At 44.8% G+C, this 144,179-nt stretch overlaps 1 protein-coding gene across 1 annotated transcript; it reads left to right on the forward strand.

Annotated features, from left to right (window-relative positions):
* Positions 1-45,639: 45,639 nt before the first annotated feature.
* On the forward strand, positions 45,640-106,693 carry SLC6A1 (solute carrier family 6 member 1). The gene is made up of 15 exons (XM_053953866.1): positions 45,640-45,729; positions 86,028-86,432; positions 87,714-87,845; positions 89,183-89,283; positions 90,672-90,781; positions 90,894-91,026; positions 92,319-92,453; positions 92,571-92,674; positions 93,013-93,137; positions 95,147-95,259; positions 97,541-97,672; positions 98,684-98,786; positions 100,727-100,827; positions 102,254-102,421; positions 104,289-106,693. The coding sequence occupies exons 2-15, from the start codon at positions 86,198-86,200 to the stop codon at positions 104,391-104,393; spliced, it is 1,797 nt and encodes a 598-aa protein (XP_053809841.1). The 5' UTR covers positions 45,640-45,729; positions 86,028-86,197; the 3' UTR covers positions 104,394-106,693.
* The last annotated feature ends 37,486 nt before the right edge of the window (positions 106,694-144,179 follow it).

Here is a 144,179-nt window from a genome sequence, read left to right on the forward strand (position 1 = left end):
AAAACCCCAAATTCCAGAACTCCAAGCCCCAAGAAATTCAAAGCCCCTATACCATGGTGGGAACCAAGGCCAAAAACAACTCTTCAAAGTACATTTTCATAAACAAAGTACAATTAATACCAAGAAAGAAAGCTCCAGATAAGTTTCTTAACACAGGGGGAAATTAAATCATCACTTGTCCTCCTAACTGGTGCTTTTTATCAATTGTGCTAATTTCCTAAAACCTATAAAAATGTACTCATCCCTGTGAGGATGGGCTTTTGTGGACATCATTCCATGCCTGTCCCTGAAGGCTTTCAGATAAAGATCCACTCTTAAATTACCTCTTTACCAAAATTATCTTGAGTTTCCTTTCCAGCTTGGGAAAAAGGCACCACAATGAGCCAAGAGCAGCTGAACTCACCTGCTGCAGGTGAGGGCCTTTGGCAGGCACTGGGACAAGGCCAGATCGAGGAGAAAGGGACACAGGGTTCAGAGACAGCTACAGGAAATGCCAGGAAATAGAAAACCAAGTCATTTGACCCCAAATTTCTGTGTAAAATGCCAGGAAATAAAAACCCAAGACATTTAACCCACAATTTTCTGCAGAAAATGCCAGGAAATAGAAACTCAGGTCATTTCATGCCAGTTTGCTACAGGAAATGCCAGGAAATAGAAACTCAGGTCATTTCATGCCAGTTTTCTACAGGAAATGCCAGGAAATAGAAAACCAAGTCATTTAACCCCAAATTTCTGTGTAAAATGCCAGGAAATAGAAACCCAAGACATTTAACCCACAATTTTCTGCAGAAAATGCCAGGAAATAGAATCTCAGGTCATTTCACCCCCAATTTCTGCAGAAAATGCCAAGAAATAAAACCCAAGTCATTTAACCCCAAATTTCTGCAGAAAATGCCAGGAAATAGAAACCCAAGTTAAGCCCATTTAAGCCCAAATTTCTGTGTAAAATGCCAGGAAATAGAAACCCAGGTCATTAAACCCCAATTTTCTCAGAAAATGCCAATAAATAGAAACCCAGATCATTTAGCACCCAATTCTCTGCAGCTCTACAAAACCTGCCTGAGAGAATAAGATGTTTCCTGGTGGTGGTTAAGGTTTTTTTATTTCACAATAACCACAGATAAGGAAAATCAACTTTCTCAGTGTGCCTGCTCCTGTGTTTGATCTCCACAGTGATTCCACAAGGCTGTGGACACTCATCTGGGGGTAAAATATCCTCTTGAAAGCCATATAATCTGATTTAAATAGGTATCTTGTGTGTGTCCTTCTGTGCAGAGCAGGTATTTCACTGCTTATTTCCTGTCAGTCCTTCCAAACAGGTCTGCATCTCTCTGTAGTGGCTGCCAAGATGAAATGAAGAGAATTAAGGAATGATGGAGCTGGCAGTAGATTGAGAAGGATATAAATGTCTTGGAGCACAGAAATAATCCACCAAGTCCAAGTTAAGAATCTGGCTCAGAGTGCAATAAGGCTTGACCAGGAAAATGTCATTTTTGATACTTTCAAAGCGATTTTGTGGATGTGGAACCTTGCAAATTACTTCTTGTGGGAGTGTATTGGACAATAAAGTGAATACAAGGGAGAGAAGTTGAGCTCGAGGGAGATTTGGTTACTAAATGTGATTTTGGTCCATTAATTTCTGGAAAAGAATTAAAAATGAATGCAATTCCTTTTTCCTCCTTTTCCTGAAGCTGTTTTTCCTGGCACTCAGGCTGTGATCCAGGGGATAACCACTGACCACTCCACGTGCACAGCACTTTGTCCTGGGAGGATTCACCCACTCAGCTTCAGGGAAAAAAAAAATCCATTTTCCTCACTATTTCTAAACTAATCAGACCAAACTGAGACCCCTCAATCTGGACTGGTTGCCCCCTTACCTGGTGGTTTTTGTTCTTTCTTGTCATTATTTTTCTTCCTTATCTTTTGTTTTTTCTCCTTCTTCTGACTGTGGCAGCATCATTAAATCTGCTCCTTGCCTTGCTCTTGATTTTTCCCCCAAATATTTGCCCTGTTCATGCCAAGCTATGGATATTCTACTTTAACTACGAGTTGGAACATTATAAACCCACTAAATTCATAGTTTTGCCTTCAACAAGAAAAAGCATTAAATGAAATTGTACTCACACTTGACAGAGTTTAATTTTTTTTTAAGTCTATCAGTGTTCCTCAGACAAGCCAAGTGTCACATTGAGGCACCACTTGCATATTTATGAAATGATTTCTATTCAGAGGCATTGTGTGATGTTTTCTGGACAGTTTTCCACACTAATAAGTGTTTAACACAAGAGACTACACAGGTAACCTGAGAAACCAAAGTCTACCACAATTTTTTTTGCAAAATACTTCTTGTAAGTCCAAAATAAATAAATGAATGAGGGCTGAATGATTGCATTTCTTTGTTTTATTGAGCATGTTGCTTGCACAGCACTGAAATACACTCTTTACAAGAAAATAATTAGGGCTGTCCTGATTCCTCAGAGGCACTTTTATTTCTTTCTGCTCCTTGCCTGTAGATCAAAGAGATATTGGACAGTTATTTTCAAGTAATAGCAGGGTTCAGTTCTAAGTTTGATTTATACCAGCGTTTCTCATGCATTGAAAATGTGCACTTGGTGCTCCTCGGGCTAAATTAAATCTTGATTTTCAATTTATATATTTGTCAATCAATAAATATGTTCGATGGGAGCAGATAGACTCCCTCTCCTTTGTCTGTAGTAAATAGACTTTCCATCATTTTTGGGTGTTAAATACAAATAGAGAGCTCAGCTGGCAGGGGAGTCTTTGCTCTCCTCCATGGAATTTTAAGGAATGAAGGGATGCTACTGGAACCCACCAGATGCAGTGTTTGTGTTTCATGGTTACAGTACCTGGGGGATTTTCTGGGAATTTGATGGAGGCAGTGCTGCCAGACTGGACTGGAGGAACTTTGCCCTTATTCATTTCCCACTGTGGTGTCTCAGTCAAACCCACAATCTGAGCCCTAAAAATCAAAGTTCTCCCATGTCTGAAGTGTGTCCAGCCTTCCTCTGAGCCTGGCACAGAGCCATAGATCCCTGACCAGTAGAAAAAAATGTTTTATAGAGACTTTTTAAGCATTTCTAGCTATAAATCTAGGCAGGAATGCGGGGGCACAGGCATGCAAAACTTGTGTGAGGAATGAGCTCCTGAGCAAAGCCTGCACCTGGAGTAAATGGCTCTACGGGTCTAGAATTAATATTTGTGAAGCCCAGAGGAGCACAATTAGTTAAGTGCCTGTTTTAAGTCCTGAGGAGCTGCTGCTGCAGGAACCTGTTCCTGTTTTACTTTCAGCAGTGCTCCCACAGTGACCATGGGCAGCTTCCAGCACTCTGTGCAGTGAAATCCACTCAGCCACGTGTGAGTCCAGCCCTGGACAGCAACTCCCTCCTTTGGACTGCACTGTAAGAACTCTGTCAAATTATTTACAACTCCAGCTAAAACACTGGGCTAAACGTGACCTCTGCAATTGCATGATGTCTGTTTTCCAAAAAAACTCTTCAAATTAACTCGGGGCAAACACAGAGCAAAATCAGGGCTGCTTTGCACCAATTCCCTCTTGAATGGCTCTTCATCCTCAGCTTTAGGCACAACATAACCACAGACCTAAAGCTGCAAAGTAATGCACGATTTTCCTTATTGTTAAGTGATTTGAGGCTTGCAATAATAGTTTCACAAATAATAGGGCTTAATTACATCCATTTTCCCTTAAAAATAGAGGGGAAGAGGGGTAGAAAGGTGAAACATTCCCTATGGAAGATCAGGAAAATATCTTAGGAAGGTTCAGCAGGAGCATTGCAGTGCTCTGTTCATTTCACCCTAAGGAATTTTCAGAGCACAATCCACTTCAAAAAAACAAGAACACCAAGAAAACCAAAGTATTTAAAACATAAAACCCCCCAGATTTTTTGTGACCTGCCTAAAGGCATCCCCACTCTGCATTCCTGTGTGTTATGGCTGCATCCTCTGGCATGAGCTCTGCTCTCATGTGGGATCAGGGGAGTTTTCTGCTTTGCACAACGTTTGAAGAGGCACTTTAGAAGCAGAATGAACATTTTCCAGGCCTGAAGCTGAGCAGCAGCTTATTCCACTCTGGCTGGTGGACAGAGTTGTTTTCTCTGTTTGATGGAGCAGCTCTTGCTGCTCGGTGCTGATTAATTCCTACCACGGCTCATGGTGAAACATAAAATTACAGGAATGCTAAAACACCCCTGTTGCTCTCCACAGAGGCACTTCCTGTTGTTCCCAAAGCCTTTCTTGCAGGGAATTGTTTTGCTTAAGGAGTTATCTCCCTCTGGAGGGTCCTTAGAGCAGTGATCAGTAAAATATGTTCACCTTGAATAGCCAGGATGGCTTCAGAGGCTTTTGATGGTGCTGAGTAACTGCCACAAGGCTGGAAAGTGGCAAATGGGACAAAAAAAGGGATGAGAACTCCCAATTCATAACCCTCCAGTAGCAGTTGTGTGAAGCTGAGCAAGCTGGGCAGCATTTCTTATGGATCCACAAATGGGCCGTGAGGATCCACAGAATTCAGAGAATTCACAGAATTTCATCCAAAGCTGATGTTTGATCAGTGTGTGTTCAGAAAGCCTTCAGTTCCAGGTGCCTAAAATCAAGATACCTAAAATCTGTACAGATTGACATCTGGATGAAATAGCCATAGGGTCGGAGGGATCTTTGGGGTGACACCTGAGGATATTTGGGGTGTGCAGGGGTGTGTGTCTGTGTCTGTCTGACACAGGCTGCTGCTCACAAAGGGGCTCTTGATAAATTCCAGAGGTCAGACTGAGCCCCGTGCAGATTTTGCCAAGCCCACACATATTTCTGCATGTATACACACCATTAAATTCAGCTTCCTTCAGCAGCAATGATTCCATTTGCAATTTTATTGATTCTGCATGGAAATGAGCTACCTGCTTTGCACACAGCACTCCCGGGCCTATTTTTTCCTGACGATTGACAGAAAGTGGGGGCCTCCTTTCTGAAGCAGGTTAGTGTTAGAGGAGGGGAATGCCAAAAGTAAAACCTCTGGAAAGCCTTTCCTTGGTCGCCTTCCAAGCCCCAGCAGCTGCAGAGGGTGATGAGCTCTGTGTGGTGTCATTGCACTTCCACCCAGCTTCATTCTGTGCTTGTTTTCTCTCATTTGTCCTTGCTGAGGCTCCAGCTGCCCCATGTGGACACAACCCCACAGGCGTTTTCCCTGGAGCATGGAGAGGATCCAGCCCTCAGGAAAGGTGTCCCCAGTGTCCCCTGGCTCCCCGGGGGTGTCCCCTCTCCCCAGAGGTCACTGAGCTTTGCTCTGCAGCTCATCCCCGTGTCCCTGCAGCCAGGGCACAGCTCTGGAGTCAGCAAGGCAGGGCTGTGCCTCTTGGGCTGGGAGGGTGAGAAATGTTACTCACTTTCAAAAATTTAAAAGGTTTATTAAAACCTTATCAAAAACACAACGGAAGACTGAATATGGAAAATATTACAGTGCCAGGAGCAGGGGATTTTCCCCACCATGTGCTCACCCACACAATGGAGCTTTCACCTGTCAGGAAAATCAATCCCCAAACATCAGAGGTTTATATCCAAAAAGGAGACAGAGGAGTCCTTTTACTTTATTCAAATAAAGGGAGAGGCCATGGGGCATTCCCCTGGGGTCTCTCCAATGTTTGGAGGATGCAGCCTCCTTTTTATCCCAATTTCCCAGCCACATTTCCCTTCTCTCTTTCCCCATTGCCTGGGGTACTTGAGAGGTTCAGACTTCCCAGAATGCCTGATACCAGAGATTTCCCTCTAATGTATAACCGTCCCTTCAATTGTTAATTCTCATGGAATTTAGGGGTTTCCCCCATTGTTCCTTTCATCTTTCAGTATCCAATTTCATTGATCAGCAAACCTAAAGTTTATTTGTAAAAGCAAATATCTTTTTCCATTCATCAACCAGTGGAATCATTGTTTCTTTTATCCCTCAGTGCTAGCTTTATCTACCAGCAGACCCACAGCTTGTTTGTAAAGACAAATCCACCATTCCTCTCACACCTTTTACCCCTTCAGCCCCTCCCAAAGTTCTGTCCATCGATTCCTCCTTTGCTGTCCAGTGCTGGAGATCACTTCCTGACACCTTGAGTGGAGATCAGCTGTTGCCATAGTAATGAGTGACCCTCCCAAATATCCCAAATATCCCAAACCCAGGCCATCCCCTGATAACAACTCAAGGGGTGTAAAACACAGCTATAAATCTATAAAGCTTCCCCTAACATATATCCATGATATTTGCCTTTTAATTGTGACAGTCAACCATGGCATCACTCGTCCATCACAGGAGGGAGGCACTGGTGGTGCTGCAGGCACAGGGCTCAAGGGACAGGAGTCCCTTGTCACTTGTGCCATGTGAGAAAAGCTGATGCCATCACCTCCAAGCAGAGCTCAGAGCAGCTCCCTTCTCCTCACAAGTCCTGCCTCATTTTCCATCCTGGGTTTCTACCTCCACATCCATTCCTTCCGTCAGGCCAAACCCTATCGGGGTTCTTGTAGAGCTCTGATATTTCATGGACTATCAGGGCAGATTTAGAGCAGATATTAGGGAGAAATACTTTACATGAGGACAGGGAGGCCCTGGCACAGGGTGCCCACAGAAGCTGTGGCTGCCCCTGGATCCCTGGAAGTGTCCAAGGCCAGGCTGGACAGGGCTTGGAGCACCCTGGGACAGGGGAAGGTGTCTCTGGATGGAACTGAATGGGCTTTAACGTCCCTTTCAACCCAAACAATTCTATAATTTTATTATAATCACCCTTAAAAATAAGCTTTAAAAAGCTTCAGGGAGTTGTTTTTTTTTTTTTTTTTGTCTGGGCTGGTTTTGGGCTGGGAAGGTCACTTAACTCATGAACAGCTCTCTACCTCTGAAAAGGAAAGCAAGGCAGAGCCTGCCCACGTTGTTTTGAGCACTTTAAATCTTTGAGAATACCAGTGCTGCACAGTCAGACTGAAGCAGATAAAGGAGCAGCAGTCCCAGGGTGCCATCAGGCCCCACATGTGAGGAGCAGCTTGTTCCCATCACCAAAGTCCCCTCACAGGAGATCTAAAGGATCAAACTTTCCCCTGCTTTTTGTAGCCAGAGTTCCTCATTTCAGCTTTCAGCATGGCACTGTGGGGACTGCCAAAGTGACAGTGCCCATGGAGTTACCCAGTTTTCTCAGGGATTGATGGAACTTGTGCAGTTTGATGTCCAAGCAGCACAGCAGTTGCAAGAACTGAGCTTGTCAGTCAAGTCCTGTGGTTTTTTCCAGTTTTTTAACTCTGACTCTCTCAAATTCAGTTCTTTCCACGTTTGATGGAGTGCTAGCTGCTTTAAAAAGCAGTGTGATATGCTGGTGTATTCTGCTGCCCCACTCTGTCTTTTAGAGCCACACTTGCACTTTGTTCACTCCACCCTTTGTCTTTGTGCCTGTGAAATCCTGGCAGTGCAGAGCAGAGAGCAGGACTCCATTCTTCCCAGCCAGCCTGGATCAGAAAATATGGTTATTTAATGATGCTCTCATTGCTGAGCAAAAATTTTTACTTCAATTTTTGCTGCACCTCAGAGCACTCCACATTCTTACAGCTCTTCTGTCGAGTGAGCTGCTCAGCTCAGCCCCCGCTGCACTGACACTGGAATTCACCCACTGCTCCATTAACATCTCATTCATCTGCACCCCAACAATGGCTCTCTCCTCACTGCTGGAAGGACAAACCTCTGGAAAGGACTCGGGTTTGCACAGCTCCACTTGTGCAGTCCTCCTAGGTAAGAACAGTCAGAACACACCAGGACATCCCAGCCCAGCAGGGTGGCAGCACAAAACCAGGCAGGGACATTCAGGGACGGTCAGAGACTCACTCAGAGCCTGACATTAATAATTACTGGGGGAAAAAAAAGCCACTGCTAGGTTTCTAAGGCATCCTACTACATCTAAATGAACGCCTTTCCTTCCACATTTCTACTTCTCCTGTCTTTGCTTTCACCTAGGAGATGTTTGCTGGATTTCCTCTCAATGCCCTGGTGTTTCAGGCTATTAACCAAGAGCTTGCCCTGGCATTTCCAACTGCTCCCATCCTCCCAGGACAGCTGTGCACACGAGGTCAGGGCAAAGTGTCCCTGCAGAAGCAGAGCAGGACCAGTCTGTGGAACCAGAGCCCTGTGGGGACAAAGGAGCTCTGCAGTGCTGCCTTGCTGGGGAAAGACAGGACAGAAAACCTCCTGAGTGGCTGATGCCAGCCAGGCATTCTGGTTTGGAGGACATGGGTGGTATGATGGGATCCTCAGAACACAGAATTCATCTCCACCCATTAAGGTGTGGGTAGAAATCCACTCCCAGGAAGCATTTCCTTTGCTAACTCCACTGCTTCCACTGGAACAGTGAGTAGGATTTGCATCCCAAGCTCTCTCTCCTGCTCCTGAGCTGTTCTGGCTCTGCTTCCAGCTCTCCCCATCTTGCATTTGTCATGTTTCAGCTTTCCTAATTCTTCCCTGTGTTGCTGAGGCTCTCCCATCTGCATGGGAATGGAGATGTCTCAGGGACCACCCAGGACAGGAAACCCCCAAAAAAGCCAGGTGCTACTGAGGAGACAATTTCTTTGCCACGGGACAGGAAGGAGAAGTTGCCTTTCCTCTCTGAAATCACCACAAATAAACGTTACCAACCCCCCAAATAAATGAATAAATGGACAAATTGACCCTACTTTGGTCAGAGTGTGTGGGATTACTGTGATACAACACCTCCAAAAAGGACACATTTGCTGCCTTGGAGCGTAGGTCAGTATTTGTTTTCCCCTTCAGCTTGACATTTTTTACCACTCATTCCGTCTCTGTCACTTGCTCCTTCCCCTCAGTCTCTTCAAACTGCTGGAAGGACCAGAGAAGGAAAAAAGCTACCAAAAATGGAATTACCCAATCCATGCCACACGATTTTCAAATGCCTCAACCCGACTCGTGCAGTAGCAATAGTTTATAATTATGGGGTTATTTCAGCCAGACATTTTAGTGTTCATGAAGCCCTGCAACCTCTTACAGCCCTCAGAGGATGTTGCTCACAAGGAGTTCCATGGGAGGGGGAACTGGAGCTGTGGGGAAGGAAGCCAAGCTGAACATTCGAGATGATAATGCCAATATCTTGGGGTTCAATATTTGGAATTCCACATCTTGGATTCCTTTCCAGAGCATGAAGTGGATTGAGGAGAAAAGCCTTGCCTTTCCCACCTCCCTGTCCCATAAGAGAATCGGGAAAAGACAAAAAGAAAAAATATGAAGCTAAATCAGATACCATACTTGTGCCTCATTACTTCATTGTTTGTGGCATTAAAGAACACAAACATCAGGGCAAAATGCAGCGAGAAGCAAAGGCACAGGACACTGACTTAAAGCCCCACCTCAGCAGCAGAGAGCAGAGGAATATTTCCCCAGCACTTCACTTTGACTTGATTTGACAACCTCGTTTCATCCTAATGTCACAGGGAATCACAGTCTCATTTTCCCGTGGCACAGTGTTGGAGGCAAAGAGCCCTGTGTGTGTTCTGCATGTTTTACTTCAGAACAGAGCAGAGTTAACATTTTCAGGGGCTGCCTGCAGCACCAAAACTGCCTGTTAAGTCCCCTCCCAATTAAAACAAAAATGGAGAGGTTTTACTATCCCTGTGTTCTTTTGCCTTTTCACTTGGCTGAGCATTACTGGATGCTGTCTCTCTGTCAGTCACATTTCATCTTATCCCTTTGCCTCCAGCCCTTTTGGTCTGGAATTGATTTTCTCACCACTCCAAGCAGAAACTGTGAGATCTGAGCATTTCTCAGAGCTTTGTGCAGTGGTGGCAGTGGGCTGCATCCCCCATGCAGCTGCTGAATGTCTTTATTCCCCTCTGGAAGGCAGGGGAACTCGCAGGCACTCAGTAATTGTAGCGGATGCTCGGGATTTTGCATTCTCAAATCCATTTTTGATGCTTCTGGCAAGTGTTTTGCATGAATGTCTATGGCTAAATCCATGTAAATGTGGGCAGGCCTGTGTGCATCTGCATGTATAGATGCACATGTTTTCTGACTGGAAAATTCTGCCTGATAAATAAATTTGTCTCTCAGCCATGGGGAAAAAAAATATTAAAAGCTCTCGATGTTTTAAACAAAACTCACCAAAACTGCATTCCAGTCATATTCGGTCAGCTTATTTTCTAAATAACTGAAATAGCCTCTGATTTAATGTGTGTTGGGACTGGGATGACTGATTTCTTCACCAGCCTTGGTGTGAGTGGCTCCAAGGCCCTGCACTGCAGCTGTGTCTGCTCAGGTAAATGGTGCCTGAGATATTTGGGATGCTCCACATCCTCCTGGAGACCATTCCCTTCCCCAGGAACCAGGGATTGGCTTGTTGTGGCTCCCTTTGAGAGAAAAGCTGTGGGATTTTGGGTGGTAATTAATCCAAAATCCTGCTCTTTGTAGCTCTGTGTTTCCATGGGTTTGCTCAGGACCTCAATTTGCTCATTGGAACCTTCTCTAAAAGTCTGACTCCTTGTGAGAAAGATGAGATGAGATGTTAATTCTACTTTCCCTCCCTTCACTGTGCAAGGGTCACATTAACCTGGGTGGGATTTCTGGGCTCTGCCATACCCAACACTTTTCCAGCATTTGATTTCTCAGAACAAACAAATATTTGAAGTACCTGAGTATTTGAATTGTTTGTTTCCACTGGAGGAAAAAAAAAAAAGTTAAATTGGAAAAAAAACCCACAAAAACCAGATGGAGTTAATAAAAGAGAGATGAAGGAGAAAGTAAAGGAAAAGAGCACCTGGAAGAGGCCTATACCAAATTTGAAACTGCTTAGAGAGGCTTATAGAGCAATTCCCAAAGTTTTCTCTAAAGAGAGCTGGTTGAGCGAGCAGATTTATTTCCTGGTGTTTGATGAGCTGGTGTGGATCAGCAACCCACATGCCCCCACCGATGGCTGGGCTGCAGTTTGAAGCCCCAGGGGCTCCCCATGCCCAGAGCCTCCCCTGGCAGCAAAGGAGGAGCTTTAAGGAACGGTGATTAACCCATCAGGCCAGCAAAGCAGAAAGCTGGATCTCCCTGAATGGCTCATTAACCATCAGCATATTAAGCTGCTAGCACTAGTTAAAGTCACATGGAAGGGGACTGGCACTGGCTGGCACGCTCACCCCGTGCTCCTCCTCGGTGCCCGTGGAGAGGCCCCTCGGCAGGGTGGGGAACCCGAGTTCCTTCCATCTCTGCAAAGTGGTCAGGCCTTGGAGGGCCCCTAGAGCAGGGGGCAGGCAAGGTTAAGAGAATAAAGTGGGTATTTATCAAAGCCCTCAGCAGGCACAGCTTGGGCAGGCACAGCCTCCAGAGGCTGCACCCGAGCTGGGCCATGGGCACGAGTTTTTCACACAATTCTCAGTCTGGGCCATTTACACATCAGGGGTTAATGCTCCAGTTCCAGCTGCAGGTGATGAAGTCATTTACCCCCAGTTTGCTCCCCCAGCTCACTTCTGTTTATACTTTTTGGGGCCTGAGGCAGTGAGGTGCCCTTGAGATTCAGGCCCAGAGAATATTGTAAATGCAGGTGAACCCGGTGGGAAGAAATGCTGGTGTCTGACTCCAGCTCAGAAGGCTGAATGATTTCTTTATTATAACTATGCTATAATACATTAATATACTATATAAAGGAGATACTAAAACTACAAACCTACTTGTTCTAACTCCCAAATCTAACTCCTCACAACTCGTGACCCTCTCTGAGAGCCCAGCCACAGGTGGGTTGGGTTGGCCACCAGGCTCAAACAGTCCTCACCAGAATCCAACCAAGCAATCACCCCAGGTAAACAATTCTCCAGACACATTCCACATGGGAAAACAAGGAGCAGCAATCCCTTTCTTTCCTCTGTGCTCCTCTATGAAAAATCCTGAGAGAGAGAAGAATGTGCCTGCCACAAGAAAGGAATTGTTGTGTCTGAATAAAACCTGAAGGCAGTAATTAATACTCTATATGGAGTTTTCAGATATGCACTAATGCAATACAGGATGTGAAAAATATAAAAGCCAAAATCCTAAGGCACCAGTGGAGCCATCAGATGTGCTGGGGAGGGTGGAAATGAAAATCACAAATGGAATCACAAAGGAAATCCCCTGAGATCAACCCCCCGTGCCACGCAGGCACACCCAGCCCTGGCTGTGTCTAACTCAGGGCTGGGATCAGAAGCCTGTGAGACGCTCCTGTGGGGCATTCCTGTGGCCAGAGCAGCAGGCAGAGCTGTTCAGCTGCACTGCCCACTGATTATTGCCTGCTCTCCATGTCTGTGCTGGCAGATCCAGAGCGTTGCTCAGGGCACAGCGCGGCCCTGCTGCAATTATTTCTTTACCAATCGCCTTCGCAGCTGAGTTGGAACAAGAGTTGACAAGTGGGAGATACTTTGGGTGCATAATTGAACTGAAATGCAGTGGAAAATAAATTCTCTCAGAACGCCTCTTGGAGAAGCTTCTCGAGGTGTTTGGGGCTGGTTCTGCACAGGCCTGGCTCTTTGTGACAATGGATTTTCTGTGGTTACGTTTGGAATCCTGGACCTTTGTCTTCTGGGCCTTTGGATAAATATTATTTCTGTGTCATGAGGGAAATGTGAACACATTCTTTTTGCCTTTTTCTACTTCTCTTCTTCTTCATTTTATCTTCTTGAATTTCATGGGGAAAACCCAATTACAAACACTGTTCCTTTCTTCAGCTGTACTGGTTCAGTGTGTACAGAATGAGGTGCAAGAGTCCCACCAGTGCTAACAGAAAATTCACACCTTAAAGTCCTTCCTTTCCCACTGAGCTGCAATTTGTGCTCTTCTTTTGGTTCCTCCTGCCCATAACATCTTTGCTGTGCTGTTTAGCATTCCAAACCCCAGCTACCTGAAGCTGAGCAGTTTGCTTGCCGCAGTTAAATCAAATTTACAGCTACACATGCTTGTAGTTAGCTGAACTGCAGGCAGAATTCTGCTATCTTTTTTTTTTTTTTTGACATATTATGCTGCTTATGTTAGCAAAATCCCTGCTGTCACAGCACCACTCATTTTTTCTAATACTGATTATTGCCCCCCCCCTTTTTTATCTCCTGCTCTCTGTTCTGAATAAAGCAGCCCTTGCCCACCAGTAGAGTGCATTTAAATGGGAAGGATATGGGGTTTTTTTTTCACATTTTCAGCTAAAATAAACACAAACAGTGAGGTTCTTAGCTGGCTGAGAAGGGTTGGGGTTAGTTCTGTGCCATGTCCTGGTTAGCAGGGCTGTGCTCACTGCCTTTCCCTGGTGACTGGTGAGCACTAGCTCACTTGTGAGCAGCATTTCCCTAAATCCATCCCTGCTTCTGTAATTTAGCAGTGTTGGAAGTGGCTGGAAGCTGCTCCTCTCTCACTGATCCAACACCTGCTGCCTCACACAGCCTGGCTGGGTTTCTTCTCTCCCAGCAATTTCCAGGCACTGGGCATTCCCAGGAATATCATCCTCAAGATAAACCTGTGGGGGTTCTCAGTGCTTTTTTAACTAGAGTTCTTTGGCCTTTGAGCAAGAGAAGATGCAGGTTGAACCTCCAGGCTGTGAGGGGAAGGAATTGCAGGTTCCCCCTGGTTAATAATGGCTGCTGAAAGATGAATTTCCCCCTGTCAGTCATCAAAATGCACTGAGCGAGACTCAAAGGCGAAAGGGATAAACAAAACCAACATCTGGATCTAATTACTCCGTGAAAGCAAGAAGAGTTAAAAACCCAAGCTGCACAGGAACATCAATTTTGCTGCTTTTCTGTCCTTGTTTGCCCTGCTCAGAGGCAGTTCCGAGGCACTGGGGGATGGATGCTGCCTGTCTCCAGTGAATGGAAAATGCAAAATTCGGTCCCCCTGGACTCCTGTGAGCCGTGGGGGACTCCTGCAGCCCCCACAGAACGGCAAAGAGGGTTTGGAGGCGTTTTTGGCAGCTTGTGCTCCAGCAGTGCTTTGTTCTCTGCCAGCTCCAGGTGCACCTCTGGAAAAGGAAAGTGGGGAATTCACAGGGATTCGTTTTCCCCTCTCACTCCCCATCTGTTGTCTTTCTTTCAGTCCAGAGGAAAGTGCAAGACACTGCTCTGCATCCCACAGCTCCCAGATCCCAGATGTATTCCCTGGGGAATCCAATTTTCCAATAAAATTCAATCCAGCACACCCTGAGGGCTGATGGGACCCCCCTGGGCAGAATTGGGATGTGGGAGGAATAAAAGCTGCAGATCACCTGTACCCTGTGGCAAGACATGTTCAGGTCTGAGGAGAAGGGGGAGTGATCACTGTGCAAGGATTCGGGAAGGAAATGTCATCAAGCCACATTCACAGGCAAAATAAAAAAAAAAAAAAAAAAAAAAAAAAAGAGAGAGAAAAGACTACTGAGCACTGCTGATGGCAGATGCTGGTTGAGCAGGATGCAAATTGCAATCAACCCCTTACAAAAATAACTGGAACAGACTTTGTCTTCTATTTGGAGAATTATCTTTTTGCATTTGCTGCCATCCTTTTTTTTTTTTTTCCCTCCTTGCTAGGAGATTTTTTTTCCAAATTTCTTTTCTTTTCAGGATGATCCATGCTTCCACAGGTCAATTAATAGACAAATGTAGGCAGAAGTGCAAGTGTGGTGATTTGTCCACTCTTTATATTCACTGCTACAGAGTGAAAGAGTAAAAGAACCAAACCCCTTTTCCTTCAGCACCTGATCTGACCCAATAAATGAATTTAGAAGCACTGAACAAGAATAACCAAATCCCCAACAGGTGGATATGTTATGTGTAGTGCTTCCAACAGAAAGGCAGAATTTCAACCTAAGGTCTCATTAATTTAAAAGGAGAAAAAAAGGAATTTGTTACATGTTTAAAACTCGTATTTTTATGCATAGAAATGTCTGTAGTTTGCAGACTTGCTAAATGCATCTTGTTTCTCTGTCCCAAAGTATTAATTCAGAGGATGAGCAGCCTGTCAGACTCCTGATTTGAACTCCTGAGCTACTGACAGGCAAGACTTGTTCCATCAGATCTGCTTGGGAGTGCCCTGCTCAGTCTAAATTTGCTTGTAAATTTGGCATCGAACTGGGCAAAGTAGATTTTTTTTTTTTCTTCCAGGGGCCAGAGGACCTGAATTCTGTCAATGTCATAACATTGCATTTGGACTTTTTTCTTTTCAAAATGTTTCAGTTAGAAGCTTTAGTTAGATTTGTGAAAGGTGCTCAAAAAAACCCCAAAACCACCCCCAAAAAAATGACCTGCCCAGAACTAAAAAAAAAGAACCAGTTTGACCTAATCCAGACTTTGCTGAATGGGGCAGGGAATAAATCAGAAATTCCTTGCAGACTCTGTGAGCAGACAGGACCTCTTCACACCCACAATGCTTCATGCAGCACCTTTATAGAGCACCATTTTGGGAGATTTTAAATCCTTTTTACTAAAATATTGGTGATGTCAATGGATGGCAACCAATAGCAAATTATGCTGAGTGAAAGCAACTGTCTAGAGAGGAGGGCAGAGCAAAGGGAAACTGAAAATCAAATTTCCTCCCCAGCTCCTGTCACAGTGAGGCTTCCTGCCAGCCCCTGAACTCTCCATAAGAGGCTTGGGAATGTACAAAAAATGTACATTTTTGGGGTTCTATTTCTCCATCCCCTCTTTAATTACCTTGCTTAGATGGTAAGCTTCTTACTGAGTTTTTTATATTTATCCACATTAAAAGCACAGATTGCACTCACTTTAAATAGGAGCCACGTGCCACGAAACTTCTTGGGCTTTCTAGGAAAACTTCCTCCAACTTCTAAATTAGCATAAAAATGTATAACAAAAGTAAGAGCTTTGTATTTTCCCCTAAATGGAATGTGGAGTTTGCTTGGGGTTTGACAGTGGGTTGTGAATGCAGGAGGAAAGTCAGGCTGAACCCCCTGGTATTTGATATTTATACAAACAAATACCTGCTCCTGGTGCCTCCTGCAGCATCCCAGGCTGCCAGCACATCTGACAGGGAGTGCAGGGGTCACCCTCGTGTCTGTGCAGACAAGGCAGGACAAAATCCAAGTGTCTGGGCTGCCCATTTGTGCCAAGTGCAAAGAAGGGAGAGCGCCTCGCAAGATTAAACCCCGCAAACTTTATTTACGGGAGTAATTCTGACTGGTCCGGAGCCTCATTTCATGCCTTGCTGCTTTAATCACAAAATGAGCCTTTCTCTGGGCAACAAAGCAGCTCCAGAGAGAGAATTTAAACAGAAATCCAGTCTCACAGAGGTCCGGAGAGCCCTCCGAGGGAGGGGGGTTGCAGCATCCCTTTCCTCCGCAGCCATTTTGGGACCATCCTTGGTGCTCGCTCTTCCAGCAGGGAATGGTTTCTCTCCTGGCCCTTGGTTTCGCTGTGCTTGTGCACAGTTTGTTTCCAAATGGAGCTCACAACGCGGAATTAAAACCCAGTGTGTTCGGAATGTAGGGCAGAATGGTAATTTCGAGGCGAGAAAAGGTCTGGAAAGCCTGTAAGGGAATATCAGAGAGGAGAAGTGGTTTCCATGACAACAAATCCACCAAAAATCTTTGCATTCATATTGATTCTAGTGATGGATGAGTCAATTTGGGGGCAGGGAAGGGGAGGGGAGGAAAAAAAAAAAAAAAAAGGAGAAAATTATTTAACCCTGATGAAGAATGCAAAATAAATGATAGAAGTTTTTATTCCTGAAGTCCTTAAGCCAGACCACAGCTAGATGAGCCAGAATGCAAAGCCTGGCTTATTTCCCTGCAGTCTGGCCCACTATGGAGGGGGTTTTGTTAATTGTGCCCCCCAGCCATGCTAGAAAGAGGAGAATGGGTTGCAGGGAATGAATGAAATTCTAGGGGATTTTTCTTCTCGGGGGGTGGCAGAACCCAGCACACAGAGGAGGGAGCAGGGCAGGGATGGGCTGGAGCAGCCTCAGGACACCCCTGTGCTCTGCTCTGCTGCTCCCAGAAGATTTTCCCCTTCCCCCTGTGCCTGCTTTGCTCAGCTGATGGCAGGCAGTGTGTGCCTCAGTCCCTGCACCCAGCTCAGCACCCGTGGGTCTGTCCTGCCCCCCGGGCAGCCCTGGGGGCTCCACACCCCCAGCTGCTCTACAGCTTTGTCCCCCTGAGTCCTGATGTCGTTTCAAATGAGCCCCTTGGAGATTTTTACACATTTCGCTGCTTTTTAAAATCTTGTCTTTTAGAAAGTGTGCTGCTCGGAGCTCAGGTGTGTCTGTGAGGAGAATGAAGCCAAGGGAAGGGGATCAATAAGGGCTCAGCCTTTCAGAGAGGAACTTACCCAGGAGAAGTGTTTGGTGCTGGGTGCCCTGCCGTGGATGCCACGTGCACTCAGACAACCCCTGCTCCTCGCAGTGCCTGACACACTCACTCCCACCAACAACATCCAAACCCATCCTGGTTATGATAATTCACTCCCCATTCTGCCCTTGCCTCAAACTCACTTGGAGAAATGGCTGGGTTATCTTGGAAATGTAAAAAATTTAAATTTTTTTTTTTTTTATTTAAAATGACATTTTAAAATTTAAATTTAATTTTATTTTAATTTATTTTAATTTTTATTTCATTTTTTAAATTTAATTTTAATTTTTAATGTAATTTTGTTTTTTTTTTTAATGCAATGTTTAAATGTTATCTTTTAAATGCAGCTGGACTGAAACCTTCCTGCAGTCAGGGGAGCTCAGAGGAAAACAGCCTGGCTCATCCTTGCCACCCCATGCAGGAAAGGCAGGAAGAGCTTCATTCTGCTGGAGCTGGAAGCAAAAGCAGAAAACAAAATAGTGGTGCAATTGCTCCAGGAGCCAGCAGAATTCCAGTGCAGATCATGCAGCAGCTCATTTTTGGGATCTCTGGCATGTCCTAGAGCAGAAATCAGCGCCCAGCTCTGAGCTGACCCTGCTCTCCAAGCACAGGCTTTGCTATCAGAGCCCTGAAGGCTCTGCTGAGCCAGGCCCATTTTCCTGCTCAAATCATAACTTCAGTGTCTCAAGGTTTTCAATTTCCAGGGTGAATTAATTGTTCTCAAACAAATAATGAGCTGAGACGCTGATATGGCTGATTTTAAAATTATTGCTTTTACATGCTGGGGAAAAAGAAAAATAAGAGGACATGGAAGATCTTTAATGTGGTATTTGTGGGGTTTTTCTTTACCATAATGGGGAATCACTGAATATTCTGGGTTGGAAGGTCCAGCTCTTAAGTGACTGGTCCATACAAGGATCAAATAGGCTGGATGAATCCTGGTTGTAGTCTGATGAAAACGTGTGGAACATTGTTAACAGGCAGCTCTGTGAGTCCTTACCCTCTCACCCTCACTGTGTAAGGTCTGCTCATGTTTTGTGTCTGGTTCTCACTATTTGCACATCTGTAACTTGGAGGTGTGACTGAAAAATCAAGTTCATTTGCCCACAATGAAACTCATACAGTAACGTAGACAACAGGCGTGACAATGGTGAAAAACATGATTTGGCTTCCACACAAGAATAAGTCCTAGACTGAGACCTGGAAAACCTTGGAAAAAAGCCAAAAGGATGGCACCAAAAGGAATTTAGGTGCACGTTAAAATCATTTAAATCCTGGTTAGATAAATCATTTAAATCCTGGTTAGATGTCTCACAAATCCGTTATCCACATTTGGATTTTGGTGCTCCCTGGGATGCCATGATTTGCTGTTCCCTCCACTATAAGGAATTTAGGAGCATATTAAAATAATTTAAATCCTGCTTAGATTTCCCACAAATCCACATTTGGATTTCGGTGCTCCCTGGGATTCCATGATCAATAAAATCCCAGCAATAAAATCCCAGTGGGTGGGGAGGTCAGCAAAAAGGCATGCCCAGAATGCAAGCAAGGGGCAACCAAGGAAAATAACAGCAAGGAGATTGAAAAGCTATCAAAAAGAATATCTTTGGGCCACAGTCCTTACTTAGACTTACACAGCTTTAAAAAGAGGATTTGTACTTTTTTCTCTGTGCCTGCCCCTGGGCAGCAGCACCCTGATAACTGTGAACTCAGTGCCCAGCCTGTCCTGCTCCTGTGTGCCCCACCCCAGTGCAGGCACAGCTTGTAGGGCCAGGAAAAGCCCTGTGGATGGAAACACTCCCTGTCTGTGGAAGGGTTAACTCTGCTCCTTCATTTCCATATTTTGGGGGTCACACTGGCCGGCAGGCTCTGCACTTGCACAGCAAAGGAAGCTTCAAAGCTACGAAGGAATGAACATCAAATCTCTGATCTTAAATTCACATCAGATTTATTCCTGTGGCGGGATCAATTTGGGATTTCACTGTAAATGTGCTTTTTTTAACTTCTGGGTCCTTCTGAGACCCACTGAGAGGCCTGAATGTGGTGCTGTGTCAGCAGCTGGCATTGCCTCTGCTCCTCACAGCACAGCAACAGGAACCATTATTCACATTTAAGGGTAGAATACCTTTCAAGAGACTGTTTGGAAGGTTCTCCCAGATCTTAAGATACAGAAGAAGAATTTCACTCCACTAAAAGAGCTTCACACCATGTCCTGTGATGGTAATGGAAAAGAAACTAAGGATATAGATGAGGGAACTGAACACACCAGTGATCACTGAGTGTCAATGTCCTGTTTTCACCATTTAGTTCATTTTTAGGAGGAAAATCTTCCCCTTTGAACAGGGGGGGTGAGCTGGGCTGGCAAAGCAGGTCTTAGGGACCAGAGAAGAACTCAAGCCCTAGGGCAGGGCTGTGTCTAAATAAATTTAGACACTACATTTGTGTCTAAATAAATTTGTGAATAGTTTTTTTTCACTGTCTCCACGCCAAGAGCCACGTTCACCTTTAAGCAACAATTCCTCAGAAACGTTCTGATTAAAGGCAGCACAGAGCTCCTCTGCTCTAACTTGGCACCGTTTCCTTGAAATCAGTGAATTTAACCAGATCTAAACCACAGTGGTTAGCAGTGCTTTGATATTCACAAATGATGCTCTTGGAATGGATATAAAAATCCCAGCTAGCCCTCAGGGGAGCAAACAAGGGCTCTGAAAGCTCAGGAAGGAATTATCCAGTGCTGGAGTGCTTCAGCCCAGTGTGGAACTGGTTCTGAGCCTGCCCTCAGAGGAGCTCCAGGGAAGAACGACAGCTTTGTCCCAAAGATAATTGTTCAGCAGGTTGTTTTCCAGCCAGCTGACTCCAGAGAGTGATCCCTGCTCGTGGTGTATTCTGTTTATTTATTCATCTTCAAATGAAACACAGGAGGGCTAAAGATAGGCAATGTGGGAAAGATCTGACCCTGGGGAATTCTGTCCTCACAAAGACGATACAGCTGTGTCCCTCAGCAGGGCTGTGTGGGAAAGGGGAGGTAAAACAAGGCAAAAATATAAACAGGATAATTTTAGACACCCTTAAACTAGTGAAAAACAGCCAGCAGAAGCAGGAGGAGCTGATACTCTTTGCTAGTCCTGGAATTAATTAGAGATGAGTATAAATTGTCTCTTTTTGGGACAATCCCAAAGCTCTCAGAGGTGTGTTCTGAGCTTTCCTTGCCAACTCTCTCCAGGGAAAACAATCCCATAGGTAACTGCAGCAGGAACACCAAGGAGAGCCTGGAAGTCACAAAATCTTTCATGAAAACATGTAAAATACCTTAAAAAAGGTGCAGTTGTGCCAAAAACCTGCATTAAGAGTACAGTTGTTACATTTCTAGATATAATGCTGACTGACCACGTGATACTTAGGTAAAATCTTAGATATTAAATTACTAAACTCCATTTCAAAAGCTATAAGACTTAGCCTGGAAGAACTTCATGTGTTTATAATTGAATGCAGACACAAAGTTCCTAGCGGACCTATCTGAGGGGATTGTTCAGTAATTTTTACTGTTCTGCACGAAATATGACAGTATAAAAAGCAACCAACCTCTTCCACAGTAAATCCCAAATATAAACACAACGCCAAGCCCAACCTAATGAAAGTAAATCAGGTATTAAATAATTTTTTTTTCAAGCTAAGTGCCAGTGGATTTGGGAGTTTTGCTAGTGGGTAATGCTAAATGGATTTTAGTCCACTGGGCTTATTTTTGGTAATTTCAGTGCAGCAACATCTGGCTGAGCCAGGCTTAGCTGGGATGTGCTCTGTGCACATGAGAGTCCTGCCACACGTTACACACAGTGCTGGGAGTTTTCCCCCAACAGTCAGTCCTGAAGCCAGCATAAATCTTAGGGAATGCCACCACTGGTGTGAAAAAACAGGAGGAAGAAGCCTGAGCATGCAGCATTACCAAAAAGGAATGGGCTGCATGGAATAAATACCATTTTTGATATATAAAATAGCATTTTAAAGTGGGAAGTCTATAGAAACAGAGCCCTGAATATTGGTAGTGATAATGAGAGGTTGTCAGAGGACACTATTGTGAAAAAATGTGTCTAGAAATACTTGGCATTTCCTGTAAAAAGGGTGTGTGTGTGGTTATTTATTTTTTTATATTATATAATATAATTATATATTGTATATATAATTATATAATTTTATAATATAATTCTATATTATATTTTTTATATTACCACTGGCACATTTCAGAACCTCTCAGCAGGTGATGTGTGACCATCCATGATTTCCAGCAGGCACTTTGGAGCAAAAGTGCAAGGCCAATAGAGATGATGATTGGATAATGGATTTGTGAGAAACCTAACCAGGATTTAAATGATTTTAATGTGCTCCTAAATTCCTTACAGTGAAGAGAACAGCAAATCATGGCATCCCAGGGAGCACCAAAATGTGAATGTGGATTTGTGAGAAATCTAAGCAGGATTTAAATTATTTTAATGTGCACCTAAATTCTTTACAGTGAAGGGAAGAGCAAATCATGGAATCCCAGGGAATGCTGAAATCTGGGTGTGGATAATGGATTTGTGAGAAATCTAACCTGGATTTAAATGATTTTAATGTGTGCCTAAGTTCCTTACAGTGAAGGAGAAAGGAACAGCAGATCATGGAATCCCAGGGAGCACCAAAATCCAAATGTGGATTTGTGAGAAATCTAAGCAGGATTTAAATTATTTTAATATGCTCCTAAATTCCTTACAGTGGAGGGAACAGCAAATCATGGCATCCCAGGGAGCACCAAAATCCAAATGTGGATAACGTATTTGTGAGAAATCGAACCAGGATTTAAATGATTATAATGTGCTCCTAAATTCCTTTTGGTGAAGGGAACAGCAAATCATGGCATCCCAGGGAACACCAAAATTTGAATGTGGATAATGGATTTGTGAGAAATCCAACCTGGATTTAAATTATTTTAATGTGCACCTAAATTCCTTTTGGTGAAGGAAAGATCACGGAATCCCAGGGAGCATGTGGACAATGGATCTGTGAGAAATTGAACCAGGATTTAAATGATTTATCTAACCAGGATTTAAATGATTTTAATGTGCTCCTAAATCCCTTTTGGTGAAGGGAACAGCAAATCATGGCATCCCAGGGAGCACCAAAATCCAAATGTGGATAACGGATTTGTGAGAAATCGAACCAGGATTTAAATGATTATACTGTGCTCCTAAATTCCTTTTGGTGAAGGGAACAGCAAATCATGGAATCCCAGGGAGCACCAAAATCCAAATGTGGATTTGTGAGAAATCCAACTAGGATTTAAATGATTTATCTAACCAGGATTTAAATGGTTTTAATGTGCTCCTAAATGTCTTATGGTGAAGGAGGCATCGAATCACAGAATCCCAGGGAGCCCTGAAATCCAAACGTGGCAACAGAATCAGGGCTGCTTTTAGGAAGAGTGCTGTTTTCCAGCTTTCTGGAATAAAGAAGATATAAAATAATAAGAAGAATAAATAAAAATGGCAATGTGCCCAAGCCCCAGGCTGTGAGCCCTGCGGGAGGGGCTGTAATTGGTGCCTTCTGTGCCCCCCAGGCCGAGCAGCCAAGGAGAGCTCGGGGACCCAAAGTGACACCACGGGCTTGGGGACACAAATCCACAGCCAGACCCCCCAGTTTGACTGGAAAGGCATTCCAGATGGGAATTTAAATGCTACATTTCCTCTTGTGTTGTGGAGCAGGTTACTTCATCCCTCATTTGTTTGCCATCTGTCATTACTTCAGGAAAAATGTGTGTGTAACTCATCACCCCACAAACCCAGACAGGATTCCACCTCCAGTCACTAGGAGATGAAATTTCAGAATAATTACAAATTATAATGATGCAATTAGGGGAAAATTTGGGGGTTGCAGTTGTTGTTTCAGTTAGTAAAATAGGGGTTAACAGTCCAGCCCTGATTTTGTTTTGTTTTATTTGGGTTTTTCTGTTTCTGCACACACAACTGAGTGGGTACATCTGTCTGGTAAATCTGTGATGGGAGAAGCTCATAACCAACAGGCACAAAAATGGGCTGAGAATATAAAATATCCCTCTGTTGGTAAAAAGGGTTCTCAACTGCATTTGGGGTTCCATTTCCCTATAATTTGGGAGTGAAATTCTGTAGGCAAAACCCCAGCATACGGGGATAAAGGACAGCTCTTTATCTGCCAAAGAATAATGGGCTGCTCTTTGCTCACCTGAATTTCAGTAGGGAAGGAAAATATGGTGATTTTCTGATGAGAAAAAGAATGGCAAAACCCCAAAACCCAAAAGCCCCAAAAAATGGCATTATGTTTCATTGCACAAAAGAAACGCAACGGAACATAATGCAGTTTGTGGGCTTAGCTAGTCCTCTACCAACAAAAATGAAACACAGAAAACCTCAGAAGTTATTACCTATTTTGAAAATTTAGTTAAATAACACAAACATTCTTTGAATCTCCTTGTTTTTTTATGGAGCAGCAATGGGGAGTGTAGCGTGTCAGACACTGAGGCCAGAACATCTTTCCACATCTTTCATTCCACCAATCTAATGTGGGAATCCTGCTGGATTGAATGATGCTCTGGTCAGAAAATTCTATTAAATTTATAGGACTAGAGGGACTGTGAGGACAATCTCCTGATGACAATCCTCACTTTTATATTTCATTGAGTTGATTCTCACTGTTTCTTGGTCTGCTGGGTTTTAAAAAAAAAAATTCTCAACTAGTGCATGGTCAAACTGTTGGAGTCACCAGGTAACCCCTGTGCTGCCTGACACACAGGAAAATGTTTTGGGGTTTTTTTTAACCACTCGAGTGTGTTCAAAAAGAGAGAATCTCAGAGTTACCAGGAGTAATAGTTGAGAGCAGTGCCTGTGCTGGGCACTGGGGAGGTACCACCCCAAATCCTGGGTCAGTTTGGGGCCCTCTGGACTTGAAGGACCTAGAGGGGCTGGAGGGGGTCCAGGGAAGGGAACGGAGCTGGGAAGGGGCTGCAGCCCCAGGAGGGGCTGAGGGAGCTGGGAAGGGGCTCAGCCTGGAGAAAAGGAGGCTCAGGGGGGACCCTGTGGCTCTGCACAGCTCCTGACAGGAGGGGACAGCTGGGGGGTCAGGCTCTGCTCCCACAGAACAAGGGATGGAATGAGAAAAAACAGCCTCAAGTGGCCCCAGGAGAGACTTAAATTGGACATTTGGAAAAAATTCTTCACTGAAAAGGTTGTCATGCACTGGCAGAGGCTGCCCAGGGCAGTATTTGAGTCACCATCCCTGGAGGGGTTTAAAAGACGTGCAGATGTGGCACGTGGGGACAAGGCTTGGTGGACTTGACAGGGCTGGGTTAATATTTGGACACGACAATCTTAAAGAGTCTTTTCCACCCTAAATGATTCTGTGACTCTAATTGGGAGAGCACAGTGCAAGTGACAAAACAGAATTCAGGACTATTCACAAATTGCAGCTGTAGGGGGAGAAAAAAAAAAAAGAGGAGAAAAGGAAAGAAGCAGTGAGATTTCATCAGCTGCACTTGTGGGGAACATTTGTAGTGGTTTATGGTTTGAAGGGCTCTGTATCTTCAGTGCTCCTGGCTGGGTACAAGGGCTGTATGTTCAGAGCTCATTTTCTCTTTGCTCCTGGCTGCCCTGCCTTGCTCTGCCTGCCTCTGGGACAGTTCCACTGCCCAGCCTCTGAATTTCTGCCCTGTAATTAGGGGGGGTAATTTGTTCATGTTATTTAACTCCATTTTCAAGATAGGTAGCAACTTCTGAGGTTTTCTGTGTTTCATTTTTGTTGGTAGGGGACTAGCTAAACCCAGAAGTTACATTATGTTTCATTGCATTTCTTTTATATTGGGTTTTGGGCTTTTGCCATTCTTTTTCTCATCAGAAAAGTCACCAAATTTTCCCTCCTGGGCTGGAAAGCCCATGTGGATTCCCCAGTCCCACAAGCAACTCCTGCTGTTCACACTGAGGGCAGTTAGGTGCTGGGGTTATCACTAAAATCTGATTTTTTGCTCTCTGCAAGGGATGGACACGCCAGGCACCAATCTGTGCCAGTGCCAAGGCAGCAGAACCTTGGTGCTTCCAGGGGGATTGATGGGCAAGAGCTCAGTCCCAAATCCTTGTCTGCCTCACACCATTTCAGCAGAGACACAGCACAACCCCACAAATCAAAATTTCACATCTTCTCGCTTGACAAAGCTGCTTTGCTCTCAGTTTAAAGACATCACAAGGAAGAATTAATATTACATTTGCTGGAGCACTCCTGTAAGGAAATGCTAATTCTGCCATTCCTGTCAAACCAGAACTCTAATGTCACCTGGTGTCCTTGGGAAATGAGAAGCTGATTTAAGGATCAGAAGGTGAGCCCCAACAGGGGTGTAGACTTTGCCATGTCTCTTGCACTCCTCGGTGCCTCAGTTTCCCAATCTGGGCAGTGCAGGGTGACAAAATTTATCTGGATCAAGCTTAAGGAATGGGACACAGTCAATCCAAAAGAGGCAAAATAGAAATCCCTTCTTTGAGGCTTTCTCAGCCATATACATTACAGGAATTTCTAAATGAAGTTCTTGAATAGACAGATAAAAGTTGATAACAGTCAATCCATCTGCAAACGGCAGGATACAGGAGGGGAGCAGAGAACCAGGTGGAACATGAAGTGTCTGTGGTTTTCTGGGAGCCAGCCACTGCCCAGAGGGATGCAGAGCCAGGGTGTTGTGTTATTGTGCAAATAAAAAGGCAAAGAGGGGGGTCTGCCTTGTAATGGAAACTGTGCTCAGGGGCCAGGCACTGCTGGGACTCCAGATGTCAGCAGTTCGCTCAGCATACCACAAACCAACATGAAATGGGAAAAATGCAGCTGGAACAAAAGGTTAGGCTGCCTCTCTCCATGCTTCAGCTCCGAGGATGGGAAGAACAACAAAGTCCCCTGGCAGCTGGGGCTGCTCCGAGCCTGCTCTCCCCATGGCCGGGCCCTCGGCTCACTACACAAGCAGCACCCTGCCACGAAGCAAATAGGGTTTTTCTCATCCCAGCAGTGCACAAACAGCCCCCTGCCAGGGCAAAAGCATCCCCTGATTTCCCTGCAGCCTCCTCCATTCCCAGCCCAGCACCCCCCTGTCCCAGCCCCAGGAAGAGAGCTGAGGGAAGCATTGCTGAGCTCAACAAACAGCCCTGAGAGCTCTGCTTCTCTTAAACCTGCTCCACCTTTCCTCCATCTTCGTGTTCTCCACCCAAGGGTCAGACTGGCTTTTTATGGCAATGTTACTGATGGCTCCAAAGGTGACCAAAGGTGGCACCTGCTAGAGAAAACCCTGGGGGAAAAGAGCCTGCAGGGCCTGAGAGCACACCTGGAGTGCTGTGCCCAGCTCTGAGCCCTCAGTTTGGGAAGGACATTGACACACTCGAGCACCTCCAGAGGAGAAAACGAGGCTGGTGAGGGGCTGGGAACACAAACACTGTAAGGAATGACTGAGGGAGCTGGGGGTGTTCAGCCTGGAGAAAAGGAGACTCAGAGGTGACCTTATCACTCTACAACTCCCTGAAAGGTGGCTGTGATCAGGTGGGGTTGGGCTCTTTCTCCAGGAATTGACAGAACCAGAGGACACAGCACCAAGGGAAATTTAGGTTGGATGTTAGGAAAAGGTTTTTTACAAAAAGGGTGATAAAGTTCTGGAATGTTCTGCCCGGGGAGGTGGTGCAGTCACCATCCCTGGGTGTATTTAACAAAGCCTGGATGTGGCACTGGGTGCCAGGGTTGAGTTGAGGTGTTGGGCCTGGGTTGGACTCAGTGATCTTGAAGGTCTCTTCCAACCTGGTCATTCTGTGAATCCTGTGAATTCTGAGTGTCCACTTTTCCTCCATCTTCATGTTCTCCACCCAAGGGCCAGACTGGCTCTTATGGGCAATGTTATGGATGAGTTCTGACCAAAATCGGTACCTGGTAGAGAAAACCTTGGGAGAAAACATCCTACAGGGCCTGAGTGTTCACAATGCTGTCCTGGTGCTCAGCTGGGGCTGCTCCAATTCTCCTGGATCATCCCTTCCAGGAGAATGAGGCTTATCCCATCTCCCTGCGGTTGGACTCAGCTCTTCTCACAAAGACTGCTCCCTAAAGCCTGGACCATCAGCCTGGACCTAATTACTGGTAAAGATGCAGAAAAATCAATATTAGGGATTGTCCCAATGAGAAATCAGGTACTGAGGTGAAAAGAGCAGGACTTGGACTCTCTGCTCTGAAGGACAGTGAGATTTTAACATTTCAGCTCTGCTTCTAAATGGAACAAAAATCTTCCCATTTTAAAAATCCTATCCTGAATCTGGCTCTTTAAAAAACCTCTTCTCTTCTAACTCCAACAAAAAATAATTAAAATTCAAAGGAGCACATTGAAAACTGTGAAATAAAAAATCGAGGCAGGTAAGGAAGGAGGAAATGGCAATAATTTTTATTGTACCAGCTGCTATTATTGGTAAACAACAGGGTTTGGGGCATGCAGCTCCTGCTTCAGGCCTGAAACAGAAACAGTATTTGACTCCTTTCCAGATGGATCATCTGGCCTAATAAAAGATATTAGGTCTCCCAGCATGCCTTACTTTATCCATGTGGTTTGGCCTCTTCTGCTACAATAAATAATAAGAATAGGATATTTCTGTGAGAAAATGACATTTCAACAGTGTTAGAACCCCTTTCATCTAAACACCACTCAAGAAAAGATACCTGGTTTTGTCAAACTCTCTTTTTCAGCAGGCACTGACTTTCATATTCTGAATAACAATTAAATTTAGGAGAAATTATCAGTGTTCCAAAATAATACATAAGTGTGGGTAAAGCCTGGTGATAACAACTTTTATTTGGCAGCAACCAAAAAACTGGTTGGAAAAGGGTCAGAAGGAAGAATAAAAACAGATCCAGCAGAGGCATCACATAAAGCCTAAGGTCCTGTAACAGGCCGGGCTGATAAAAATGGTGTTATAAGAGTCAGCTGGCAATTTTTGCATCTCCAGCTGATTCTGGAGTCCCATGTCTTTGAGCACAACCCAGTCACCAGCTGTGATCAGAGAATGCTCAGAGAATTTGTGACTGAACATTAGAAAAGCCCCAAACTTAGGGCACTTCCCAGTTTCTGTTGGGTTGCTCTCCATACTTGAAAAGATCTATGTTTATTTTTCTTGGGTTTCCTGGGATCCCAGCCAGGACAGGGATCTCTGATCTGGTTGCTCTTCCTGGCCCTTTTTTATGCCCAATCTCAGACATCAAAGCCTTGCACACTCTTCCCACCAGAGATCCAGGCAAGTGTCCTGTTAAATTTGAACACTGCCTATAGGGACCCAAATTCCAAAAAGTCATCAGGGACAAAATCAACTGTCCTTCTGTCACTTCCTCCTGCTCATCCCATACAGCATCACATAATTTTAATATTACCCTCAGGTGGGCAGCAAGTTATTCATTATCTGTGACAGTCTGAGGAAGTTGAAGATTATTGGGTTTATCCATCTAAAAGAAGGCACAGGACAACACTGACAAGAGGCTACATTTGGAAAAGGAAACGAGTCTGGAGAGAGTTGTTGGATTTGGGAAAGCATTTCCATTCCACCACTAAAAGCAGAGTTTTCCTCATGTGAAGGAAGGCAGAAAATTAAAATCATCTCCATGTTCCAAGGCATTTCAGAGTAGAACTGTATTTTGTGTGTTTCTGTATTTTCTGTGGCTCCCGTGGCTGCAGTGTTGGGATGGAGGGATGGGGGAAGGACAGGCAGGGGACACGAGGAGGGAGTGTCCCCTCTGTGTCGCAGAGCTCACCTGGGCATGGATGAGGAAGCACCGAGGGTCAGGAGTGAGGGAGGCCAGGGCAGGTGACATTCACTGGGGTTTGCTCCAGGCCATCTGCCCGGGGAGACTCTACAGGAGCAGCCTCGCCCTAAACCCTGATCCTGGAGGGGGATTTCAGCCCAGTGTGTCTGGAGGGACACACAGCAGGGCAGGAACAACCCAGAAGGTTCCTGAAATCACTGATGGGAGCTCCCTTTTATGCCTTTTTGGAGCTAACTAAAACCAGAGGCCAGACAGAATTAAGAGAATAAAAAGCAGTTCTATTTATGGAAGGGCCTTCAGGTACACTTAGGGCAGACAAAGCCCCCAGGGCCTGCACCCAAAATGGACCACGGGTTTTTATACTTTTATAAGTTTGGTCCATTTGCATATTGGGTTTAATCTTCCAATTCCAGCCCCAGGCAATGAAGTCATTTCCCCCAGGTTTGCTCCCCCAAGTCCCTTTTGTTCCCATCCCTGGGGCCTGAGGCAGTGAGGTGTCCTTGAGTGCCAGGCCTGGAGAGGAATTGTTGTGTCTGCCCCAAATGGGAAAGCTGCAGCTGCCCCTGTGTGTGGAGTTTGGAGTTACACACCAAAGAACTGCAGGAGTGCAAAGAGATGGAAAACCCAAAGGTTAAAATCTCCTTCTCCAAAGGAGGAGAGGGGCTGGGCTGGGCTGGACCTTGTTCAGCAGTGGGGGGAAAGTGCAGCTCGAGGCTGGCTGCCATGCAAAGGGGTTCCCAAAAACAACATTAAAGTAGCTTTTCCTTCCCTCTCTCTGTGAACATCCCTCACCCTGTGCCTCATACACTGAGCAACCCCACCTGCTCTTCCTTGCAGAATTCAGTGGTTTCAGCTCCCACATTTGTTCCTGATTGTTTGCCAGTGAGCTTGGAGATGGCTTTGCCACTAAAATTGCCTCAGTGGCTTTGTAGCAGCTGTCTGTTCAATGGTACCATGGGATTCCTGTTCAATGTTTAACCATAGGGTTCCTAATAGGATTTCTAATATCTCATTACTTAGGGCTTAGAACTGCACTTCCAGCCCCAGTAATGTACAGGCAAGCAATCCTCTTATCCCAAAGCTTATATTACAGGGCTCCAAACTGCACCTATTTCCTCAGGAACAACAGGAAGAGAAACTATTCACGCAAATTTTCTTTCTTTCAAATATCAGGACCAATGAGGATGAACATCCATTTGGAGCAGGTGGGGTTTTGACTTGTTCTGTGTTATCCCACCTGCAGCTGTTCATTCTGAATCTCACAAGTCTCAAATAGATTCACCCTTAGAGCCCTCAGTGCCTGTCAGGAGCCTCAACACCTTTCTGCATGTACAGAAGCCACATTCTGATCCCTTGAGACTGCAGAGAAACAAATCATTTAACAAAATCATTTAACAAAATCATTAGCTTCAAAAGAGCTTAAGGAATGTGTCCTTTTGAAAGCAAAATATGCCCAAAGCTGCCTTGCTTGAAGTAAAACCCAAATATTCCCCTTTTACAAAGGGATCCAGCCCACATTATCGAGGAGCAGGTTACTAGTTAGATGAAAAATGGTAGTTTGCAATGAATTTGCAATGACAGATCATTAAATGCTTGAATGCACACTCAAAGAGAAGGATGAAGCCCTGCTAACTTCCTTATCTGTGAGATCCAGTGAAAAGCTTCCAAGACACAAAGCTACATAATCTGCTTTAAATGATTCCATTAATTTGAATAGCAGATCCCTATCTAGCCTCTTAAGATAGCTCTGAAAAATTCCAATTTTGATTTCGGCATTTCGAATTTGTTGCAGTGGAAAATGATTTCACATTTCTCCCCAAACCTAAACCAGGGTGTCTTCACCAGTTCTGCAGGAAGCCAGCATTAAAAATTATATTTCTTGAGCCTGATTTTTGTTATCTAATTTCACTGCTCTGCGTTTTCCCAGGAGATGCTGACTGGGGAATGACCAAGAAGCATCACTCCCAAAACTCAGAGCAATCAGAACATCATTCTCCAGAAAATCCGAGTGCTTCCATGCTCCTGGGCACTTCTCCTGAGCTCCAGGAATGCTGTCAGGGTGCCAGGGCAGCTTCCAGAGCATCTGTGCAGATGTGAGGCACGAAGCACCACGAGCACCACGTGGCCTTTCCATCATCAGAACATCTCCATTGGAAAGCTGATGATTGCTGCTGTCTCCAGGGCCTGGCAGGACCCCAGAATTGCTCTTTATTGTTAGGTCTTGTGATTCTGCCTCTCCTTCTCCACATGGATTTTCTTACTACAGTGATGCTGAATTTAAATATTCCCGTGGTTTTTGCTCACAGCCCTCAGATTAGCATTTCTTGGGTTTTCTCCTGGTACTGTTCTTGCAGCGTGCTCTTCCAGCCATATAAAACATCCCTTACCTTATTTATATCATGCCTCCAAGTGCTGAGATATCTGGAGAGGAATTCACAAACTCCTGACATCCATTAAAAAAATAATAATAATAATAAATCCCTCTCAACCTTGACAACATTTTTTTTTTTTTAACCTACCACATTCTCACATTTGTTTTTCCATCACACATGCACGTGTGAGTGCATTTGTGTGTGTGCAGCTGCTGAGGTCACCAAAGGGGAAACTGAAATGTTTTTAACAGCTGAATATCTCCAGTTCTAAATTCCTTGACTAAAGGAAACCAGTCCATAGGATGGCAAAAGAGGTGAAGCAGAGCACCAGCATTGCAGGTGACGCTGGTTTAGTGGTGTTGTTTCTCTGCACACACAGAGCTCTTGGATGGACCCAACCTCAGGACAATTTTCCTTAAGGGAAGAGCATTCAGCAGCTTTTGCTGCTAAAACTGGGTAATTTCTTTGATCAAATAAAAGCTGAATTAATGAAACTTGGAGTTGCATCTGAAATGACTCCTTAATCCGGGATGAGCTCAGGATACTTCCTACAAAATAATTATGGATGGAAATGAATTTTAAAAGTGCTTTGATTTTTGCTGTCCTGGATCCTGTTGGACACTGGAAGTAGTGTAGCACACAAAACAGTCTAGACCACAAGCAGGAATGTTGACTGGCTACCGAGGACTGCTGGTACTTGCCAAGCTTTCCAGGGCAGCTGCACCTCTCACCTTCCTCACATTTACCTCCAGAGCTCACAGTTAATGATATAAAACCCACATGGAATCAAAGAGCTCCTCTCTGGCACCTCTCACTAATAGGATGATGATTTGCTGCTACTTCTTGTTTAAGAAGCTGCCACCACCCCTGTCCTGGCTGGGATTTTCCACAGAAGATGCTGGCAGGTGGGGAAGTGTTTCCTTCTCCACAAACCCTGTGTGTTCTCCTAATGACAGCATGGTAGGGCCAAGCCCAGGAGTAAAATCAAGGCAGCTGCTGGTTACCTTTGCTAAAAGCAGCAAGCTCAGCCCAGGACTGGGAATTTGGTGTCTGAGCTTTTCCAGCAGAGCTCCAGGGCAGCAGCACTGCAGCCACTCACACTCGGAGTGACATTCCCTGGCTGATGCTGCCACCTCTGAGGCCAGAGGACACTGAAGTGAGCTGGGAAAAATCCTTGTCCAGAGCAGCACTGCCACAGAATCCTCCTGATCCTGCTTCCCACAAAAAGCAGATTCCCAGTTAGCCTCAGGAAAAGGGGAAGCTGGTTAATTTGTTTCATTTTAGGGGAGGGTGAATAATATTTATTGTGTGATGGGATGAGATTTCTTGACAGCTGGTGTTAGACATCATCCATCACACACTGAAGAGCATTTTTAGGAGGTGGGAATAAACTGCTGCAGACATTAACCAAGAGGAGCAGGTGCTTGGCAACATTTAACCTTTTCAGAAAGCTCATGCATTTGCCAGCCCATTTTTTATGGCTGATGAAGGCAGGGACAAGCAGGGGAATGAAGAAAAGTCAGCAGAGAATTAAAGTACCATCAAAAGAAGGTTTGAAAGGAGCCAAAATCCTTCTGAGCTCCAAACATCACCGGACAGCAGGAGCTATAGTTGATATATATTAGATAAATATAATTTGTGTTCACTTTGAACCTTTTTTATGAAGCAAGAGGCATTTGCAGAAACAGCTGTGCTGCCTCCATTGCCTTCCCTCATCATCCCAAGGAAATCATAAATCTTTTGAAGTTACAGCTTTGGGTTTCCAAGACTGTTGTGTGTTCCTGCCCACTCTAAGGGTACAAATAATTACAGTGTAAGATAGATCATGTTTATCTCTCTGAGGGACAGGATCAATCCCAAACTCTTTGACTTTCAAACCCAGAATCACATTGTTCATTTTTATCTCAGTTATCAGTCTTCAAACAAACCAGTCTCATGAGGATTTTATGCCAGCTCATAAAAAGTTGAAAACAGTTTGGAATCTCAAACATATTTTTGTGTTTGAGTTCTGTGTCCTTTTTCTTTACATGAATAGCTAATTAATGTTATCAGCTTTGGTTTTTTTCAACTTATCTCTTACCTACAGGACTTTTATTTTAAATGTTCTTATCAGAGCAAGGCAGAAATTATCTTTACACTGGCAATCTCTGTAGTGTGGTGAAAACATTTCTATTTTCCTGTCAAAAACAAATTTTAATAAGGTGTGCTCTGATTTCCTCAAATAATTCCTAACAACCGCTTTGCATCTGAACTTTTGGGAGGTCCTTATTCAAAAAGACACAAAACAAAGACTGCAAACCTTTTTGGCTCTTTCTAAAATGACATGGGATCCCTTTTCAAAATAACTTGGTCATTCTGGGTGCTCAATTTGAGAGAGTCACCAGGTTTCCAGAGCACTGCTGCTCAGCATTTCCCAGAGAGAAATCCTTTTCCCATTTATTGAGGACAGGCACCTGAAATCACAGATTTCAGCAATCTTGGCTTTTCTATCTCACTAATAAATGCAGTTTGCATTACAGCTACTGCTCCACTGATTCTTCTCTGGCAAGAATTGGAATAAAAGCCCATTAGGGATTGGAATTGGTTTATAGAATGGAGTAAGGAAAGAGTTTTATGGGGAACTCCATCAAGTGTGATTTAAGCAAGCGGAGAAGCTGCTGAGTAAATGGAGCATCCCCAGCCTGTCCCATGGCATGGAATTGCCAGGAGCTGGAGAAATCAGCTACCAGGGCATTCCCTGGATTGCTTGGGACCAGTCAGAGGGGCGGTGGATGGCTGAGACTGCTGGAAATGAGACTCTGGAAACTTCCTGGGATTTCCACCCCCACGGCTCTGAAATCCCTGCTGTGTAACCCAAACCATCCACACCATCCATGCTGGATTCCCACAGGGCCAGCAACAACCTGCAAGGTGGAGCCCACGAACTTTTGGGGTTGTAGGAACCCGGTTTGGTGATTTTTGAATGACTTTAAAATTGTTAATAACAGCAGAGGAGGGGGCACAGCTGTGAGTAGAAGCTGCTCTGTGTGAAGGGAGAAAGATGAAACAAGCCTGGGAAGAGCTGGCTGCTTTTATGGTGTTTGTGGTGAAATTTGTAGCATTTTTTCATGGCTTCTCTGGTCCTTAGGACATTTCTTTCCCCACATGCTCAGCTGCTGGGATATCCCCATCAAATCTAGATTTTAAGTGTTTGAACTCCAGCTCTGGCTGTGGTGGATTGTAGGAATCAGAAAAACAGAAACTCCCACAGGCACGGAAGGGTTTGATCTGCAGCCTTGGAAGAAGCTTGGACTGATGTAAAAATACAACACACAGACATTCAGCAGAAAAATCATAAACTTGTGTTTCTGTAGTTGTAAGCAAGAATATGCCTTAAGTAAGTGAGAAACTGCACTGATAAGATGGTGAAGGGTTTATAAGGTGGGGTGTGGTTGTATGGAGTGAGCTGAGAGTTTAGAAGTTAGAACAGAAGCATTTGTGTGCCAGTGAGACAGAAGCCATTGGACAAAAGTACCTGCAGTGCAGCAGCAGTAAGTGAAGGTGATGGGTTAGAAAAGCAAAATAAATTCTGTGGCAACTCTCTGTTGGGTTAGAAAGTTCTGTATTGCCCTGTAACAAAGAACTTGTGACTGTTCTTGAGCTCTGGCCGAATGTTTGATCCTCTAAAATCTCACAGCCTCTGAGACTGATGTTTATCTGAGCTATAAATCGTTCTTAGCTTGAAAATAGTCCCACCCCTTCATTCCTGGCAGTGACAATGACAGTGGGTGAGGCTAAGGGAGTTGTATTGACAACGAAGGGCAGAGAAAATACTCAAAAACTTGTGGGTGAGTTTGGAAGTGTTTTAAGACTGCTAAACCAGGTTTACAGGGTTTACAACCTTGTGCAGGGCTTACACCTTGCTGTGCACAGCCAGTTTGTGGCTGTCACGTTGTTCATGCTCCATGAAGTCTTGCACGGGCACAGACACAAACATTTCTGTCTGCAAATTCCAGTCGGGAGTGCTGCTGCCCTGGAACATCTCCTGGTGTCACTCTGGGAGAATTCCTCACCCATCTGTGCCACACTTGCTCTTTGTACACCTCTATCTTCCCATGTTAGGATGGGGCAGTGATGAGATGGTGCTGGGGAATAGAAATTTCCTTTTCCAAACTGCTGCTGCTGCTTTTCCATCTCTGCCACGGGGCTGGAGTGTGTGGAGAGCAGGAAATTACAGGGTAAGGATTGGAGAGACTTTTAAAAATTGATTTTTTTTTTTTTTTTACCATCCATAGAAAAGCAGTGCTGGCTGTCATTGTGCTTTTAACATTAACTCCTGCTGGGATATGTATTCCTGAGTGTGTGCACATGTGGCACTTGTTTGGAGGCTTTCCAACACATGAAATTGTTTTTTAATAACTTTATACAGACTGCAAAATGTGTGACACTGTGCTAATGGGACCATACAATCACCGTCATCAGAAGAACACAATTCAACAGAGAAATACAGAATACTTGTTTATTCTCCCAGGAAAATCAATTCTCTTGTAGCTGCTTAATTGCTTTTCCCCTCTCCCTCCTGCTCTTCCAGCTAAAATTGACTTTAGAACCTCTTTTGCAAGGGAGCTCCCCTTTATCAGACACCCATGGCCAGTAGAAAAGAGATCATTAGAATGGTCATAAATTGTCTACAAATGCCCCATTGTTTGGGTTAGAGTTAGGTCCCAAAATAAACTGAAAACCCATTGTGGAGGACTTCAATGTCTTTGCAAGGATAAGGCTTGGAGAACTTCAGAGGAGGACAAAAACCACTGTGCCACATTTTTGCAAAAGGAGAGCATCTCACCCTCTCCCCAGGAAATTAATCAGAGTGCAATCAAAATATATTTCCAGCTGCTGGAGTTCACTTCCTGCCTTGTAGATGTTGCTCACATAAACCTTGAACTCGAAGTTGTGTTGGCTGAGCAGCCACTCTCAGAAGCTCCATGAAGTGGCAGTGCCTGCTTTTATCCCTGCTTTGTGTGCTCCTGCTTGCTGGGACTTCCTCACAGAGAAATCAAACCTGTGGGAGGGGAAAAAACACAGCACAAATCCCCCTTGTAGCTGATATTTACTCCAGATCAAGCAGTGACTTCCTGGGTGTCAGTGGGAATGGTGCCTTAGGATTTCAGCTTGTGTGTTTTCCATCTCTTTGCACTCCTGCAGTTCTTTGGTGTGTAACTCCAAACTCCACACTCAGGGGCAGCTGCAGCTTTCCTATTTGGGGCAGACACAACAATTCCTCTCCAGGCCTGGCACTCAAGGACACCTCACTGCCTCAGGCCCCAGGGATGGGAACAAAAGGGACTTGGGGGAGCAAACCTGGGGGAAATGACTTCATTGCCTGGGGCTGGAATTGGAACATTAACTCCAATATGGAAATGGACCAAACTTGTAAAAGTATAAAACCCCTGACCCGTGGTCCATTTTGGGTGTAGGCCCTGGGGGCTTTCACCTGCCCTAAATGTACCTGAAGGCCCTTCCATAAAAATAACTGCTTTTTATTCTCTTAATTCTGTCTGGCCTCTGTTTTGAGTAACCCCAAAAAGGCACCAGGATCCACACTTGGAGGACACTCAGTCCTCACCTGGAATTGTGGCTTTGCTGTGGCATTCCCACCCTGCAGACTGGGATAGGGGCAGCAAAGTGAGAAAAAGGTTGAGATGAAGATGGTTCCAGAGTGAAACAGCAGCTGAGTGCACAGAAAAGCAGGGCAAGGAGTTCATTCCCTGTACCCCAGATGTTTGGCCATTCCCAGGAAAGCCGAACTCCATCTTGCACAATTTTATTGGGAAGAGAAATATCACAGCTCTGAACATTTCCCACTCCATCTCCTCCTTTTCTCTGGCTTTTATTGCTGATCATGGTGCCCTAGGGCATGGAATATCCCTCTGGCTATCTGGGATCAGCTGTCCTGGCTTTGCACCCTCCCAGTTTCTCCTGCACCCCCAGTTTCCTTCCTGCTGGGCTCACAAGCAGAGCAGGCCTTGATGTGCAAATACAAAAGTGCTGTTCACTGGTGATTTGAACATCCCTACGTTGCCAAAATTTGGCCACAAGTCCAGAAATGAGCCTCACAACAGGAACTGTGAAGAAAATTAACTCTGTCTCAGCCCAAAGCAGGACATGGGGAGCAATCACAGCTGCAGGGAAAACCCGGGGCAGGCAGAATGGGGTGGATTAAGGCCAGAACATCCAGGCTTAATGCTCTTCCTCCTGTGAAAGGAAGAATCCACTTTTTTTCCCCAGCACCAGGATCTATTTGGCTTTCTCTGAAGCACAGCACCTCCCAGGACACTGCTGCCAGCATTTCAGCAGCCACAGGCTCCCAGGGAACTGGTCCCCATTGCTTTCTGGTGTTTATTGCCTTGTGGGGAAAAGCCAAATCAATTCAGACACAAAGCCCACGGCACTGAGGGGATTTTAAGGGGCTTGCTGCCAAACTTGAGAGCACAGCACCATTGGAACAGGGGGCTGCAGGCAATCCAGGGCCTGCAGGTGACTTTAAAAGTTGTTTGCACATCCTACTGGAGGAAAAACCACTCTAGAGAAGGAGTAACAAAAAGAAACGTCAAAATATTGGGAATACTGCACTATTGAGCTAGAACTAATGAATTTTTCCTGACTATCCTGAACAGACATTGCAAACACAGTGCTGAGTGCAGTCACAGAGCCAGCAGAAAACACAAAATGCTGGCAGGCTCCTAAAATGGCAATAAGTCTATTAAATGGCTCTGAATGCAAAATCATTGTCAATATTCTAATATTTGTGTTTTCAATCTGACCTTAAGGCTGACACATGGGTGAGGGTATCCAGTTACCAGAAGATGATGGCACAACTTCCACTGGGGAAAGGTTTGTCCTGGTAATTCCAACGTAAAGCCTGAATTAAATCTCTGATGGTTTTTAATCTCTTTCCAAATGGATATGTTGGTGTGTGTGGCTGATAACTGAGGGTATTTTTAGCATTTTTAGCATTCCTCTGGGTGTCTAGCATTGCTTTGAGTGTTACTCAGTTCTGCACATCAACAACTTCACACAGCACAGCTCATGTGGGTGTGGGGGGAAAAGAGATTGGCACAGATTTGAGGACTCCCTTTTCCAAGGGCTGTTAAAGATTTTTGATGTGAGTGATTATTCTAAGTTGGGAGCTCGTTAGGAGATAAGGGGGGGTGACATTACCTCAATTCTTTGTAGAGAAGGATCCAAGTTTTGTTTGGCTGAATAACACAGACTTCACTGAGTCCATTTATGGTCCTGGGTTCAGTTATCTGGCACTTTCCAGAGACCTCCTCTGACTTGGTGGCAGAAATGTTCCTTCTCATTTCTCTTATTGACACAGCTCCCCCAAACAGTGCCACAGTCCCTTAGATTTAATCCCTAGAAATCCCCTTGTCTCAGAAAATCAGTCCCTATGCTCCGATAAGTACTTGGGGATACTGCTTTCCTTCCAGAAGACTGGTTTGAAAGAGAAACTCTTAAAGTTTATAGTCCTTTGCATCACCTGCCTTACTGTGTCTTTAAAGAAAATAAAAATGCACTGATGCTTTGAGAGAAGAACTCGATTTTTTTTTTTTTTTTTTTTGTGGTGGTATCCAACCCCTCGAGGTGTGAAATCTGGAGGCAGATTTGTCAGTCATGCTTTGAACAAACACCACCTTCATCTCCAAGGTGCACCACAAACTTGGATGCAGAGAAGTGTTACAGGAGTGAGGGGAGCTTTTCTTTCAAGTTCCTTGACAGAGGGAATGAAATGTTGCTTCTTGCATCCTTAAACCTGTTCAAGAGCAGGTGGAGGATGGATCTGGTGCTTCTGCATCATCCTTCCAGGGCTTTCATGCTTTATTTCCCCTCTGGATGAGCAAGAAAGCAAAACTCATTCACACCAAGAAATATTTATATTTATAGTGTTTATATTTCCCATATATTCTTATTTATATTTATATATTTATATTTATTTTTATACAAAGTTTCAGTTTCTTCTCAGCAAATCACACTGCCTGAACACAGCTTGCTATCAGCTGCACAACCAGGAGGAAATGCTGATGGGATTCAATTAAGTGGTACAAAAGGACTCTCTCAATTGACTCGGTGCATTCCTGAGCCCATTTCCCACAGATGAGATCAAATAATACCTCAGAGGACAATAATCAATGAATTGAGTGCAAAGCCCTTTGGGTTCCTCCAGTTTTCAGTGTCTGAAACTGTTGTTTCTGAAAGATTTGGGGGAAAATAATAAAGAAGGGTCTGCACAAGCCCAAATCCTGGCACAAGCACCCTGCAATCAGGAAATTGTATATTTCAAATGATGTTTAAAAAAAATGTTTTGTCTCTGAGGTCTCACTGATGTCTTTGTGCTGTTCACTGATAACCTAAGAAGGAATGTAAAGGTTAAAAAACAATCAATCCTATGTGGAACTGTCCTCTTCTTCCCATGACTTTGAGGAGAGAGTTCTCCCCGTGCTGTGTCCATGAAGATTTTCTATTTTCCTGCTATGAACAAATTTTATTGATTTTTTAAAGATTTTCTCCCCAGAATTTGTGTGGCACTGGGGCCGTGGGACATGTGGCTGTGGCCACCTCTGTGTGACATCTTCCTAGACAGCAAGGTCCTCTGGCTTCCAAGAAGTGCCCAACATACTGTTCTAGCAGGAGGGGAAAAAAAAAAAAACAAACACAGCTTGTCCCAAATTAATCCGACATGGTTTGCAGGATGAAAATAATATTAACTGCATTTGGAAAATAATCTCCTCACTACATCAATAAACTGCAGAACCAGCCTGAATGAAGGGGCTGCTTTGAAGCAGAGTGTGATGGAGGAGGAAATTTTGAAAACTTTTTTTGGACAACAGGAAAGGCTGGCCCTGGCAGCAGCTTTCCCAGCCATTGTCCCTGCTGGAGCTGGCTTTTGCCACTTCCTCAGCCACACAAGGCCTCTTTAGTCCCTTTTCTCCCTTGGCTCAACGCTGTGATGAGAGGTTCAAGTCTTTTGTCCCTGCTATACTTAGTCCCTCTCCTTGTGTGCAAGTTTTATATCCCTTCCAGATGTTAGCAAAGTCCAATAACTGCTCTGTGGAGCCAAGACAGATGTAAGCTATTTTTTAAAACACAATCCAAGCCAACTTTCTTTCTTTGAGATGTAAAAATACAACAAAGCCTTATGAATGCCTTTTAATGCTATAGAAATGCAGAAATAAGTACTGTAATAACCATTAGATTATTTCTCATCATCTGTCAAGGCCAAATCACAGCTCTAACAGAGTCACCGTGGCTGGACTCCAGTGCAGTCATCACCAAGGACCTGCTCCAAAAACCATTGTCAAAGTCAACAAGAAACTTTCTCCCACTGAGTTTGGGGTAATTTGGATCAGGCTCCAAACTGCCCAAGCTTGCAGAGGCTGCCTTTGGTCCTCCCAAAGCCAAAATAAGCACAGAGGGTGCTGCTGGTGGAGATGTTAGCTACAGAGATCTCCACAGCACTGCCTGGGGCAGTTTGGGCAACCAGTTCTAGAAACAACTCAGCTCTTTCCTGAATTTTCAGTTATTTCTTTCTTGTCTTTCAGTTATCTCCTCTGGCTGTGTCCCTTTCTGCATCCCCACCTCAACAGCTCCAGTTCTTGCTGTATCCCAGCCCTAACAGATCAGGTGATGGCAATAGACCTTCACACAAGGGATAAGAAGCACCAATTCAAATGTAACAGCTGAAATTCTGAAATACTGAAATAATAATACTGAAATACTGAAATACTGAAATACTTCCACATCAAACCCAAGTGTCCCAAAGCAGCAGAAAGATTTCATTGCTGCCTGACCCCATGAGCAGGGAGCTGTGGATAGTGACACACATTCCTGCTGGCTTTAATCAACAGATAATTGGGAGCAAATTACAATCATAATAGCATATTTAATCCCAAAGGCTCCTAGAGCTCTTGATAAAAAGTTGGCCAAATGCTGTGCTTAATTACAAGTTCAAATGGGGGTGGGTGTTCTTTAACCTCTGCAGTGCAGCCCTTTCCATGAGAGAGCTCTGCACCTGGAGGAAGACTGGAACTGAAGGAAGATTGGGAAGATTGGCCTTGTTCTCCTGACCACACCTCTCTGTGCATGGAGAAGGACATGGAATGAAGACTCTCTGGAAAACTCAGTGGGAATATTTGGCAATTATTTCTCAGCTGGAAGCTGTGTGAGTGGAACACTACAGCCAGCATGTACAGGGCCTTGCATGAAAATGCTGACCAGGACTCTGGGACTCACTGGATCCCCTTCCAACCTTCCCTACCAGCAGCTCTCTGCTCAGCCACAGGGTGACCTGCAGAGTGACATCCCTACCCAAGTCCTGGCTGGCCATGACCTCACTGAACTCAAACCTGAGGACTTGCAACCCACAATGACCACCAGCCTTGACAATTTAGCAATTATCAGCAGCAAAGGCTAATTGTTACTGCTTGAATCTGGTCCCTTATTCAGGGCATGATCTTTATCTGCTCTGAGTAAATTCCTCTCTGATCTCCAGACAACAAAAGCAGCAAAAAGCAAAACCAAGAAACAACCCACACTGGCCACAAGGCTGCATTTTCCTTTTGGCAGAAAAAGCAGCTACCTTTTGGGATGAAAGATGACACTCTGGAATTGTTTAAGCAGTTGACAAATGGAATGATCAAAGCACCAGTCTGTTTATGTGTCACCTAGAACAGCATCACACGCACAGCACTGGAGCTGGGGGGTTCAGCAGCATGAAAACTGCTGCAAACACAGACAGCCACAGTCCTTACACCTGCCAAAGCCAGGCTGAGGTGCTTTGTGCTTGTCACTGCTTCAGGTCTTCCTTCAGGCCTGCAAGGAGCAGCTTCCAGTTTACACTCATTTTTCAACTGAAATATATGCAGGGTTTCAGCCCTCAAACCCCCACTATTCCCTTAGATTGCAAAGACAGTGCCTGGCTGACTTTTCCTGCCAAGACTCTCCAGGTGACAATTCTGCTCCTGTGAGCAGCCCTGTCCCACGTGGAATCTGAGGTATTTTCACTGAACTGACAGTGGGATGCTCCAGACTTCTCTCTCTCTCATTAGCACCTGCAGCCAGGCCCATGCCATCCCAAAATGTCCCTGAGGGGAGCCAGCACCCAGGCACACCCCACAGGAGCCTGGCCTGCCTCCATCCAACAGATTCCCTGAGATTTGTGCTTCTGAGTCACCAGCTTGCCCACACAGCAGGAGAAGCCTGGCACATTTATAAATAATCTGGGGGAAACTCGGGGAAAACCAGAGTTTTCCTCCCTCACAGGAGCTGCTTGCAACAGGAGCTCCTTTTAGATTTTTTTTTTTAAGGAACTCTGCAGCACACAAAGGAATTCCAGTCAGGATATTCAGGGGACAGACAGGATTCCACCTGTAGATACCAAGAGCAGCACAAGCCTGTGCTGAAATCCATGCCTTGATCTCGTGGCTGTTTGTTTGAAGGCAGCTTGGACACTTCTCTGGGCCTTCTAAGCCCCCAGATCTCTGAGTGAGGATGGAAGAGCTGCAGATCTTTCTCAAGTCAATGAAGTGCAGCGTGACATCCAACTTCAAACTGATCTTTCCACTGGACCATGTCACAGCTCTCCTGGCAGGTAAGCCCTAGAGAGAGATTATGGCACTGCCTCTAAAACATAGCACACACTTCTCCTTTCCAAATTCCCCCTGGCACAACCTGGGGCTGTGTCCTCTTGTCTTGTCCCCTGTTACTTGGGACAAAAGACTGACTTCCTTCTCCCTTTATTCAGGAAGTTGTAGAGAGAGGTAAGATCTCCCCTGACCATCCTTTTCTCCAGGCTAAACCACCCCAGCTCCCTCAGCTCCTTCTCCTGAGACTTGTTCTCTAATATCAGAACGACAGGATTATTTTAGATTTTCAAATCTCTCCTGGGTCAGACCAAACTGAATTCAGGTGGGCTTGAAATCTCCTGAAATGCAGGCTGAAATGCAGGTCACAGCCTTGGCCGGGAGAATTTGGGACCTACTGTGTTAGGGTTTGGGGGTTTTGGTCTGCACCTTGGCGGCTGTTAGTGTCATTTATTCCCTTAATTTCCTCACTGAATTGATTCTCTTAATGTCAATTTATTCTTCCAAACTAGAGCTTTCCAGTATAAATACATCTAGGCTCAAGCATCAAAAATGTGAGAAGTGGCTGCCAGTGCCAGGTCAGGTAGTCTTGACCTTTTCCAGTTTTGTTTTTTTGACTTTTTCCAGTGGTTTTGACCTTCTCCAGTAGTTTTGACCTATCCACAGCAAATTGTCACAGAGGCAGAAGAGAGCCAGCCCCACTGCAGTGTCACCAGAGCTCACGGCACGTCCAAGCCCAGAGAAAGGCATTTCTCCTGTTCCAGATCCAGCCTCAAGGGAAAATGAGGAGTCAAATTGTGCTGCTCTGAGAGCAGCTCTCAACAACTGAATATATCCTGTATTTTTAAAAAGCTGAGTCAATCAGCACCATGCTTAACCAAAATGCAAGGACAATGGCACTGTGATGAAGACAAGGACTAATCAAGTGCTAATCAGTAGCAAAATCTATAACCCTGAAGTAATGATAGGAGTTACTCATTGCTGCTGCAGAAATCAGCTCAAATATCATTAGCTATTACCTTTCCAAGCCACATGGGCAAAGAAAATTCCTGATTATTATGGTGGATTACAGGGCAATCCAATTATTGTTCTCAGCATAAATACTCTTAGTAATTAATGGGCAACAGAGTTAAACTCTGCTGACATGTTTTCTCCATTAAAACTTGCAAGCAGGTCATTGAAGATTTTGAGTAATCTGGCAACCTCTGCACAATTAGCCGGCTTTGGAAATGGTAATTAGCCTGTTTTATGGGATGCAGCCTCCTGATCTTTATGTCCTAATAAACATCAGTGTTTATGTTCCTTTTGCTGTGTGAATATCACGTGTTATACACTGCTTCGCATATCATCTTTAAATTCACACTGAGCAATGTGGGCATTGAGAAAGTAAGCATCTGCGATGGGTTCATGATCCATTGCTGGGGAAAATAAAAGTAAAAAACCCCTTCAGGCCTGTTTGGGATGGAAAGGAGGAAGCCAGACCCTCTTGACTCAACATGTGTTTGACAGTGCAGTTCATGTGCCTGGTTTTGTTACCAATTTGGTGCATTTTAACATAAAAACTGTGTTTTACCTCAATTTCCAAGCTGTGTTCTCATGCAGTGAGGCACAGGACAAGACAAGACCGAATCCATCACTGTGATGGTTGCTTGAATCCTGCTGCAAGAGAAGCCATCGTGCAACACTCTCCAGCAGGTGTTCCCTGGGGTCTGTCTTCTGGGCTGTGTGACATTCCTGCTCAGTTCCACGTTTCCTCTCCCTGCTCTTCACCTTCCCCGGGTGCCTGGGTTGGGGTTGTCCTTGGGGTGGCTCAGGTGACCCCGCCTGCCCCTGTCTGATCTTACTTAGGAGCACCAAACTGAGCAGGACTCCAGAAACGAGACCATTCCGGCCACGTTTTTGAGGAGGCTTGGGAACACATCTGTGTCTCCACAGGTTCAAAACACAGTTCTAGGCATTCCTGTTCGAAATAAATTCCACACTCGTGACCCAGACCCGGTCAGAGAGCTCTCAGCTCCCCAGACTTGCCATTCTCAACTTCTCTGGTCAACTTTGGCTCACCAGGGCCAGGGGGGGAACCAGCTGAGGGCACCAGATCCCTGCATTGGGTCTGCCCAGAGGAGGATGAGGGAACAGGGGTGAGCTGGTCACAGGTGTCACCTGGCCCTGCGACACGGGGCTCAGCCTGCCACCAGCCCTGAGGGGACCCGCCGGCCCTGAAAGGATCCATTAGCGCTGAGGGGGATCTGCTGGCCCCAAGGGCATCCATCAGCCCCAAGGAGCATCTGCCGCTCCCGAGGGGACCCGCTAGCCCGGAGGGGTGTCTGCCAGCCCCGAGGGGACCCGCCGGTGGCGAGGGGCGGTCCGGGGGCGGGCGGGGGCGGTGCGGGCCCGGCCCCCAGCCCGAGCGGGCGCTGCCTGTGCGGGGAGGGCGCGGCGGAGCGGCGGGCGCCGAGCTTTAAATGAACATTAATATCGCTCGGGGAGGGCAGCGCCGGTGGCTCGGGACGGGCGGCGGCGGCGGCAGCGGCACCTCCAGCTCCTCTTCCTCCTCCTCCTCCTCCTCCTGCTCCTCCTCGGCCGCGGGGGCAGGTAGGTGTGCGCCTGTGACCGCGGGGTCCAGCCCGACCCCGAGCCCCGCGGGGGAAACGCGCGGTGCCCGCTCCCCGCGCGTCCGGGATGCCGCGGGATGCAGGGATGCAGAGATGCCGCGGGATGCAGAGATGCCGCGGGATGCAGGGATGCCGCGGGATGCAGGGATGGCGCGGGATGCTGCCGGGGCGCAGAGGGGGACGCGGCAGCCCCCGGGGGATGGAGGCTGAGCCGGCGGCGGAGGGCGGCGGAGCCCCGCGGGGAGCGGAGCGGAGCGCGGAGCGGCCGGAGCGGCGGCGGCGATGGCCGGGAGCGGCCGCCTGTTGCCGGCTGTGGGAGCTCGGGGAGGCGCCGAGCCGGCGCTCGGGGGCTCGGGCAGCCGTGCCGGGCTCTGCGGAGCCTCCGCCGGTCCCTGCGCGCTCCGTGCGGGCGGCAGAGCCGGCGGTGCGGGGTCCCGGCTCCGCGGGCGCTCCCGGCAGCGCGGGGCTCTCGGCGCCGTGGAAAGCTGGACCGGCCTCGCTCCGATAATAAAAGTTCTTTGCAGAAGGCGGAGTGGTTTATTTTCTTTCGTTTGCTCGTCAAACGCGTCCCGATGCTCCGCTCGCCCGTGGCGGAGCGCGGCTGCGGAAACACGAAGTGTCAGCCCAGTGCTCCGTTTCTGGCTTGTTGGTAATGGATTTAAAGCTTTAGTTATAATTTCAGTGCATCTCAGAGCTTCGCTCGGTTGCTTTAGAACTCGTTTAAAACTGTATTTTCAACGGAGACGAATGAACTTTAAAGAAAATCAGGTCAGCCATAGATTCCGGGCATCAAACCCTTTCAGGTCCCAGAAATAGCCACAGAAGAAGCGTGACCAATTCTTTTTTCATCCACAAAGCTTTTTCTTTTTTATTTTGGCTGGAATTTCTGACGGATACCGGAGCTCATCAACTGGATCTTTTCAGCTTACTTTAATGAAATAAGCATGCTTTCTAAGCTTGCATTTTGACTCAATTATATTAGTCTCCCTTGACTATACGAGGTTTGAGTTTCTGATAGAGCTTGTAGTTCTTAAAATAACAAAGTCTGTTTAGCAGAAGGTTTTTCTTTGTGCACTTTTAGGGTTTAGATTTATGGGAAGGTGAGGAAGAAGATGACTGAGAGGGAACATGGATATGAGCTGTTATGGGGTAAAGAATACGCTTGGATATAAATGGTTCATAGAGGACGTTTTATTTCAAGTATTCTGCACTTGAAACAAGGCTCTTCGTAAGTTTTTGCATCTCTTATAAGGTCTCGAAACCAGGATTGACAAATATTTATCTTGCAGTAAGTGGGTCAGATGATAACATCTTCCACTGGATCTCTTACTTCTGTATTGGACAGCTTTGGTTGCTAAGTAGCTCTGAATTGCTAATCCCAAAGACAATGATGTCATAATGACATCATCACATCCTTTCACCTGATTGATTCTCAGAAGAGAACAGTAATGAGATTTGATATACATGTCCCATCTCTTTAATATTCTTCCTCTGCTTCAGGGGATTTCCTGACCTGCCTGGCAAATTCCAATGAATCACACTGAGCTCTAGTAAAAAGACGTTTCTTTTGGAGACGAGGTGGAACATTAAAGGGACAGTGGCTGCTCCTGGTCCTTTCAAAAGCTGAGGAACTTGGCAGCTTGTGTTTCAAATGTGGAGTTCTGGATATGGAGAGCAGTGATTTAAAACTCGGACTTACTAAATTTGCGTGCAGGTGTGAAAGTGGCTCGGGTTTCAAAGAGGATCAAGTCACTTGATGTGTGTGAGTCGGAGTGCTGGAGGTGCTGCAGGGGCACAGAGAAAACAGGAGCTGCTTCAGCTGCCAAAATAAATTGCAATTCTAATGGTAAATGCATGAAATCTGTCAGGAATTGCCATGTTAAGAATGGTACTGAACGGTTCTGAAGACAGCTCAGAATTTATTTCTCTTTCTAATTAGGCAGCATAATTGGTAAGTTTGAAGGATTTTAACAGCAACACTGCCATCACAGGGAACTCCTTGGAAGAGAGTTTTAAATCTTTACAGTGTATGGAATGTGTACAGAATTGATGGGTTCGGTTTCTTCTGAGGTTAAAGGCACAAATGGTGTCATTTGCTGATGATCAGCAGGACTGCTGGTTTTTACAGTTGGTTTTCATTGTGTGTGTCCAGGTGAGCATGGTCTGCGTGAATTTTAGGTGTTTTCCTCCTCAATAGCTTTGTGATCATGAATTTCTCCACAGACAGCAAGTTTGAAAGATTCCAGACAGGGCAGTGTATATTTTAGGTGTGCAAACCTTCCTGCTTCACTTGTGGAAAAGGGAGAAAGGAAGCAATTTCCATTTGTTTTGTGGAACGTGTGGTTCTGTTTGGTAAAGTGAAAAGCTGAGCCTGTCTCAGAACATTCAGAGGCTGCACAGCCCAGTCTCACTTGATTGATGAATATCATGGGTTGCTAAATCATATTTGAGAAGTAAACAATGATTTGTTGGCGTGGATGATTTGGTGTTAATGTATTTACTGAAGGCACTGATTGCTGGTTTTATTCCTGCTCCAGAACTGCAGTGTTGATGGCACTGTTAAGTCTAACAAGAGTAGTAATTGAACATGAGGAGTGGGAACTGAGTGGGAAGGAGGTGGGAGAAGATGTTTTTGGCTGTGTGTTTGAATCTATTCACCCTGTAAGTGCAATCCAAGCTCCAGATGCAAAAGGGAAATTTCTAAATAATCTGCAAGAGTTCTGCACTCCTCGTACTACGCGCAGTGACAAATTTCCACAAGCTTTAGATTCTTTCTGGGATGACTCAACTACGAACAAGTGATTTGGAAAAAAAATATTATCTCTGAAGAGAATCCTTGGTGACAATTTCTTTTCAAGTTATCTTAGGATTTTCTACTTACCATGATCTTTTCTAACTCATGCCTGGCTTGAACGTTGGAGATGAGAAATGAGTTTGGACTTGGGGATAAATCTGTGCCTTCCAAGTGCACGTTGGAGGGTCAGCTGTGACATTTGCATGGCTGTGCTTTGGATGTGGTGCCACATGTGGTTACATAAAGCAGAGCACCTCAGAGCCTCCCCAGAGCTGGCAGGGCAGGGGTGATGCTGCAGCATCCCTGAGCTCTCTGAGCAGGTGACAGAGGGGACAGGGCCATGCTCAGCAGGACAGAGCTCACACACACACGCACACGGGCTCAGCTCGTGCAGAGCCGCAGCCAAGCTCGGACCGGGCAGCTGAGTCTCTGCTTGTGCCAATAACAATGAGAAATTCAACCTTTATCTTTTTAAACCACAATCAATCTGCTTCAGAACCTGACTGAGATGTTTTGTCCCCCTGCTTCCAGCCCTGTGCCTGTCAGGGTGAGGAAAGCCAGTGTTTCACCCCCAACTTCTGCTCCCGTCCTCAGCTCTGCGTGAGGATAGAGCAAGACACCAACTGGATTATTGGATTTACTTTTCTGCTTTCAAATGTAGATCTTTAAGGGGAAAATAGTATCTATAACAGCTTCACAGGCCACCTCTGTGAGCCTTTTATAAGGGCAAGACTGGCAGCTGGATATTTGAAATGTGGAGTGTGATAAGTGAATTCATCTACAGCTGGACCTTCTTTATTGATGGAGAAAAATCTGACACAACATGGACAGGATTTGTCCCTTGTAAACTAGGAAGGAAAATAATTAACAGTCCCAGGGATCTGCAGCAATCCCAATGATCTGCAGCAATCTCATCCCAATAATCTGCAGCAATCCTATCCCAGTGATCTGCAGCAATCCCAATAATCTGCAGCAATCCCAATGATCTGCAGCAATCCCAATGACATAAAACACCCCCTGAAATGAATAAAATCACCCCAGATATTGTAGCTAACATTATCCAGTAGCTATGAAAATTCTATTTAAGACTTAAATTAAGCAAATAGAGGTATTAATTTTTTTCCAAAATTTCTTTTCCACCCAAAGTCGGTTCTGAAAGGACTCATTGTCCAAAAATAGAAATTATTTAAAAATTATTCCAACAGTGAATTGTTAAGATGAAAAATTTTGATTTTATTCCAGTTTTGATCCTTATCTATAAGTTATATTTCAGAAGGAAAGTGATGTTGAGAGCAAACTCCGTGCTGATTTTAGTCTGAAGTTCTTAGAATAACCTTTGTGTAAATGGAATCTTTTCTGTGCAAAACAACAATTATCTGAATGTTTCACTAGAATGATGTTGCAATGAAAAACATACAGTGAAAAATCAGTACTTTTTATACCAGTTGTATTCAGGAGTTTATCAAGAGATGCCTACACAGCTGAGGTTTATTCTGTAGCATTACAAAATTGTGTAACAGCACTAAAATCTAGGATGGAAGAAAAAGCCATGTTAGCGGCGCATAAATATATCACAATTTTTATTTTTAATAGATGCTTTCATTTACCAATCAATGTATTCCCTTTAATGCAAACTACAAATTCTTGAGGAAATGATCCCTGTCTGATCCTGAACTCCTCTTGTGCAAGGAATTATGACTCTTTTCCCCCTGTCTTTCTGAAGTAAAGCAGACAAAACTCAAACTGCAAACTCTTTTCCCAGAGAGGTTTGCTCACCACATCACATCACATCACAGCAGTGGGTGAAAAGTTTATGGAAACACTTCTCTGAAATAGGAGTTCTACGCTGCTCTGGAAGGCAAAGGGTACCACCAATAATCCAATTAGTTACTCTGAGTTCTGTGATAAAGCTCAGGTTATCACTTTGCTGTTGGTTGCTTTGGTCTGGGATGTTTTTCCTGGCTGGAAAGCAGTGGAGACTCCTCTGGAAACTCATTTTTTTCCTGGGTGAGTGGACACTCATCTAACAACAGCCACGGCGCCCAAAGAGAAAATCCTCTCTTCTGCCAAGGTGATATTGCTGCTTAACACCTCCCTTAATTCCAGCCCCTCTGGCTCCCCAGGCCTGCTTGCCCAGAGGAGCTGGGATGAAAGGAGGCAGCTGGTTAAAAACAAGGATCCCAGGAATTATGCACGGCCTCCAGTCATGGCCACAACAAGGGGGGCACTGTTTGGTGCTCTTCTCCTCCTCGGCTGTTTTGAAAGGCCAACGAAAGCCTAAGGAGACACTCAGGCAGTCACAGCAGCACAAATCCCCATTATTGCACTGCTGCTGCCCAGCCTTGGTGCTGGAAATTTTGCATTCTGCATCTTTGTTGCCTTCTCTAAATGATACAAATAGCAGGAAGGGATGGATAGAACGACACAGATGCTTTAATTATGATTTGATTACAGAGCAACCAGAGGAGTCTATTCTGAGGAATATGCAATTAGAGAAAATTCTGAGGACTATCTAACCTTCCGAAATTAAAATTAACTGGGATTATTTGAACGGGGTTTGAACATCTCTGAAAAAAGATATCATTCCTCAAGGATCCTGCTGCTCTTGTCTGCTGGATCCTCTCTGGCTTAGCAGATGGGCTTCAGGGTAACACAATGTCATCTTCCTCAGCTGCATGTGCTGCTTCCTTCACCTCCCAATCCCATTTTATTCCCATTTTAGCATCCTTTGCTAGTCACCTGCAGGAGGGTGACACAGAGCCTGGAAGGAAACAGCCACCCCTGGGTTGGAGCACACAAAAAGGGAGAGCAGTTTAAGCATTCCTGGGTCGTCAGCAGAGTTTCTCCATCCCATGAGCAGGAAAAATGGAGCCGTGCACGCTTGTGATGCACGTTCCAAAGGGAAAGTGTGGATGGAAAATTCCATGCCTTTTCCTATGGCAAACTATTTAATGGAAGGAAGCTATATGATTAAATATGTTAAGCTTCTCTGTGGGCTTAAATGGTACAAAGGGGCTGAATTTAATTCCATTGATTTCGCTGGTTGTCGAACACGAGCAGAATTCCAAATCTGTCCCTGGGGCAGCGTGCCTCCAGCTCCAGTGTGAAAGCACTGAAATCTCGTGGAAGCTCCATCCTGGATGGGGATGATGGCTTTCTCTGCTGTCCTGAGCTGGGCTCAGCCAGCTGCAGGGGGCAGGGAAGGCAGTGGGTCAGCCTGGCTGCAGGGCTGGGCTGGGGGCACCAGCAGGGCACGAGGCTCTGGGGCTGTGCCCTGCACCCAGCCACGACCCCTGGCAGCAGCTGCAAACCTCTCATGTTGCTCTTGCTTCCCCGCAGTGCTTGACACATTCACGAGCCAGTGGTAAAAGGGCTTTTTTTGGGTCCTCTTTTCTGTAGATGTTTCCAGTGTTTATTGCTTCTGCTTGAAAACTGTGTGCAGAGCATGATGTCAGCTCTCCAGCCTGGGAGAGCAGGGCCTGCCAGGACCCCTCCTGCACTCTGCTCGGGCTGGAATGTTTGTTCTGGGGCTGGGGAGGAAAGGAGAGTGGCTCCCACCTCAGCCAGCCCTGCTCCTGCACTGTTTGAATCCATGAGAAACCAGGAAATGAGGCTTTGGTGCTGCCTGGATGCTCTGGGGAGGGATGGGGGTGGTGAGAGGGGCACAGCTGCTCCCCTCCATCTCCCTGCTCCCCTGGGGATGGCTGACCTTGGTTTTGACCTTGCTCACCTCCAGAAGACCCCAGAGCTGCCCTGACAGGGAATGTGGCTGTCAGAGATGCTGCTCAGGACACAGAGAATCCCTGCTCTTCCCAACAGGTGCTGAGAACATTTAAGCTCAGCTTAATTCAGCAGCCTGTCAGCCTCCTTTGTCACTTGTAAGAACATTTTCTGGCATGGTGCCTTATTTATTTATTTCAACATCTCTTTTTAGGAGCCTTCAAACCCTCCAACTTCAAAGCATTTGTGTGTGTTCCTACTGACCTATGTGTATTTCCCAGGGATAAACCCCAGGCAGGCAACTTAGGGATGATTTTTCAAGGGTCTCTTTAATAAATGAGGTTATTTATTTTCTGCCTGAAATTCCCTGGTTGGTGACTAAGAGAAACTTTGTATTAAGCTGTGCAGAGCATAATGAGGTTGCTGTAATGCTTTGATGTGGAAATGCTTAAATGCCCAAGAAAAAAAAAATAAAAAAAGGAATGGTGTTATTGATAGAGCTTGCCTAAGGTATCTAGGGACAGTTTATATCAAGCAAATATAGATTATACTATAAAGATTATAGATTTTGATAATAGCCCTTTAAAACTTTAATAGCAGACATCATAAAAAGGTCAAAATCAAATTATTTTCCTGGACCACGCTGCTGGTGCTTACAAGCTGAGCCCTTTTTCAAAATAAAGACCTGTGTGATATCAATTATAGAGGCACTAATGTTACAATAGATGTGCGGGGAGATTTGATTTCCTAACACCTCTTCCAAAGCTGTTCCTGGTGAACAACCTGCCTGGGCAGGCTGTACAATTAGTGGAAATAAAAGGCTGGAGTGGATTTGCAGCACGTTAGTCTCGCCTAATGAAGGTGGTTACATAAGAGTCCCTTCCCCTCAGCTGCTGGAACTCTATTTCCCATGCCACTTCTTGCTTTCCATGTTGCTGCTAGATTAGAAAAACCAGACTTTGCTGCATTTTCTTCTTTTCTTCTTGTGTCTGTTCTTGAGGCTGATTAGCACAAAGTGGCTCTGAGCCGTGGCTTGGGCACCAGAGATTCTGAGAGCCTCCAACCGCCCAAATAATGGAGCAGGATGAAGGATGCTGGTTGCCATGGGAACGGTGCATGTGCCACACAAGATAATGTAACTGCTGCGGTGCAGGGATCTGTGCTGAATATTGATTTGAGCCTTCCTGCATTCCTTGGAAGCGCTGGGCTTTGTGCCGGGTGTTCCACCTGGCAAGGCAGAGCAGCTCATCAGCTGGGCTGAGGCCAGGGAGAATTTCCTCCTCTGAACAGAGCTGGCTTTTCCATGGGATGGGAGAAGAAAGAGCAGGAATTCCTGGGGACAATTATCAGGGTCACAGCCTTTCCTTGTGGAGCTCACAGAGTCCTGGGTGTTAATGAAGAGTTGGAAGTGAGGTGCTCCAGGGGAGTGCCCTGAGTTAAAGTGACAAGAAAATGCCCCAGGAAGCTGAACTTTCACCTGTGTAATGTTCCTTGTGGTGGTTCTCACCTGGACACCTGCACAGTGTCACAGTTCCCCTCTGTATCCCTTCATTGCTCCTCTTGGTAACACTGAAAAGTTCATTCTTGTCCCAGCTTGTCAAGGATGAGTCCAATTAGTGGCAGAGCTGTGCAAAATAGTGGGATTAAGAAACATCAACTCATTGGCAGCCAAACATTACTATTATGGCAGTATTGGCCATTTCCCCAAGCTGGGGGAAGGCAAAACATGAAGGTTTTCATTTGGGGCAAGGTAAAACATGAAGGTTTTAACTTGGGGGAAAGTAAAGCATGAAGGTTTTCATTTGAGGCAAGGTAAAACATGAAGGTTTTAACTTGGGGGAAAGTAGAGCATGAGGGTTTTAACTTGGAGGAATTCTCTGTGAGCAGGATCATACTTGGTCCTGTTTTTTAGGTGAGGTTGGGATTCTTGTATAAAAATGAACGAAGCAGGACTGGTTCTGCTGTAGTTTTGCAGCCTGAAGTGCTGGCTCCTGGAATGACAAAGAAACTCTAATTATTGCTCCTCTAGCCCAGATCCTCAGTAACAAAAGCCAGCAAAACTTCCTCAGTGCTTTTCCTGCTTGGCCAGAGGCAGCTGGGGCCACTGTTGCTCGGGAGGATTGTGCAGATGAGGTAATGCAAATTAAATTCCTGTCCTTCTCGTGTTTGCCCCCTCCGGGAAGGGTGATGCCACAACCTCTTGCTTACCTTCAGCAGGACTGCTGGCAATTGGCCACCTGTTAGAGAAAATGTTGTGTAATTATTGACCTCAGCAGGTTTTGGAAAATGAGCTGAATTCTTTCATACCTGCCTTGTGCTGTTTGGACCTCCTGGTGTTGTCTGGATCAGCCTTACAAGTACTGGACCTTTAGGAAATGTGAATTTCTGTGGCAGCTCTAATAAGATGCTTATCTTGAGGCAGAGATGGTGAACTTTAAAAACATCTGAGGTGTTATTTGTCAGAAATGTGTCTGGGAGGACAGATTTAGAAATTCTAGGCTGTTGTGTCCTCTGGGCACGGTTTGCAGGTTTGTGTGACTTTGTTCTCCAGCACAGGTCGTGTCCGATGTGGTGCTCAGAGAGCCATTCAGTTTATTCTCTCCTGCTGGTTTTGGGTTTAAATCCTGCCACCAGATCCCAGCAGAGCTCCCAGTTTTATTGCCAATTCCAAAACCTGATTGTACAGGATCGGCTCCTCTGGATTTCTGGGGGTTTTGTGCAGCCAGGACAAACTGAGATATCATTTAAGATATCGTATGATAATCAGGACACCTGCTCTGTAAGGTATAGAAAGTTATATTTTAGAGCACCTAAACACACTACTGGACTTTGGCATGTTTAATGAAAGCCATTAGGGTTTTTTGGGGGGGTCGTTGGGATTTTTGGGTTTTTTTTGGTAATTCTTTAATGTTTTCTGAGTTTATGTAATGATTTTTGCAGGTGAAAATCTCAGTCTTTTTTAGAAACAAAATCTATTTTGGATTTAGGGAGTGAACTAATTAATGAACTTGGACATTAGGCATGGGCTTCGGTTTATCAGTAAGACTTCTGCCTGAGTGAAACCTGGCTGGTGGTGGAGCAGTGCCTCCCGTGCCCTGTGATCCATCCCTCCACGTGCAGCTGCTGTGCACAGCGGGGTTGGAAGTTCTGCCAGCTGGCAGGGACCAGCTGGCCAGGTTTGCCTGTAAATGTACAAATCCACACCCCACCATCACTTGTGTGTGTGTGAAAATGTGTGTGCTCCACGTTCCCCCCTTCTCCTGTGTCAGGGAGGCTCCTGCCCTCCCCCGGCAGTGTTTGAGATGATTTCTGGGGTTATGAAGTTCTTCAGTTCAGGTCCAAGTGAACAGACTGAATGTCAGCTGGAGCTTTTGCTCTGGCCTGTGCTGTGCACCCAGCTGGGAGTGGTTTGTCACCATAACGAGGTGACAATGTCGTTCTGAGCCAACCTGCAGCAGTGGCACAGCCATTGACTGCCCCTCGTTTGTTCTTGGGCTGTCTGGGCTAGTCCTGGGCAAGCAGCATCTTAAAGAAAGCTCAGCTTTAAGTATGGGGGCAAGCAGAAATGTCTATAACCACACACAGCAGCCCGGCTGTGTGCCTGTGGGGTTTTGTAGGGTTTTATGAGGTTTTATGGTGTTTTATGATGTTTTATGGGTTTTTATGGTGTTGACGTCTGTCAGCCTATTGCTCTGCAGCCAGGAATTTCCCGTACCAAAATGGTGCTAAATTTGATAAAACCAGGGGCTGTGTTCACACTGTGATATCTTCTCACCTGCTGTTTTTCTGAAAAAGTAGACTTTGAGGGGATAAATCCCAAAGCCACATGAAAGGCAGGGAAGCTGGTGCTGCTGTTCCATGGAAAACCATCCAAATGCTCCCCTTCCACCTGGCCCCTCAGGTGACCTCTCCTGGCTGAACTCCTCTGACCCTGAGAGCCACTGCTGATTGCTGGGGTGTGGTGCACAGCATTCTGTAATTCCTCCCTGTTCACTGCACTAAAACTGGGATTATAAAGTAAATTAGCTCCCTGTGGCCGGCCGAGTTTTAGAAGAGCAGGTGTGAGAAAAAATGTGGCTGCTGCCCCCTCCCCAGACCCACAAAAGCTCTGCTTGCTGGCTTGAACACAAAATTGTCCCAGTGACCAGGCTGGGGTGTTGAGAGGGGAATAAGAAGGAATATTTCTGGAGAAAACAGCAGGGAAGGGAGCCAAGTGTGTGCCTTGGAAAGGGCTTGAACAAACCAACAGGAGTCTGCCCTGGTTGTGAATCTGGCCCTGGCATCCTGGTCCCTCCCCTGAGGAGCACAGGGAGGGTTTTGCTGGATCCCAAACAGCAAAGGGGGCTGGCTGTGGTTTATCACTCAGAATTCCCTTCTGAAGTGCTCACAGCAGCCTTCCAGAGGAGGCAGCTTTGCATGGACACGTGGTAGGATTCCACCTTCATGGCTGGCTGGAAGAGGGGAGGGATGGCTGTGCTTCCCAAACGCAGGCTTCCCACAATCTTCTTCTGTGGGGAAGATTGCTCTCCCACATTTGCATTCAGCCACTCCGAGGACATCAATTTCCCCTGAGCAGGAGGATGATTTTGCTTTTACACAACAAGACTTTCCAAGGAGGCACTGGAGTGACAAAAGCTGTTGCCAGGGGTCTCCAAGGCACTTGACAGGTTTATAGAGTGATGATAAACTGCTGGGGTAGCCCCAGTGGAAATTGGGTTTGATGGAAATAATAAAGAAGTGGAGGTGCTCAAGGACATGGTTCGAAAGCAATTTGGAAAGGCCGTGGAACATTTGGATTTGTCTCAGTGTGATTCCTGCCACAGAAGGGAGCTGAGCTGTGACTGGTGGGATTTATTACAGCTTTATACCTTTTCAAATTGAAAATTGAGCTTCAGCACGAGAGCCTGCTCCTGTCTTTATGCAGATTACATAAAAATAAATGGGTAGCTGATGGAGGTAATATCTTGGGGACAGGGAAGGTTCAAATGAAAATTCTCCAAGAATTCTTTTCTTTTACAGGAGCCTGTATATCTTAGCCAAAGTGGTTTAGTAATGGACAAATATGCACCTGGAAAATGCTTAGATGGACCTTTAAATATATCCCAAAATTTCCTAGACAATTTTTTTAAAGTCTATTAAAAAAAAAAACAACCACACAGACTATTATGTTCAGCTCACATCTGTGCCAGCACTGACAGTGGTAGAAAGGCAACCCCATTTAATTTCTTTTGTTCTTTATATAAGAACTTGCTGCCTTGTCTTCTGAGCAACACAAAAGCTGTTTTATTTCAAGGAACACACACTTGCTGAGCAAACCCCTCAAGAGATTGTTTTTCCTGTCATGACACCACTACATTTTCATTTGGCCACTATTTTTGAAGCTGTAGAAAACCTCAACAGAATTGCATTGCAAGGACAGAGCTGCTTATGTTGGGATTGCTTCAAGAGGTTAAAAAAAGGATTGCTGAGAGGTGCCTGAGGCATGACAGGTAAATACCTGAGTACCTGGTGCTTAAAATCCAGCTGTGTTGTGGCCACGGGTGAATTATTTTCACTTATAGATGTGCTGATGTTAGAGGTGAGATGGAGGGGCAGGGCAATAATCTGCCTTTTTACAGATGTTGTTTGAAATTCCTTGTTGTATTCTGACTCCCTCCAAAGCTCGTGTAGCTTAATTTTAGCCACAACCTATTGTGAGGATTAATTGAGTTCATGTCAAAAATTAGCTGCTTTCTCCATCCATGCAGTCAATCTAAAAAGCACACTGGTGATGATAAACAGATAGCAAAGCAAGCAGAGTAAAAGTGGGCAGGTTTCTGGGCAGGTTTCTGGGCAGGTGTCTCCCTGGGGGTGGCCAAGGTGTGCAGACTGAGGGAAGATTGCTGTAAGTGCCCAGAGATGTGTCAGTGGCACTTCCCTTGGGGACAGGAACGCAGGGAAATAATTAACTCTGCAAAGGAATGGCCACAGTGAGGGAGCTCAGAATTATCCTCTGTGGAAGCAGATGGGAACCATCAAGGCCACCCTCCCTGCCTGCCTTGGCTGCTCACAGGAGGCTCTTGGCAGCAGCAGTGCAGAAATATTTGCTGCTTGCTCCTGAAGGAACAGTTGCTCCCTCTTGCACCCTTTGGGATGAAAGAATGGCCAAGGAGCCAAAGCCTGGGCATTTTTTTTGCCCTCATACACCATTTTTTTCCACTTGGTCTGCTAATTTTTGGTTACAAGAAGTTCTTCTTCGCTTAATCTACCTCTCCCCAGCAGGTGCAGGGTTTGGGAGCTGGGTCCAAGAGGAGAGTTTGCAGCTGAAGAGTTTGAACAGCAACAGGGAGAACAACCTCAGCTCGCAACACCTCAGTCTGCTCAATGCTTGCTTCTGGATTAGGAGCATAAACAAACAAAAAAAGAATTCTGCAGAATGATTTAACCATCTGAAAAACCCCAAACAAACCCCTAAGAATTGTTGTTTAAGAAGCAGCTCTGGGACACGAGAGATTACTCTGCTCAGCACTGGCACGTGTGGCAGCCTGCCTCGTGTGTGAAAGCAAAAGAAATGTCTGTCTGCAGCTCCTTTTGTTCATCAGGCCTGGATTCATGCTTTCCTGCAGGGAAGGGCTGCTGGGAGGAGATTTCCATGGGTGCCATCCATTCTGCTGGGCATGTGTTATCCGTGATTTTCTGGGATGGCTTCTGTGGGAAGCCAGTCTGTGGATTTGCCACATCCCCTCGTCTTTTCTGCTGGCTTGGGCTGGTTAAGATCACACTGCTTTGTCTGTTTATTATTTGTTAAAGGCCTTTGCTGTGTTTGTGTATGAATTGATGGCAAGGGGTTGTTCTAAGCTCTATTCTGGGCTGGGATGTTTGTTGCACAGCAGTTTTTTCTCCATGGTACTCCTGCCTTCAAGATGGAGGCTTTGCACACAGCTGCTGGAAATGAGAGGAAGCTCTTGGGGTGGAATTTGGGCAGCTGGAAGAGAGAAATGGGGTCTTTGCAGAAAGTCATAGCTCCACTGGCTTGGATACTCTTCCAGCAGTGGACAATGCAGTTCTGTGCTTTTAGATGGTGATGGGGAGCATAAAATGTGCACGGGGTGGCAGCTGGGTGACTGGTGACTTTTTGTGTGGGAGGGTCCCTATTTTCCCCAGGAAAGCTGAATTGGTTATTGTTCTCTCTGGAGGATGGGAATCACAAAAGAATGCTGCTTCCATTTATTCTCCTTACAGTTTTAATTCAGTTCCAGCTACTTAATGTCACCGTTGCTTCCACAAAACGTTTCCAGTTCTGGAACAGCAAATTAAAGTAACCTCCACCCAATTTAAACCAAGGCTTTGCATTTTGTTTGTAAAATGGTGGCATCTTCCTTAAAACAGAGTGAAACCCCATCACTGGAATCACTCTGAAATACACTGAATGAATTGTGTGAGGGTGTCTGAAGTGCCTTGCAGATAAATGTCTTGCAGATAAATGTTTATAGGAGCTGTGCTTAGCAGGAGCAGCAGTTCTCTGTGCCATGTAGCAGTCAGGATTCACAGCTTTCCTGCGAGATCTAATATTCCAGCAATAAAGAGTTCCTTTGTTTACAGGAGTGGAGGGGGGAAAGGCACCCTCCAGGCTGTTGTTTCTAGCTCCTGACATGTGATAGAACACGAGCGTGCCTTGGCTTGTGGGATCTCAGATTGGCACCTTCACAGGGAGGGGGGATCTTCAAGGGGAGCTGGGAGCTGACACTTTGTCATCTCGCCGTGATGAGCCCTACAAAGAGCTGCTGAAAGCACTGGAGGATGTGGTGCAGAATAAAAATGGAATGCTGGGAGAGTCAGACACGGGTTTGTACTCAGGAGCTGAGTTACGAGAGGTGTGCAGCGCTGTCTTGTGGGGAACACTCGCAGGTAATGGGAATTTCTTGGCTCTGGTCCCATGGGTCTTAAAAATGGTGTTGCCATTTGTGGAAATGATTGGCAGCTGTAACCCCTCTCCTGCCCCCATCCACATCTTTCCCTCCATAGTCTGAGCCGGCCATTAGACCAAAACATAATTAAACCTGGTATTTCCGACCCAAACTAGGCCTTAATCAGTCAGCATAGTTTTTTGGATAAAAAACCAAAATAGGTTTTTTAATTTTTCTGAGGAGTCTAAGGAAGACAGACACCTCAATCCCACTGAAATGCATGTGTGTATTTCTGAAACATTCAGCCACACTATTTAATATAAACTAACGGTGGTCTTTGATCAACGCATTCTGAAATACATATAAATATTTGCCATGTGATACTCCCATTGCCCATACCATGTTTTAAAACAATAATGCTCCCACAGTTGTTTTATTCTCTCTATTTAATTTTACCTCTTGATACTCACAAGTGCTTCCACAGCTCAAGAGAACCCAGCTTTCCTCAGCTTCCTCCTTGTCTCTCATTGAGGTAGGCAGTGACGTGCTGTGAATTTTGCACAAGCTTTCTTATCCTGAACAAACCTGAAGAAACAGAACGCTATAAAATATGCAAATAGCATTGGCCCTGCTGAAGTGTGACAAGGTTTTGCCCTCTTAAGCAATGTGGCAACTCTGCCCTGAGTGTCATTATCCCTTCAGGATTATTGGGAGAGTTTGATACTTGTGTTGGTAACCAAACAGAAAGGCCCTGTGGTTTGAAGATGGGAATGATGGGAGTGCAAAATTGGAGGTATCTGAGTGCAGCCTCTGCTGGTGGGAGGCACTTCAGTCAATGTTTACACCAGGAAGAAACAGTATTTGGAGCCAATTTGCTCTATAAATAAATAAACAAATAAGTAAAGGTAGGAGGATTTATTCTGCCTTCCCTGATGGAAAGCTTCATCCCCAGCAGCTGCCTCCATGAGCCTGGCTTCCCTCAGGATCTCTGGGCCACCTTTAGAGGTGATGGGCATCTCCAAAATTCATGGTGCACCTCACAGAAAATTTGGGAAGAGCCTCTGGAGGTCATGAGGCTCATACAGGAGCGCTGTGGGTTTGGCTGTTCATCTGCATTTGACTGGCTTACAGACAAAAGGCATAAATCAATAACTTATGCACATCTCTCTCTGTTTCCTCCAAGCACACAAATGTTTGTAGCTACAGGGCGATGAAGATTTCTCTCCTTGCTGTAATAACGTTATACCATGGTGCGCTGTTCGTTTGTTTAGGTTAAAATCCGCTCCTTTTAGTGAAATTCCACTTTCCTTCAAAGTAACACGGGCTCCCAGTGGAGGCTGAGGATATTCACAGCTTTCCAGAGCCATGGCCCCCGTTTGCACAATCCCTGCAGTCTGGCAGGATATTTGGAATAGGTCCATTGCTGCTTTAGACTGGCTTAGAGCTCAGTCACAGGGGAGAACTCTTCCCTCAATCTGTGCCGTGCAGATAAGAACTGAGATTTTTCTGTGGAGAAATCTGACTTGTTTTGCTATTTTATTGCACTCAGAGGGTATGGAATTAACTACAATGTGCATTATTCTTGAGGAGTCCCCATTGCCTGGTTAATACCTGGAAGATGAAGCTCCAGAGGAGCTGGGATGTGTTGCTCCAACTCAATATTGTGCAATACAGAAAGATTTCTGTTCTTCTGGAGAGCCAAGGAATTGCTTATTGTCTAATAGGCAGAAACAGATTTGTATTTTGATTTCTTTGGGCAAAATGCATTTTGGAAAGGAGGTGATTAGTAAAGAATAAAGAAATGTGGAATAATATAAAAGATAGTGTTATTATTTCAATCCAGGTTTTGTTGTGTTGGGCTCTGGCAAAAAATAAAAGAACTTTGTGCCTTGGTATGAACAGGTGCAGCAATTGCTTTTGAGATGAGTCCAAGCAAGTAACATTAAGTCCTCATTTTACACCTCAGTGGGTGCTGTGCAAAGAGCAGAACTTCCCAGCAGCAGAAGCAGATATAATTCCATTGATAGCTTTGGCGCTGGGCCCGCTCACTTAAAGCAGCGGAGTGGGATCTGCTCACGCCTCAGCAAACAAAACCCATCCTATTCCATAGGTCAGGACTTGTTTTGGGACAGTCCTCAGCCTTTTGAATGCTTCCCTTTCCAAGGTTAATGCTGCATTCCCAGAAAGAGTTTCTGTTCCGCCAGCCCCCGCTCCTGGGGCTGGAGGAGCCGTGCGGCCTCCCCTCGGCCGGGACCTTTGAGGGCCCCGACAATGGGAGCAGGATTTGGCTTCCAATCCTTCGGAACTTCCCTCCCGAGGGGAGAGGGAAGGGCTCCCAGCACGGAGGGGTGAATGCACTCCTGGGACGGAGCCTGAGGAACACTTTCAGCTCCTTTAGAAAGGCGGCAGCTCTGTGAGACCACAGTGTTCCCAGCGTGAAATCCAGGGACAAAGGGGGCAGGGAACCTTCCAGAGCCCAGTGCTGCTGTGGGGAAACAGCTCTGCTGCTGCTCGGGAGGTGGACGAGCCCCTGGGAACTGTCTTTAATTGGTGAATAGAAAAATAATTCGGGAAAGGAGTCAGTGCAGGGCTCTGCAGACTCATTGATGGGGCAGAGGTGGTTTGGTCTCTTGTGAATGAGGAGCTGCCTTGGGATTCTCTGTGGCAGGTAAGGAATGTATATAATATATAGGACAAAGATAATATTCTGCCTGCTCCCTACTTCTCTCCTTCCTTCTCTTCCCAACCATGAGCCGGGGATAGTGGAGGGAGTAGAAGGGAATTTATTCCCTATTCCTGTAGCTCTGCTCCAGGAGCTCTGCATGAGCAGGGCAGTGCTGCTCAGTGCTCTTGCATTAGGCTCAGCATTTCTTTCAGAAATGTTGGTACTCAATATTATCTTTTTAGTTTTTATTTCAAAAATTCATTGAAGTAAGATCGCATTTTGAGTATTTCTCTCAGTGCTCCCAGTCACTGGACCCAGAAAAGTTCAGTGCTCACTGGGGTTCTCCCAGTTGCTGTGAAACCTCAAACAAGTTGGGAACATCTCAGTTTTTTATGTTCTGCTTTTTTTTTAATGGAAGCCTTTGTAGTGAGGCAAATAAAAAGACATTTCCAATAGTGGAACCATCTCCTCCCTGGCAGGTTTCTCATGGAAGCATTGCTCAAAGTTTTCCTCCTGCTATTCAGCTGTGTTAAACTTCTGGGGCGTTACCTTAATTTCAAGCATCAATCTCACCAGTTTAAAGCAAAACTTACCCATTTAAGTATAAAGAAAAAAAAAAAAAGCCACAGAGCTACATTTAAAGAGGGAAAGCACGTAATTCTCATCAAGTGTTGATTAAAATCTTGAATAAAATACATTTTTCCTGTGCCATCACTGCTGTAGAATGTTAATAAAAAGAAAAGTAAAGCTCAGCTGTGTTCTCCAGGAGCTCAAGGAGGCAGCAGTTATGTGCTCCCCATTAGGAAGGTGACATTCCCAGATAGATGGCCTAGAAAATTGTTTCCAGAGAGTAAGAAAAATTAGTTCAGGAGGGTTACTGAGCATCCAGCTCTCTGCTTTGCAACAAATTACTGGGTACCTGGCAGCACGTGGCACTGTGACAAGTGTGCAGCCTGGGGGGTGGTGACAGAAGAGGAGATGCTCCAAACACCTCTTCTCTTTCACATTCTGGCTGAGCTTGCAGAGCAGGGCTACAAAATTCCCGTGTTTGGGGCTTTTTGTGGACCTTGATAAGCTGAGCAAAGATACCCCATTGGTGTACAATTAATATGTAACAATAAATGGTGCCTCATAATAATGCTGGGCTTGAGTTTCTGGGTTTTTAGGCGATAGCATGTTGTGCTCATTTTCAAATTGTATTAATTAAATGGACCCTAAGACATAGGATAGAAAGATATTTGCCATTTGTGGGGATTTCTGTAGCAGTTTTCATTTGTGGAGGCATTTTTTTCTTACCTAGAAGGAGCTGTTTTGCAATTGGCTTTTTACAAATCAAAATTTTTTGGCTTACTTTTGCTCCGAATACAACAATGCACCTTATAAAACCAGTGCAAGGGAAATAAACCTGAATTCATTATTCCAAAACACATTTTGCTGCCCTTCAGACCCGTTTGTCAGTATTTGGCACTGTCACCCATGTGGCTGTGGGACTCTCCCTTCAGCCAAGGCTTGGAAAGTTTTAAATGGGAAGTAACTGAACACTCCCAAGCTGCTGCTGCAGGGAGTGAGGGAAATGAGGATTCGTGTGCCATTTGTATTCCCCCCTGGGCTTCTGACCAGCATTTCAAACACAAAGTGAGGAAGAGATTTCCTCCTGTGATTCCTGTTGAGCCCAGCTATTGTGAAGGGATTGTGGGAGCTGAAAAAGAGCACAAAAAAATACCTGTAAGGAAAGATCCATGAGAAAAATAAGGCTTATAATTCTGGTGCTCATTATGGAGTTTGTTCTTTGATTTAACATCTTCCTGGAACCTGGGACTGACTCCCAGTCACTTCTGGGGTGGAATTCATCAGCTGTTTGTTAGGAAAGAGCTACCACAGGTCCACAGAATGCAATTACAAAGCTGACACTTTGCCAGGACTGTGGATTTACTTTTCAGAAAGTGCCAAGGCATCTTTCACAGTCACAGATCATGACTCTCACCTTTTGGATGGGACACGAGGCCGGTTTTATTGAGAAAATATGGCTGCAGAAATAATTTGCCCGGTGTATAAATAGCATCTGCATGTGGTTGTGTTCCTCAGGAGAAGAAGGGGAGCCAGCTGAGCTGCCAAGCAGCAGAGATAAATTGTGTCTTGAAAAGAAAAGTATTGGTTGCAGGAGGACAGAGGTAATTGGGACCATATGTTGTTCCAAGCTTTTCCTCAACTGAGCAGTCATGTATTACAGTGCAAACAGCTGAAACTGCTCCACACTCAGCTCTGAGTTGTTTTGTGTGTTCAGGGATGGCCTTGAGTCCTTTGGGGCTGTGCAAATCCAAAAATCCTGGCTGTTCTCTCAGCAGGAGCCAGTGGCTAAACTGCAGAAACGAGAGCCAGAGGTGAACTGGGCTGGTGGAGCAGCAGGGGGCAAACAGTGCCCTGAGTATTGGCATCAGACAGCTGGGTGAGATTTGGGAGTGATGGAACAAAGGAGTGGGAAAAACACTGCTCCAAGATCTCTGGAAAGGGAATAGGGTGGGATGGGACTAGAGGCAGAAATGAGGAATGCCAGAGGTGGCACAGGAGTGTGAGGTGCATATGAGGGACTGCTCAACGGTGTGAGAACACATTTGTTCCAGAAAGCTACTGAGAATGATTTTAGCAGGAAGCAGGGAATGTTCAAATATGAGCAAGTATTCAGATTATTCTATGTAAATTTGACCTCTGGCTTTCTGAAGGCCAATAGAGCAGGACTTTGCAAGGCCCAGGAGGCACATTAGCAGTGAGCAGCATCCAAATGACATTTCAGACACTAAATACAGCAACTCCCTCTCCTCCTATATCCCATCTGTCTTTGTTCTGTCTGTCTGGCTAATTTATTGAAGTCTTGTCTTGTGACAGTTTATTTATCCTCATCACAGACTTCTTTCATGTATCTAAGATTTCCAGTTTGGCTGAGGGAAGGAATATTGCTGCAGAGCAATTCTCCATTTGTCTGAGAGATAAACTACCAAAATCTCAATGTGCTCCCCTGGAGCAGTGTGGTAGGACCCCAAATCAGTTCTTGACCCTGTGCTTTGTCATGAAAAGCCACAAATCATCTGTCTTCCTGATTTGAAAATGGAGAGTCTGCTGTGTTGTTAATCCTGCACCTGTCCTGATAAAATGTTGTTCTATGATGGTAATTACACGTGTGGTACAAATTTACTTTTGCTCCCGTTCCTTATTTCTTTGTTGCTCTTGTCCCATCACTGCTTCTTGTACATTTTTCCTGCTTGGCTTCATAAAATGAGATTCTCAAGGGGCTGGAATGGTCCTTCCAGCCTGGAGAGCACAGCCAGGGTGTGAGCTGGCTGGGGAGAAGGAGCTGTTGGTGCTGCATGAACCACTTGGTAAGAACTGCAACAGATGCTGCTCCTCTTTGTCTGGAGATCTTCCCACATCCAGCAAGAAACAGGGGCAAGGCAGCACCTTTTGGGCAGAATAATTATATTCAGGCCTGGAAATTCATAATCCAAGGGATTTCCTCCACCTCAAAACACGAGCTTTCAGTTCAGCATAAAGCCATCCCTGGCTGTGCTATCCCAGCACAGAGAGGGTGTCCCTGGATGTGCCTCTGCCTGCCAGTGTTGCTCCTGCTCCCCTTTTCCCATCACTTCACTTCCCAGCAGCAAGGGAGGTGAAGAATTGCCATCCCAGGAAGGAGCTCACCCTCTCCTCCCGTGCTGTGTTTGAAATGGTGACGTGGAAGCCGGGCAGAAGAGGAGCAGAGTTTGAGCAATGCCAGTTCTGGAGAGTTCCCTCAGCACCGTGGGGTGTTCTGTGATGAGGGCCCCTTCCCTCCCCCAGGCTGCAGGAACGTGACTGCCTGTGGGAGGCTTTTCATGCTGCTCTCCCTGAGCTGCTCTCGTGCTTGCCTTTGCCTTTGCCAGCCTTGTGAGGGGCTCTCTGATCTCTCACACAGCTCGAGTTTGCTGATGGAAACTCTGCCTGGGAGCGTTCAAAGTGTGCCTGGCAGTGGCCTTTGCGTGGTAAATAATGAACATTTCCCAGGATGAAGTTTGGAGAAAGGGGTGGAGATGATTTTTTTCATTGAGAGGAGGAGTGTGTGTGGTTTTTTTTTTATTTTTTTTTTCCCTTCTCTGCTTTTCCAGAGCACTGCGCTGCCTAACTGGAAGATATAATGGCTGCATGAATTGCTATTTAATCAGGGATGCTAATTAAGTCTTAGCTCTTTAATGCTTTCATGGGAGAGCTGTATATGATTTGCAGTGGCTGGAATTGCAGTTTCAGGCAATTAAGCTCCTCTTGGCTTTGTAGAACCTGGAAGTGCAATTTTCTGAGAGAAATTCAGGGCTCAGAGAGATCCTGTCACCTTTAACATTTCCCTTGGACTGAGGGTAGGAGATGTTTGGAAAAGGAAATATTCTAAAGCAGCAAGGCAATGAAACAGTGCAATCATTTTAGATTTTAAGCAGCCTTTTTTTGAGTGTATAATTACAGCAGTACATCCACTTTTATGGCACAGTTAATATAATTGAAGGTTAAATATAAAGCCCGTTTGGAAAAAGAAATTTTGCTTGCTTTTTCACTTGTTTAGTTTCATTGTGAAATCAAAAAAGGTTTTGAGCTGGGGCTATCTGCTGCCTTATCAGGTGGCAGCAAAGAATTCCCAATTCTGGGTCTGAGCAATCCTTTCCAAACAAATTGGTCCCACCAGCAAGTGGATGGAGACATTCACAAAGTGAGATAAAATGTGTGGAGCACTTGTTGGGCTTGTAAAGCACAGTCAAAACCAACCCAGGAGCTAAATTTTCAGCAGAGAGCAAGCAGGTCTGTTTGTCAGTAAGAACTGGCTGGGATTTTTAGGGTTTGAGGGGTTTTAGTCCCCCAAACATTGTATTTTGGTAGCTGAGATCAGTGATACAGTGTGGTGGTCACCTTAATTTTTGATCCTCTGGGAGCTGCTTCAGTAATCATGTCAGAGCTTGGCATCCAAAAAGATGCAATTTCTGCATGGCAAAAAGGACAGAAGGGAGAAGAAAAATAAAGAAAAACATTCATTTTTCTCTTTCTTGATCAGAATACTTCCTGGAAAAGCAGTCTGCCCTTAGGAGAAGGGTAATTCAGAGACATTCAAGATACTTGAGGCCTGAGAAAGAGAGCACGAGATGGACTTTATAGATTAAATCCATAATCACACTCCTGAGATGACAGCGTGGTCATTTTGCCTTTGGCAGAGTCCCCTCTCCTTCCCCCTTTCTGCGGTGACAGCCACTTCCCAGCAGGGCAGCTGGAAGTGGAAAGGTGAGGAACGGGGGCAGTGATGGCCTCAGCAGCAGTGCCACATCTCCCTGAGCAAGGCTTGGTCTCTGCCTGCTCCCCACAGGCTGGGCAGGCTCCTTCCCCTGGCTCAGCGTGTCCCTGCACTGCTCTGGCATTTCCCAGCTGGGAGCCCCATTCCAGCCCGGAATTATTTCACACCACGGCCCCACGATGATGAACTGGCAAATATCAATGGAGGGAACAGATCCCACAGGCTGTGGCCATGCAAACAGGGGTGAAATTTCCTCTTCCAGCAGATCCCACAGGCTGTGGCCACACAAATGGGGCTGAAATTCCCTGTTCCAGCAGATCCCACAGGCTATGGCCACACAAACAGGGCTGAAATTCCCTGTGCAAACTGATCCCACAAGCTGTGGCCATGCAAATGGGGCTGAAATTCCCTGTGCCAGCGTAGCCAAGCAAATCCCCCAGCTCAGCAAGTCAGCTGGGCCACTGGAAATGCTCCAGTGGGTAATTTGATGAGCTTATTCAACAGGGCTGTGTGTGGCAGCTGAGCTGGCGTTTTCTGAGCCTTTTTAACTGCCTGGCTGCTGGAATGCTCTGCTTGGTGCTGATTCTGTGAGACCTGGGATCTTCCCACCAGCACTCTGGGGCTTCTTTGTGAACAATTTCAAGTGGTACCATCCTGCCTTCAGTCTACCCTGAAGTATTTTCAATCAAATACATAAAATAAAATGTAGAAAAGCCGAAATGGTGGTTGGTAATAAATAGAGGCTCTTTTTTCTTTGCATTTGAAACCTGCATTGGAGCTGGGATTAGCCAGGTCCTTCCAGGTTTACTCTCTGCAAAGCTTCTCTATGCACTGGTTTTATTTTTTAGCTTATTTCTAGCCTGCCCCTCTTTTGATCAAACCCCACAGGCAAAGAGGGAAGTTGTTCATGGCATAGGTAGTCAGACTTCAGATGCTAAAATCTCCCCAAGGATCTGGATACCCAATTGCTGCTCATTCCAAAAGGTGGGGATTGGTGAGATGAATCATTGGATACTGCAAATTGCACTCTGATTGTGGGAGGGGAGGACAGGCATTGTGTCAGCTACTCTTTTGAAGTTCATGGTGACCTTTAGAAACTTGAATGTTCCCCTCCACAGGAGCTCTGGGTGGGAAGAGGCTGCCCTTGGAGGAACTGCAGCCACCTGATCCTCCAGAGCCTCTTGGGTGGGGAAAAATTTGTGGAAATGTGGAAAATTTGTGCTCTAGAGTCAGACCTGCTCTTGCTGAGATGGAATTCCTGAAGCTGAAATATGCTCAGGCTGTAAATGCTTCAGTTGCAAGGTGGTTTTGTTTACTCTGAGGATGTATTCCCCACCACAGCTGCTGTTTCAGATACTTTAATGTTGGACCAGGCTCCCATTCCAGCTTAATCAGTTAGATGGTTGTGGCCATTTCACCTTTCTTTGTTTCTGCTGTAAACTAGACAAATGTTCCTCCATTGATTTTTGCCCCCTGAAAGCTGCTCTGTGTAACATCCTGGCAGGAAGGAATTGCTGCTGCTGAGAGAACTCACAGGCATCATGCAAGATCAATGCCTCCCTAATTTGTTCCAGTGTGAAAATACATGTTTTTCTAAGATCTGCTCCATGGATTTACCTGGAAATCCGCTCCTGCTTGGAAAGGTTGTCTGGGCAGTCCTGAGATGCTGATGGAAGGGGAATGCATCGATCCCAAGGAGCCCCTGTGGTGGGATAAAGTGAAATCCATGAAGGGAAAAGCATGGAGTAGAACATGTACTACAGTGTGGCATCAAAGATACAGCTGCTAATCCATCCTAAATATGCCTGCTGATAAATAACATTCCTCATCTATTATCCAAAAGCAGCTGAGATGACACGTTTTCCTGATTGTCCAAAAAAAAACCCACAAAAAACCATTTTCAGACTGTTTTCTCAAATAAATTAATTTATTATTGCATCTGTGATGGCCTGAGGGCTCTATTCTCCGCTGAAGAAACTCTGGCACAATAAACTAATTTGGACTTGCTGAGATTAGGGGTCATTTGCAACACCTGAATGGCAGGAGTGTGGGCTATTTGTACATTCCTTTTTTCCAGTGAGGATCCTCTCTGCCAGCTCAGGGTCACAGGCAGATTTTACAGGTGGTTAAAGGTAGAATTTCCAGATGTGCTTCAGGAAACTGAATTTTTGCTGATTATCAACTACAGATCTGTCCCAAAGCAATGTCAGTAGAAAGAACTGAATGTTGCTGTTGGCTCACATTGGGTTTTTTGTTTATTTTCATACATATGTGCTTTACTCTGAGCTGGACTTTAGAGAGCTTGAGGAATTTTAAAGAGAAACACTGAGAAATGTCATTTCATGGGTGAATCTGAAGCACTGATTGAGAAGTAGGGGGTTTAGCACTCTTCCTGTTGTGCTGCCTTAACCCAAATTCGGTCCAGCTGGAGTTCTTGGAGAAGCCCAGCTGTGGGAGAAGGTTTGATCTGTGGTTTATTACTGCTAATTTCATTAATAATGGACCTGCTGTCCAGGAAGAGACTGAATTCCTGAACCAGAAATATGCTCAGGCTTCAAATGCTTCAGTTGCAAGGTGGTTTTGTTTACCCTGAGATTGCATTCCCCACCAGGGCTGCTGCTTCAGATATTTTAATGTTGGTTTTATACGTGCTCCCAGTCATTAGTTTGCAAATGATGATTGAATTAGCAAATTAGATTCCTTCACCCTTGGCAAGTGCCACAAACCTTGCAATTGGAAGGCTGTGAAAGTCTGAGGGGAAGAAAAAGCAGTTCCCAAAAGAAGGGGAGGGAAAAAAACACCAAACCAAATTATTTGCTGTATCAAATAAGGTTTTATCTGATGTAACTAAATGCATATATGAGTGGGCTTTTTTTCTTTTTTCTATAGAGTCAAATGAGATTAAAGTGGTATCAGAATGAATGTTCAAATCCTCAAGTGTGGATCTGAAAAAATGTTTCCTGATGTGCTCTATCAGGGCAGGCAGATGAAAATAAAGCTGTCAGTCCTGCAGATTGCTGCAGACTCATCCATTTTGAGAGCAAGGCAAGCACTGTGTGCACTCTTACCCGATATGAAAACACATTTTTCCTCCTTGAACTTCTTGCTGATGAACTGTGTACCTTTGGGAAAAAGGCAAGCTTAACCTAATCTCCTCCAGGGGGAAAAAAAATCATAACTCCCATGTGTCATATTTTTGCTCAAGTGGTTTATTATTCAAGCAAATGGTGTGGGGGAAAATAACTCCCTCCTTTGCCTCCTCGAGGAAGGCGTTTGCCTCCTAAGGCTTTATACTGAGAAATACGCCCTAGAGATCAAGGAAAATGCGTTTTGTAGTGGCTGGGGGTAAATAATTCAATTTCTGCCTTTGAATGAGCAGCGGTCCCCTTAGAACAGAGATGATCAGTGGGCTCAAGTGAGGATTTAACACTTTGGACAAGACCTGCCATGTCACCAGCGAGGCTCCCCAGGAACCTCTGCTCTCCTCAGAACATTTGCCTGGCCCTGCTCAGAGCTCACCTGGCACTAACTTACCCACGTGCCCTGTTCTGTCTGGGACCTGCTTTTCTCCTCCTCCTGCTTGCTGCTCTGGGCTCCTGATCAATGATACCAGTGAATTCTGTTCCAGTGTGGCCTCAGCATCCCTGGCAGAGGAGCTGCAGAGCTCCAAGCCCTTCTTCTGGGGCACAGACCGAGGGGAAAATTGTCCCAGATGCCGACAGTGGCTCTCAGGCTGCAGAATTACCCTTTGCTTCCAGATTGTCTTGAGTTCTCCTCCAGGCCTTGAGATGGTGCCTTATCTTTGTGAGTGATAAGAGCAGCAGGCTTTGAGCCATGACAGAACCCAGCATTTGGTGCTGTGTGGCTCCATGACCCTTTCAGCTGGTTGGCAGCTCTGAGCAGTGTCACTGCTGGTGCATGGATGTGCTGGTAAGTTTGCTGAAAATAAAAAAAAAAAAAACACAAATCAATTCCTTCACAAGGCAGGAAATTGTTACTCTGTGCTTACACTGCAGCCAGTAAAGTGGATATTTTGTCTTGTATTTGAAATTACTGACTTGCTGTGAGAGGCAGATATTTGTAATGGTCCCACGCAAGGAGAGTTGTTAGTGGATGCTCAAGGCATGCCTGAGGACATTGTTCAATATATTTATTTTAACCAAAGCAGCAAAATTTTGAAGCTGCTTTGCAACTAGAAAGCTCCAGAGAGGTAAAACCAAAATTCCGCTGATGGTTTTCCATGCATGTCTTCCACACTGGAAATCCTCGTATGATACTTCAATATATTCAAAATAAACCCATTTAAACCATCAGTGTAGTCAGGTAAAAACCACCCAGGTGCACTTTTAACCTTATAAATAAAATACCACAGCACAGATATGACTGCCCTGGAGCAAAGGATCCTTCCCGGAAGGGATCCCAAATCCCCTCACCCCGGGCTTGACATTCCAGAAGGCAGATGCAGGGAAATGTGAGCAGGGGCTGCAGCCAGACCTCAGGTGTCACCTGACAAACCCAAATTGGAGCCCCAAAGCGAGCAGAGACTTCCTGCCATGTGAGAATTCAGGAGCAGGTTTGCATCTCTTCAAGGCCAATTAGTTCCAGGAAGTTGATCTGAGGTGCTGCTGAGTTGTCGTTACGGGAATTAGGGCTGGGACTCAGGGCTCCAAAATCCCCCAAACGCATTTGGGTTCCGTTCAGAGCCATGCCAACGCTTTAGAACAGACCCTGACCCCAGTGCTTGTCTTGAGGGAGGCTGGAAATCCTCCTGGACAGGCGTGAAGCCTTGCCCTGCTGGCATTGTCGTGCAATTGAGCCATCAGCCAAAGCCAGCAAGGGCTGCTTTTCATGCACTGACCCCCTGCAAAATGCTCCAGTTTCTATTCAGCTTTTTACTTTTATCATTTTTACATTACCTTTTTCTCAACTGAAAAAAACTAAATTATTCTATTTATCTCCTACCCTCCGAGTGAGTGCCCTCATTGTTTGTCCTTATCACTTCAAGGCAGAAAGTTTTATAGGTTTGCAAAGCACTTCGATATTGCAGCTTCAGACTCCTGATTTGGGAGGAGGGGTGAGGGGGAAAAGAATTTCTTGTTTCCATTTAAACTGCTTTTAGTTCAGACTGAAATCCCATTTAAACCTGAAGGTTTGGATTGAAGTTTGAGGATCAAAGAAAACAGAACAGATAGAAAATGTGGCTTTAGCTTGGAGCTATATCTGAAAAGGGTAACCTCAGATTCAGGGCTTTTCTTCTCTCTACTGCACCCCTTCCAAAATGGTCTGATTTTCCAATTTCTCCTGCCAAGACTCTTAACTGCATTAACATGTGCATGTGCCTGCAGCCTTTTCTTGTTTGCTTTGCTCCGTATGATAACTGCATGTAAGAATCACAAATGTAAAACCTTTTCTTATTCAGAAAACTGGGCTATTTCAAAGGAGGCACGAGCTGAAACGCAGAGGAAGCCCCAAAATTAGAATCCTTTGGATTAGCAGTGTTGGCAGCTGATGTTGCCAGTCGAGAGGCTTTGTAAACCAGGAAACAGCATCTGCCAGAGCTGCCTCCTCTCCACCAGGCTTGGGGAAGTGCAGGCCTTGAGCTGGGCTAAAATTGGAGAAAGAGTTTTGTGGGAGTTGTGGGGGCAAAAAGATAAATTCCAACAAAATGATAGAAAGTGAAAGAAGCTTGACTTGCATGAAGGTGGCACAGCCGGCCTCTAAAAAAGGGGAATAAATTAGCTCTGTTTGTCAAAATGTATTTCTAGCCCTCACTCTGATGTTGGAGCCCCGTGGATCCTGCCTGGTGGGTGGGTCTGGGAGCTGCAGACAGCTTCCCCCTCTGGATGTCACCCGAAGTGACTTGCCCAGTCACACAGACAAAATCTGATCTCAGATGTGCCAAGATGTCATCCCCTGAACAATAACTCAGCCCTGGCACTTTCAGGCAGCGTTTCCAGGTTTAAGAGAAACTCAAATATCCCCAAAATCTGAAGCAATCACTGGAGGTTGCAGGAGAAACACAAGGGAGACATCCAGAACAAAAACATTGTATTTTTGTGGCCCAAATTCTGTTGGTTTTACTCATGATTTTGAAGCTCTACTTGAGTTAGAAGTGATCTTCAAAGCTCTAATTTTTCTTCAGCATCACTTTACAGAAATTATTTTTCTTCTCCTTGTGGCTTCATTCTTAAGCATGAAATTTAAACTTGGGTAATATTATTAAATCTAATAAAGACAATTGTAAACATAGTTAAAACTTTATTTCTCTCTCTCCACCTCACCCCCACAATGGTGAAGATGCCCCTTTTCTAGCATGAAGAGCCAACAGCCTTTTCAGATTAGAGATCCATTTTAAGACAGTGTCTGGTCTAAATTTGGCCTGACTGGGCACTGGGAACGATATGGGAAATTAGAGGCTGAGGAGCACCAAGCATTTGGTGAAAATCTGGGTGTTTGGGTCAGATGCTGTGGATTTGGCCTTGGAATCTTGGTGAAAGCATTCAGTGTTGCCTCGGCTGCTGCTCCCCATCAACACTGGGCTCTTGTGTGTGACATGGGGACTGACACAAAGCAGGAGCCATTCCCAGGCTGTGGATCAAAAGTCAGTGTTTCCTTTAAATATGAGAAATCCAGGCTGCAATGATGTTCCTTCTGCTGCATTCTGACATGTGGTTCCACCTACTCTCACCCAAAACAATGACACTTTAAAAAATGGCACAGTAACAGATGGGAGCTGCCTCCAGCCCTCAAACAAACCAAAATCCCGGGGGACCGAGCAGCACCTACAGAAGGCAGGCAGAGTGCTTGATACCATGTTTTCACATCGTGTTTTCACCAAAGGAAATGTTTTACTTCGAGAACGTGGCACCTCCAAATAATTCAGGCAGCGTGTTGGTTCTCACAGGCTTCCAAAACCACCGGTGAACCCTCGTGCTGAGTGCCCAGGCCTGGCTCTGGCAGATTTAGGCACTGGCAGAGCAGATGCAGGCCAGCAGGACCACCTTCCCCAGCTCTTTTCCCTCATGGATCACTGCCTGCCAGCAAATTTGGCTCTGGCACGCCAGGGCATTCTCTTCTTTGGGAAGAGAAATGGCACAGAGCTTAGAGATCAGTAAAAATTAAATAACAAACACCACCCCCAATTACTTACACTGAGTTTTGTTTTGTTTGTTTGGTTTTTTTTTTTTTCCAGAGACCCTGATCCTTGCTGGAGCTTTTTTGTGCTTTTATTTGCCTTTATGTGCTTCCACGAGGCAAAAAGTCTTTCATACTTAGTCATTTGTACAAGCTAGAGATGAAAAGAGGCCGTTAGGAGAGTGTAGCAGCATTATTATTGAAGGTTAAGGGATTGCACTGGCACGCAAAGAAACTCTGCTCTAAATTCTGCTCCAGCCTCCTGCTTGGGCAAATGACTTTGCCTTTCTGAGCACTTGCTGCTCCCTTTTTCTGGGCTGGCTTCCTGCACTGGTGTGTCTCCAAGGACGGGCTTTGTCAATGCCCCTAAGGCAGGAAGTCAGAACTGCCCAACTGCTGCCCGCAGCAGCTCCCCCAGGCACAAACTCCAAAAAACGCCAAAAAAAAAAAGGTGAAAACAGCAGGAAAAAGGGATGGGTGAGCTCCTTATCGCCCTCATCTGCTCCCAGACAAGGGCACGGGAGAAGGGAAACAGATCTTGGTGGTATTTGTGAGTGAGAACGTTTAATTTCTGCAGTTCAGCACAGGGCAGTCAATCCATTTTTCCCACCAAATCTGGCTTTGTTTCTGTGGCCAGGATGGACCAGCAATGTTGGGTTATTTCCTGGGTGTCAGCAGAGGGATAATGGAACCTGTTGGAGCATCAACCCCAATGCTGACTGGCACCAGCTGTGGCCTTTTTTGAGCCTCTCCCGGATCCCCAGATGTTGCATTTTCTAGGCACCAGTTTTGTCCTTTTTTCAGCTTCTCTGTGTTGCATTTTCTACCTGCAAACCAGTGTGGGCTCTCAGGGAAGGCCTTGGGGTCTACACAACAACAATTAACACCAACTAGGGCTAAAGAATGACACCCAATCAACATAAAAAACAGCGAGCAAGCCCATTTTAATGCAGCAGTAACTTGTATTATTGCCCTGCTCCATTAAACCTCAGATGGATGGGAGTACAACCAGGAGTCCAAATAAATATGGGAATGCTGTCCTTGCTTTTCTAAAGCACATCCTGTTTACTGTGTGGGAGCTACAAGTGAATGTGTGGTTGCAGTAGGTGGTGATTATTATATTTTATTATACTTACTAACTTTTGTTACATTTATTTCTATTTATTTTTTATTTATTATGTTTAATCAGTCTAGAAGCTAAAAATAGAAATTGTGGCAAAGACAACAGTGCAAACAGCAAAGGAAACTCCATTCCAGAAGGTGGGAATCACCAAAGCAAGCAGGTACCCCAGAGCCATTTGGTTCTGTTGTGAATTGCTAGAAATCTATCTAAAGTTGGGCCCAAAATGTTGTGATGTGTAAATATAAAGTAGTAGGAGCAGATGGTGCTAATGTGGGCTCAGGAGAAATACACTCAAAATAGTTTATGACCACCCCCAGCCTTGTTAGAGCTGCTGGGATTGATTAGCAGTTGCTGTTGATCACTGGAAAATCTTTGTAAGGGACTGATTATCAGTTAGTTTGGATATAATTCCATGATGAGTGGAAAACCTTTTCCTTCCGGCATCTATCATCTATTTTAAACAAAAATCTTACAACAAATCTTACATATCTCACCACGTTTACAAGAAAATATTGCAGATTTTGCAATGGGCCTCATGCAGACTCCCAAGATTGTCAGGATAATTTTGCACTTGTGCTTTAAGTGTGTTTTTCTGTATCCTGACCCAGATGTTAACAAAAAGAACAGAATCCATTGTCTTTCAGAAATAACCTTGCTATGGGCTATGTGGCCAGCACTTTCCATGATTTTGCATCTTGCATTTCTTTTTTTGTTTCTCTTTTCTTTAATTTTAGTGTGTTTTTTTCTTTAATTTCATTGTGGGTTTTTTTTTCCAGACTGACTACAGAATCCCTAATAATTGCACAACTACACATTTGTTAGTAAATTCTTTAGAAATACGAAACCTTGGGGTTTTTGAGGATTAAGTGATCAATATTTATTTAATGATCTAACCAAGATATGTCCTTGATGGCAACACTGTGTGAGAGACAAGCTCTCTCTGCAGGTTAGACCTTTGTATCTTTACATTAAGAGGGAATTTTGTACCACGAGGGCTACAGAAAATGATAAATCTCATCACTGAACTGGACTTGGGGAGTAAATACCTGTTCTTTGGGCTCTCAATGGCACAGATGCCTCCTCAGGAATCTCTGTATGCCACAGAAATTCGGACAGCTCTGGTGACGTTTTGTGGCTTTTGGGTTTCATCTTTATTTCTGGAATGCTGAGTTATCCTTGCACCTGAAGACTGGCAAACAAAGCAGCTGCTTTTCCTTCCTGGGGGAGGTGGGCCTGTTTCCAAGCCACAGTTAAATATGACATCCTTGTGATTTCTTTGGATTCCTGTGGCAATTCGTGCACCCCATGAGAGGCAGATGAGTGCTATAGGAAGGCTGGTACCCTTTAAGGAGAGGCAAGAGAGGCTATTTTTAGGAAACTATTTTCTTTCTTTCCCTCACATGCAGGCTCTGCTGTGTGGCTAGAGAGGAAATTTGTTTCCTTAGGGGTGGCCAGAATGGGAGCAAGCAGAGGAGCTTTCATGATGTGTCTTAGAGCCTGAAGGGAAATTGTCTGGCAGGGAGGGACCTGGGGGTGCTGGGGACAGCGGCTGGACATGAGCCCAGAGGTGCCCAGGTGTGCCCAGCTGTGCCCAGCTGTGCCCAGGGGTGCCCAGGGGTGCCCAGGGGTGCCCAGGTGGGCAAGAGGCCAGTGGTGGGCTGTGCCAGCCCTGGGGTGGCAGCAGGAGCAGGGCAGGGATTGTCCCCTGTGCTGGCACTGCTGAGGCACCAGCCCAAGTCCTGGGGCAGCGCTGGCCCCTCACAAGAAGGACCTGGAGGGGCTGGAGGGGGTCCAGGGTAGGGAACAGAGCTGGGAAGGGGCTGCAGCCCCAGGAGGGGCTGAGGGAGCTGGGAAGGGGCTCAGCCTGGAGAGAAGGAGGCTCAGGGGGGACCTTGTGGCTCTGCACAGCTCCTGCCAGGAGGGGACAGCCGGGGGGGTCGGGCTGTGCTCCAGGGAACAGGGACAGGAGGAGAAGGAATGGTCTCAAGTTGCTCCAGGGCAGATTTAGATTGGAGATTTGGGAAAAATTTCTTAACCAAAAAAGTTGCCATGCACTGGAAGAGGCTGCCCAGGAAAGTGTCTGAGTCACCATCCCTGAAGGGGTTTAACAGATGTGTAGATGTGTCCCTTGGGGACAGAGGTGTACGGTGGGCTTGGCAGTGCTGGGTTGGTCAGGGATGGACGTGAGGATCTCACAGGGCTTTTCCAACCTGAATCATTCCATGCCAGTGCTGTCACCTCCCAACACGTTCCTGTATTTTCCTCTCATTGTGCCAAGCACTGTGTGGGGAAAGGAGGGACAGAGGGAAATCCACTGGCCTCTTCTGTTGCTAATTTTCAGTTTTCTCTCACCTGTTGTTTGACCCCAGCTCTGCTTCTCCACTCCAGTGGCTCCTTTCTTGGAAAAGTTGGTGCTCAAAGTCTCACCTTCCCTCCTGCCTGACTCCTCTGGCCTGAGGTTCTCCACAGCAGGAATTGCCTCAAGAATTGTCCCTCAGTGCTGGCTGGATCAGCCCCACAGCTGGGTCAGCCCCACAGCTGGGTCAGCCCCACAGCTGGACCAGCCCCACAGCTGGATCAGCCCCACAGCTGGGTCAGCCCCACAGCTGGATCAGCCCCACAGCTGGATCAGCCCCACAGCTGGAGCTGCTGCCAAGGGCCCCTGCATTGCTTCCCCCTCACCTTCCACCCTGACCTCCGAACTGGCCCCTTCCTCCCTGTCCTGGGCTCATTTTGGTTCCTCTGGCTGCCTGCTGCAGATGCTTTTTGCAGGATTTGGGGGCCAGGCTGTGCAGGAAGTAGAGCCCAGCAGCCTGGGGAGGATGGGATGTGACTGAGCCCCTCCTCAGTGGGAGCTCAGCCACAAAGATCAGAGAAGGTGGCAATGTCTGAACCCTGAACATGGGCTCCCTTCTGCCAGGCTTTAAACCAGGCTTTTCCCCTCTTTTTCCTTCTTGTGCTGTTCTTTGGAGCATCAGATTGCCCCAAGGAACTGGACTCGGATGGGAGTGTATTCTCCACATCCATGCAGAATTTGTTTTAAATAAAAATGTTTGCTGGCTAGAGCTTGGTTCTGCCATCCTGCTTGGACTGTGCATGGACTTTCACAGTCACATAAAATAAAAGAAGCAGTGAATTAATCTGGAAGCTAAGCTTGCAGAAGCAGCAGGCAGTAGAACAGGTTTTCATTGACACTGGAATGGCAAAACTTGTCCAAGTTGTTCCAATACCTCCTTTCTGGCCTGAGACATCTGCCTCAGATTGGAGCCTTTCCTGCTTTTAGTGTGTCCTGTGTGGAGAAGGGCAAAGAAACCTTGGAACTGTTGGGGGTTTAATCAGTAGAGAATTAATTGAGAAGATCTTTCTCTGCTGCTCAAACCATGGTGGTGCCTTCTCCTGATGAATATTTGGCCACCAATCAGCAGCATTTTTGCCTGTGGCACTGAGCCCCCCCTGGAGCCTGGCCCTGACCTGCCCTGCAGGTTCCTTTCTGCAGGGCCTGGGGCCCAGATGTGCACAGGGATCTGACTTTGAGGTTCTGATGCCTTTTCTCTGAGCACAGCTGGATTAAAAAGCTGTGCCAGAAGAGAGCAGGTTATCCCAGGTTTAACTCTGCAGCTCTGGTTATTTCACAAACTTGTACTCTTTGGGGTTTGGTGAGGTGATGTTTTACAGGTGACTTTGAAACCAGTGAGCTGGGATTTCCAGAAGTGGGCACTCCCTGCTCTTGAGAAGTTTCAGGCATCCAAAATGGACAATTCTGCTTTTCTCAACGCTAACATTTATATAGACATGTTAAAAATTAGTTCCCACATCCTACTTTAGACACCACAGTCTGGAGAGTGCATCTGATGCATTTCCCTCTACTGCCCCACTTCCTGGCCCGATCCTGAGCAGAGATGTTTGCACAGCTGGTCGTGCACAAATAGACACTTCCCTACCTTTTGCTGCCACAAGCAAGAAAACCTGTGCAAGATGACAGCAATATTGCTGTTCACTTTCATGAGCTCAACTCCTCCAATCCACTTTTGTGCGGTCCAGGAGACAGAAAAATGCCTTTGTGCAGCAGGCCTGCCTTTGTTGCAGTTTCCCTGGTAGAGCCCGTGCCCTTGGCTGCTATGTGAGCTTGGCTCTGCCGGGCCATTCCTCCCCAGCGTGGTGGTGCTGCGGGACAACCAGCTGGGATGCAGCCCCTGATGCAGAGGGCTTGCAGCCCTTGGCCCAGCAGCCCTAGTAACTGAAGTCAAGGAAGCTCTTTTGTGCCCTGAGGAATGTGCTGGGAAGCTGCTGTGCCCTTCCTAGCACACTCAGGGTTGGCCTGAAGGGATAGGGGAGCAAAGGGAGAGTTGTTTAATGGATTTCTCCATCTCCTCCCCACAAAGCCAGCAAGTGCTGTACCTGCTCTGCTGCCTGACAGCTGCAATTTGCATTTCCTCCTGGCCAGGCCAGCCCACAGAGCTTACATAAGTGTCTTTCTGTCCCATTCCATGTCAGAGCAATTTGAAATTTAAATCCCAGTGCTGTGGGATAGTGCCTAATGTGATTAGAGAGCGTGTACCCAGGATCTTTGCTGCTGCACTGCCAGTTCTTCTAGGTTCTTGTAAGTCATAAAGCACTGCAGTGTATGGAGAGTGTGGATTGGAGGTTAGACTCCACTTCTGCTGTTGTAATTTATTATCGTTATTTCTTAGGCTTGGGGAAAGTTACTTTTGCTGCTTTCAAACTGTGGAATTAAAGTATTTGTTCATTGGCTGATGCTGATGTGCTGTGTGGCCATGAATGCACAAATGCCCATGCACGATGCCAGTGCCAGTAACAGCTGGAATGATGGCACCAGCAGTGGTAGGGCAGCACAGAAGCAAACTGGTCAATCCCCACCCGCATCCTCTCAAAAGGAGCCTCTGCTGAGGCTCTGGGTTTGCTGCTGGCAAGGTTTGGGATGCTTGTGATGTGTGCAGTGGTTGTATTGTGTCATAAAGTGCAGCACATCCCCAGGTGATTTGTTTGAATCACTGTTTTCAATATCTCTTAATATAAAAACCCCCAGGCTGCCTGCCAGGCACCCCTCACCCTTGACACAAATGTGCTGGGCTGTCTTGGGAAGTCCCAGCACTACAGAGGTGCTGAAACAGATCTGGGCTCCTTCCTGCAGGAGGCTTCTTCCTTTATTCCTGAAGATTTCCTAACTAACCCTCTGGTTTGTCTTTGTCAAGGAGTCTTGCACTGGGCTGAGTTTCCCTGTGCATTGAGCAGAGGCTTTAATGCCCAGCAGAGCTCTGCAGAGCCTGGGAGGGCTGGAGCAGCAGGACAGGCTCCATGCCCAGCACTCACCTGCAGGGCCTGTTTGGAGATCTGAGGGGCTCAATCCCTGCTCTTCTCAATCCCTGTTCCTGCAATCCCTGTTCCTGCAATCCCTGTTCCTCCAAATCCTGCTCCTCTCAATCCCTATTCCTGCATCCCTGTTCCTGCAATCCCTGTTCCTCTCACTCTGTTCCTGCAATCCCTGTCCCTCTCAATCCCTGTTCCTCCAAATCCTGCTCCTCTCAATCCTTGTTCCTGCAATCCCTGATCCTCCAAATCCTGTTCCTCTCAATCCCTGTCCCTCTCAATCCCTATTCCTGCATCCCTGTTCCTGCAATCCCTGTTCCTCTCAATCCCTGTTCCTCTCAATCCCTGTACCTCTCAATCCCTGTTCCTGCATCCCTGTTCCTGCATTCCTGTTCCTCTCAATCCCTGTCCCTGTCAGTCCCTGTTCCTGCAATCCCTGTCCCACTCAATCCCTGTTCCTCTCAACCCCTGTGTCTGTAATCCCTGCTCCTGTCAGTCCCTCCTCCTACAATCTCTGTTCCTCTCAATCCCTGTCCCTCTCAATCCTTGTTCCACCCAATCTCTGTCCCTGTAATCCCTGCCCCACTCAATCCCTGTCCCACTCAATCCCTGTCCCTCAGTCCCTGTCCCTCTCAATCTGTCCCTCTCAGTCCCCGTTCCTCCTGGCTTGGTCGCTCCGTTCTGACTCAGGCCAGATCCCTGGGAGCAGGAATTTCTCCCTCCTGATGAACCAAACAAGAGATGCACATGTAGATCTCTCCACGCAGTGTTGGGTTATTGGAGGAGGATTTTATGTTGATTTGGGTTTTTTTTTTTTTTCCACCCATCCTCAACACATTCAGCCTCTTCCAATACTTGGAAACTCTGCTGATGACAAAGCCCAACCCAAACACAAATTACAGCGACAACAAATCCAATCTAGTGCAGGACTGTTTGTAAAGTCCCAGGGCACCCTGGTGGGTTTTTTCATCCAGGCTGTGTTGGCCGAGAGGAGCCACGTTCAGTTCTGGCTGTTGAGCAGCAGATGGAGCTGCCAAACTGCACATCTGGGGCTGCACCCTGCAGCTGGCTGCAGCCACCCACGCATGGCCCTGCAGCTGGACCCCAGTCTCGGGATGCTCTCCAAGAGGAGCCCCCTTTGGCCACCACGATGATCCCTATTTCCTCTGAAAGGCATTTCCTGGAATGCTGAGCACAGCTGGGAGTGGTGGGGTTTGGTACAGGGGCTGGACGGGCGTGGGAGGTGGAAAACTGAGTTTTAAAAAGGGAGATGTCTGCACACAGGACTTGTGAGGATGCAGGCAGAGATGGATTTTCCCTCTCTGAGTCCCACCCTGAAGTGGGACAGGAAGGAAGGAAGGTTACAAGCACCATCTTTGTTCTCTCCTCACCCCAACCACACCTACAGCTGATTTTCTACAGCTTCCAACCAAAAACTTCCTTTTAATTATAAAGCACACTGTTTTATAATAATGCAGTGATCAGATATGACAATTCAAAGAAAAACACAGCCTTTACATATTTTTAATGCTTCTTTTACCATAACCTTCAGTTAGAAGTGAATGGCTAATAACCTCAATCCTCCCTTCCAAAAATCTGTAAATACAATTATTGTTGATCTCTGCCTGACCTCGTGCCCAGTGTTGGCAGCACAAGGTGCAGCTCCTTCACCCTGGCCAGTGGTTCCTGTGCTGCAGCCCCTGGTGTGAGCACTGGGCTGACAATAAGGAGTTACCAAGAGAAAACAGACAATAAATTGATTGTGGATGGGTCACAGAAGACACAAAAAGCATCATTTCAGTGTGTTTTTTCCAGCTGAAGCGGAGCTGTGGAAGTTTGCAGGAGCCACAAGCACTTCAAAGTTGATTAAAATACCCCAGGTCATTTTTCATAATCCATATTTGCTTCCTTGATTACTGTTTTATTTAGATTTTGAAAGTGTACCTAGCAACAGCAGTGGTGTTTTAAAAGGTCCACAAATGGTTGGAAACAGAAATGAGGAGTGACCGTTGCAGGCTGTCATCTTACTGTGCTGGTAAATTCAGCTTTGTGAAACATTTGTCTTACTTTAACAGCTAATTATAACCACATGTAAAACTTGACATCCTTACCCAGGATCAAGTCCTGTTGCTTGATCTGGTTTATTGCTTAATTCCTTTGGGAGCATTTCAGAACTTTCTAAATTCACTATGAATCCACTATTAATGGTGGCAACTGCTGTTTCTTGATTTACTTTTCTTTTTTAATTCTTTCTGTAGATTCTTAAGAGATCTGTAGGGACAAAATATAATCAGAGAGATTGTTTTGGTTAATAACCAATACTCTAAATTTAGAATTAATCCACTATTAAAGGTGGTAACTTCTATTACTTGCTTGGTATTTCTTGAACTCTTTTTTTGTGTAGACTCATGAGAGATCTATAGGGGAAAATGAAAATAAGTGGTCTTGGAGATTGCTTTGGATTAATACTGAACTTTATAAATTCACTAGTAACCCATTATTAAAAATGGCAACTGCTATTAGTTGAAATAATTTTTAAATTATTTCTACAGACTCGTAAGAGATCTATAGGAAAAATTATAATAAATGGGTCTTGGAGATTGTTTTGGTTAATAGTGAGCATTCTAAATTCAGTATTAATCCAGTGTTAAAGATGGTAACTGCCATTAGCTGAAATTGTTATTACATTCTTTCTGTAGACCTGTAAGTGATCGATAGGGACAAAATGTAATCAGTGCGCCTCGGAGGTTGTCTTGGATTAATAGTGAACTTTTAAAATTTACTGTTTAATTTACCATTAAAGGTGGCAAGTGAGACTTCTTAATATTTTTATAATTCTTTCTGTAGACCCACAAGAAATTCATAGGGACAAATATAAGAAGTGGGTCTTGGAAATTGTTTTGGATTAATAGTAAATATTCTAAATTCAGTATTAATTCACTATAAAATCTGGCAACTGCTATTTCTAGATTTTTTAAAATTATTTTCGCTGTAGACTCATAGGAGATCTATAGAAAAAATATAATAAATGGGTCTTGGAGATTGTTTTGGTTAATAGTGAACACTCAGCTGCTATTCCTTGATTACTTTTTAAATTCTTTCTGTAGACTCATAGGAGATCTATAGGAAAAATTATAATCAGTAGGTCTTGGAGGTTGTTTTGGATTAATAGTGAATGTTTTAAACACACTATTTATCCACTATTAAGGGTGGCAACTGCTGTTTCTTGATTTATTTTTTAATTCTTTCTGTAAACTCATAAGAGATTTATAGGGACAAAGTATAATAAGTGGATCTTGGAGATTGTTTTGTATTAATAGTGAACTCTCTAAATGCACTATTAATGGTGGCAACTGCTATGCCTTGATCTTTATTATTTTTTTTTTTAATTCTTTCTGTAGACTTGTAAAAGATCTGTAGGGATGAAATATAATCAGTGGGTCTCAGTGATTGTTTTGGATTAGTTGTGAACGTTCTAAATTAAGTATTAACCTGTTAAAGGTGGCAACTGCTATTTCTTAGAGGGTTTTTTAATTCTTTTTTCTATAGACTTGTAAGTGATCTATAGGGACAAAATATAATAAATGGGTCTCAGAGATCATTTTGGATTAATTGTGAACATTCTAAATTCAGTATTAATCCACTATTAAAGGTGGCAACTGCTATTCCTTGGGGCTTGGGTTTTTAAATTCTTTTTTCTGTAGACCCAGAGAAGATCCATAGGGACAAAATACAATTCATGCGTCTTGGAGATTGTTTTGGATTAACAGTGAACTTCTAAAATTTACTGTTAACCCACTATTAAAGGTGGCAACTGCTATTTCTTGAATTTTTTTAAATTCTTTTCTGTAGACTCATGGGAGATCTATAGGAGAGAATATAATAAATGGGTCTTGGAGATTGTTTTGGATTAGCCGTGAAGATTCTAAATTCAGTATTAACCCACTATTAAAGGTGTCAATTGTTATTCCTTGGTTTGTTGTTTTTTTTTTAATTCTTTTCTGTAGACTCATGGGAGATCTACAGGAAAGAATATAATAAATGGGTCTTGGAGATTGTTTTGGATTAGTCATGAAGATTCTAAACTCAGCATTAACCCACTGTTAAAGGTGGTGACTGCTGCTCCTTGGTTTGTTTATTTTTTTTAATTCTTTTTTTTTGTACACTCATAGGCGATCCATAGGGAAAAGTTACAATCAGCGGATCTTAGGGCTTGTTTTGTAGGGCTTCTCCCCTGCTCCCTGCTGAGTCCAGAACCAGCCCCTAGTGCAGAGCCCAGCGCTCCCACCAGGCCGTGGCTGGCTGGCTGAGTGTCCCCGTGTCGCGCAGGTGGCTCCGGAGCGCGCTGAGGCTCCGCGTCCCGGCTCCGCGGGCCGGCCCTGCGCACGCCGTCGCTCCCGCGTGGATCGCCACGAGCCGCAAAGCTGCTGTCCACGTGGACTGGTGCTGAAATCTCCCGCCCGGCCGCCGCCAGAGCCTCGCCAGCCAAGCCCAGAGACATGGCCACCAACGGCACCAAAGTGGCGGACGGACAGATCTCCACCGAGGTCGACGCCTCCATCACCAACGACAAGCCCAAAACCTTGGTAGTAAAAGTGCAGAAGAAGAAGACGGACCTGCCAGACCGAGACACTTGGAAAGGGAAATTTGACTTTCTTATGTCCTGTGTAGGTTATGCCATTGGCTTAGGGAATGTGTGGAGATTTCCGTACCTGTGCGGCAAGAATGGTGGAGGTACGTTGGCCGTGTTTGGGTGTTAGGAGTCACCATCAAATTGCCAACAAATCAAAACCGGGTTTGGATAGATTTTTCATACAAATAGTTGGTTTTGGTGGGGAATTTTTTGTTCATTTTTTGGGGGGTGGCAGGATTTTTTTTCAAGGGTTTTTTGGTTGATTTTTGTTTTTTGTTTTTTGGTTGGCTGGTTGGTTTGGTTTGGTTTATTGGGGGAGTTGGGGTTGGTTTTTTTGGCTTTTTGTTTGTTTGTTTGCTTGCTGTGGTGGATTTGGTGGTTTTTTTTGAGTTTTTTGGTTTGGGTCTTGGGTTTGTTGTTGTTTTAGTTTGGGGCTTTGGTTTTATGTTTGATTGTTTGCTATGGGGTCTTTTGGGTTTTGTTCTGTTTTGGATTTTTGGGGTTTTGTTGTTATTTTCTTTTTTTTTGTTGTTTGTTTGTTTGTTTGCTGTGGAGGTTTGGAGGTTTTTTGGGAGGTTTTGTTTCGGATTTCTGGGTTTTTGTTGTTGCTTTGGTTTGGTTTTTTTGCTTTGTTTTAAGGTTTTGGGGTTTTTTTTGTTGTTTTGGTTTTGTTTTTGGCTTTTTAGTTTTTTGGTTGTTTGCTGTTGTTTTTGGGGGGGCTGGGGTTTTTTTTGTTGGGTTCTTTGGGGTTTTGTTTGTTTGCTTGGTTTTTATTTTGGGTTTTTGGGGTTTTGTTGTTGTTGTCTTGGCTTGTTTGGGGGGGGTGTTTTATTGCTTTCCACTTTTCCAGGAGGTTCAGAGCCATTTTGGAGTGTGGAGCTCTGCTTTGAGCTCTGCCCTGAAGTTTATTCTAACTCCTAGCTGCCAGTGACACTTAAAAGACCATAAAGTATCAGAGCAGAACTAAAGCACGTTGCCCTCCACCCAACCCTGCAGATCTCTCTCTTTTGGGCTGAGTTTTGAGAGGATTTCATGGGGTTTGTAGCTGACTCTGCTCTCCCCATAAAAGGCTGGAAAGCAGCCAGGGCTGGTTAAAGCCTTTGTGCTCTCTGTGAGAGGTGAAGGCAGCAAAGCCCACAGGCTTCTGGATTTCAGCTTTTTACTTCAACAGAAAACATTTAAACGATGGGGAGTTCTGTTTTTTCCTTTATTTGGAGGTGCTGGTTCAGAAGTGCATGTGTGATTTCCACTAACATTTTTGAAAAGTTACATCTAAGTATAAAAACCCTGTGGGTTTCTTTTCATACATAACAGGGATGGAAACTGGAAATTCGCTTGTGTTTTTCCCCACTGTAACAGGCTTTTTAAAAATTTCTTTTTAGGTGCATTCCTGATTCCCTATTTCCTTACTTTAATTTTTGCTGGAGTGCCACTGTTCCTTTTGGAGTGCTCCCTTGGTCAGTATACATCTATAGGAGGCCTTGGAGTGTGGAAGCTTGCTCCAATGTTCAAAGGTGCGGTACGGATTCCGATCCTTTCTCATTTATTTCCAAATTGCAGAAGTTTCACAATGTGCCAGGGCAAGGGTGTTTCTTAGTGTCTTTCATTTATATTTAAACCATGATTTTTCTAGAGAAGACACTGATTTTCTGAGGTGTAACTGATGATTTTGAAACAGGCTGGGTTATATTTTTTATTCTCCATTAAGAAGAGCAAGATTTAGGCATTAGAATTGCAACAAACTTATTTTTGAACTTCAAAAACTCTTGGGGTTTTCTGTAGAAATGCATAAAGACTGTTATAAATAGCAGTAGTTGTCTGAGCAGGTTAGGACGTGTTCTCAGCAATTTGGTAAACTTTGGTAAATTTTGCTGAGCTAACAGAGATTGGCAGCACCTGTTTTTTTAACTGAAATTCAAAAGCCAGACACTTTTGGCAATTTCATACCGAATTCCTTAAGAAAAACTCACTCCACACTATGAGTTTGAGGTTTCATTGCCAGAACCTCAGGGTTTTAATCTCAATTCTGCACAGACCCACAAACCTCTCAAACTATGATTTTCACCCTTCTAATCCCAAATCCTTTGACACTTCTGAGTTCTTGGGCTGAGTTCTGGCCCAGCAGAGCTGCGTGTGGTGTTATAATTACCTCACACATTAGGACTGACAATTAGCACAGGGTGAGCTGCAAGTTTGTTGAGATTGGATTTTGCTCTGGGAGATTTAGCATTGGGAAAACGCAGGGAGATGGAATTGTGTCTCACAGAGAAGTGGTTTTGCTTGCCTTGCTGCTGTTGGTAGGGGTTGGATCAACCTTGCTTTGCATGTTCCTGATTATTGTGAGCACTTCCTCCTGCTCAGGGTCATGGAACAGCTGTCCTGAATAGTTCAGAACACCCCTGGAGTGTCCATGTGGAGCAGAAGACACCCTCATGGTGGAACCCTGCCATGTCTTTAGTCTGATGTGCCAGCAGCCCTGCGCTGAGCACCAGGCACTCTGATCGTGTCCCGAGTGCCTTGGAACACATTCTCACTGTGTGTGCATCTGCCACGAGCTCCTGTGGGGCTGCTGTTCCAGAGAATGAGCTGATTTAGCTCCTTTTCCTGGGAGTAAAACATGCCAGGAAGCTCGCAGCAGCAGCAGCAGGTGGGACTGCACCACAGAGAGAGCTGAATGCTGGCAGTGAGTTCATGGATGGCTGAGCCATCACCCAAATAACGACCTTTGTGTAAAGGCACTTCTGAAATTCTCACTCCTACAGCATTTCCCAAGTGGTGCCTGCCCCATGTGATGTGTTTGCCCTGAACTGCAGCTCTTCAACTGGTTTATTTCTCTTTGTTTTCCTTACAGGTGTGGGACTGGCCGCTGCAGTCCTGTCCTTTTGGCTGAATATTTACTACATTGTGATTATTTCGTGGGCCATATACTACCTGTATAATTCCTTTACCACTGTAAGTGTGTGTCAGAGGGGATGGGGAATTGTTTCTTGGATGTAAAGCCAAGTAAAATATGGATACATCACTAATCTGCCTCAGTGTAGATGTGTGAGGTTAACACAGCACACACAGAAATCTGTAGGATAATCCATTCTTACTGAAAAAAAAAAACCATTTTGTAAAAAATCCCTTTTAATTTTTTTTTCTCCATAAGAAATTTAGAGCAGAAAACTGAGCTTAGAGGTCAGTCACTCCCCCAAGAAAAAATCTAGTGTACAACTAATTATTTTGTTTCTTCAGTAGCAGCCACATAAACATGAGTTCTTTGGGAAATAGTATCATTGCAATGTGGCTTAATGATGGAGGGGTTTATTAAAGAAACCTCCATGGAATGGAAGGTCTGTGATTTGATTAGCTCTGAACTTCCATTCATTGTTGTTATTTTTGCTTTGTTTTCTTTCCTGTTTACTTTATTTTTAGCTGCCTTTTTTTCCCCCCCAAGGGTGATTCATCAGCTGAGTAAGTCTTGTCTGATTTGTGGGGTTTGGCCATCTGAGGAAGCATTCTTACATAAGTTGTATATAATTAATGCATCGTTGTTCAATTGTCTCTTCTATAAATTTTGCTCATGCTTGCTTGTTCTTGGCTTTAAAGAATTTTGCCTTGACCAAATTTGCATTAATTACTGTCTGGGAGTGACACAACCATTTCTGCTTTGTTGTCCTCAGATTTGTTATTAATGTGAAAGGTCAGGCAGAGTCTGGAGGTGTTTCTTGTGGCCCATGTTAAATGAATATTGACAATATTCCCCAGAAGCCTCTTCTCCTTGTGTACAAAGCACTGATACAGCAGTTCTGTGAGAGGATTGTCCAACAATTGCCATCAGAAGGATCCATAAATTACATGCAAATGAGGCTCATTCTAATGGGTACCATGAGAAACAGGTTCTGCTCCTCAGAACTTCTGAAAGATGGCATGGACACACACAGAACGTGCACGTAACAAATAGAAAATTTACCTTTCTCCAATTATCCCCTGACCTGAGGGGAAAATGAAACTCTCTGATCAATGACCATCCCAATTTTATTATCTCTTGTGCAACAAGAGGTACCAGGACCTCCAGGAGGTCCTTTCTGCTGTTTCAATATACTCTCATGGTGAGTGTATTGAATCCAGAGCATTTGGGCTGCTATGTTAAAGAAAATGGGGAAGATTTCCACACCTGCCTCCCGCAACTGATAGGAATTGAAATAACTTTCACCCTGGGGAGATCAATGTCTGCAGAGCTCCAGGTGCTTTAGTTCTCCACTCAGCTGTCAGTTCTAGCAAAGAAAGAGATACTTGAGGTAATTCTTGCTTAAGAAGGGTTTGACTTCAGGCTTTTGGTGCTCTCCCTTCTCCAGACCCTTCCCTGGAAGCACTGTGAGAACCCCTGGAACACCGACCGCTGCTTCTCCAACTACACCTTAGCAAACACCACCAACATGACAAGTGCCGTGGTGGAGTTCTGGGAGTAAGCTCAGCATTTTCCTCTCTCCTTCCCGTGCATGTCCAAGGATCACCTTGTTATCCTTCCTATTTCACCTTCTGAATTCTTTGCCAAATGTTGTCTTGGCTCGTTCCAGACGCAACATGCACCAAATGACCGACGGCTTGGAAAAGCCCGGGCAAATCCGATGGCCACTGGCAATCACCCTGGCAATTGCCTGGATTCTGGTGTATTTTTGTATCTGGAAGGGGGTAGGCTGGACTGGAAAGGTAAGATCCAAAAGTACTGTAAATACATTTCAATTAAAAATGCTCATTTTGCTCAAATATTCTGAAAATTCTTGAGGTAAGAGGCGCTGGGGGCAGTTTGGCTATCAGAGCTCTGTGAAGGATTTAATTTGTGTTTTCTTGGACTGATAACAGCTCCATGTTTTAGGAAGAGCTGGCTCCTCTGTAGCTAGGTCAGACCACAGCCTTAGATGCTTCCCTTAAGCCTCTTGGTTTGGCCAGGTATAAAATCACCTAAAAATATTCCTGCTTCTTTCTGAGGTAAATATTCCAGCGGGTTTGGATAGCAATAGAGTGAGGCTGGAGTGGTTTGGTTCCAGCAAGAATTGTGCATTTATTGCACAGCTCTTGCTGGACCTGGATAGGTAAGGAAGTGTTGGGAAGAGCTGCTTCCACCTTCCCTCATGTGAGTGAGAAACATTTGAGGTCCTTTCACAGGATTTCACCCTGTGCTTCTTGGGGTCTGCCTGGCTGTGAGTGGAAATTAGGATTTACTAATGAATTAAAGGAAATTATATTATTGAGAGACCTTTCTGAATGAAAGGGCAGCAACATCTGATGTTGGCTCATGCCTCTCCCTGTCAGAAGAAATCCTAGGGAAATGAAAAGCCACAGCAGTGGGGTTTGGTGTTGGGTTAGAAGACCTCAGGTCAGGTGCAGAGGACTGGGATTTCTTCACGCTGAGGGAGGGGATTGCTGGATTTTGACAAGAGGTTATACCTGTGACCCACCTTGAACTGTGTGTTGGACAGGGCTGAGCTGAGCTCAGGGCAAACCATTTTCTTTCTCCTCTCTCCAAAGTACAAAGAGGGCAAGAAGTAGGCAAAAAGAGGGCAAAAAGAGGGCAAAAAGAGGGCTGAGTCTGACTTCAGAAAGGGTTTCTTATAGGACCTCTGAAAAGGCAAGAAAGTAGGAGCCTGTAATATAGAGGAGGAGAGAGTGGGAAGAATGAACTGCCGGATGTTTTATGAGCAGGATCCTGGTGCCATGATCCTTGTGCTTTTGGGACTTCCTTGTGTTTAATAAAAAAAAAAAAAAAGTTTAAAAATATCCTAGTCCATGCTGTTCTCTCCTTTCAGAAAAATAGGCAACAGCCACCTGCCTTTAGAGCTGGAGTTTAGGGAATTTTGCTGTAAGCACTTCCCAAGCCTTTTCATTGAAAAATGCCTCCATTTTAAGAGCCATCCTCAGCTGCTGCTAGAGTATTTTCAGGGAGCAAATATTTTTGATCATTCTTCCTTGCACACTTACACTGTCTTGTTTCTTCACATCAGGTGGTATATTTCTCTGCTACTTATCCCTATGTTATGCTGCTTATCTTGTTCTTCCGTGGTGTAACACTGCCTGGAGCAAAGGAAGGCATTTTATTCTATATAACTCCCAACTTCAGTAAGCTTTCAGACTCTGAGGTAAATATTCCGTGCTGGTAAACCAAAGTTTCACTCCTCACTGTTCCCCTTTCAGACATATGACCTGCTCCTCAAGTGCAGAAACAGATTTTTTAAAAAATTGTTTCCTGCAATCAGGTTTGGCTGGATGCTGCCACACAGATTTTCTTCTCCTATGGTTTGGGTCTTGGTTCACTGATTGCCCTTGGAAGTTACAACCCTTTCCACAATAATGTTTACAGGTAAGCAGATGACTGCACATATTGCAGTGGCACTTGCCTGTCTCAGCTGGAGCTGAGTTCTGTCTCTGTGTACAGATAATTGAAATAAAGTTTAGTTTTGAATAATATTAACTCTTCTCTCTGGCTGGGGGTGAGATGTGTAACTGCCTTTACACCAATGGGAGAGACTTCTCCAGCATGGAACAGACCCCAGACTGGAAGTTGTGAAATCCTAAATCATTTAAATCTTTCCTTTCCACAGGACAAAAAAAAAAAAAAAAAAAAAAAAAAAAAAAAAAAAAAAAAAAGGATGAACATTTGCTTTTCCTGCTGCTTAAAGCCCCTTCCCTTTTTTTCAGGGACTCCATCATAGTGTGCTGCATAAACTCATGCACAAGCATGTTTGCTGGCTTTGTCATCTTCTCCATTGTGGGATTCATGGCCAATGTCACAAAGAGGCCAATTGCAGATGTCGCAGCATCAGGTACCCAAAATCTTTTCCTCTAAGCTGTGCATCAGTTTTTTTTTTTTGCTTGTAGGTTGTTCCTGCAACTGCTCAAAATCCCTCCTCACAGCTCCTCAGCTCCCTGTCCCCTCAGTCTCCCAGAAGGAAAGGCAGAAGGAAAAGTGTTGTCCCAACCCACTCCAGGCAGAGCAGGAGGAATGCTGGTCATTATGGGGTGGTTTTTAGGCTAATATTTCCCAGTTCAGTTGGCTTTTAATTCCTTTTCCCATTTCTTGAGGTCAAACCCTTCAAGGCAGATCCATTTCTCCCCTGTTCAGACCTACACCAATTTCATGTGACTCTGTATCATGAAAGACATTTTATTTAGGGCAGGGAGCTGTGGAGCTGTCCATGGGAGGATCCTGTTCTTCCTTGCAGTTTCTTGTCTGTCTTCCAGCTGAAAAAGCTTACAGCAGCAGAGCAGATGGCTGCCCTGACCCAGCTGGTGCACCAGATACTCACTTAGCAGCTCTGGCCACAGGGAGGGATCTCATAACTCAAAGCTTGGCTGGAACTCACTGGTGGACAAAATCTGGATGACTGTATTAGCAAACACAACCCACTGAAATATCTCCTTGGTTAGAAAAGGAGAGAATTTAAGCCCTGAAAATCATCTTCAATAAATTACACATACAAAGAGATTAGGTGCAAAATGATGATGGCAGGCACTGTTATTAAAAGCTGCTCTGGAAAGGCGGTGGTGTGTGAAATAAGCTTTTTGGATTTATGTCTTTGATACAGAAGGAGTTATATAAAGGCTACACCTGCAAACACCACAATATTTTTACATCATATTAGGTACATTTGATAACAGACCTCTGAAAGATGCCCGTGACCACTAATTGCAAAGGATATTTGAAAATTTGACCCTTTAATTAAGGCTTCTATTTCTCCTAGTAAGCTCAGAGGCTGGTGCCAGATTTTACCACCATGAGAGGTTGTTCTGCCATCTTTTATACAGCCTTATAAAACAAACATTAAAAGGCATAGCTGCATTTCTGTGGAATGCAAAACAGAGCAAAATTAACATATTTAGCTGAAGTTTATTTTGCTTTTAGCACTGCTATTTGGAATGCTTTCTGAACTGCTTTCCAGTCATATCTGCTCTTGTTAGCAATTAATTGCTTCAAAGTCCTCATTAGACTTCGGCAATCCAGGTGTTGATGCCGCCCTTGCTCCACTGGTTTGGGGGCTGTGACCAAACACTTGTCACTGACAGACTTTTAATGGAAACTGGAAAATCAGAGGCACTCCTTGGGCGAAGCACATGAGCTTTATTTCTGTGTTTATTAAATTTGCTGGTTTTGCCTCTGACCCTGACATCCAGTGGTGCCATGAGAACAAAAAACTCCTCTCAAATAGGAATTTATATTCCCCTTCCAACACTCTGCCCCCCATCTGCAGTTAGCAAGAAGAAAAATTTAAAAGTTTGGTTGTCCACAAATGCAGAGTTTATTAACGTGTTAGAGAGAGTGAGTGAAATGGAACAGCAAATGGGAATACTGGAAATGCTGGGAAGTGTCTTCTCCATTTCTGAGCTGTGTCTGTTCCTCTTCTGAGTGGTGCAAAGCAGGAGATTGCACCTGTCAAAAACTGCTCGAGGGGAGAGAGAGCTGAGCAGTGCCTGGAGATGTGACCCTGGCCAAGGATAGCATTCCTGCCTTGGCTGTGCCAGGGGGCTCTCAGAGCAGCTGCTGAACTCATTCAGTGTTCTGGTTGGTTGGCTTTGGGGGATTTGGGGGTGGTTTTTTGTCGGGTTTTTTTTTTGTTGTTTTTTTTTTTTTGTTTTTGTTTTTTTTTTTTTTTGGTTTTGGCTGGTTCATTTTCAAAACCAGGTGCTTGCAGTGCCCTGGTGGTCAGGGAGCATGAACCTGCTGAAATCCCTGCTCAGGTGCTGTGTCCAGAGCCTCCCAGAAAGAGCCCAGCAGGAGCAGAGGATCCCAGCCCCAGCCCTCCCCACTGATGTTCTGTCTCCTGTTTCTCCCCAGGCCCTGGACTGGCATTTCTGGCTTACCCAGAGGCAGTGACACAGTTGCCCATCTCCCCTTTGTGGGCAATACTCTTCTTCTCCATGCTGCTCATGCTGGGCATTGACAGTCAGGTAAAACTGGGGTGAAAACAAATTAAAATACAGATTTTCTGCCACTGGGTGGAACCAGGTTTGATATTTTTATTTATATTTTATTTATTTCTATTAGGATTATTTATTTTATAATTTAGGATTATTTATATTAGGATTATTTATTTTGATATTAAGATTTTTTGCTTTTATATATTTAGCTTCTGTATTTTTCATCTATTTGTAATCCTGCAGTTCTTCAGGGTATAACTCTAAACTCCACACACAGTGTCAGCTGCTGCTTTCCCATTTTGGTCAGACACAACAACACAACAGGGCTCTCCACTGCCAGCTGGAGTGGGGAAGGATAGTCCCTGGAATAATCAAATAAAGAATAGGAGGCACTGAGGAAACCCTGAGTAAAAAACTGATGCTTGAACACTTTTGCTCTGTCATGAACTGTTGGAAGCACATGAAAAATGGGCAGAAAGTTTATTCTGCAGGCAAAAAGGAGCTTAGCTTTGAAATATTCCCTGTAAAATCCCAATGTTAAAAATACCTGTGCAATGTTCAGCTGTGTAGGAGACACTGGGATATGTTTTACAAGATTTGGATGCCACAGGTATTTCTGAAGGGTGGCTCCAGAACTCACCAGTGGAGCGAAAAGACACAGCACACGTTTCATTTTAAGATCTGGAGTTAATTCAGTGGGCAATGGGATCATTAGTGAGGATATTCTGGGTTTTGCTATGTTCTGAAATCACTTCCCAAGGGAAAGATCACAAATTTAATGGTTCAGGCCCATACCTAAGCTCTGGATGGTATCTGACAACTGGAAATGAAGGAGGAGGCTCAGTCCTGGGGTTTGCAAATCCAAGATATTCTCTGTCTAGATTAAACTTTCAAATAATTAAGACATGGAATCATTAGAAACATTGGTTTTGACACAAATAAAAAAGCACACAGCATGAGAGAAAACTCTTTAGAAATATCTATGTCCAACAAAAGCTTTTGTTAATCGGTGCTAATTTTAATACAGAGACCAACCCCAGTGGCAGCACTCAGGAGAGCACCCTGCCTTATTTTACAAGGAATACTTGGAGGACTGGATCAGGGAAGTCCCCCCTGGCTGCTGAACTCTTGGATCATTTCTATGAGCCCCATCCTAGGCAGATGTGTTAATTTATTTGCAGTCAGCTGCAGTTGGCAAAGCAGCACCTCCCAGTCCCTAGCGCAGCCCTCCCAGCATGTAAAGGAATTTGGGATTTACTGCCTTAGCACTGTATCAGTCTTTCAGGAGAGAAAATCCATTGTTTTCTGTGAATCCAAGCTGACTTCAGCCTGTGAACACACAAAGACCAAGAAGGCATTTTATCCCGGGAAATGAACAAAAGTTGAAAATTTACACTTTCTATTTCTTTGTTTTTCAGTGAGCTTCAGGCTTGACATTAAAACCCACTGCTCAATCTGGGGGGAAACTGCTGTAAAAAATTGGGTCAAAAATATTTTTGAAAGCACTTGTCTCTAGGCAACTAACAGCTGAGGAAGGTGGTCTAATATTATTAAAAGGAATGTGTATCTACAGGCTGTCATGCTCTCTGCATTTTCTGTCACTGAAACATTTCATCCACTGTAATTTACAGGAGCTGTAACCACTGGTTGAATTCTACTTGCTGCGCTGAAAATTAACAAAACTTTACTTACCTTCTGGCTTTCATATGTCAGCCACCATAATGAAAATATTTTTCTGAATATATACACACAGAAGGATTCTGGAGTATGGCCGTGATTTCCATTTGGAGGACACAGCCTCAACAAAAATGTTTTCTGGGGATGCAAAGAATATTTGATTTATTACATATGAGAATCATATGTGAATCTTTAACCTTCTGCATGAAGCACCAATCTGGTTAGACTTTCTCTGTGTGCTGGCTTTCTTGTATGGGAGTAAATCACATAAAACATAAGTTTATTTTGTAGAATTGAGGGATCAAAGCCGTCAACCGTAGGTTTATCATTTTTATTACAATAAAAGAGCAGTTCCTGTTCACAGAGCAAAAACAACAGTTCATAGCTTAGAATTTTGAGTGTTCCTCGAGCTGGAAATCTTTTTGCACAGATCTCTTTCGACAGAAACAAGGATATTCAGGAGCAGAGCTTCCGCTGCCGTCAAGCGAATTTTCACTTCTCTCTGGATGGCTGCAGCCTTAGGCCAGGGAAGGGTCCAATCACAAAGTGCCCCCCAAAACTCCACGCTGGGCTCTGGGCTGTGTTTTGTGTCCAGCTGGGCTCTGGACTGTGTTTTCTGTCCCTTTCCCTGCAGTTCTGCACCGTGGAAGGGTTCATCACTGCCCTGGTGGACGAGTTCCCCAAGCTGCTGCGCAACCGCCGCGAGCTCTTCATCGCCGTGGTGTGCATCGTGTCCTACGTGATAGGGCTGTCCAACATCACTCAGGTACTGCTGGCCTGGGGCCTGGCTCTGCCCATCAGCAGCATTCCTCCTTCCCCAGTCCAGCCAGGAATCTCTGCCAGCCACGGGATTGTCAGGGATTGGCGCCCGCCAGGTTTTGGTGGTTTAAGCGTAGAACGCCCTGTGGTGCCTTAGGATTTTAGCTTTGACATTTTTATTTGTATTGATTTTTTTTCTATTAGGATTATTTATTTTATATTAGGATGTTTTGCTTTTATATATTTAGCTTGTGTGTTTTCCATCTCTTTGCACTCCTGCAGTTCTTTGGTGTGTAACTCCAAACTCCACACTCAGGGGCAGCTGCAGCTTTCCCATTTGGGGCAGACACAACAATTCCTCTCCAGGCCTGGCACTCAAGGACACCTCACTGCCTCAGGCCCCAGGGATGGGAACAAAAGGGACTTGGGGGAGCAAACCTGGGGGAAATGACTTCATTGCCTGGAGCTGGAATTGGAACATTAACCCCAATGTGCAAATGGACCAAACTTTTTTTATATAAAAATATAAAACCCCATGACCCGTGGTCCATTTTGGGTGTAGGCCCTGGGGGCTTTGTCTGCCCAAAATGTACCTGAAGGCCCTTCCATAAATAGAACTGCTTTTTATTCCCTTAATTCTGCCTCTGGTTTAGGTAGCCCCAAAAAGGCATCACCTGGGTGTCCCCTGCAGGGTCAAGGACAGCAAAATGCACATCCCCACACTCCTACAGTCCAAAACGTGCCCGCTGGAGATGTTGACTTTGCAAACTGTTTGAGGGGAAATTATTAATGATTAAATTATGATTAAATTATCAAATAAAGAGCAGAAAGTTAAATGAAACTTCAGTTTAAACAGGAGCAATCTTAATTTTGTCAGGGTTGACCTCAAGCCTTAAAAAAAATTACCCTGTTTAATTTACACTAGTAGGCCCTAACCTACCCACCACTGTTAGTTTGTATCTTAAAATTTGAAGCTGGAGGCCTTGCTCGATTTTTCATTCTTTCTTTTCCATTTCAGGGTGGAATCTATGTGTTTAAGCTTTTTGACTACTACTCTGCCAGTGGAATGAGTCTCTTGTTCCTTGTATTCTTTGAGTGCATCTCGATATCCTGGTGCTATGGTAAACAGCCTGTTTGTGTTTTTCCCCTAAGCTTTACACACCCTGAGGATAATTCATCCTCTGATCTCTGCACGTGCTGGGGGTGGAACTGAAAGTGGCCTTGGTTTCTGTGGATGTAATTCAAAGTGGGCTTGTGGAAGATGCTGCTGCCGTTTAAACACCCTACCTAGAGGCCTGGGAGCCACAAAGTGTTTCAGGAACATGAAAAGGGTGATATTCTGCCGGAGTCTTCCCCGGATTTGGGTGACTCCGGATGGTGGTAAAGTCTCTCCTCCAACCCATGCCTTCAAAGAAAGACTCAGTAGTCTTCAGTCGTCCGGTCTCAAGGCAGTTTATTGCATGTTATCTCAAGGCACACAGACTCCCTGACATTGTCCCTGACTCTGTCTGTCCCCGTCTCTGGCTGTCCCCGTCTCCCCCTCCCCGAGGGGTTGGTGCCATCTTTTATATCACACATTACGTATTAGGTGTTTATAGTTTTTTCCCAATGCCTACTACCTATGTTGAACAGTGAGTTTCTACTCTAAACCAATCTGTGAGTGCCAACACCACCAAGAACATGGGGAATAGGAAGGAGAAAGAAGGAGGACAGGGCACGCCCAAATCCCTCCATCTTAGAACCTCTGACCCCCGTGTACAAAACTCAGACCCCTCTGTACAAGGCCTAAACCCCCCCTGTACAGCACTCAAAAATCCTACCTTTTACTTTGTGACTACTTCTATTATAATATCTAAACTTTTGTGATTTCTTGTTCTTCCTGCAAGGTTGGTAAATTGTTCCATGGGTCAAGCTCAAGACCACAGGGGTCCCTGGCTGCCTGCCAGGGTCTCAAAGGCTTCTGCCCTGGGCCCAGAACATCCAAGAGTGTCTGAGGGACACCTTGGGTTCCGACAATATTCCATCTCTTTTCCTGTCCCACTCCCTTGGGAAGCCTGGATCTTCAGAGGTGTTGGGTACATATCGCCTCCAGGCTCTTGGGATTTGTAATATCTCATTTTTCCAGAAATTCTCTCACTCCAGAGTCCTGCAGTGAGCCAGGCTCCTTGGTCAGTTAGGGAATAATCACCTTGAAATATCCAGAAGCTTGGACTGGCAATCTCTGGCTCTAAGGATTAATGGATCTGTGGAATATTGTCACAGAGCATTTTTGACCTCAGAGCTGTGTCAGCTCCTCTGAGGAGCTGCTCCCATCATCACTCAGGCACTCCAGCTGCTCCAGGAGCCTTCCTGCTGGATTTCAGTGGGCCTGAGAGGATGGAGCAGCATTTAACAGGCAAGAGGCACTGCTGCTGAACCCAGCAAATGGAAAAACACACCAAAATTCTCCCAGGAATCACAGAATATTCTGAGCTGGAAGGGACCCCACAAGGAGCTTAAGTGGATGGTCCATGCAGGGCTTGAAGCACACCTTGGAATTGTCAGCTCCAGGCTCTGACCATGAAGAAATCAAAGCCATGAATTAGTGCCAGACACAGCTTTGGGAGGCTGGTGCAGAGCAGCAGCAGCAGGAGGGCCCCTCTGATTTCAGCTCCACTTCTGCCCATGCATGGTGGGCACTGAAACGAAGCTGGGATGGGTTGGGGAGGTTTATAATTGTAAAATACCCTAAATTTCTCATTCTGATATAACCTAGAGTTGAAATCAATCCAGGGTGTTTCTTGCATCTGACCTTCCCATGTGCAACTTCCTCATTTGGCATGGGAATAAGTTTGCTGGTCTCTAATTATTATGATGTGGAAGAGTGAGAACAGGTAATTTTTGGTGCTTTTGAGCTTGCACACTTTTTTTGCCATCCAGACAGAGGAAAAGTTATCTTGAGATCTTTGTAGAGCTTCCAAATATAATCATAATTTATGACAATGTCTCTCAGAACCACTGAGCTTCCCGTCAACTCCACTACCTGATATGTTTCTGTGCTGTTTCTTATTTCTATATCCAGGTGTTAATAGATTTTATGACAACATCCAAGAGATGGTGGGATACAGACCCTGCATCTGGTGGAAACTCTGCTGGTCCTTTTTCACTCCTATCATTGTGGCAGTAAGGAACAAACTTTTATTCTCTGGTTGAAAGGATGTAAATGAGTGGCCTGGGTGCTGCAGCCTTGTCCTTTCCACCCCCACAGGTTCATATTAGTTCTGCCCTCGCTCCTTTTTTAAGGATTTGAGCAATCTCATTGAAGGCAATAAGCAAAAAGCAGCAGTATCATTCCAGGAAGATTGTGCCCCAAAAAGAGAAGCCAAAATTTTTATTAGACCTCTGGAAATGCTCAAGAGGTTCATTGGCAGAGTTAGAAAACTTTAAGGAACAAATTTTGACCTTTTTTTTTTTTTTTTTGTTGTTCTAAAATAGAATTTAGCAATCTAAAATCTAAATTTTCAACATACACAAAAATGCCAACATTCTGTAAACTGAATTCCTCCACAAGCACTTCTGGTGACAGAGCAGGGTTCTAAACTCGTGTTCTTCCCTCATGGGATTCTGTGGCATATATTAACCATTTTGTACTATATTGCTGTGGGTTTTCTGGCAAACTCTGCACGGAATCTGTACTGCAAACCACAGGACAGCCTTTTTCTGATTCTAAACTTTACCCAGTTAATCCCATTCAGTACTTTGTGAAGTAGTAAGCAAATGAATGTAAATGTACTGCACATACACTGAACCCAGATGCAATGTAACAAACTAATCAAGCAGCCACTATTACCCATGAGCCAGCATGTAACCAGAGAAAAGCAAGTGAGGAGCACTAAAAAGACACAGAAATGTGTTCACGTTGAGGGTTCCTTGAGTCATCCCTTCCCAGATCAAGGCAGATTTCATTTTTGTAAAATACAAGCATTCAGGAAGGCATAAGAAATACATTTTATTTTAGTGGCACAGGAGGAAGATGCCAAACATTGTCAAACTGGCCAGATTTGTCAAGTCCTCAGCAGAACGTGCTGCCCAGCCCAGCTCAGAGCAGGGACAAAAATCTGCCTCTGAATCCTCCTCTGGGAATCTGTCCTGCACAAGGCCTCAGCCTGGGATCAGAACGAGCCTTCCTCTCTCCTGATTCACTTTAGCAGGTGTTCCTGGCTGGTTTAGACATTTGAGACAGGCCAGGACAGGAGTTTTTCCTGGGAATAGCCTATGGAATACCATGTCTTCAGGGCATCCTTGGAGAATATCCCAAAAGCAACATGTGAGCTGCTGCTCAGTGGCACCATGTACATGTCCACAGGTTCCCAGGATCCCTGTTTTTCCCAGCAGCTCCCTTCCTTCTGGCTCTGTGTAGTTTATCCAAGGAATTTACTGGTACCAGCAGCACACCTGCATTATCTGAGGTGCAGGTTTATAGGTGAAAATACAGCGTTAAGGTGAAACATTCATTTTGGTAAGAGGCGTCTTGGGAAGCTCCAGAAAAACTCTTGAAGCCAGAACACTCTGGGAATCTCACCCCAAACCCTCCCTTCTGCTTTTGCAGGGAGTGTTCATCTTCAGTGCTGTGCAGATGACCCCTCTGACCATGGGGAGTTACGTGTTCCCAAAATGGGGCCAGGGGGTCGGCTGGTTCATGGCCCTGTCCTCTATGGTGCTGATACCTGGCTACATGGCATACATGTTCCTAACCCTGAAAGGCTCCCTAAAACAGGTAAGTCTGCCTGTCCCGAGTCCCTTGGCACCTGTGCAATCAAAGATTGCTGGGCATTTCTTTCCTGTCATCTATTTGCCCCTCAGATATTTTGCTTTGAGCCAAAGAGACCCCATAAAAGCACCAACCAAAAGACAAGAGAGTGTCTGAGCCATCTGTTGCTGAACACAACTCCCCACGTTCCACAGGGTCCTTATCTCTGCTCTGGCAGCTGCAGACACTTGGCATTCCAGCTCCTCACACCTAGAAAACAGAGGAGAGGTTTGCAAAATATGGCAATTTGTCCTGATTAATGCGAGACACGCGGCCGTGGGTCACGGCAGGGGATGCTCTGGGGAGCTGGAATCAAAATCAGGGACTGAGCCACAAAACTCTGGGATTGCATGAGTCTGCTCAGTGACCCTGCCCTGCATCTCCCTGATGGCTCCCAAGGCTTGAGCTCCTGCATTTCACCTGCTCTGAGTCACACCTGCCCTGCTCTGCTGCAGCTGGGAGGGAGCACATGGAATCCCTTGGGAGCACTTCCCTCTAGCCTTTATTTAAGGGATTTCTATGAGCAGTCACTTTGTGAAGAACATTAGGGGCTTTTTTCTCATTTTCAGCCTCTCCCTGACTGCTCATCCTGTTTTTTAAAGGAGGTAACACTTCTTATGGAAGACAGTCAGGGGGGTTTTCAGTCAGTTTTTATTTCAGTCAGTTTTTATTTCAGTCGGTTCTGAGGTCCTCAGAGATGTACTGCTATAGGGGTGGGAAATCTTGACCACATTATTGCCTCACACACTGTTCAGGAGCCACCCACAATCACCAACCTCATTTTTTCAATCTGGGTGGATCCTCAGTTTTCCCTCTCCAGCTCCTCCTGTACATCACAGCCAGTTCCCCAGCCCAAGTACTGAAACACTCTGTGATTGTGGGAACCAAAGACTGTCAAAAGGAATTTGTCAGAGCTTCTGGAATATTCTAAAATCAGCTGACAGAGCCATCTTTGCAAAGGGCTGGATGATCTTAAGCAGAATTGACGAGTGATGCTCATGAAATGCGCAGATCCAAATATTTGTCTTCAGCAAATTTTGAAGGACTCAGGCTTCAAAGAAGTCTGCAGAAAAAAAATTTTGATTTTTTTTTGCTCCCCCCATGCCTGTTCTTAGCTCCTACATTTTGAACAGATTTCCCTTGGTCTTACGGAAACTTTTAGGTGCAAAAGGAGAACTGTTGCCCTAAAATACAGCTGCTGTTTGGGCAGGGTAGTGTGAGACCATGGTTAAAGTTCCTCATCTCAGCCTTGTTGTGGATTAAGGGCTCATTTTTGAAAGCATTGACAAATTGCTATTAAGTGATGGGAGGAGTCTGCACCAGTGAGAGGCTCTGAGGAGCCAAACTGGGATTTCTTTTGAGATATGAACGTGAGCTGGGCAGAGAAGCTGAAGGAACAGAGAGGACAAAAGGACGAGGAAAGACAGAATGGGAATAAAACATTCTAAAACACAAGTTGTTTCACCTGGTTTGTCCTTGGAGGAACTCTCAGTTCCCCTGGGGAGATGCCCATCACTCTGGTGCCCAGCACTGCTGCCCACTGCCCACTGCAGCCTTGTGTTGCACCCTGGGCTCACAGCAGAGCCTCTCCTCACTGCTTTTCCCCAGGAAAGCTCCTTGTTGGCACCCAGCATTTGGCACGGGGTTTTTCAGCTCCTCCTGTCATGTTCAGGGCAGAGCTAGAGTTCAATTTAGTGGAAGTGGCTCACTGCTGGTCCCTGGGAAGATAGGCTGTTGCAAAGAATTGTCTTTAAATATTTAGAAAAAAAAAAAGAAGAGTAAGGTTAGGAAGAGTTTTTTGGCTGCCTCACATTTACTGTTGTCCTTTGAACAGCGCATCCAAGTGATGATTCAGCCAAGTGAAGACATCACCCACCCTGAGAACGGGCCAGAGCAGGCCCAACAGAGCAACTCTGCCAACAAAGAAGCCTACATCTAAACTCCTCTCTCGTCCAAGTACCGCTCCTCCTCCAGAAAAACAAAAAATATGGTTGAATATGACCACAAATTCACGTCTGAGAATATAATTACCTACCTCTAGTGGCAAAAAAAAAAAGAAAATACATATTAAAAAAAAAGGGAAAAAAAGCAACAAGGTCATCTCCACTCCGAGGGAATCGCCATGGGTTCGATCCAGCCGTCGCGAGCTCAGATGTTTGACAGTGTTTTTGTGTTCTCCAGCAATCCACAGACTGTTAATGTTTTTATCCTTTCGCAATGATAGTTGCATACTTTGGAATTTGTAAATTGATGTGCCAAGACCTTTTTAATCTACCTTTTAGCACGACTATTTGAAGTTTTGTGCTGCTGATTTTTAGTAGTTGATCACTATTTCTTACCGCTGAATCCCAAGACTGTTATTTCTGACTTTGCAGGAGTAAAATTAAGTTTGGAGTTGTTTTGTACAAAGAGAATGGAGTATTTTGTAAACAAGTGATTTCCAGTGCTAAAGTCTGCCCTTAAAATTTGTTCCAGCTGAGGCCATTTGAGGGAGGAAGAGACTCTTCCTTCAATTAACAGCAGGCACAGCCTTTATAAACATTCCTAGAGCAAAAATTGAGTTGTTTGTGGCAGAGCAGCCCAGGCCAAACACACTGGCTGTGCTCAGCCTTTCAGGGTGACTTTCAAACAAGGTCATAAATTTCTTTAGAAGTACATATCTTGCTTCTTATAAAAAGAAGATATCTGTGTGAATCAATGTTAGAGGCATCAATACGACTTTTAACTTTTTTAGCAAAGTAATAGCCAAGAGCTCTTAAAGATTCCCAGGAGTAAAATACAAAGTATTTGCCATTCAAGCTCAGACTCCCTGAGCTTTTATCATGCTGTTGTCACTCTACTATTATTGCATTGCCACCAAAATAGAAACCAAAACAACGGCTTAAAGATCGAAGTAAGTTCCAATTTCGGGCTCGATTGAACCTGCTAGAGAACTTTCCCAGTTCCCAATCCCAAACTCCGCAGGGTCGGCACTTTGAGAGCAGTGGGATTTCCATTTCCAGGGGCTGGGTGGTGCTGAGGGCACGAGGGAGAGCTCTTTGATCCCGATGCAATCCCGCTCTGGGCTCCGTCCTGCGTTTGCCACACGGCCAGCGAGCCCGGCCAGCCCCTGGAAGTTTTCCCTGTGTGGGGAATGCAGCGGGAGCCCCGGCTGGCATTTCTCGTTTGGCAGCTATAAGACAGGCACGGAGGCTTTTTTTTTTTTTTTTGGGAGGGTGATGTTTGATTGTAAATGACTGTGACAGAACTGTGCAATGAAAACATGCTTTTCAGCAAACTTTTTTTGTGCACCGTACAATGTTAGATAGCACAATTTATGTAGAACTACTACGTGGAAAAAAAAAAAAAAAACATGTTACCTGTGAATGTTGGGTTTTTCGTTGTTCTCGTCTGAAGGTGACAAACATGTTCTTGCAATAAGGTATTATTCTCAGAATGTCAAGCACATTATGTAGAAATAATATATATATATAATACACATGTATTTCAAACTACATCCTAAACTCTCAGAGTATGTTGGGTAGGTTCTAAACTGTTTCATACCTAGGTCAAATGTAAAATACTACGAGATCTAAGCTCCATCCTAAACGGCCATAGCTGAGATGCAAGCGTCCTGTAAGTCTTTGGGATTTAGAGGAACCCCTACATCCTACACAGACATCACACGTGATACATCATACTTGTGAATTTCATTAGACTAAGGATAAAAACTCCAACTTTCTCTTTATTGTTTAATGTAACCGAGTCCCATGTTGTTCTAAGAAAAATGCAGTATTTAATGTTTGATTGTAAACAATTATGACAGATGTTTGACAGACCTGCTCTTTAGCAAAAAGCTGTACAAACGTTATCACATAGCACAAACTAGTGTTGTAGAACTACTGTGTGTAAAGTGTGAATAGCTGTATCTTTTTTGTAGTACTTGCCCTGAAAAAGAAAGATTATTGTATGATCATATATGCTTTTTGCAATAAGGAAATATCCAACACCAAGCAAATCTATCTCTATATAAAAATATATATGTAATATATACATATTCAAAAATATATACAGAGCCTGTTTAAAAGAGTACAGTATTATTTAGTAAATTGCAACCTGTTCTATGGACCAAATGTAAAATATTTATAAATTAAGATGCATTTTAAATGTCTATAAACGGTGTCATAATTAAAGCACGATTGTTATGTAAGTTTCCAAGAGTTTAGAGGAAAAAGAATAAAGGTTATATTATACATTAAATTCAGAATTTTGCAGTCTTTCATTGGACAAACCCAATCTGTGCTATTTTCAAGTTCCAAATGTGTCATTTATATAAAAATATCCTTTAAATACCAAAACGCTGTATCCCACTTGTGATGTGTATAATTAATCCGTGCTATTCCTACGATGTAATTAGTATGTGCATACATTATACAGGGAGCTTGAGAGGTGACAGCTAATAGCCCTTCCTGGCATCCTGCTGCTTTAATTCTCCTGCGGGAAGATGGCAGAGCGAGCTCCGGGAGAAGGAAAAAAGCGGATTTTGGAATGTTTTGGACGGTTCCTCAGGTGCACTCCTGCTGCTGCTGTGAGCTGCAGCACCTCCCTGGTTTTGGAGCTATCCCAGTGCTGAATCCTCCCCAGGCAGACGATCCATGGCTCCAAAAGCTCCGTGCTCCTGTCTCAGCTGCCCTGGCAGGGTGGGAAGATGCGGAGAAGACGCGGAGAAGAAGTCGCGGCGCAGCTGCGACGCCGCTCCTGGGCTCGGGATTTAATTATCTGCCTGCAAAACTGGAGCAGGGCTTCATGCTGGGGAAGAGCCTAAGCAATTTAGAGGACCTGATTAGAATGGAAAAAGCTCCCGAGAGAGGCGTGTGGAATCGCAGCCTTCAAGTGCCAAGTGCTGACCTTCAGGAGGAGCGCACGGCGAGGGCACGGCGGGGAGGGGAGGTCCCAGATTGTGCTGGAAAAGGGGAGGCAGCAATTTTGGGAATACAGAGGGAAATGAGAGGGAATGGGAAAGGAAGAGGCCGAGGGCTGTCACTGCTGGCTGGGGGTGGTGGGAGGGCAGGGGGGCAGCAGGGGCTGAGGAGCAGGAAGCTACTTGGAGGATATTGCGTTAGTGCTGTGATATTTCCATGTTCTCCTGGAGGAATTTGCTCTTGCCGTGCTGCAGAAATCCCAACAGCAATTCAACAAGAAAAATGCAAATAAGGTCACTTCTTCCCTACAGGATTGCAGGATGCCCTGGGAGAAATCCATGTCCTTGCTCATCAGGAGTATTAGTTCAGCTACATGTGCTTTTATTCTAAAATAACACTGTGTTGCTTTTGGGTTTTTTTTGTTTGTTTTAAGCCTGATTATTTCTGTTTTGTTCTGCTCAGGCCACGATAGCATTACAATTAACTATTAGAACTGCTCAGCCCCCACTGCTGACCGGTTCTTGGGGCCCAGAGCCCAAAGGCAGGGCGATCCCATGGCACAGGGCAGCAGCTCCCGCTGCCAACACTCCTCCGTGGGCACTGCCCGGCAGGCAGCAGCCAAAAGGGGCTGCACTAAAGCATTTGGACATCCACCTCTTGATCCCTTTCCCTCCAGGATGGATTGGCTCCACTCCCAGGACGAGGAGCCCGGGAGATGTTGCACAGCATGGACAGACACCCATGGACAGACACGGCGAGGGAGCAGCAACACCAAATCCTCCCTCCCAGCACCTGGAGGGATCAGCTCAGAGCTGCAGCAGCTGCCAGCCCCTGTTTGACTCTGCCAAAGCACCACAATTACTCACTTTCACTGTTCAGCAAGGAAGGCACCAGCCTTTACACCCTAAAGGCTCTTTCTACACCCCCCTCACTCTCCTTTCCCAGTTTCTTGCCCTGCTGGGGGTGTTTAACTAAACCAAATAAAAATAAGGTGCAAGAAGATTTACCCATATGCAATTTTTTTTCCCCTGCAATCTAAATTACTTCCTCTCTTCTTCTTCTGAAGTTAAAAAACTAAAAAAACAAAATTAAAAAAATATTAAAGCACAAATGGGGTAAAGTAAACAAAATATTCATCCCCCCACAGAGCTTGGTATTCTTAAGAAGCTGGTCCAAGTATTGCCACTTCTCATGCCTGCCTTTACAGTCAATAATTACATCACTCTTTCCTGCTGACAATTGATGGAGAATGGGCAAATTTCCTCTGTTTTCACAGAAATCCCATTAACTTTTAGAGTCGTATTCTTGTGGTTCATTCTTCCTTCTGACCACACACTGCACCGGCGCTTTCATTCAGGATTTGTCATTTTTTTTAAATGTATGGATTGGTGGGAGAGAATTTTTAGTGTATTTACAAGAGCCTGGAGTGCCAGGACACGGAGAATGGCTTCATGCTGGCAGAGGGCAGGGTTAGGTGGGATACTGGGAAGGAATTCCAGCCCTGGCACAGGTGCCCAGAGAAGCTGTGGCTGCCCCTGGATCCCTGGCAGTGTCCAAGGCCAGGTTGGGGCTTGGGACAGTGGAAGGTGTCCCTGTCCGTGGGATGATCTTTAAGGTCCTTTCCAACCCAAACCATCCTGTGATTCCACGATTCCATGGTTTTGCAGCCTCACATCTGATCACTTTTCCCCCCAGGTTTGTGAACGGTCTCACATTCAACTCAGTGGCAAATCCTGAGTGATTATTTTGGACTCTCAAGCAGGCTGAAGTAATCCTGTGAGTTATTTGTGAGTCATAAGTACATGCTGGTGCTAAATGTGTCCAACAGTGCCTAAGAGAAGGACAGGATGGATCAGGCATTGTCACCAGGACAAAAATTAATCTGTTTTGCCAGCAATGATGCTTTAGTCAGGCTGCAGGAGCTGCCTGCTGTGCCTTTGGGGATCAGCAGCTGAGAGGTGGCTACAAACAAAGTATCAGAGGGTAGAAAATAGCCAAAATGTACATGTTCAATTGGAGGGAGTCTGGAGTTTCCCCTGCACTTCACCAAACTGGAAACCCACGTAGTGCTGGAAGGGGAATAAAAGGGAACGGAACCAGTTGCTGCCTTATTCCCTTACCTCGTGCACTTCCTGTTCCTTATAATTATTCTAAAGCAACCTGGGAATGTCTAAAACTGTTTAACATAAAAAAGAAGCCTTGGAGGCTTGGTTTAGTCTAGGAAAAGGTTTTCCAGGCCCCACTGGCACGGTCATTTACTGGCCATACCTTGTGCAGACCCAGAGCTGCTGTTGCATCCCAGTGCTCCCAGTGAATGGGAAGTCACCAAAAATGGACTACAGCTCCTGCAGGGCAGTGACCCTGGTGAAACCCTAACCAGACCCCACAAACAGCAGCTCCCCCAGCGCTGGCTGTCCCTGAGGAGCTGCTGATTCCCAAAACCCAGGGCTGATTCCCACAGATCAGCTGCAGCTCCTGCTGCTGGGGCTCAACCCCTGGGCAGGTCCCACAGGGCTCCTCCAAAGCTCCACGGGCAAAAATTCTGTCCCAAGACACTCCAGTGCTGGAGCAGGAAGCCACTAAACATCACCTGGTGGATGGAAAGGGGTTTGGTCCTGCAGGAATGGCACCAGCTTCCCTGGGATGGCCGAGGAGCGCTTTGGTGAGGAGTAAAACAATAAATCTCTCTCTGAATATAAGCCAGAGAGTCAGGTTGTGTTAGGGAATTATTTCTAGGTCATTTCAGTTCACTGCACTGCACTGCAAACTCTTCACTGAATGAATGACCAAAATAATTAATCCAAACACTGGGGAGAAACACCAACTCACACTGCAGGCAACAAACTTTGCCTGACAGTGACAGAGCTCAGCAATTTTTAACCTGCTCTCTCCCAGCTGTCACACAGCAGCAGCACATGACCTTTCCTGCTGATTTTCCCCAGATCCAGCCTCACTCTGAGGGCTGAGGGTGACCTTTCCCAGCCTGGTTCCTCCTGTTTTGAGCATCCCATATCATGGCAGAACTTGCCTGTCAGGATCCGCTTCAAACCTACAAATTTAGACTCGGGTGTGCATTGAAAACCATCCTGCCTCACTCCTCCCATGGTACTGAGGGGAAATGAGTTCCAGTCCACTTCCCTGCAGGCACTGAGCTCCCAGCAGCTGCTCCCAGCCATCCACCAGGTCCTCCAGCCCAGCTGGGATAAGAAAATGCAAGCTGGGAACGAGCCAGAGAAGGGATATTTGCTCTTGCCCAACTCCATCATCAATGTTCTAACTTTTTGTGGAGAAATTCCTCCTGATGTCCCAGCTGGCACAACCTGAGGCCATTCCCTCTCCCCCTGGAAGCAAGCTGGCTGTCCCCTCCTGGCAGGAGCTGTGCAGAGCCACAGGGTCCCTCCTGAGGCTCCTTTGCTCCAGGCTGAGCCCCTTCCCAGCTCCCTCAGCCCCTCACAGCACTTGCTCTCATCACTTGCACTCTTTACACACTATTTTATGGGGCTGATGTTGGGGTTTTGAGGGGGAAAAAATACATGGATTTGAATGTTTGCAGTTAAATAATAAAAATTTGCCAGCTTATAAGCAAATGGCGCAGTAAAACAAATCTGGAGAATGTCAAGGAACCAGTCCACTGCCTTTTGCTGGTGGAGAAGGGGAATTTTGCTCAGCTCCATCACTCAAAGCCATTCAAGTGTCAGCACAAAACACTGTGTGTGTCACTTTTCAGCTTCTCACTTTCACAGAAGACTTGCCCAAATATGCTCAGAGAAGTTTTTTTCTTTGTTCTTTACGTGCTCTGTGTTACTTACCTTTCAATATTTAATGATCTGTTGTGGGTTTGGCTCATCTCTTTCTTTTGTAAGCCACACTCCTCTCCAGGGTTTTCTGCCTTGTTTTGTACTTCCACATTCTGCTTTGAATTTTCTTTATCTCATGAACCTTGATTCTCCAAGATTATGGAACTGGAACTTGTGGATGAGGGGTTATTTTTATTTACTGCTGGCTTTTCAGGAAACATTTCATTCCAGATTCTCCAAGGTAAGTCACTGTTGTAGGAGCAGCCTCATTAGCAGCTTTCATTAGCACAAAAATGCAAATAAGAGAACAGCACCACCACACCTCTGTGCAAGTGTTGGAAATCTCCATTTTTCCCAAGGAGCACTCCCTGCTCCAACCTTTTCATTGTCTCTTTTCTGAGCATTTTACCACTCCTGCCAAGGCCACTTTTCCTTCTCCACCCTTGCACAGATTTCCCCTGGCAAAGGAGGGGGATCAGAAACATCCCATTCCTATTCCCATTCCTGCTGGGTGATCCCAGCTGCCAGGATCCATGCAGGGCACGTGTGCCAGCATCTCCTTGGGGCCTGGAGTGAGCACAGGGAGGCAGGGAGCAGGCCAGAGCCCATGGTACATTAACCAGGAAAGTTTGGGAGTGTAAAACTCACTGGGCTGTCAGAACGATGTTCCCGCGCCGCTCCGCGCAGCCCAGCTTTTTGTCAGGGCAAGTACAACTGCCACAACTGCCTAAGCCTTCAAACCAGCCAGGGACATTCTTTTAGGGACTGATGGAGGCGAGGGGAGGCAAAAGAGGAGGGAAGTTCATCTGCCTTGAAGTCCCTGGCGAGTCCATATGCTGAGAGCTGGCTGGCAGGCAGCCTGTGGCTCCTCCCTGCGTCCCGGGGATGGGCAGCCTCAGCTCGGACAACAGCACCCATTCAACTGGCCAAATTCACACCTCCTGGCCACACGCTGCCCTCACAGTGCCCTGGGAACATCCTGATGTGTTTTAAAGGGTGGCAAATCGCAGGTTGTATGATTACATCAGAGCTCAATGGGCTGTGTTTTAACCTCGCCACTATTTTGGCAACTTGTCGTTGGCTGTATCTGCTCAAGGATTATTTCCTTGACTTATTTCCATATTTCCCACTGCCACTGGAGCAGCCCAGGGGTCTTGGCTAAGCCAAGCTCTCATTCCTTCAACACTGCACAAACACAAAGCCACAAGCAGGGCTTGGCTTTCGAGGGCTTGGTTTTACCTCAGCTTTGGAGGCAGGGTTAAGGCTCCTTCACCAGGCTCTGTTCATCTGTGAATAACAAATCCAGATTCGGAGTGACCACCCACTGCCACGGCAGGGGGACATCCCAGTCTGGGTGAGGACAGGCTCAGGTGACATCCCCACCAACTGCATCCTAATGGACAAGGAAACAGAAGCCTCAACACAGAAGGTGCTCAGCATCTTTTAAAAAATGAACACCACCAGGTCCAGCTTCCAGTTCTGCTTTCCACAGGGCTCTTCCCCAGAACTTTGAATCTTGCTGTTTCAGACAAGAAGTCATCTTCACACACTTCCCTCCACAAAATCTTGTTAAGTCCACAGGATTTATGCCACCTGTACATGCAAATACTCAGTATTACTGCACACCTCCCACACTCAAGGGAATGTCCTTACCAGAGACACCACTGGTGGCTGTGATGACTCAAATTAGCTCCTTTTTCCTTCCATCACTTGAAAGGAGCATCAGGGGTTTTTCTGCAAAAGCAGCTATTTACCCACTCACACTGCCTAGCAGACTTCAGCAAAAAGGCACTGATGCCTTAAGATTTCAGCTTTTATATTTTTCCATCTCTTTGCACTCCTGCAGTTCTTTGGTGTGTAACTCCAAACTCCACACTCAGGGGCAGCTGCAGCTTTCCCATTTGGGGCAGACACAACAATTCCTCTCCAGGCCTGGCACTCAAGGACACCTCACTGCCTCAGGCCCCAGGGATGGGAACAAAAGGGACTTGGGGGAGCAAACCTGGGGGAAATGACTTCATTGCCTGGGGCTGGAATTGGAACATTAACCCCAATATGCAAATTGACCAATTTTTTTTATATAAAAATATAAAACCCTGTGACCCGTAGTCCATTTTGGGCGTAGGCCCTGGGGGCTTTGTCTGCCCTAAATGTACCTGAAGGGCCTTCAATAAATAGAACTGCTTTTTATACTTTTAATTCTGCCTCTGGTTTTAGGTAGCCCCAGAAAAGGCATCAACACCTGGCCCCTAAATTCAGTAATAATTGTGACCCTGCAGCCTGATTATTTTACACAGAGCATGAAAAATAAAACTGCTTCAGGAAGTGCAGGGCTGATTTTTAACCTGGAGGCACCTGCAGCGAGCTGATTTAAGAGTAATAAGCATTTCCTAATGACACACTAATGAGACAGATCTTTATGATTCTGTTTCCTAAGGCTCTCTGGACCCACATTTGCCACAGAAGGCAAAGCAGCAATGCCAAAAGCTCAGGGAGAAGCGTGGATGTGTTTATGGGATGAGGTTCTCAACACCTTTCCCACCATGGGTGGAAGTTTGGGTCTGGCCTTTGAGAAAAAGAACAAAGGAGTGACCTGTTTTCCTTCTCCCAGGGCTGAGCACATCCCCCAGGGCAGCTCGATGGAAGTGGTAATTATTCCAGAGCTAAGAATGGCAGCGTTTATGATTAAAAATGAAAGCCAGTTTGATGCAGAAGAATGGGTATTAAATCACTTTGTACTTCTCACTAATTATTACATCATGAATGGCTGATTTTATTTTTTAAAGGAGTCAAAACTACAAAGATTTCCTTATGCAAATATTTCTTAACACTTTAGAAATTAATTGGAACAAAAATATTTTGAATAAATTATTGCAGATGACATACATTTTTAAAGATTTATTCATGGCTAAAAAAGAACCTTTACTTTTTTTTCCCTTGAAGAATCACAGATAAACACGCTTTTGATACCCATGTCCTCATTTCAAAGTTAAAAATTACTTCCAAAAAATCAAATCATTCAGGTATTTATTAGGATGGGCTGCCCTGGGAGGTGGTGGAGTCACTATTCCTGAAAATGTAAAAAAAATTATGTCTATGTGGCACTTTGCATCGTGCTGGTGTTGGTTTGAAGGTACTTGGAGCTCTTTTTCAACCTTAATGATTTTCTGATTTTTCTCTCTGTTTACTAAAGAGGAGAATTATGAATTAAAGAAAAGAGAATGAAAAAAGGGTATTTTTAATTTCAAGAATTTCCTAACGAAGCACCACATCCTTCTGGCATACAAAACCTCTCAGAGGAAAGGGGCCACCGGAAAAATGCAGCTACACAGTGCAGAGAGGGAGGCAGGGCTGAATTTAGGAGCTTGTAAAAAAAAACCTGGAAAATTTCACCTGTGCTAAACAGGGAGCAGGAATTCCAGTGGGAAATTCCCCCTCTCAGGGGAAGGCTGTTTTCTGTGCTAAATGCAGAGGATCTGTTGTGTGGGCAGGTGATGACAGCAAAATCCAAACACAGGGGAGCACCAGCTCTTCCAAAGCCTCTTGAGAAACAGAAAATCAGGGGAGGAGGAGGGAAATCTGCTCCTGGATCCTCCTGGCTGGTGACAACACTGAGCAAATTCCTATAAATATATATATATATACACTATTAAAAAAAAAATATATATATATACTATAAATATAAATACCCTAAATATATCTAAATATATACATTATAAATATATATTTTTGTGTATATATAATTTGTGTGTGTACATACAAATTCCTATAAATAAATATACAAATTCTATATAACATATATACATAATTTGTATATATATATATACATTCCTATAAATACATATATATATATATTATTATAAAAGGTTGTTTATAGGAATGAGTATATATATATATATATATATATATACTCATTCCTATAAACAACCTTTTCCTTGAGACCAGGCAATGAGGTTTGGGGTTCTTTGGGTTGATTTGTGAATAATTAAAGATTGCCTTGGATGTTTTCTCCATCCATCTTCCCACATGCAGATTTTTCTTCCCTTGTGCAGATTTTTCTCAGTTTGCCTCTAGTGATTTCAGTTTGGGCATTTTGAGGAGTTTGGAATTCCTTGTTAGAAAACCTACACTGATGGATGTTGTCCAAGTGGTAACACCCCTAAAAACATCTGTACAAATGAGGAGTGTGAGGGGTGTGTGCAGGCAAACTCTGTGTGTCCAAAAAACCCTGATTCAAAAGGAAATCGGGAAACCACACTGAAGTTCTTCTGTGTAAAACATGATCATCTTCACCAGCAGGAAGAGGCCTTAGGAACTGGAATTTTTTGGCATTTTCTGTGTTAGTAGCAAGCCATCAGTTTCATCAGGGTTTGTAGAACCTCGGGGCTGCTCAGTCTGAACTTCTGACCTGCCCACAGCTTTGTTTTACTTGGTTTAGATGTGACAGCAATTTCTCTAAATGACCAGTTGTCTATGGATAATGTGGTTTGGTTTTGTTATCTTGGTGTGCTACAAACATAGTTTTATAGTCACAGCAGTAATTTTGTGTGAAAGGGGCTTTTTAATGACTGCAATGCAAAGATAAAATGCAGGGCCTGGTGCAGCAGTGAGAACTGGAGCCACAGGAGGAGGAGAACACATGTGGGATGGTAAAATCTGGGGCACAAGAGACCTCCAAGGCAATAAACAGCTCATCAATGTTGAGAAATGCAGACCTAGAGAGGGACAAAACAAAAAAAAAGTTATTTAAAATATGTGAAAGATACCAGGTATAGTAAATTCAGATGAATTGTGGAGCTGCAGTTCAGGGAAGAAGGAAAGTAAAAATGTATGATCATGTTAGCAAATATGAAAAATGACCATAAACTAATCCGAGAGTAAAATAGAAGGAATCATCACTTCCATCTAGCCTGCTGATGACCCTTGAATGAGATCATTGGGGTTTCAATGGTACCAACAGCACACTCTGGGCTGGATATTCAAGGTCTGAATCCCATTTACCCATTAACAGGATTTACAGTGCAGCAGCCCCATCACTGCCCTCCCATCAGTGTCCAGTTGCAGACCAAGGCCAGCACTCCAGAGGTGTTCAATTCCCACAGTGCCCTGGTTGGAAAGGACAGGTGTCTGCTGAGGAAGGCAGCAGCCTCCCCTGAAATGGAAAACGTAAACCCCCTCCCTCCAAATTATTATAGTTTTGAAATTAAGGGGTTCTCAGGCAAAGATATGGGAATAGGAATAACAGTTCTTTATTAGGAAAATTAAAATAAAATGCAGTAATACAAACCAACCCTGCCAGAGTGAGAGCAGGCCCTGGCACCTGTGGGTCAGGGTGGTGGCAGCAGTGCCATTCCATGGGGGCTCAGCCCTCCTGCAGTGCCAGCTGTGCTTCTGCTGGAGCAGGATCCTGGATAAGGCTGGAGTTTTCCTCTGGAGCTCCAGGGCTGCTGGAGATGGGCCTGGGCTTCCTCTGGGAATGCAGTGGGGCAGAAAGCTGCTCCTCTGGGAATGCAGTGGGGCAGAAAGCTGCTCCTCTGGGAATGCAGTGGGGCAGAAAGCTGCTCCTCTGGGAATGCAGTGGGGCAGAAAGCTGCTCCTCTGGGAATGCAGTGGGCAAAGGCTGCTGTGCTGTTCCAAGGTCAGATTGGATCCAGGTAGGAATGCTTGGCTCCTCCCCTGGGCACAGCCTCTCCCCATGGGATGATGGAATTTTCTCAGCCATGCAGGGACACTCAGTGGCCATGAACAGCAGAGATCTCCTGGAGGGAGGATTGGCTGTGGCAGAGATAAAGAAAACTGCCCCGTGAACAGCAGAGAACTGCCCCAGCTCTGACAGATGGGGATAGAACACACCCCCAGCCACATCTTGCATTGCACCCTAAGGCTCTGGGGAATTCTGTCTGGGACTCCCTCCCCAGTTCACACCAAAGCATGGTCACCCCAACACTTCACTGCCTGAAAAATTCCCTTCCTCAAAATGCAGCAAGCAAAGGACCAGAATATTCCTTCCTAATGAAAAATGAAGGGTGCCTGGAACTTCTTATTTCAAAATGTATCACGGCTCTAAACTGGATTAAAGTTCAGAATTAATCTGGGGGATAGGAATTTAGGAAAATATAGATTTTTTCACATATTCTGCAGAAGCTGAGTGAATCTATTTCCCACAAAGTGTGTTCAACTGGCCCCTGCAGCAGCACAATTGACTTCATTAGTCTGTCTTGGAGCCTTCTTGTTTTGCCTACCAATCAAGATAATCACCCTGTCATATGAGCTTTGCAGCTGGGACAAATTGGAGGTCTTGGGAAGCAGCTGGAGATGAAAACCAAACTCCACAAAAGCTTCCTTGGAGTGTGTGCCTCCATCAGTTCTGTCCTGGAGCTGAAAACAAGTCCAAAAGGTGAAGAATTTCCGTTTTCTCCTGATTTCTCCTTGCTCTAGGCAGTTGCACTCATCCCGAGCTCTTCAGGGGAGCAGAGAATTATGCTTTGACCATCAGACGTTTTCTGGGATATTCAATTTTCTCTGTCAGTCCTGAATCAGCTCCCCCAGCCCTTTCTGCATTGCTGAGAGCAGGAGTTGAGGAACCTGCTGAGGTAGGTCCTGGAATCAGCTCCAGCAGCACCTCTGGACTTTGGGATCTGAGAGATTTCAAGGCACAATCTTGTGAAGATTTTTGCTGCAGCTTTTCTCAGATGCACAAGATGGAAGTCACAATCTGTGTGGAGAGCAGAGAGGGAAACAGAAAACGCCATTTCCTCTCACAGAAAACACCATGTTTTCTATCAACCTGTTCAACACTCTTTCTTTAGTGGCAACAGCTTCACTACCCCTCTGAAGCTGCTGAAGTGATAAATTCCATTAACTTCCCCCATCTGTAATAAATCTTGGCTTGAAATTCACATTCATACACAGGAAGGCACGGACGACTTCGAAATGTTCATGAACTCTATGAAAATCTGAAAAAAATGTAAATTCCTACTAAAACACAAAGCAAGCAAGGGAAGTCTAAGACTCCTCTGGTTCACTCATGCTATTCCCTGTAACTTGCAGAAATTTCCCATGGAAAATCTCAGTTTCTGGTGACCTGATGCAAGGGCACTAAAAGGAACATGAAGGGAATATGACTCTTCCGACTTTGTCCAAATCCCATTTTTTTTTTACCCTTAACATTCATTTATTTCACAAATATTTCCCTACGTTTGGAAATATTTGCCCGTGACAAAGTGCATTTCCATTGCAGGCACTGAAATAAAATTCATGGGAAATAACTTCACAAAGCTTCATCTGGAACGTGCAGCTCAGGTCCCAGGGCCTGTTTGAAAAGGCTCTTCCCTTTCCCCACATCAGGAAAGCTGTGCTTGTTTATCCAGGGCAGCAAAAGTGGGAAAAATAATTTATTTTCTGCTCAGGTTGCTGCTCTGCAAAGCCCCAACACTGGAATTCTGCCTCACTGTCACCTGTGGGCTTGCTCATGATGAGGCAACTGCACAGAGTTCAGCACAAATTCAGGTTTCCTCCTCACCAGAATCTGTCTGGATGATGAAAGGAAAATAATTTGGTTGTTTCACAGAAGCTCAGCAGAACTGAGCCCATGGAGATAAACACTGAATAGCACAACCTTCTAAACTAACGTGAAATTTCCTAAAATGTTCCCAGAGAGCTCCAGGAGAAGATGGATACTGCCCATCTGACTCTGGGGGATGATAAATTCCAGGATGCTGGGATCAGGCAGCCACACGTGGAATTTATAAAACCTCCTGATCTTCAGCTTGTGCTCGGGTCTTTGATTTTAAACCAAATTGTTCTGGTTTTCCCAGCAACCCTTTTGTTTTAGGTAGAAACCTTAATACGGCAATGTGACATGTATTTAAAATAAATAAATGGCAGATTTAATTAATCCAAGATAGGTTTATGAACGGAGCAGATCACACTTTTTAGTTCTTATTATTTGATCAGCCGATTTAATCTCAAAGAACACTTGCAGCTTCTTACTGCATCTCCTTTCATCTTTCTTTTTCTATTATTTTAATCACAAGTCTTTTGTGTTTTATAACCTCTTCTGCTAAATAAATCATAAATACTTTGAAGAGTAATTTCAAATACCTCCTTACAATCTTTCCTCGCCCCCGTTCCCATTTTGCTGCTGATTTCACCCTTCACGTCTCAGCAAAATCCAAAACCTGGGGATAGAAATTTTTGTTGTCACAAAAGAATTTTTTTCAGAAAGCATTTCAGAGGAAAATCTAAGTGTTCTTCACCTTCCAAGCCTTGTGGCATGGAGCTGACATCACACACACGAGGTTCTTCGCTCAGACGAGCCTCCAAGCGATCCAGCAAAGACTGAGGACACACCAAGGTCAAAAGAAAGGGAAAAAAACCAAATAAAATAGTACCAGCGAGGCTCACTCTGTTCAAGTATTTAACTGCAGAAAAACAATCCCAAAACCTGGAGAAAAATAAGATATATCTGGATAGTCTCAGATTCAGGATGCCCTCTGAGAAAAAATTTTGGTGCTTAATTATTTCAACTGCAAAAGGGCAGTTTTAGATAAAGCAGAGTATGACATCACTCAGCTAAATCTTTTAATGATATCAGCTTACACTTTAACAACAACCATATTTAACAGAGCACAGTGGGGATTAAAGTGATCTACTGGAGTTATTTCTGAAAATACACTGGTTGAGTTTAAATCTGAATTGTTTATATGTAAATCTGACAGAAAAAAAAATCTTAACAAGTGAGGCTTGCAACATGAGACATTAATGAAATTGGATGTCAGTCCCAGCTTTTAGATGGCCCAGAGTTAATGGCTCTGTGCCCTTCTGCAGGTGCTGCTGCCTGGTTTTATGTTGGGATGATGGGATTGGAACAGGAATCTCTCAGATGGCAAAGAGAAACACTCAGGTAAAACCATCCAGGAATGGCAGCTGGGTACAATCAGCCTTTGTTCCATTTGATCCCTTAGGATTTTAGCTTTTGTATTTTTCAATTCCTGTGCTGCATTAGTGCATAACTCTAAACTCCATACAGAATGCTAGTTACTGTCTTCACATTTTGGTCAGACACAATTATTAATTACACATAGGTGCTGCCATACTAATAAATGGTGTTCATTATAAGATATACAACAATTCCTCTCTGGGCCTGAATCTCAAGGACACCTCACTGCCTCAGGCCCCAAAAAGTATAAACAGAAGTGAGCTGGGGGAGCAAACTGGGGGTAAATGACTTCATCACCTGCAGCTGGAACTGGAGCATTAACCCCTGATGTGTAAATGGCCCAGACTGAGAATTGTGTGAAAAACTCGTGCCCATGGCCCAGCTCGGGTGCAGCCTCTGGAGGCTGTGCCTGCCCAAGCTGTGCCTGCTGAGGGCTTTGATAAATACCCACTTTATTCTCTTAACCTTGCCTGCCCCCTGCTCTAGGGGCCCTCCAAGGCATCAAATTCTGCACACAAATCCTTGCTTCCAAAATTCCAACTCTGCCTGAGCTCAGGGCTCCAAGGCAGGCAGTGAACCCAAAGTGCCAACCCAAAGTCTGGGCACTTCCTGTCCTTGTCCTCCTCCCTCTCTCCCTCCCCAATATCTGTTTGGTCTCCTCCTAAATCCTTAAATTGTACCAAAATCCCAGGTAAGAACTCAACACCATTGTGTTTTCCCCTTGGCAATTCCCAAATCAAATGGTGCCCATTAGTGACAACTCCCTGGTTCCAAAAATCAGTCTGCAGGGAAAAGCTGTGTGAGGAGAGGGGGGAAAGGCACTGGCCCCTGGCGAGGTGCTGCCCTGGTGCTGTCCCTGGAAAGGGAAGGCGCTGGAGTGGAAGGAGCTCTTCATCTCCCACCCTTCTCCTGTCCAGCCCTCCAGCACCAAAGCAGAGCTCAGGCTGCCTCAAAACAACCTCAATTTAGAGTGCAGCAGAACATCATCCTAATCCTCCTTTCCCTGCAGTGGCTGGACATTGTCCACAGAGTTGGAATTCCAGATCTCTCCCTCCTCCACACACAAAAAACCCAATGCAGGCAGCTCCAGCAGTTGTCTTCTCAGGATGTGGAGTTTTGTAGAAAACTATATCCTTTGAAACATTTTGGTGTGGATTTTGCCCTATTTTGGGGTGATCCACCCAAACACAGGCACTGGCCTCTCTCTTGAGAGCCCTTCCAAGCTTCTCACAAAAGGCAGCACAGAGTTTCCACATGTGAGGACAAATTCCAGCCCTGGAGGGACCTGGAGCTGCTGCAGAGAGCCCAGAGGAGCTCCAGGAGGAGCAGAGGATGGAGCAGCTCTGCTGGCAGGAAAGGCTGGCACAGCTGGCATTGCTCACCTGGGCAGGAGAAGCTTTGGGCTGAGCTCAGGGTGGCCTTGCAGGGCCTGGAGGGGCTGCAGGAAAGAAGGAGAGAGATGATTTACAAGTGCCAGGACACGGGGAATGGCTTCACACTGGCAGAGGGCAGGGCTGGATGGGAGATTGGGCAGGAATTGTTCCTTGGCAGGGTGGGCAGGCCCTGGCACAGGTGCCCAGAGCAGCTGTGGCTGCCCCTGGATCCCTGGCAGTGCCCAAGGCCAGGCTGGACAGGGCTGGAGCACTCTGGGACGGTGAGAGGTGTCCCTGCCATGGCAGGGGGGGCACTGGAGGGGCTTTGAGGTCCTTTCCAACCCAAACCATCCTGTAATTCCATGAAAATAACATGCAGCTCATCTTTGCAATTGCAGGACTATTCCAGACTCGCTGGAAAAAAAATAAAATATTTATTCTGATATTTCCTAGCAGGCAAAGAAGAAGTGGGAGAAGAAGAAGAAGTGCCAGGGGCTGGGGAAGGGCTTGATCTCAGCATTAGGTCATCCTGCTTCCTGCCCAGCCAGAGCTAATTGTTAATCTGCTCAGTGCTCCCTCCCAAGCTGTCAGCACCAAGTGTCCTGCATGCAAATAAATATTCTGGGCAGCCTCCTCTCCCACCTCCCGATTCTGCCCTTTGCAGGAGAGCACCTGAATTTCAGCTCTGCATTCCAAAAAGACACGAATTTCAAACAGCTGTGCTTTGTGGACTCACTGCCCACAGAGCCTGCTGGTAAAAATCCATTTTAGAGCTGTTGCTGCAGAGTTTTGCAGGCAACCAGTGATGTTCTGTGCAATCAGAGGCCAACTTAAACCTACTATTTCTGCTTACACTTGTAGAATAAAAGTTGAATTAAGGGGTATTTTATGCTTCGAGTGTGGTTTGGATGCTTTCAGCTGTGATTCTACAGTTGAAGTTATCTGATAATAAAGAGCCTGGAACAGATCCTCTGCCTGGCTTTCCTCCTAAAATTCCTAAGGGGTGAGCCAGATTTTCGCTGTGCCCACAGAGTCTGGCAGGGTGACACACCACCTCTCTTTTTGGTACTTGACACAAACCAGAAGAGAGTGCTGGAGATAATTCCAGGAAATCCAGAGCCCCACTCCTGACCCTTCATATGGGATTTGTTAACCAGGTCCATCTCCTCTCATACCTGAGTACATGGTCCTACTCCTTGGTGGGAGGGATCTCCTCCCTTTGTTACCCCAATTCATTCCAGAGTTCTGCCCAAGCAACTTAACCCTTTCCATTCCAGCAACCAGAATTTCCTCCAGTGCATTCTTGCATTTTATTCACTCTGGGAACACTAAATTTTTATGATTTCCAGATGCCCAAGCTCCTTTATCACAATTCATCAGCTGGGTGCATCCTGCTTAGACAGAGAGAAGTGGCTTGTTTGGGGAAAGTAATGCAGAAGAAAAGAGCTTCAGCAAAAAGATTTCCTGGCTCAGTCCTAAAAGGAGCAATAAGGGCCACATCTATTCCCTCTCCCTTCCCTTCCCCCTGCACAGGTTGCTCCCCTCCAGTTGCCAGGCAACATTCCTGTCTCACATGCTCTGCATCCCAAAAAAAAAAAAAAAAAAAAAAAAAAAAAGGAAAAAAAAGATCCTGCAGGGGCAAAATTATCCTGACAATTCGGGAGCATAAACTTTTTGCTGTGTTCCCGCCCCTCTCTCCCGTGCTCAGTGCCTTTCACAGCACATTAAATCTCATCTCTGCCCTCTGCAGAGCAGCACAGACCTCGGGAAACCCGAGCACACTCAGGACGGGCTCAGAAAAAGCCCCAGCCAGGAGAGAGCTCCCAGAGCAGAGCCCTTCCTGCTGCAAGCGCTGAAATTCCCCCTGAACGAGGGGATGCTGCTGCTACAACAAATCCTGCTCGTGCCACGCTAATCTAGGGCAGGTTACAGACACAGAGCTTTGTGCATTCTGCAGCAATGGCAAATCCATTTTCTTTACTCTTCTTATTATCAAAGGCTTTAAAATCTGACCATAAAGCAGAACTCCTCCAGGCTGCAATTTATTCCTAATGCAAGGCCGTAGTGCTGCCTGAACTCTCTCTCTCTCTCTCCTGTTATCCACCCACACAGACTATGAACATCTTAAAGAAATAATAAAAAATACAATTCACTTAAGCTATTCAGCAAATTCAAAGTTAACCTCTTTATGTGCTCCTCTATTCCTGTGTAATCCAATTACTCAAGGGGAATCTCACAGGACTAGACTTGGAAAAAAAATAAGTTTACAACTTCATATGTTTGTTTAGAAAAAGACCAACTGCACTGCTCTGCTTTCCTTTAGCAATACTGATTCCTAATTTTTAGGTCCACACTTCATTCCCAACCCTCAGGACTTCCTGGAAACCACCACAGGAAAAGCACCTTTTAAAAGTACCTTTAAAAGTACCACAAAATGCAATCTGTTTCTGTGCTGTACTTCACAGCATTGCTGATCCCTTCAGCAGAACACTTTTCCTTTTCTGTTCTCAGACCCCAGTTTGGAAACAGGTTGGAGCATTTGGGTCTCAGTTTACCATCAGTAAAACACATGGAGTCCTTTGCTTCCCTCCTTTATTCAAATTGTTCAGCAGAGAGATTGACTTTGGTTGCTACAACAGCTCCATTTCCATCAGAAAATCCATATTTCTCATCCAAACTATCTGTAAAACAGTCAAACTCGGTGGCAGGTTTTTTGCCAAAACAAAGAAAAAAGAGAAAAAAGGATGCAAAACAACCAAATATTTCAGAATGTAGCCAAGAGAGCATCTCCAGAAACAAAGACCCAAAGACAAATTTATCTAATTCAAGCTGCAGTTTTCTAAGGAAATGGTGAGATTTTCAAATCTTCTGGAATTTCAAGGTGAGGAAGTCGTGGCTGAATGAAATATTGGGTTTTGGCTCTGAGTTGCTTCCTGGAAAAGAGCAGGAAAGGGCAGAGCACTGGACGTGCCACTGCCCCGGTGGTTTCAGCCTGGGTGTCTGTGACACCACAAGGATCGGGCAAAATCACTGATGTGGATTCCAGAAGTCACTGATGTGGATTCCAGAAATCACTGATGTGGATTCCAGAAGTCACTGATGTGGATTCCAGAAATCACTGATGTGGATTCCAGAAATCACTGATGTGGATTCCAGAAGTCACTGATGTGGATTCCAGAAGTCACTGATGTGGATTCCAGAAATCACTGATGTGGATTCCAGAAATCACTGATGTCATTCCAGAAATCACTGATGTCATTCCAGAACAAACGCTGCCCCACACTCTGAGCCCTTCCCCGGCATGGCCATGGCACATTTCTACCTCCTATGACCCTTCCTACGATTAGCAAACCTCTCCAATCCCAAAGGAGGAGCCTCCAAAGGTTGTGAAGGGACAGGACGTCCCTGAAGTGGTCCCCAGTTCAAACCTTCCATAAATGCCTCAGCAGGGACCTGGGAGCTATTTTTGGGTTGAAGACAGCAGGGGTTCACCTCTCCCCACATCACTTTGCCTCACAGGGTCTTTTTCAGCCCAAAATTCCCCCAAACCAAGCCCCAGGCCCAGGTATCTTTGCTGGATTTCCACTCCATGAGACATTAAGCAGTCCCTGTGCTTTTCTTGGCCCACCCATCACCAAGCCCTGTGTGGCAGGATGGGTCCACACCTCGTGACACGGTGGCATTGTCACATCACACCAGGGTAAATACCACCCTGTATTGATGCACAGCACTGAAAACACAAACCCCAGCAGATGATGCTGTGCAGAGAACTCCCAGCTGTGGCTGGGTCATCTCTTCAATTTCTGTACAGCAAACAACAGGGGGAAAACAAGCAGGGATGGATTTAGGGTGCTCTGCCCACAGCCATAAAATGAATATATTCTGTTCTCAGCTGGGGCTAGTGGGCTCAGCCTGCAGGCCCAGAGAAACATTTCATTCTCTAGTGGTTATTCTTCATCAACACAACACTGCTGTGCCTCACCAGTATGGGAATCAACCACACGGGCTCCATTTTCTTCATGTGGGGAAAGCCCATTCTTTATTCACATAACTCCTCTTTATACAGTTTTACAGACCTCGTGTGGGACTCCAGTTTGTTAGTACCTGTGGTGGTTTTACATGACTTAGGGAAGTGATGTAAAGCTTCTAGCTACTAGGAAACTAGACATGCTTTTGTGTAAAACACATTAAAGGAGAAAGAAACTTAAGAACTACTTTTTTCTCTTCTGTCTTGAGAATTTATTCTAATTCTTATTACTTTTTCTTTTAGTTACTACTAATACATTTTTCTTTATGCCCTTTAAAGTTTTAAGCCTACTTCACCTTTCTCCTAATCCTATCTCACAACAAGAAGTACTTTAGTAATCAAACAACACCAAACCCAACACACTCTTCCATACATTAACCAAAAAAATCTCAAAACTTTTCGTAAAATCTCAAATTAACAAACCAAAACCACTACACAAAATTAGTATTTCCACCCAGTTTCAAACTGAAACCACCACAGTAGCTTTTTGCCAATTACTTTATTGGTTATTAATGAGTTGTTATTCTGTGTTGATTGGTCACTCAAACCCCGGGGGTGTACGTGCAGGGACAGTTGTTTGTGAGAGACAGTTTTCATTTTTATCTAAAGGTGTAAAACCAGTTTATACAGGTGTAAGCTGGTTTTCACCCAGGAATGGATGGTTATGTTAATCAACTGCTCACACCAGGATTGCTTTCACACGGGAACTTGCAAAGTGCTGGCTTTGACAAGGCCAGCCACTGACTCCAGGAGAGCAGGCTTGATTTTGTGAAGCCTTTCTTTATGATTTTTCTACCTTACTGCAACACACCTGCTCGCTCAGTGAGAGGGGAACGTAAATCTCACCCGAGAGAGAGGAAACAGGCAGTCAGTTCTGAGAGCCTCGTGGTTAAAATCGATGTTTGCAGGGGAAAAAACGTGTTTTCACAGGCACACAGGGTGCAGTGCATTGTGCAGCCTGGTTAGAATGCTCCTTAAAAGCATCCAAAGGGTTTCAATGATGAAGAAATGAGACCTTCAGAGCTAATTTAAGGCGATTAGAGGATTAGTGGCTTTAGGTTGGGAGAACTGAGAAATACACAAAAAGCAGATTTTGAGGGGATTGAAAGTGTTTTCTTAAATCTGCCACCCATATCAGCAGAGCAAGAAGTTAATATCTGTCTGAACTATGCTCTGAAATCAAATTTGGGACACCTGTTCCTCACACAGATCTCTCACCAGCTCTCAGAGGGACAGTGCTGTTCCATAGTACTCAAAATACTGGTTTGGTTTTAATATTTGTTTTCAGTTATTAAGGTAATATCAAGGGGGCCATAAAAAGGTCACATCCCATTGATGCAATTTATATCAGGATGTGTTCAGCCCTTAAAAACATGGATATTCTACTATTTACTCCAAGTTCAGCTCCATTGGTGCACCCAGCTGGCAGGTCTGACACCACAGGAGCTCCCAGACACCAGGAATTAGTCCCAGAGGAGATTATTCCAGCATTTTCTTCCTTCTTTAATGCCTTTTGCTATAAATATTTGAAATTGCAGTATATCCCCTATTCCCAGAGCATTTTCCAAGGTAAGGCCAACTGTTTTCTAGGACTGCCATTTATAAAAGTCTCTTCTTCTCTCAAATACTTCATGGCTCCTGATTTTGTTTTGTATTTACTTGAAAAAATATTTGGATAACTAATTCCCAGCCCAAATATTGTGTATTTTCATTTACTGAGTTGTTCAGCTGGTCAATTAAAACCCCCTCTGCACAGATCTGGTTCTCTTGATGGGATGTTGCTTTCCAAACTCAAACAACTTGAAATGCCCAAAAGTGGCTGAAATCAGTAGTTTTTTAGTACCATTATTCATCCAAAACTTAACAAAATATAACTGATCATGAGCAGGAATTATGCCTTAATATGCAAATCAGAGAACTGGAGAACAGAAATCCAACCCAACCCTTTTATGCACAGAAATATCCACTGAGTTTTTTATTGTTAATTATTACATTTGTCTGTAAATACCATGAATGCCTCTTTTGACACTTCTCATGTTCTCCTGTGAGCTCCACACCAGTTTTTTCTCAGCTTATCCCCATTCATGGATCAGCTAATTTCAGTTTCTCCCTCTGATTCTCTCAGATGAGGATTTTACGTGTATAATGGATTAAATAATAAAGCCAAGATGTTGTGGGGTTTATATTTAGATAAATATATATTTAATATTACTAAATATTAATATAATATGTATATTATGTTAATTACAATATTAATAATCTATTTATAATATATTAGTTATAATATAATATATTTAATATATTATAATTAATAATATATTTAATAAATAGACAGCAACTGGAAACCAAGAATTGGCTAACACAAAATGTGACTCATATGTCAATATGCATTAATTTGCAGCTTGATTCACAGATTTCTGTTGTTAAATGTGCACCACACATTGTCAGGGTCAAGTAGTTGATGTATTTAGAGTTGAAAAAGCAAATCTAAAGCCACAGTGGCACCATGGAAGTGAGGCAGGGTGCAGAGGAGAGCCATTCTCCAGGGAGCTAAAATCCAGAGGCAGCCTTTTTTTTTTCTTTAGGTGTCTAACTATGGCCTGGTTTGAACCCCTCAAGGCTGCCAGAGAAGGGCTGAGCAGTTTCACACCAGCCCAAGGAGACATGAAGGAAGTGGCATGTGCCACTTTGAGGGGACACTCTGGGACAGCAAGGGCTGGGCACTGAGCAAACAGGAGGAGCAGCCTGGCAGCTCCAGCAAAGCAAGACTTGACAACACTTCATCCCTTCTGACCTCTTTGTTCTGCCCTGCTCTGCCACTTATCCAGCCACTGGAAGAGGGAAAAAAAACCCACAAGCAAACAAAAACTGCCTCTGCTGCTCTGCAAAGACATTTATTGGGAAGATGGCAGCTGCACCAACAGGTGAAAATGAGCTCTTGCTGCTGCGGTGAAGCTCTGATTTGATTTGGCACAAAATCTCTTGCAAATCAAGCAAATGTGACACAGCCACGCTCCCTCGTGTTTGGTCGTGTCCAGAAACTACAGCCACAGCTGCTCTGGTGGCCAAACAGGGCTCCAGTGCGCCAGCAGGGAAAAATAAAACACATCCTCCACCTCTTCCTCTGCATTCCTCTACACATTCTCTTCCTTCTAAGCCTTCTTTGATTTTTTCTTGCATTCAGGCTCATTCTTACCTGGTAGCAACAATAATCCTGATCAGCATCTTCACTGCAGAAACTGGGATTGCTGCATGATCCTCCAGTGCACACAGACTCTGTTCTTTCCAGTCTCACTGGTTTCATTTCAGGCAGTGCTCGTGTGCAGATGAGCCATGACTGTGGGTACAGGACATTGTGAAAGCTGTGAAATCCCCAGCTCGGGTTTGAGGAAGGGTTTTTGGGCTCACAGAGGATCCTTGCAGCCTCTCAGGTCTCAGGAATGATTTTTGGGCTCACAGAGGATCCTTGCAGCCTCTCAGGTTTCAGGAGAATCTGTGGCACCTGGCAGAGCCTGGCACTGATGTGTACACATGGCTTTCAAACCAGCTGCTGTCCCCAAAATGACACACCAAATTCAAGCTTTAGGCAGATGATTTTAAAAGCCAGGATAGATTTAATGCTAAGTATTGATTTTTATGTATTTATATGTCAAATAAATGTATTTTAAATATCAGCTCTTGTCTGGATTCTTCTGCTTTGTGTGTTACCTTGTCTTTGAACTCTCTTCTGCACTGCTCTTGCTTAGCTCAGTGCTGGGAGTTGACCTTTTATTGCAATGAGAAACAAGGCCTTGGGCAAGGCAAGTACAAAATAAATGGACCAGAGTGAAATCTGATGGATTGCTTGAGTTATAACATCAAACTGCTAATGCAAACGTTATTGCTCATAAATCATTTCACTTTCCTAAACTTCCTCCGTGTGAGAGTAGCCTTCACCTCTCAGAGCATAATATTCACTGATAATTAACACGTATTAAATATAATTCCAACCTGCCCCTTTTAAGGGCTGGTTTAATTCTTCCAGAGGAGCTGGGAAAGTGTTAAGTTCTCATCTTCAAACAGATCCATGTCCTTCTTCTGTGACCCCAGCACACAACCTGGAGCTACGTGGCACTGCTGTGTGTGCCTTGCTCCAGCTACACAGACAGCAGTGCTGCAGAGGGCTGCTAACTGGGCAGTTCCTCTCAAAAGAAAAAGATAAAAAAAATTCAAAGTGATTTTACCAGTGGATTTCTTTCTGAACCAGTGAATAAAAGCCACCCTGGTGATAAATTTCTATTGCAGGGTTGTGCCAGAGCAGATGTTTGGGCTTTATTTCATTCTTTAAGTCGCTTCCCAAAGCTGGTGGGGCTGGCAGGAGAGAGGACTGTGTGGCAGTGCCCAAAGAGGACATCCAGCTCCTTCCTGCACTGATCCTGAAGCTGTGGGAGCAGGGGAAGGTCCAGCTGACAGATTGACACCAACCAACTCCTCCTCTGCTGCAGCGAGCCCCCAAGTGTGTGCTGAACACAGGCTGCACTAATGACGTGGAAATAATAAATTGGGCTCCATCTTTTATGCTTTTCCTAGTTTAGGGAAGGGAGGGCAGCATTTATGTCACTGTTTTACAGAGGGTGTAAAGCAACTTACCAAGCAACACCCTGCAGACAATTCAGACTTTTAGAGGGTTTCTGTAGGAGCATCCTCCAGGTCAGATCCTGAAAAAGTGATTTTAGTCATGCTGAAAAGGGAGCATCAGACAGGAATCTCCAGAAAGTTTATTTCTCCAGAGGTCTCTCTGCTCAGTTCCCTTTGCAGGGATGGATTTTGAATCTCCTCACAGAATCAGAGCCTTTGCAGCCAGCAGGATTTCCTGCTGGAAAAGATGGAGTGCAAGGATCAGCTCTGTAACACATCCAGGACTGCAGGACTGCATCTCCTTCATCTCAGGACAGAGAGGCTTCCCTAATTGTAATAACTTTTTACTAATTAAATCCACTCCATGAAGAGTTCAGGCATTACTACCCCTGGTTTCTCGCTACACTCACTGACCAGGGTCCTGCAGTTTTCCTCTGATGCCACAGAGGAACAGACTGTTCTGAACAGCTTTGGTTGATTCATATCATGATCTCAGTATATAAATGTTTGGGATCTGGCACAAGCAGCTGCTTGCAGCAGGGCTTTTCCTGGCAGCAGGACTATGGGGAAGCAGGCTGGGTCCTTTCAGGGCCCCTGGAATAGTTGCAGTTTGTACCAAGGACCTTCCACTGCTTCTCATCCTTCAGCAGAGGTCACTCAGCCTTTCCCCAGTGACATCTGTGTCAGGACTGGGGCAGCACCAGCTTTGGGCCCATCCTCAGCCTTAAACAGGGGCCTCCACAGCCCCAGAGCCCTGAGAATCCTCATTTACACCACGCAGCACTGACTGCAACCATGGAAGGGGAATTGCAGCATCAGAACTGTTCTTCTTCTAGATTTCCTCTGAACAACGAAGCCATTAATGACCTCACTAACCTAATCTTTCCTTAATTCCCAGATTAGGGTTTTGGCAGCCCATGTTTGAGTCACCTGCCCAAGTGACCTCTCTTCCCAGCACACAACTTCTTGCTTGTCATCCTGTTATCACCTCGTGGTGTGAACACTGAGAGGAGAAAGTGGGAAACCACTGTTGAACCACAGGGAAAAGAAATTCTAATGAAGTGGATGAAAACAAAATTGGATCCATTTTGCTCTGGTCACCAGTCAAACAAATTTCTCTGATTATACTTGAATTAGTTTCTCTCTCTTTTCCTCTCCACAAACAAAGAGACACAAGAATAAAACTAAAGTGTTCTCCCAGTAGGTATAGATACATTCATTCCACATTTTTAAGGGATTGAACTGACAAAACAAACCAGCAAAATATATTTAAAAGCTTGGAAATCAGTTTAGGGAAATAACTCAAATAACTGAATTCTTACCTACAAGTACAAATCAATAAAACCTAAAATAACTGATTTACAGCAGCTTTGAATTATTAGCTGCTGCCAGAATTGACTGTTGAGGTAAATTTAAAGAACTCAAAGTCGTTCTCAGTCAATAAGTTTTCCTTGATGCTGGGAAACCAAAGTGCAAAGCTCACCAGTAGTTAAATAAATAACGATTGGGTTTGATTTATACACAACTGCTCCTCAAAATCACACTGTTAATATGTGATCCCCTTCTGTAGAAAGCTCATAAAGCTGACACTATAAAGTTGTTCAATCAATGTTGATTTAAGGGAAGCAAGGATTTTAGGGAGAAGAAAACACGTTTTAGTTCATGTTTAGCCCAAGAGTCAAGATAAAGAAAATGCTAATTTTGGATGTGTAAAGCCTTCTTTAAGACTGGAATAAAAGAAGATTTTAAAGTTAAGGATGAACCTCATAACAGCCAAAAAAATTAACTCCTAATAATAAAAAAAAAAACCCACCTTATTTTTTATACTAAAATGCAGAAGTGGAAGTGCTTGTGGTGCAGCTACTCAGTGAGGGTTGGGCTTATTCACTGGTTTCTCTTAGGTCTCCAACCAAAAATTAAACCCCAGACGGTTCTTCAAGAACCAGCAAAGATAATTTCTCCTCTAAAAATGCTTATAAAGACAGAAAAAGATTTTTAAAATTTCCTCATTCAAGCTAATTCCTTTAGGAATTCCTCCAGGGCTGAAGGTTCTGCTGTCCAGTCCCAGCCATGCCCTCCAAACCCAATGGGTTTTTCTTCCATCAGTTTTATTTAATAGACAGATTCCTTCAATCAGCTCCTTAGACATGTTCTCCCAAATTCCACATCATCCCAGACATGTCTCAGGCTATTTCCATCTCTTTTCTGGATAGCTTTGGACTCTGTCAAGTCCTGGCATATGCAATACATTTATTTCCTGTAATATTGGAGATTTTCCTGCAGCAATTACTTTCAAAGGCATTTCAGTGTCTGCCTGTATCTGTGGTGAATTCTGGGTTTATTAAGGTGGAAATCCAAGTGAGCTGCTGTCAGGGAACAGCAAAGTTCTGCCCTTACAGTGCAGATTTTCAATGACCACACTCAGCTACTTCCATGCTTTATTCCTGACTTAATTGCTCCTGATCATTGATTGTCCTCCTGTGTTGCTTTACCTTGTAAAGTGCTGCTACAGGTGAGTCTTTGGAGCTCTGAAATTATTATTTTCCCCCCACAAATGGTTATAATTATGATTTTTCAGTATTAAATAGTATTGCTGCTCACTGGATATTGTTTCAGCTTGTGTTAAAAATCTGCTTTCCATCAGTTCCTCAGATGAGTCATGAAAATACGGAATTTCTTTACCTCCATTGTCCTATGTCAGGGCCAAAGGTGAGGAAATGCCCCTGGTGTTTCCTCCCAGCCTGAAACCTGAGCTGCCTGGGACAGCTTTTTACCCATCCCTGATGGAAAACAACTTCTTTGTCAGGACCACACTCCTCAAAATATCCTGGGATTAGCAGAGCTCCTAAATGTCTGCTGAGCTCATGGCAAGGCTCCTCCTGCCCTTCCTGCTTTGCTTGTCCTTCTCAAAAAGATATAAAAGGGAAAAAAGGAGGGGAAAAATGCTGCACAAACACTCTGGACTGACTCCCAAGGTGTTTGGGTCCTGCAGTTTCACCTCACTGCCCTTTTCTTCCCAAAAAAAGATTTCCGTGTCATCTGCCACCCGCTCCCAGATTTTGCCATTTTTCTTGACATAAATTCCTGGGTTTTCACAAATGAAAATGGCAAGGGAACACAAAATATTACCTGGTCATAATTACCCATTAAGCAAAAAAACAGTTGATCTTTCATATTGTATATTATAGTAGATATTTTAGATTTCTCCTCAAAAGTATCCAAAGAATGAAATGGTACCCAATGATTTCTGAGACCAAATGAGCACCATGCAATGATTATTTTACAGCTGCCTCACTGCATTAAATTCCCCCTCCCTAATAGGGGGATATTAATTTAATTTAATCAATTAAATGATTATTTTATGATTTCTTTTCACCTGGAAATGAATCACCTTCCATTCTTACATGGATATTTATTTCAGAGGAAGCCTTGCTCACAACCTCTTTTAAGTAGACTATTTTCAATTTAACACAAAATTAATTCAAGAAGACCTTTTAAGCTGCAGATAAATAAATAAGGGAAAGAAGCAGAATATGTAGACAAACCCTCGAGGTTCTCACACTCCAAGGGAATCTCAGGAGAGGGATTTGCCTCCTCTGCAAGGACCCAAAGTCAGTTTGAGGATCAGTGCCACCAAGCCATGCCAGTGCTGACTGACAACACTGGATATTGACATTTCTCTGTGCTCTTGCTCTGAAATCAATGTACATATTGCAATATTTTTATGTCTCCAGTAAGGTGATGTCCAAATGCTTTGCATGGACAAATTACCAGCACACACAGCTTTAGGCTCCCAGAACTTTTGGGTCCCTTGAATTTTCCTTTCCTCTGGTGCTCAGTTCCACTGAGGATTGCATGTTCAGCACTCCAGCATGAGAGGAAAATCACTTTTTTCTTCACTGTTCCACCTCTTTCTTGGAAAAATGGTGGAGCATACTTAAGAAAATTTAGATTTCATTTAAGCTGTGAAAATTGGCTTTTCCTTTTAACCCCTTTGCTGCCTTTTCTGTTGGGAAATAAAGCCAGATCTATTTCAGGACAGCACTGTGAACAATTACCCAGTTATCAGCACGGGGTCAGTCTGTTCCTCCTCCACTCGCTGCAAACCATGCCCTGGCATTCCCTGGTTTTCTCTGGCCACGTTCTTTTAGTTCTCTATTATTTTCCAGCCCTTGGAGAGCATTTCCTGTAGTCTCCCTTTCAGGGGTGCAGACTCTCTTCTCCCTTGGTGCTCCAGCCTGACCTCGCTCCCTCCTGCCGCCCTCCAAGACACACGTGAATTTTCAGAGCTGTTTAATTGAAGCCTGCAGGTCTCTTCTCAGTGTCCTAATTCAGCTCTTTTGGCTGCTTCTGGAGGAGACTGAACTTTGTGGCCTTCGTTTTCCAAAAGCCTCCAACCTCCTAATTAGGCACACGATGTGAGAAGACAGAATTTTACAAAATCCATCAACACATGAGCACTGACCTTCTGAAACTCTTCCCATCAGCTTCCAAGGACTTAGGGTTTATTTTATTTTTTTTAAATCTAGCTCTTATTTTAGTAGCAAAATCCTGATACAGTGGGGCAGCAGAAGTGCTGTGATTTTTCAGGTATTTTTGCAAATACACACAAAGACTTCAGGAAGTCCAGACACAGCTTTGTTCTCTGTACAACATCTTTTACACCATTAATTGTACAGACTGAACTTAACACTGGCTGTGAAGAAACAGAATTAAAATCACTCCTAGGATGACACAAATGAGTGCATTTCAGCACATAAAGTATGAGGCATTTAGGGAGAGAGACAATAATTAGAATTTATCTAAGAATGCAGAATATGTGAATGGAGCAAACCATCTGCTTGAAACAAAGATGGAATGGAACAATGAGAAACCTTCTGAGAAAGAGGGATATTCAGAAGGCTAAAAAGGAGAATTATATTGCCCTGCTAGATTTTAACACTACCCTAGAGGGGGTTGTTGTAACCTGGGAAGCAAATATTACATTCCAGCTGACTGATGAACCCTGGCTGGCTTTGATAAGGAAGAAGTGTGACTGCAGCAGGTTTCTTGGAATAAAATGGGAAACTGACAGTTACCCAAAGAGGCAGTTTTAATAACCTGTAGCTGAATGAGCTGTGGAGTGATGCAGCAGCACTGCTTCAGTGCCCTCAGTGGGGTCAAGAGGAGGAAACCACTGTGAGTACAAAGCACAAGGATGCATTTTCTTGACTCCAATGATCCTTGAGAAGGCTGAGCTAGAATAGAGACCAGACAGAGCTAAAGAATAAAGCAGGGATTTATTCAAAGGATCTCCTCCATGGATCCACCTTGGGCAGCACCAGAGCCCAGCCAGGGCTGCAGCCAAGAGGAACCAAAATGGTCCCAAAATGCACGAGCGCTCCCGGGGGCTCTCACTGGGATCAGCTCTGCTCCATTTGCACCTTGCAGTTCATTGTCCCATTCCAGCTTTAGCCCATGCACTCCCATCCTGCTTGTTTTTCTCTCTCCAGCCCACGTTGTTTGTGCTCTTGGGCCTGAGGTTTGGATCATTTGTCCTTGGTGCCCAGCTGGAGCAGGAATTGTTTTGTCTCCCTGCTCTGTGCACAGAGCTCAGCATCCCCTGATATGAAGACACACACTAAAGCAGCACAGAATCTGAAAATATAAAAGCTAACACTTGAGGTATCACCAAGTGGGAGCAAAAAGCAAATTCCCACTGGAAAGGAATGTTTGCTGGTGCCAGAAATGCCTGCAGAGTGCTGCTGTGCAAAGATTCACCTTCATAACGGGAAGCATCTGCCTCAAGGCAGAGCAAGAGAAAATCCAAACCAGCAGCATTCAACATGGACACTTCTCCCAAACAACTGCATTTTGAGAGGTTTACACATGAAAAATTCAGCTGGCATTGCTCCTGAGGGTGTAACAAGAGGGGCTGCAGGCTCCAGGGGCTGAGCTGGAGGAGGCAGGTGGGATTTGGAGGGTTAGGGGTGGCTGCTCACCAATCCTGGGTGTGGTGAGGACACAACAAACACCTGATCATGCCGGTTCTTCCTGTCCCTGTGCACCCTCCAGAGCTAACAGTCCCCTCCTGCCTTATTAGATTGATATCTGGGGAGAAAAAATTGCTGCCTGCTGTGTTTTTCAGGGCTACACAACCCTCACTCCACATGCTTGAAATTAACATATCAAGGCAGGGAAAATTAATTAGCAATTTGGGGCTTCAGCTGGGAAAGGCAGCTTGACCTCAGCTGGTTGTTCTGAAGAGGTCAATTTTATGTGACTGTGGTCACACAGACCTCAGACACTGTGGGAAGAGATCCCTGGCATTCTCCTGGGCTTGGCAGTGCTACTTTAAACCCCAAAAACCACCAGGAAAAGTGCATTCTGTTCATTGGTCCCCCACCTACACAGGTTATACTCATCCACTTCCTCTTCGTGCTCCCTGCCTATCAAACAAGAAAAATTCCCCACTGGTGAATAGTAAAGTTTAATTAACATTTATGAACTACTGCCTAATGTTCGTGTGGAATTAAACAGGAGGGACTAATAATGGAGAGAATACACAATTCAAAACAAAGCTGAATGCAAAATGTAGGGCATGCAGTCATGAATCTCATTTTCCGCTTATGCCTGGCACAATTTAAAGGACATTTTTAGCCCGCTCTGTGTGGAGGAGGACAAATACTATGCAGCTTTAAATAAATATGTGTTTTTAAAGGAGGTGTCTGTGGGACCAGCTGGGATGTTATCCAAGGAGGATACAGCGGGTTTCTCTATTCCTTTATTTCTCCACTTTATTTCTCCCTTTTCTCTTTCCATAATGTTTTATTTTGTTTCTTTTCCCCACAGTCTGTGCTGGTATCTCAGCCCACAAAGCCTTGCACAAGTCCACCCTGTTCCAAAAGGCTGGACTTGATGAGCTGGACAATTCCTGCATGTGAGAAACCCAGACCAGCACAAAGCCCCGTGCCCCGGTCTGGAACACGAACGCGTCAGGACAGATCCCAAACACAGAATCAGAGGAACCAAATGTGGGATCCAAGTTGCTGCCTGCTTAGCAGCACTCCCCTGATGTCACCAAATCGTGCCCTCAGCATCAGAGATCTGCACGGGGACCATCTGAGCTGGCAGCAAACAAAACCCCACAGCTCCGTTTTACGCCGGCTCTGATGGCACCATGGGCAAGGAGCTCGTTTGCCTCCTGATAAACTCTGAATGTGCCTGGTAATTAAAGTGATAATCTGCTGAAATTGTGAAATTCTGACCTCACAGATGGAAAGGGAGGTGGCCACAACTCAGTGGGGTTTGCAGGGCAGATATCAGAGCTCTGTTGGGAGGGGACGGGACGAGGTGGGCAAGGAGCTGTTCTCTCCCTGAGGCATTCTCTCCCTTAGCCATTCTTTGCTTTCCTCATGCAACACTTAGCTCTCATATTCTATATTTTTACCCTTTTCATATTCTGTATTTTTACCCTTTTCATATTCTATGTATTTTTACCCTTTCTATTTATGAATATATTGAGTTGCAGAGTGCCATCATTTTTTCTTTTCTTTCCAGAGGATGTCATTTTCTGTTTCCTTCATTAAACAGCAAAACTTGGATTTTTCAGATATAAAATCCAAACTAAGTTGCTTAATGAGACAAAGAAGCTTAAATATTTCATATCAAATATACGTTCCAATTAAATAAATTACATTATATTTTGTCTTTTCTCTCTTTAACTGGAAAGAACTTATTTCATTCAACATCAACTTCTTATGTAGTGTGAAAAAGGAAACAGAAGGCCACATTTCATCCTTTATTGCAGACCTTTGAGTGTGGAAAGTGCTTGATGAGGCTGGAAACAAATTCTGCTCAAGGCACCCACCCAAGAAGAGTGTTTTTGTCATTAGGCTAAAGAAATTCCTGCGTGCTGCTGAACAGATTTAACACAACAAGGAACGGAAGAGGGAATGAAGAGAAAAGGTTTTCCACCTCTGGGTTTTCCCAATCAAACTTCAACTTGCTTTTGAATATCCTTCAGTGTGTTAAAACCTGAAAATCTGTCCTGTTCACGCCAACCCACTCCCACTCAGAATTAAACAAAACGACAATTCTTGGCTCCCTGAAGACTAAAAATTAGACCAGAGTCATTGTCCCTCTCTAATTCTAAACTTCTACAGCCAAAAGGCTTAAAGCAAAAAGAAAAAAAAGCTCTTCCATCCTTTTTTAACAAATCCTGCTGCTCATACAGACATTAGCATACCTGAACTTACACTTGGAACATGAACAATCCCTTCTAGCCTTGGATGTTTTCCTAGTTTTCCAGCCTATGTAAAATCTAGCATTAAACTCATCTGATAAATGCTTCCTTAAATATTTATTTCCTGGATTTTCTCACTGGCCCAGCACAAATCTTCCCTTGTACATTTTTCAGCTATTCCAAAGCTGTCAAACACAAATCTGTCCCCAGTCAAGCACGTGGCAGAAGTCAACTGCTTAGTGATAGAAGTCAACTGCATAAAATATAGAAAGGAAAAATTGGAGCAGCTGCTCCCCAGCTGGAACTCAGCTTCAGCAGGTATTAATGACAAAAATGTCAGTTTTGGGGTAGTGGTATCTTGACTCTGCCAGATTGTAAAGGCTGACCTCAGGATGGCAGTTTTGGAAAAAAAAGAAACTGTCTGTGATGGTCTTGCAACAGGAAAAATGTCATAAACTTGATGGTTATTTCTAGCAGAATAACTGTGGGTGTAAATGATTTTAAGGGATTTTCATGGGGTCACAGAATGGTTTGGAAGGAACCTCAAAGATCATCGAGATCAAAGATCAACCCCCAACAAAAAACCAACAACAAAACAAACCAAAGAAAATCTGTTGGTGGAGTTCACAATTATTACAGCCCTGTTGGGTTTCATACATATACAGGAAAATTTAATAATCAATCCTGATAATGAATAATAATGAATTTAATAATGAACTGAAAAATAATTTCACATTGGCTCATGTAAAAACAAGTTCTGTGCAGTGATTCCCCATCAATAATAAACACCATTCATGGTCCTTTAGTCAAACAGGAACCCAGAGCTCTCACCAGCAGCAAGACTTCCCTGTTTTCTCTTTTATAAAGTTAAGTTTATTAAAACAAAGTCAGCCCTGAAACTCAGACAGTCCCCACAATGTGTTTAGGTTATACTGCATGAATTAAGAAACAGAGAACTTGGGGAAAACCAACCAAGTGATTCTGAATTTATTTGCAGTGAGCTGCAATGATCTGCAATTACTCATCCACTCAGGACCCCACATGCCTCTTCCCTCCAGGAGAGCCAAGCAAGGAGCAGGCAAAAGTCCTCTACTTTAACTTGATTATAAAATCATAAAATTATAAAATTTTATGATTTTATAGTTTTAAGAAGAATCTAAGGGTTGATTCTCAAATCATTAACAATGTGAGCTGGAAACTGCTAAGATATTTTTTATATACTGTTCATCTGAATATAAAGGTTCATAAATCACTGCTGTCCTCCTCAGGACATCACAGAGAGGAACCCTGACATTACCATGAAGGTCTGGCACACCTTTTTATAACTTCCACCTTGGGAGTTCTCCCAAGCTCTGATGGAATTTCCTTCCCTACCTTTCCCCATTCATTTCATCTTCTTCCAGCCTTAGATTCTGCCTGTAGCCAAAGCAGCCCTGCTGTTTTTGCTGTCCCATCACTGAAGGTTTCCTGCTCTCACAGCTATGCCCTGAATATTGCAACAGGTGAAAGTGAGGAATCAGGGAGGGATTTATCCAAAATTCCTCTTTGCATTGCACACACTGGTGCTGATCACTGAAATGTGGGCAGCCTCTTGCCTTGCCAGCCAATTCCTAAATAACACAAGAACAAACTCTAGAGGATTGTACAGTCTCTGATCAAATTTAAAATAGATTGCTGGGATAAATACTGGAGGCAGTGATGGGACTTTAAATCATCAAACCATCAAAGCAATCTAAAAATAACCAACTGCAGCTTGCAGCCACTCCAATTTATAGCTGAAATAATTGAGGGGTCCAATTATTTCCAGGTTGCATGTTTGATTTCCTGCTCTTCACACTGTTGTAGCTCTTGTGACATTTTATAGCAGAATAAAAGAACACTGCCCATCTCTCCTTTACCTAAAGGAGCTGTAAAAGGAGAGCCTCAGGGGTTTAAACCTGCAAAACTCCTGGCTTGTTCTGTTGTAGCAGTTGGAGATTCTGGGAAAGGGGGCAGGGAAGAGGGATTTTCACTGAGATTTGCTGTTAACTGGGCTTTTTTCTGCCATGTGCCATGGCCCAGTTTTGCAGTGGCAAGTGCTGGGCTTGGAAAATGAGGCATTGCAGGGGTTTGAGTTCTGCTTCAGCAGCCCCAGCACTTGAGAGGGGAGATGTGGCCCCTACGTGTGTCCCCTACAACTCAGAACACGCAAGCTCCTGTCCCATGGGGCTCTTCTGAGTCCTACAACACATCTGCATTCCCAAACCATAGAAAGAACCTGGTAAGCAGTGAATAAACCTTAAACATGCACATGAATAAAATTAATAACATCAGTTCATGGCCTGTGTCCCTCAGCCACTAAACTACCTCCACTAATCCCACTGTAATAAACAATATCTTAACTCTTCTACAGAAGGGCCACAATTTCTAAATCAGTTTGTCCTCTATTTTGCTTTTTAAGAGAGGAAGAAAATTCAAAAAGCCTCTTTGCAGGTCCAGCAAGGTGTTTTCTTTCACCTTACCCAGACCCACAGAGTTCATTAGAGGAAAGGAGATGCCACAGAATGCCCCCACAGAATGCCAGGAAAGAATTTGAGTGCAACAGGTGGAATGCAATACATTCCAGAGATTTTGGATGGCAAACAACACATCTACTGGTGCCTCAGGTTTTGGCTTTTATATTTCCAGATTCTGTGCTGCTTTAGTGTGTGGGTCTGAGCTTCATATCAGGGGGTGGTGAGCTCTCTTCACATAGCAGGGAGACAAAACAATTCCTGCTCCAGCTGGGCACCAAGGACAAATGATCCAAATCTCAGGCCCAAGAGCACAAACAACGTGGGCTGGAGAGAGAAAAACAAGCAGGATGGGAGTGCATGAGCTAAAGCTGGAATGGGACAATGAACTGCAAGGTGCAAATGGAGCAGAGCTGATCCCAGTGAGAGCCCCCGGGAGCGCTCGTGCATTTTGGGACCATTTTGGTTCCTCTTGGGTGCAGCCCTGGCTGGGCTCTGGTGCTGCCCAAGGTGGATCCATGGAGGAGATCCTTTGAATAAATCCCTGCTTTATTCTTTAGCTCTGTCTGGTCTCTGTTCCAGGGCATCCTTCTCAAGGCATCACTACAGGCGCTGCTTTTTCTTCTCTTTGGGACCAGAGAGAAAAAAACATGGTCTGGTTTTCTGCCCCCTTTGCTGATTGTGGCAGTGATGTTCCCCTGCCAGCACGTCCATCGTCTGTCACAGAGCAGAACCTGCTCCTCCCTGTGCCCTGTCCTTGAGCAGGGCTGGCAGCCACAGCCTCATCTGGGATTCAGCTGAAGAAATGCACATCTCCCTTATCACTGCTCTGGACAGCTGCTGATAAGGCATCTTGTTCCCCTTGTTGTCTACAGCACAGTTCTTAATTTGTGATTATTTTTCCTCTGTACTACCATGTAGCAAAAAAAAAAGAACTTGCTGAGCTTTCAGTTGTGCCTCTTAGCACCATGTTGGCACATTTTATTGGGGCAGCATGACAGAAATTAGAGTTGAAACTTCATACGAACAAAAACACCTTCCTCCTTCCTTGCACTAGCTTCTCATGCCAATATTTAGACCATTAGGGATCCTGCCCTATTCAGGAATCACAAATCACAGCTAAAATGAAGCTGATTTAAGCCCCAGCTAAAATGCTGCAGCCTTTTTCTCCAGACCTTGAAGTCAACTCTTTAGGATAAATGCTTTTCCAGACTTGGGCAATTCTGCACCACTTCTACTTCTCTCAGTCAAAGCAGCACCAAAGCCATCAGCTCTGAATTTTGTCTGAAGCCCAGCCCAGCCTATCTGTTGCAACACTCAGCTGAGAACATTTCCCTGGAGTGGTATTCCCATCGCTGCCCTACACCTTCCCAGTTCATTACCATCACTGCAGCAGCTCTGCCCTGCCCATTGCGTGCAGGGCTCAGGCTAATGGGATGTGTCACATTGCACAGCCGTGCTGCTGTGTGCTCAGAATCTGCACAAATAAACCTAAAGAGAGGCACCGAATCAGGACACTGCTGCAGGGCCAGCCAGGATGTGTTTCAGACCCACCACGCTGTCAGGGGCTGAAGAACACCAAGGAGATGGCTCACGTTAACAGCACTGGACAAGCCATTTTCTAGCTGCTCCTTGAGCCATCCATCACAGGGCTGTTGTGTCAGGACTAAAGCAGGGCTGATCCTGTCAGGATTCTGAGCCCTCTGAGCTGCTGTCATCTCCAACGTGTGCAAATTGCACGCAGGGCAGTGTCAGGGCTGGGATTCTTCTGTGCCAGAGGTGAGCATGGATGAACACAAACCCAGAGCACATTTGGAGCAGGAGACCTGTAAATACACGCCAAAGTAACTTTGCCTTCAGCTGCACCTGCCTCCAAGGACTCAAAAAATACCTTGATCTGATTAATCACTCCCAAAAGCTTTACTGCAAGGGAAAACAATCTTCCAAGAACTTCAGACTCTGACATGAACTCCTAGAAATTGCATCTTCAGGAACTCTCCTTCGGGGGGTGCTGGTGAGAGGACGCAGTTTTCATTAGCTCTGCCCCATAAGCAAGACAGGAATAGGCTTATTTCTTATGAGAAAGAAATAAGAATAAGAAATAAGAAATAGTCTTATATATATACATATATATATAGTCTTATATCTATATTAGAAAGAAATAAGAAATAAGAAATAAATAAGAAATAGTCTTCTTTCTTATAAGAAAGAACTGATTTCTTTCTCTATGATCACGTTGTTCCAGCAAGCATAAAGAGAGAAATATTTGTCATTTTCTTTTTTCTTCTCCCTCACTCCACATTTGAGTATTTAAAAATTCAAGTCATCTTTTGTGCAGTGCTTACATCTGTGTAAATAGCCTTGCTAATTATTCACTTTGTCCATGTCCAAGCAGAGCCTATTAACCCTACAAAGGGCAGGAGCCTCTCGGTGCTCTGTCAATGTGAAAACACATTTTAGGAGAGGCTGGCTAATAGGGAAGATAAACTTGAGAAAGGTAAATCACAGACTGGTTTGTGATTGCCTCATTCAAGATACCACAAAACATTTAAACAGCTTTAATAGATGGCATAGATGTGCTGAATGTCTGCTGGTGTAGAGTCTGAGAATTGAAATAAAGGATAAACAGTGAATTCTGGGTGACACTGTGGGGCCAGTGCAGAATCTGCTGGAACAGGGTCAGCTCTGAAGCAAATATTCACTGCCCACATGGGTTCAAACAGGCTTGTGATGATCAAAGGACATTTCAGACTGAAGACACAGAACAAGTAAAATGAACATATACAGGAGAGCAAGACTCTTCCAAGCAACAGAAGCATGGATCTCCATCAGCAAAAAATAAGGAGACAAAGCAGCAGGCTACAAATATATGATCCAGAGGATGGTTTAGTGTAGTGTGCAAGAGGAAAAACTTTATTCATAACTATAAATTGGAAATGAAAATGAAGAAGAAAGTATCTGATGAAAAGAAACAAAATTAGTTTCAAGGCTAAACCTTCCTGAAGGTCTTTTTCCTGTTCATTTTCTGGCTTATATTTTGCTTTCCTCTACAGCAACTCTTCCCCAAAAGCATCATTTTTTGGGAGGATATGAGGTTTTAAAAGTTATTATTTGACTTTAAAAAGATCCAAACTAGTTAGACATGTTCAAAAGTATGGCACATTTGGATAAAGGTTTTTTTTTTATATATTTAAATCACAACAGCAGCATCAGGGCCCTGTGACCAACAGCAATTTCTGCCTCAGCCCTGAGGGACTCACCTGGAAAAGGCAAAGGTTTTTGGGAGGATCTGAGGTTTTAAAAGTTAATTTTTACTTAAAAAAGATGAGAACTAGTTAGGCATCTTCAAAAGT

Source organism: Vidua chalybeata, chromosome 12, assembly GCF_026979565.1.
Source record: "Vidua chalybeata isolate OUT-0048 chromosome 12, bVidCha1 merged haplotype, whole genome shotgun sequence".
NCBI classification, from domain to species: Eukaryota; Metazoa; Chordata; class Aves; order Passeriformes; family Viduidae; genus Vidua; species Vidua chalybeata.

What these genes read in the sequence shown, in the direction of transcription:
- SLC6A1 (XM_053953866.1), top strand. Translation starts at nt 86,198, where the DNA reads ATGGCCACCAACGGCACCAAAGTGGCGGACGGACAGATCTCCACCGAG. An exon ending in TGTATAATTCCTTTACCACT is followed by an intron (nt 89,284 to 90,671) that starts GTAAGTGTGTGT and finishes TCCCTTCTCCAG; the next exon opens with ACCCTTCCCTGGAAGCACTG. An exon ending in GTAAGCTTTCAGACTCTGAG is followed by an intron (nt 92,454 to 92,570) that starts GTAAATATTCCG and finishes TCCTGCAATCAG; the next exon opens with GTTTGGCTGGATGCTGCCAC.